Source organism: Lepisosteus platostomus, chromosome 8, assembly GCF_059453375.1.
Source record: "Lepisosteus platostomus isolate fLepPlt1 chromosome 8, fLepPlt1.hap1, whole genome shotgun sequence".
Lineage (NCBI taxonomy): Eukaryota > Metazoa > Chordata > Actinopteri > Semionotiformes > Lepisosteidae > Lepisosteus > Lepisosteus platostomus.
In genome coordinates, this window is record NC_142618.1 from 37,926,840 (window position 1) to 38,071,018 (window position 144,179).

The following is a 144,179-nucleotide window of genomic DNA, read 5'->3' on the forward strand; positions in this document are numbered from 1 at the left end:
TGTCAATAATTAGCAATGAAATCCAAAATATATTGATAACTCTAATACTTATAGATACTTTCTTTTTCATTTTAGTTGTGTGGCATGATACATTTTTGTTATGTGTGGATTACAGTATGTGTGTCTCTACATACAGTACAGTACATACACTAGGTTTATATGGTGTTTTTGACCAGAAGTTCAAGCGGAGGTCAAATACCAATCTTGCACTTCTGCTTCCAAGAGCATAGAAGTTCACTGGCTGAACAAGGTGTTGCCTGCACATTTCTTGCACCTCTCCCTCCAGCCCCAAATCATCCTTTCATCAAGTGTCCTGGCTCATACTTATAAGTGAGGGTGATATGGCTGTGTTGATCTCCAACCAATCATTTTCTATTCAGAACATTTTTAGAAGTTGACCCAAAGATAAAATAAGATATAAGGTAATTGTTTTTTTTTTCCACTGGGAAAAGAAAATGTGCATATATTCCTTGGAAGAGGGAAGATGGAAGAGGATAGAAGATACAGTATGTCATATGTGAGATTTCTGGAGCCTCTTTTAAAATTATTTTAAAATATGACAAGCAGTGAATGTATAAGCCATCTGACACTGTTCAAGGAAACTATGGACGGTATCTGACAGTTCCAGCAAACAGATACTGAAGGAAGATATAACACCTTGTCTCTTCATTAACATGACTGCTGTTACCAATCTTATTACTGCTGGTTCCTTTCAGAGATACAGTACTGAAGCGCCAGTGAATTGTGTGGCCAGATTTTGTTTTCTCCCATCTTACAGGCTATAAGAGTGTAGCCTAACTAGACAATAGATTTATCAGAAGTCTTAGTTCTCTAGAAAACTAATTGAAATTGATTGCATGCATCTGCAGAGCCCTAAACCCTGATTCAGAATAGCAGCTTTTACCTTAATTGTAAAGACAGGTATCCTGTTGACGTTCCTGCTTTTAGCAAAGCATTCAATTAAATAAATAACAGACAACTTCCAACATCAAACATTTATTGCTTAGGTACTGTCAACAACAAGACAAGCATCTAATTGAATTTTACTAGATGTTTGAAGTAAAATTCCAAATTTTGTTAATTTACAAAGATTCAGTTCTTTTAGTCTGTCAGAGTAAGATAATTCTTTGAGCCCAGGAGTGTACCTGGCTTCCTTGGTGCTCAAAATTCTGAATACGGTCTTACTAGGCTTACTAATGCACTGTACATTTTAAACGCAACACGCCACTTATTTTATGTATTTTATATTTATAATTTCTGGTTTTCCTACTAGCGTGTAACACCCAACACTTGTTTACACAAAACATTAGTTTTGTGCTTGTTAATGTTCCCATATTTTGTGTAACCTGCAAACTTCTTTATAATAATAATGATAATAATGATAAGTATTATTGTTATTGTTATAATTATAATAATTGATTACACTTACAGGTATATAGCACTTTTCTGGACACTCCACTTGAAGCGCTTTACAGGTAATGGGGCATCCCCTCCCCTCCCCACCAATGTGCAGCATCCACCACTTTACTCACTATTTCAGTACATACAGCAATGATATAACTCAGAAGGAACAGTGGCCATACTGTACAGTAGAGTAATAAAGCTTTAAAGCTTCTCAGTTTTAGCATTCACCCCTTACCTTGTACTGTCTTTTTCCTGTATTTTACTCGGTTCTTGATACAAGTACAGTACATGCATTTCCATGAATTTCTGAAACTTGTAGTTTGAGAATTGGACTTTTATTAAGGACTTTATCAATAATCCTCTGAAAATCTAAATATACCATATCATAAACAGTCTGTGTTCATTGCAGCTGTTGCTTGCTCAAAGACATTAGTCAAATGACTTTAGGGTTCCTAGGAAGCAGGAACAACATAAGAAAATGAATATTTTGTTAGAAACAGATGCTGTTTCGTCAGGTCACCTAAGTAAAATGATCGCATATGTGTGGAAATGTAATCTCTTCCCAGGGCTTCGAAACGTGATTTCAAACCTATGATAAATAGGTTTGAAATCACGTTTGGAAGCCCTGGGAAGAGAGACCTTGGGAAGAGAGGTCATGGGTCACCTTTGACTAACAATTCCTTAGTTTGCCTAAGTATTTTGTTCATTGATAGTGTCTCAAATATGAGTTTGGTAATTTGGAGTAAACCTGTTTTCTTTATCTTTTTGTCTCTTGACCTCTGTCTGTCTAAGGCACTCTCTCACTCATACATGGACCTATGTATTAAGTGAAAGAAATGATATAGGTATCTGGCTGCCAGGTGTTTGAATTTTTTTAGTCATCCTTCTTCTCTACAAACTAACGGGAAACATGCTGTATGTGTAAGGAATACTGACTAACCCTGTCTTCAACAATTTTCCAAACTCTGCATCTTACTTAAAATATATACATGACTACATGAACTCTACAGGTCATCTGGTTTTCAGTAAACTGTAGAATCCAGTCACATATAATAAACCTTTTGTATATGTATCCAGGCCACGTAGTGAGTGTCTGCACACAACTAAATTACCCTGCCATAAACCCAGCTGCTTAAGAGGTTATTTTTGGCCATTCAGTTCTCCACCTTGACCCCTCATCACATTGAGGGACTCTGTGGGGTAACTGAACTCTGGATAAATTGAGGCCTTGTTATAAAGTGAGGGGCTCTGTGATAAAGTTCACATCCCAGGGGGCCCCCTTGTGAGCTTTTCTGAATATTGACATTAAGAGTACAGGGCATGTTTGTGCTGTCTTTTTGTGCGTGTGAAAGAATGTCTTGCTATAAACTTGAACAGGTTTTTGTTACTTTTTAGTGGGGACAAAAGCAAGTTTCTTTATGAATCTAGTTTTGCTTTAAAGGCAATACTAAATACACTACTTTTCTTCCAAGTTACAAAAAACTTGGATATCTAAGGGGAAAATTATGCACATTGTGTGGAATACATCAAACTGTTTCTTTTTCCTAGACTCTTTTAAGAACAGTTATAAAACCATGATTTCATTTTGGATTTCCCCTAAAATACCTTGGCAATGGCACTCTTGGAAAAGGTATTATTATGGCAATGCACTTCTCCGGTGTTAAATGATAGGTGGACAGATAGATAAGAGCAAACAGTTGCTATGAAATATGGCATTAATCTTAATTACCTTTAACAATAAGAATTCCTTACAATTATAAAACACTTTCTGGAGACTCCGCTCAAAGTACCAAAAACTCAAAAAACTTTGACTTTCTTATATTTTGTATTCTAGTGGTTTTCACTCCAAAGGATCTCTTTTACAAAGAGATCAAAGGAGCACTTTACATGTAGAAGGGGAACTACATAATTTACCACTGCAGTGCACAGCCATCTGGGTAACAAACAGCAGCTATTGTGTGCCATAAATGCTACTACAGTACATACAGTAGCAAATGAGGCCGAGAAGTTAGATTTTTTTCAAAAGTTGAACTAAGAAAGAACTTTAGAGAGGCCAGATTGTATAAGCTCAAAGATAATTTAGCCAGAAGACAGGAGTTAACACGCCTACTCATTCAGTGTTTAATGATCAAGTACTCAGCACCTCCGTTTAATGACTCATCAGAATAACACTTCCTATACCACAGTGTCCCTGGTCAAAATACGGGGACATTGTTGTAGAAATTATGGTCTAGACAGAAAAGTGTCACATACTGCAATCTTCCTCTGGCACTACTTACAGCAGCAACCTGGTTTTGACTATTTCTCTCATCCCAGTACAGTGAACTCTTGGTCTAATGGACTTCATTTTAATGGAGTCCAGATTTAACAAACAAAATCAACAAAAGCAGGATTAAGTCTGTAAATACAGGTCTTTCCCTGAAATACTGAATTGCTTATGATTGGTGTTATTTGTGGGAGTCACGGTGGTGAAGTTGTAATCATTGTTGTCTCGCAGTGCTGAGGCTCCTTGGTTAAATCCCGGAGCTGTTTGCATGGGTTTTTTCTGGGTGCACTGGTTTCATCCCACATCCAAAGACATACAGTACTTGTAGGTTAAATGGCTTCTGGGAAAACTGACCCTGGTGTGAGAGTGTGTGCCCTGTGATGGACTGGCATCCTGCTTTGTGCTCATTGCTTGCTGAGATAAGCTCTGGTTCTCCTGCAATTCTAAATTGGATGAAGCAGTTAGAAAAGGGATAGATGGGTGTTGTTTATGTTTCATATCTTTTACTCATTTTTTAAAAACAATAATTTAAAAAAATACACTAAAATTCTAAGAATATGTAAAGAAGATCTATAAATTTAAAAAAAAAAACAATATAAAAATAAATACTGCATAGATTTCAAATTCAGTGTCCTGTAGGGTTAGGTCAGTTGCTTACAGTACAATGGGTGTTGTTTGTTTCGTATGTTTCAACAAATTTTAAGCAGTATATTTACGGCACATGCACATGTATATTTATATAATGATGAAAATACCAGGAACAATTTTCATTGATTGCAATTACAATTACTAAAAACTGTCAAAAGATCCAAAAGTATATGTATCATAAATATATTCTTATATAATAATGTGTTTTTGGGATGAATGTCCATTCGGCACTAATGGAGACCCGTTCCCCCTATTAGTTCTTTATACTTAGGGTTACCTGTACTGACCAGGTTCAGTCTTGCTGAGCTTCTGGGATCTGACAAGATCAGATGAAAATGTAATAATGAAGTTTGCATATATGCAAATAAAAAGGTAGAAGTCAACAGAAACTTGTGCTTTTACAAGCATTGTGAATTGGCAAGAGCTAACAGCTAATTAATATTAATTCCCATAATTCATAGATACAGTAGGTAGCTCTAGGCTGATCTATCTACAGTATCTAAATGAGACAGTTCTAGCCCAAAAGAGAATGGGCTAGTTGGGTTACCAGACATACCAATGCAGAATATAAATGCTAACATTGTAAAAAAATACCTTAACAAAAAGTTACTTTATTAGCATAACAAAATACAAAAACTTAAAAAAGAATTAAGATTGTAATGAAAATGTTGAAGTTAATCAACTTTGTGCTACTAGGACCCATGTTTTGGATACTAGAACTACTGCTAATAATTTCCTTACACTTATATACAGTAGCACTTTTCTGGACACTCCATTCAAAGCTCTTTAAAGGTAATGGGGACTCCCTTTAGTTCATACGTGGGGAATATTAGGAGGCCATGATTGGTAAAGGCAAATGGGAAATTTGGCCAAGACACCAGGGTTACACCCCTACTCTTTTCATGAAACACCCTGGGATTTTTAATTACCATAGAGAGTCAGGACCTCAGTTTTACATTTCATCTGAAGGACGGTGCCTTTTTACAGTGTAGTGCCCCATCACTATATAAGGACCCACACAGACCGCAAGGTAAGCACCCCCTACTGGCCCCACTAACACCTCTTCCAGCAGCAACCTTCATTTTTCCCTGGAGGTCTCCCATCCATGCTCACACCTTTTTAACTTCAGTGGGTTGCAGGTTCTGAGTTGCAGGGTGAAATGGCTGCTGAAAAGATAAGGTGGAGGAGAGTGGGGCATGCCTGTTGCCTGACATTAAAGAAGGGGGCTGTGCGAGGTGAGGTGCAACATGTAGAGAGCTCTCTCTCCCTCTCGCCATCGCACGCAGCAGCCCCGACTCGGCTGATAAGGGTGTAGAGCTGCTATTAAGTAATGTAGGTTCCCCTCAGGGACTTTCAGGAAAAAAGAAGGGAGGCTGGTTGTTTGATTCATGGGAAGAACATCTAGTGCATATGGGTACAAAATGCAAGTAATAGACATTTTCTGGAGCTTGAGAAATGGAGGCTGGGGCTGAAGGCTTGCAAAGTTGGTTCATCTAACCTTAATTTGGAGTAATAGATAGAGTGCTTGCACCATTCAATGAAAAGGTGAGTGGCTCTAATGATTCTTTGATTACAGATTGACAGCCACAACTCACCTTGTTCGCGCAACTTAATCTTAGTAATCTTAAATGATTCGAAATGATTAGAAATCTGAAAATTTCTATACATTTATTGACCGTTAAGAAATGAGGTGATTCATTTGTATGGAAATCATTACTATTATATCACAGTTAACGGCTATTCAACTAATTGTGTGACTTGCAAATGTAATTTTGTGCAACAAATCTAATACGGTACTGCTGCACTCTTGTATTGGATAAAGTGGTAAGAAAATGGATGGCCGATCTAATACTTTTACTTAATTTAATATTTAATATCCAATCAACATATTTTAGTTTTTTATTTTTCATTGCAGTTTGTACTGAAATTTAACTTCTTTGAAAGGTGAGAGTAAGTACTTTTACAGGGCACTGTTTACAGACTGAAAAGGACTTATCTTTACACACTATGTGAACATTCATACTATAATCACATTCATGCTGACCCCAGGGTTATGCAGAGCACTTCCAGAGAGATGATTCATTCCCAAAAGGTACAGGAGCTTTATGTGTGTGGATGGATGGGGGCTTTCAAGCATACTGAAAGGGCAGACTAGTCATGAGGGTAAAGGAAAAAACCTCCAAAGCCAAAGATAAAATAGACACATCAAGTAGGGTATCTGTTAGGACAGAAGTAGTAAAGGTGGAGAGGATAAATCCAAGATATCTTGTTCCAAAATTGCTAGGATTTAGAAGGTGTATCCATCCTGATGTAGTCCAATTTGTAAGAAATTCGTTTTTACAGTATTCTGAACACACTTCTTCTCATGAATTCTGCTGTGCCTGTCTGCATTTGAACATGAACAGCAGCCATTAAAAAGATGGCAGCTAGGAAGATCAAATGCTTTACCTCTGTTTTAATCCATTGACTTTCCAGAACTGCACCAATTGAAATAAATTAACTTTTCAACTTTACTTAAGCTGAACATTTTGGAATTTTTCCACTGGCGTGTCGGTAAATCTATGAAGCCAATAGAATACAGATAATACTTGCCTAACTCTGAAAATGATTAGTGTGCCTTTTATTTCACTAGCACTTTTTCTGTATAATTAAGTTCTGAAAGGTTAATTAACGTTAAAAAAATAATAGTGGCAATGAACATTCAGGAAGGGTTCTACATTCAGAAAATGACTTTCTTAGAAAGTCAAGCCATTCTTTCATGGTCACGGAGTAGCTGCATTATCGTGCTTAATGTCTTATTTAAATGAACCCAGAGGGAGGATTTAAAGTAGATTGGATGTTTTTTTGGTAACAATTTCCTTATGGTTAATTTCAGTAACTTCATAGAGGAACAGTCACACATCATTGGACTATAAATGACATAGAGCTGTGAAAATGAAATTCAATGCCAATTAAATGTTTATTGTGCATTAAAAAGTGTAATTAAATTTCTTCTTTTCATATACTGTTTTGCTTAAGACCAGGATTCATATTTTGTTTTAATTCCATCCCTTACTAAAACACTAAAGATCAAGCATAATTTTGAATATACTGTAGAGCTCAATTTAATTAACGCATGGCAGTGTTTTCTGTTTTAATTTGATTCACATGTGGATATAAGCATCACTGTACTTTTTCTGTTTCTGTTTAGAACTGAGGATTTCAATGTAATTTGAGGATATTTAGCTACTAATGTAATAAGGCTCCAGTAATGTGGATTTTAACAATTTGGTGTTGGGAAAGTCAAGGGTGAATATAGATGAATATTTTATTATGCCCTTATGCCTGTTTTACTAACATCTTTCAATCTCTGACTTATGACTATCTCTTACTAATAATATACCACAAACATTAATCATATGGAAGAAGAAGATTTCGCATTCACACTGAACATCAAAGAAATAGGCCACCGTGTTTGGCCTTCACTGGGAGAAATTCCAGCCATACACCTATGGCTCATATTTTCAATCCATGATGCTGTCTTGTGAGTTTCTGTCCCATTCCTCTTGTAGAGTCTTGGCAAGCATGTGTCAGTTCACAGGTCTCTGAGCCCTAGAAGCCACATGTCATCACAGCTAATTTCACAAATAAAACCTTTAAACACAAGTTTGGGAGGAAGTCAAATTCTAATCTTGTCCACTTTTGTTCTCCTGTGTAACAGACAGGTTACCCACTCCACTAGGTGAGCTCATTGTGGGCCCTTGAACCCATCTAAATATGATCTACTCACCTACAACCATTATACTGTTCCTTTTTTCTTTCACACCACACACACAACTAACAACATACTGTAGGTGTCAGATTTCCTTGAAAAATGACAGAACATATGGGGCTGGCTGACTGGTATCCTTATTACTTCTTTATGTTACATATATGTTGTTTCATATAGAGATAAAATTGAACCTGAAGAAATGTGCTTTGAGGCAGACATTTCACATCCCAGGTTTAAACATTTCAAGCTCTTCTCTTCTGATAGCTTATTTTTTCTAAATGACAAGACCTTAGACAGCAGCTTTAGTTACCACACAGCATGTCTCTTTTTTTCTTCTGAGGGTTAGTATTAAGGCACTGGACCTGTGACAGCTTCTCCTCTTGTTCCAATCCATTTAATTAAGCAGAAATCACTTAATTACTCCAGAGACAAAAAGAATGAAAAACACAATTTAAAAAGAAAAATCCCATTAAAGGTACCAGAACGTTATCTTAATCTCCAGCCATAATTAGCATTGACAAAAAAAACATTTTCTGATTTCTTTGTTTAAACACCAGTGCTCATCACTATCAGAGTTTGTCTGAGTCCCTATTGTTTGGTGCTGTCACATAAGCAAGATAACAAAAGAAGAAAAGCTTCTACAGAGAAAAGGAAATTCTAAATGTATTACAACCAGAGACACAGAGGTAAATCTGTTAAACTGTTTGTTACCAACATTTTTTAGAAAATATATCCATACAATTTAGTAATTCAAATCTAAATAATTTTTAGTCTGGCAGGTTTTGATGGGTATCATTATATTTATCTTCTTTAGCAGTAGGAGTCGTGGAACTCTGAAAAATATGTGATTCTACATCCCCACGTGTTGCTACAGATGTTTGGGATTTGTGCCTGCTGTTTGTATTGCCCACTCTCTGACAAGTTCAAGTCCGGCATGTCTTTTCCTTCAGGGCACCTTGATGCGACTCAGACAAGTCACAATAGCATTTCTACAGAAGCTGCTGGACTGTTTTTGTATTTTTGTTTTGATGTGAAATAGCACTTCATGGAAATATGCTGCGATCTCCATTTGTTACATAACAAGTGCATCAAAGTGCATCACTCTAAAATATCTTACATTTTAATGTCTGAAAATCTGTGATTGTGCCCTCAATGTTTTGCTAACTGTAGTTGTTCCTAGTCAGTCCTGGGTGAGGAGACCTACAAAGAAAAACAATGTTTCTGCTATATCTGCTGGATCTCTATGTGGCGCTATTCCTTTGGGATCTAAATGTTCAAACCAGTTCAAAAACCAGTGCTCCACTGGTCAACCAGAATGGTGAACAGGGACACCTTTGTGATCCTTTTTTATTTATATTACTGTATAAAGCTGATTAAGTAAAACAAACAATAACATTGATATTTGAGATGTACAGTTTGCACCAAATAACATACATTAACTTTACGTTTCCTTTCTAAGTTGTATTTAGTTTGGGAATTTGTACATGCGAACATAATAGTAGTGTTCACATTGGTAAAGCCATGAGTGATGCTTGCTAAATGCCATAGCTAGATAAGGAGATAATCTTTATGGGGCAGTGAAATTAAGCAGAAGGAAGGCCCCTATTGTGCTTTTATGGCACAGAGAAAAAATGTGCCCATATCATTAGCAGACAAACTATTTTAAGTGCAGAAAATTTCCTGAATTATGTTTCCTTTCGAATCCCCTGATAATATGAATGTCTGGAGCTTGTTTGTTTTAAAGATGTGTTGTTGCTAAAATGCCAAAAACCTGAAAACTAAAAGGTCACATATGGTGACACTGAAACTGCTCTCTTCTGTGTCTATGTATGCATACTGAAGTAAACGCTCTCTGTGTTGTCTGGCATTCATTTGCATGGTTATGTCAGACATACAAGTACTTTCCTGAGCCAATGACTTTTTAGTGAAGTAAATACATGGTCTGTATGCTCACCCATCTATTGGGATTCTATGTAAAAAATCTTGGACTAAAGATTTTTTGGATAACACTATTATTAAAAACTGAAGACCAAGCTTCAAATTTAACTGAAAGGTGAACCAAAGAAAACTGAAGTGTGTAAAGAACAAAGCTGATACAAAGTTGATATTAAAAAAACCTGTCAAAACAAATGAATACAAGTTTTTCTTTTTTCAGTCTGCAGTGGTATAGGAGTCATATTTAAAAAATATTGCTTCAACAAGGCAAAGGAGAAACCCTTTGCTAATGTTCACATAATTTAAATATGTCCTCCACATTTATACTATTATTCAACATTGTCATGTTTATAGCAATTGAAATACTGTGAAGTCAGCTTTCCAGCAATTTTCTTCTTTGTGCAGTGATTCAGGAAACTGTAGCTGGATGAACTGATTCTTGCACCGTCATAAGGAAGCCATTGTTCAATGGTACATCATATTATTTCTAAGTATAATAGTATATTTCTAACAATTAAAATGATGTGTTTGTATGAAGCTATAGGGATAATTATCTGAAAAAAATACCTCTATATGTTTAATGTAACAGAATGTCCTTTATTGCTACAGTATATCCATTATCATTAATCTATGGTTTTGAGCAAACCTCTCAGTCTCTCATAGCTTGTTGATGAATCACCAATCTCACAGTATAGGTTCTCATGTTAGAAATCACAAACAGTTTTCCTTTGGAAACTGTTTAAAAAGATGGAACTGGAGTCAAAGCAAATCGGACACATGCCTGCCAACTAAAATTGCCATAGTCCTAACCTAAGTCTTGAACTGCAGGGATGAAAAGTGTGAGAAAGGAAAAAGGTTTTTAAGTGTTAATACCTATTAGTTAACTCCCGCCATCTCAAGAATAATTTTGTTTCCTTTGTTTGCTTTTACTTCTATTTTGCAGAAAGTGAAGACAAGGGAATACTTTAAAGAAGAATAGTACTATAAGAACACTATAAGAAAGTATAGTACATCCACTTAAATGATGTTGTATATCTACATCTACACTAGTACATAATACAGTATTGCAATGGTGGAGGCTGGTGCTGTTAGGTGGGCTATACAGTCCATCTTCCTCTTATACGTTTCTAGATACAATGGGCCTTAGTTCTGTCTTACGTAGTCAGATTCCCCAAAGTGGCTCATCCAGTAAAGAAGCTTGCTTGCATTTGCAGTCTATGATCATGGATTCAAACCTCGGTCATGTCACTAGCTGACTGTCATTTGGATTTCCCACAGCTGATAGAAATCAAAAGTATTGGAAGGGACCCTTCCCTCTAGCAAAACCACAATGTAGATGTACGGTACATGATAATTCTGTAAATGTATGGGTGATCAGTTATACAGTCGTTATCTGTCAAAAGATGTTTAGTGCCATATTCTTCTTTGTAAACAGACTAATCTTATAAGAACATACTGTATGAACATTAGAAGGCTTACAAAAGATAGGAGGCCATTCAGCCCACATAGCTTGTTTGGTACTTAGTAGCTTATTGAGAATGTACAAAAATGTCTTCTATCCATTTCTTGAAAGAAGTTAAAGTACTTGCCTCAGTCACATGGCTGAGAAGCTTGTTCCATTCTCCTACAAAGATATGCCCCCAGTTTTAAATTCAATTTTGTGTTGGTTACACTTGTGGTTCAAGTTTCCCTATTCGTGTTCTCTTGAATAATTGTATCAATATTCGGTTCTTTCAGCATTTCAAGGTACAGTAGGGCATTCCATTTCCTCTCTTCTCTAACCAGATTCCAGAGCAACCATATCTTTTTAGTGATTGTACTCAATATTCTATATGAGGCCTAGCTAGTGCATTGAGGAATTTTAACATAACATCCCTTGATTTGAAATGTACATTTTTGATTATATAGTCTAACATTTTCTCTGCCACAAAGCTCTGTATGTCTCTGCATTAAGCATCAAATGCCATGTGATTGGCCAGTCTTAGATTTTAGCTAAATCTATTTTAGTTTAATTTCTTGCTTTTTTAGTTCTACTAATTTGCAAACATGACTAGTTTACTAACTAAACCAGCATCAAGATCATTAATGTAAATTAGGAAGAACAGTGGTCCTAGTTCAGATCCATGTGGTATTCCACTAAAGATATTACCACAGTTTGAATATTGACACCTTATCTGTACTGTTTAGTATTTTAAACCAGTTGTCAGTCTAGTTGCACACATTTCCCTGAATGGCTTCTGCTTAAAAGCCTTCTGAAAATCTGAATACACCATAGGACATGCTAACTTTGTGTCCCTTACTAGTGTTGTTGCTTGATTAAAGAACTAAAGAACTTTAAAGAACTTCTCAGACAAGATCCACAAAATTTCAGATGGATTTAGTAGTTGGCTTTATTCCACTATCAGGATTACAGAGTACAGTTGGGTTTCTACATCTGTATATTTAACATTCTCAAATTACCTTATTCAAGATTCGGCCAATGGGGTTTTGGAAGGACGAAGAGCAGAGCGGGAAGAATCCAAGCTGAAAGTTCTCAAGTGCAACTTTCAAATTAGCTGTGCAACAGACTAGGATTGTCAGATGAATCCAATGGAGCTGATAAGCCTAAATCACTCTGTGCTCCCTACCCAAGGACTATCCAGCATCTCAACGCGGTCTTTTTGTATAGTAACAAGCGCTCTAGTGCCTTTTGATACACAAATGTTTTAATCAGCTTTTCAGCCACAGTTAGTGATAGCATAGGGCGTAGTCTAACTATATTTCTGAGGTGAAAAATAGATGTTTTGACAATATGCTGGACATGTGTGTCAAATGTTAAGCCAGAATCAAATATCATCCAAGGTTTTTCAATTTAGACTGAAGCTCAAGTACAGAACCATCTACAGATAGGGTTACAGGATTGGCTTTACGAAGTTGGGGGGGTTGCGGTGCCAATAAGCATGACTTCAGTCTTGTCACAGTTAAGATGAAGGAACTTTTGAGTCATCCAAGTTTTTATGTCAGAGATGCAATTAGATAGAATAGAGACAGCCACATCAGTGTCAGTTTTGGTAAGGATGTATATTTGAGTATCATCAGCATAGAAATGATTGCTGAGGCCATGTGATCTTAAAAGCTGACCAAGTGGAAACATGTAAATGCTGAAGAGCAAAGGGCCCAGTACTGAGCCCTGATGAACACCAGACTTAACAAGACCAATTTCAGACCTGTACCCATTAAGAGAGACAAATTGACAGCATTCAGTGAGGTAAGACTAGAACCATTTGAGAGCAGTGTCAAAAACTCCAAGATGAGAAAGTAAGATGTCATGGTCAACATTGTCAAAAGCAGCACTTAGATCAAGAAGGATGAGAATAGAAAGAGAACCAGAATCAGAAGCTCTCAGAAGATCGTTAGTGACTTTGACCAGGACAGTTTCTGTGCTGTGACGTTGACAGAAGCCAGATTTGAAAAGGTTATTTGGTATGAGGTGGATATGCAACTGAAATGTGAAAGCACGTTCTCGAATTTTTGCAAGAAAGGGTAAGTTGGAGATGGGTCGAAAATTGTTAAGATTGTTGAGAGCCATGTTAGGCTTTTTTGGCATGGGGGTAATGGCAGCAGTTTTGAGGACTGTTGGTACAACACCAGTGCTCAAGGATTCATTTATAATATCGAGAACAATGGGACAGAGAGAAGAGAAAGAGGACTGAAATAAAGTGATGGGAATGGGATCTAAAATAGATGTGGTGGGTTTTATGTGTGTAACTAGTTTATTGAGGGATGCTGGGTCAAGAAGAGATAGGTTGGAGAAAAGAGAACCAAAAAAGTTGGATAAGGAGGGAGGCGGTATGGAAATGATATGCATAGTGGAGAGAATGTGATGACAGATGTTGCTGATCTTGGAGCTAAAGAAATCTAAGAATGTGTTACAAAGTTGCGATAAGGCAGGTAATGTGGTGGGACAGTTTTGCTTTAGCAAGCTGTTGATGGTGGAGAAAAGATGTCTGGGGTTGTTATGGTAATTTTAAAAGATGTGAGAGAAGTAGATTGATCTAGCAGACTCTACTGTAACCTTATATTCAGACAAGTAATCTCTCCAAGCCTGATAGTGTACATTTAGGCCAGAAAAACACCACCTATGCTCAAGTTTGCGGGAGGCTGCCTTCATAGATCACAGATGGTCATTGTACTAGGGGGTAGGGCGAGAGAAGGAGATGGTTCGAGTTTTTAAAAGACCAAAGGTGTCAAGGGTAGATAAAAGAGCACTGTCACGTAACTGTATTTTATCCTCTAGAAGGTCAGAGGAAGAGAAACAAGAGGACAGAACAGAATTTGCAAACCTTGGGTGATCAATTGATCGCCAGTTGTGGAAATTTACAGAGCATTAGGTGGAAGTGTTAGAAAACAGGTAATTCAAGATTGAAGAGAATAGCTAAGTGGTCAGAGAGGTCTAGATCAAGGGAAGAGCAGTGGGAGACTAAAGAGTCATTTGCAATAATTAAGTCTAGGGTGTGTCCTTTTTTATGTGTATTGGTACAAACAAAGATCAAAACATCCCAATAGAGAAAGAAAGTCTTTAGCCAGACTGGAATACCTTGAGTAAATGTGTATATTAAAGTCCCCTAGAATAAGGATCCTTTTAAGCTTAAGGCATAAAAATGAGAGTAAATCAGCAGATTCACCTAAGAAGGCTTTGCTAGGTTTGGGTGGTCTATAAACTGTGTAAATAACAATGATGCCCCGCCTCTGTTAGAGAGACGAGGAAGGTCAAACAAACCATACCCAGGAGGGACTAGTTGGTTAAACAGCAATCCATCGTTTTGTCTGTGTCAGGTTTCAGTTAAGCACAGAAGGTTCAGTTTTTTTTCTCTGATAGTGTCACATAAAAGATATAGCATCTGTAGACATAGCACTACAGAGAAAGCACCTGTAGTGGAATAAACATAAGCACCAGGGATCCAAGGTCCCTGAATGGCTAGTCAAGCAGGCAAGAGGTCGTATCACTGAAGAGTTTTCGACACAGGCTACCTGGGTCATACTTGGTAATACACACCAAAGCATTAAGAAGATCCAAGAATTGTAGTCGGGGGAACTAACAAGAGTAAGAGCCAGGGAAAATTCAAAACAGTAGAGAAGCTCCAAGTCTAGGGAGCACTTGCTAAGACTGAGCACTGCAATGCCACTGAAGCTAGAATAAATGCCTTGCTAGAAACAAGGTAAGTGCTATTAATTACATGCCGATTGCACTGATAGCCTGCCCAACCATGTTGCCAAGGGCCCAGGCTGATTGGAAGATTGGTTTGGCTGTTGACAAATGGCCATGGTGTTGCAGGAGCTTGAAACTGCACTTACTCATGTGCAAGCATTACAATACTGTATTACATAAGGTGACGGTATAGGTGTGGACTTTGTTAGATTTGAATTTGGCTATTCGCAGCAAACCCTTGCGAATGTTTAGAACTTACAATACAAGAATAGCACACATCACTGATCTGCTCTAATTTCTTCCTTTGACTGATATTAATTCATTCATTGCATGCTTACTATCTCATTCATTCAACAGAGTGAAAAAGTATTGCTGAGAGGTATTAAAGAAAATTATGGTTGTAAAGAAGCCAGGAAGTATGATATTTATAGTATAGCAGGTTGGGAGAACTGGGTACGATTGTCCTCCAGAATTTCTGTTTAAAACTCCATTAATTGCAGTCTGAAATTGTTTCCCTCCCTCCAAAACAGGTTAACCTGGACCTACTGTATATGCTTAAAATTAGATGAAAGATGTGAATTTTCTGTTAATAGATAGATCACACATTTAAAGGCATATAACACTTTATATTGAGATTCAGGGATACAAAATAGACAACTGGTTCGTGATGTGACTCTTTCATAAGAAAAAAGAGCAATCTCTCTCTGTTGCTGTCACGTTATGGCTCTAGCCAGAGCCCTGGAATGAGGAATGTGGACTGAACAACCAGATTGTTAGTAAGAAGAGTAAAAACAGAGGTGTAGGCAATGAAAGTTGTACTCAGTATCATGATTAATGGCAGCAATTTTAGAGAAACAGCTGTGCAATTTAGGTAGGTTTCATCTCCCAGTGCCACCCTAAGATCTAATGTGTCTGGAAACAAGATTTACTTCAATGTGTGTAGCTGACATCGCTTCCTTGAGTTGTTCCTTGAGTCAAATCAAGCTCAAGAGAATTGTGACTGCAGAGCTATCTGGTTCAGAAATGTATAGAACGTTTCTGTTTGCAAAAGAGCTTAAAATCATTCATGATGGAAATACTAGTGATTTTCATTTTCTTTCTTGATGAAAAGCATAAAATTCAACCTTTTATTTGCAAAATTAAGAAAACAATAATGGAATATTTTATTCTGTTAGTGGGACCTAAAAGACATTTGAAATAAAACAACAAGTATGACCATATGAATGGATTAAATAATAGAATCACTTATTTAATTTGTCCCATTATGCTCTGCAGAACTGTTTTGCCAAAGAACTAATGATAGCATTGATCTAGAACACTTCAACACTACCACATCACAAAATCAAGTATAATTGTTTTATTAAAGGCAAATTTAAGACTGTAACACTTTATTTGAAAAATACAATTCAGCAGTGGTGAATACTTGGTGAAAATTGGAAATAATTCAGTTTAATCAGGTTCAGATTAAAAAAGAAAAATGGGAGGTGGTGGTGGTGGTGGTGGGGGGGGGGGGGGGGGGCGGGGTATGGTGGTGCAGGACTGAGGCCCTGGTAATACTGGACTTGGGGTGCTACCTGCAGGAGTTTGTATGTTCTCCCCGTGTTTAGGTGGGTTTCCACCAGGTGTTCTGGTTTCCTCCCACAATCCAAGGACATGCTGGTAGGTTAGTTGACTTCTGGAAAAAATGGCTCTAGTGTGAGTGAGTGTGCATGTTTGTGTCTGTGTGTGCCCTGTGATGGACCAGTGTAGATATGCTGTAGGCTCCATGGATGTGGATAAGTGATTATTGAAAGTGATGGGATGATGAAGAGTTATTACAGGATGTAGTTCACAGCTAACGAAGTGAGCTTTGGGCAGGTGGGAAATAGATATACATGTAGGAGAAATGGAGAGTGGGCACAGAAGTGGAGGAATAAGAAGGGTGAGGAGAGGCATAGGAAGAGATAAAAGACTGAAGATACATTGAGTGGCACGGCAACAGTGAGAACAGTTACAGGGATCCAGTGGAAATATTGGAATAGTGGAGTAGCAACAGAAAAGAGAAGGTGAGAATTCTGGATGTGCTGGAATTTGCAGATGACATTTGCAGATAGTTACTATAGAGCATTGACGGAAAGCGATCTTTAAATCATGCCACAATTGTTTAATTGGATTTAGGTTGGGGATTGACTGCACTATTCAAGGACATTTATCTTTTTGTTTCTTAGATACTCTAGTATTTCTTTGACTGTGTAATTCAGATCGTTGTCATGCTGAAAGGTGAACGTCTTTCAAGTTTCAGCTTTAGGTTTTCTTTAAGGACTTTTCCATATTTTGATTAGTTTTATCCTGACAAATGCCCCAGTCCTGGACAATCCTCATAATACAATGGTGCCACAAGCATGCTTCATAGTAGGGATGGTGTTATTTTGGTGATATACCAACGTGCTATACAGGCTAGATCTGTGGAGTGCTTAGGATATTGTTGTCACATTCACACTTTGACCAGTTATGGGCACAAATCCTCTAGCACTGTCAAAATTGCCATTAGCCACTTGGTAGCCTCTCAGATCAGTCTCCTTGCCTGGTCATCAAGTTTGGAAAAATAGCCTGATCTAGGCAGGAGACCACTTCTTAAGAATTGTTTTGACTGTGCTCCAAGGGATACTGTATTTAAGGCCTTTAAATTTTCTCATACCCATTCTCAGATCTGTGCCTTTCCACAACTTTGTCCCTGGAGTTCTTTTGAAAGCTCCCTGGTGCTCATGGTTGAGTCTTTGCTTTGAAATTCTACAGTACAGGAACTTTTGAAATTCTCCTGAAATCACGAGAGTGTCGATTTTCTATAGGTACTGTAGCATAACCTCATATGAAATTGTGAAATGAATGACATATGCTGTGGTAGAAGGGGTATACACATACACAGATCTACAGTCACATGCTTTGGTCTCCTGTGAGTCAAATGAACTACAGTAATTCACTTAACAGAATAACTAAGATTTTCTAAAATGAAAACATATTCAATATACGCAGAAGGCGTATCATTAAATATACAATTTAGGAAATAATCATATCAGATATCGGATGGTAATATTTCCATATGAAACAAAGCAATACTCCAAACATAAAAATGTCTTTGCATGTTAATACCCTAAATGAACAAAACAAAGAAACCTGAAAAATATGTGTAGATCCATTTATTGACAGGATGATTTTCCTTAAATACAACACAATGAAACAGAGATGATGAGTACATACAATGAAAAATAGTACAAAAACCATTCTTCCCTCCCCAGTATTAAGACAGAGACAATATGAATTGCCTTTCCCACCCAAAAGGTGAAATAAATATAAAATAAGAAACACATACTGATCACTGCATAACCCTTGAGTCAATACTTGCTATGAGGCAGGGGCTGATTGAGAATTCAGGATCGTGATGTTATGCCACACAGAGAGACAGAGAGTATCCCTAATTACAAAGCCATGAAATTGAAATTGTAAACATACTCTCTTACATTTTCAGTGATGTGAAAGGTAACTGTATCAGCTCACTCTTGTTGTCTCTCTGGCCTTTTCTAGTCCTATAAAAACTGACACAGCAGCTGTTCAGTGGTTCAGACCCATTAAAAAGATCTATTATCTTTTGCACAACAATTTAGCATTGCGCTGTAACTTTTTGTGCAGAGTGGAAACATATTTACCTCTTCTAGTGTGCGTTTCAATGTAGTCAGTGAGTCTGAATCAAGGGGAAAAACAAAAGGAACGCACCAAATGAATACCCTTATTCATATCTGTCAAGTGTATTTTTAGCACCACTACTTCAACACCTAACATGAGGCATCTCTGGACACTGCAAATATTCCTAGAAGCAATATACCATATGAGCATGCATTCATTTAAATTACCCTAATGTTCAGAGGAAAAGTAGAGCCTACTACCTACAGTACCACAGAGCACCTGAATTGTATAAATAATCACAGCCTTGAGAGAAAATTTTGGATTTGCATTTGTTAGTTGTTAGGTCAGTTTGTTCAGTGAATGACCTGCAGTCTGAGTCTTAAATGAAAAATACAAATATAGTCTTACATACTGGATTTATCAAATATTTTATGCTCTGTCAAAAGACATCAGATTGGTTATTATCAACATCAATGCAGGATATATCTTTTTTAGCAAATGTATTTACATTGCTTATTTTCTGGACTAACATTCAAAATATAGATTTGAATAATGCTGAAATTAAGTACCTAGGACTAACCTTCAGAAAAGTAATTCTCCTTCAAAGTATACAGTTCATTTATGCCCACTTTGCAGAGAATCTGGCCATTTTGGGTTACATTTTATATCACTTTACAATCCTCTCACATTGCCTTGTCTCTTGTTTGAATTCTTCATTCATACCACAAATTTTAATAAAAGCTTTTGGTGAATAAATAAGAATATTAGGTTGCTAGATATTTTCTAGCTCTCTGACTGCACTGGATTATAAAATGTGCCACGTGCCTGTTCCTATACAGGTCAGACATGACGTGATGTAGACATGTCATCACCACAGACAAAATAATTATTTTTAAAAAATCTGTCCCTTATTTAATCTTCTTAGTTTGAATGCAACTGTAGAGGATAAAGTAAGTAATGTATCAACAAATAACAAAGTAACAAATTCCTAATAACATCCATCAGTTTTCTAACCACTTCAGGTCAATCAGCAGCTGCAAAGCCAGATACACCTTGGACAGGACACCAGTCCATTACAGGGCACACACAGACACAAACATACACACCTAGATTCTTATTTTCCCAGAAGTCAATTAACCTACCACTATGTGTTTTGACTGTGGGAGGAACCAGATCACCCAGTGGAAACCCACACAAACACCATACAATTCCCTGGTCTGGAATTGAACCCAGGGCCCCTGTGCTGCAAGGCAGTCATGCCAGCCACTGTACCACCCAATTCTTATACCCTGAAACAAAGTTACAGGTAAGTATAAAAAATATCTGAACAACTCATGGAAAAATTCACGTGAATTATCTTAGAAAATTTCAAATGAAATATTACCAATCCGTGAAAAGTGACTGCACTTAAAAAGGAGATGTCTGTAAACTTGTATTCTGTGGAGCTAAAAGACTACTATAATCTTTACAAAAGTTGATGTGCATGCTGCTTAGGCAATAGTCTCTCAAGAAAACCAGGAATGGTTTAGATTTCTAGCTTCTACAAAGCCAGAAAGCAAGCATAAAGAATATTGAATGCATCAGAAAAACCTTCTTAAATCTTTTAAATGTCTTTGACGTCATCAATACTCAGGATTATCTGTTATACAGTACAACAAGCAAAGAGGTTCAAGGCATTTCATTCATGTATGGATCAATTTATTTATTTTCTTAGAACTTTCCATTGTAGGGTCAGTTCTGAATCTTACATTTAGTCCCCATAAATCCCCAAGTCCCCCATACCTTTGAAAAACAGACACACATTCGGACGTTGCCTGTCACACAGCAATGAAATAAGTTGTTAAATTGCATTTTTAAGATTACAGTGACCAAACTGAAAGAAACAAGATTCCCTTTGCTATAATCAAAGACTTACACAATGTATCACGTAAACCTCGATATTTGTTTTTTCAATTTTGTTTCTACTAAGAAAAGAAATCATGAAGAAGCAAAAGTAAGGAGTACAGAACAGTTTGGACACTGAGTCTTTGCAGATGCTGTAGGCACGACTACAAGCTGCATGCCACAAGGCAGAAGAATAGTCCAGATGAATGGAATAAACATTTAGCAACACCTGCAACCTGTTTAAAATGAGTTATGATCATTCCACGCGGTATTCCTTTTTCACTTCTTTTTACATTTTATAAGAGGTCAGTCCAAGCTACATGTGAAGCTTTCATGCACTTAAGCATGAAAAAAAGGCTAAGACCCAGAGACTGAATGAGACTGGCTGAACTAACACAATTTGGATTCTGGCAGAGAGAAGCTGAAACATGCTAGAGGCCTGTGGTCAGGATTGACCTTAAAAAAGAAAGCCTTGAAAACTTTCTAATAGCCCAGCTCTTAGAATGTCCATTTCAAGCAAACTTGAATAACTTGCTTAACTGTTTTAACTTGGCAGAAATTCAAAGACAAGACTTGTTAAAGACATTAGCCTGTCTTAGACCTTCCATATTCCTTCAACAAAGACAGAAAGAGTTACAATAACACAATACTCAACTTAATGGCTTCTTTGCAATGTGAACAGGTTTAATTTCCTTCTTCATGGATACACTTCATTTTAAATAACAGGCTGATTTTCCCTTTTTCATGGCAGGCAGACCATGATGCCTGGGCTTTGGCAATTTGTAAACCAATGCCTATGGAGCGAGCAAACAGTAAAGAAAGAACATGGCTGTGAATTTGGACCATCAGCTCTTCGAATGAACAAACAAAGCAGTATACAAAACACAAGAAAACAAGAAGTATAATTAAGGCGGTTAAAAATATTGCAAAGGATTTTGGCCCCTGTTTTGAGACAGACTGCCACAACAGTCAAAGTTCCCAACTCCTACTCGTTGCGAAGGATCAAGAGCAGTGGAGAGAGAGAGAAAAAAAAAAGAAGAAAGCGATCCTCTTTGGAGAGAAAGCTTTTTTTTGGTCTGGGTGTTTTCCTCTTCAGAAGTAAGATGTTTAAAAGGGTATAGAAAACGTCCATAGAAATAAATTATTTAGAAAATCAAAAGATAAAATAAAAATTTGTTAACTTGTTAACTCCAGCAAGTTTACTAGGGCTTTGAGCGTGCAGAGGGAGTAAGACCTAGATACTAAATGGTTTTGCCAAAGAAAGATCTGATGTGACGGAGGAAACTGTGCATCATGGAAGAGTCCAACCTGAAAACCTTCCCTGTAGAGATGCACATAGCAGATGGGGGGAATAATACATCAGCCCCCGTCAGGAAAGGCAAATTCCTGCTCCGCCACTAGGTGTGGGCAGTGCTGTAGTTCGCAGGTTATGTTTCAAGATACTCCACTGCCATGGAAACCCGCCGTCAGTCACACCCACTCCTGCATTGAGCGTTTGCAGTACAGTATGTGGCGGGGAGTGCCTTTCCTTTTAAACTGAAAGATGGTGTAGACCAGCACCAGCAGACACAGGGCCAGTATGCAAGGTATGACGATAGCAATGGCCTTCACAGTGCTGGCTGTGTTATCCAGCTTGATGACAATGTCCACATCGTCCTGCGGGTGGTGCTGCTCTGTCTCCCTCTCTGCTGAGTCGTCGCAGCCCATAAAGTCCTTGAGAATGGATCTGGGATAGCCTGGCTCCACGCGGAGATTTTGGTTGTTGAATTTCCAGTACTCTTTTCCTTTATAGAAGTATGTGAACCCTGGATTAGTAAAGGATGGAGACAAAATGCAGTTAGTTGAATGTCTGGTCATTCTATTTTAATATTAATAGACACAACATTTACACAATATACACAATATTGTTTTCCTTCTTTTGTTAACTCAATAAAGTGTACGTATTTATATATTCATTTCCGGACACCATCCACAATGTAGCATTTTCTTAGAATTCATTGTATGGCACAAGGGAAAATAAAGCTTAAAAGTCATGTGAAATCTCTGAAAAAAGAAAGAGCTATGGTAGTGGCTAAGGTAAGCTGGGATAGGGCTGGAAAGTCATATAAAATAATTGTATAATATTATAGCAACTATCTTATAAACAGAGCATTCACCAGCATTTCTGTCAAGAGATGAGTGCTTTGTGTCTATAATATTGCAGATGCTGTCAACAGAAGTAAGACATGAATACTATGAACGCTATGAATCCGATAGCATGCAGAAAAAAGAGGTCATGTAATGTAATTAACATTAATTGCAGACAATATAAGGCAATTTAGTCTACTACAATTTTGAAAATGTCAGTTTATGCTAGTAACTCTTTCAGGTGTCACTGTCCAAATTATTTCTTAAAGAAACTGAGACACCCTTCAAGCTTAGATGAATGTCTGTGCACCATTGGAAAAACTGGCAGTGATTGTAGAACATATGGTGCCAGCTTCCTTCCTGTCAGTCTAGAGGTCCTGCTGTGCTTGTGAATGTTGCCTCTCAGAATGTCCTGTCCCAGCATTTTAGCCTGTGTCTAGCTATAGGCATTCACAGACCTCACAGGCACTCATAGACCTAGGAGACTGTCTTCCAGATTTATACCAACACACTGTACTGTACTTCCTCAGTCCAAGCTCTTACTGTTGAATGTTTCTCTATTCACTACCCTTACTTTCCTCAGGAATCACAGAATATCTTCAATATAACTCTCTACTGGGTTAATGTCAGAGGCCTAATTGTCTTTAGAAATTTTCACAGTAAAATTTGAATTGTGTAGATTGTGTAACTGTGTAATTGTGTAGCCTTCCAGATTACTTAAATCCAAATAATCCTGACTGGGTTTCCAATGTAATTGAATAAACAAAACAAAACAATAACAAAACAAAAGACATAACAAATGAAAAATTAAAATTAGCATCAGATGTCTGTCCCTGGTATGACCTAGAATCTTCATTCTAGTGGAAGTCTACCTGATCCCTTACTTCTACCAATGAGCTACATCCTACAAAGGACAGCAAATCGTACCATTAACTTTATCGACAAAAGCACCCTGAGGAGAGTCTGGGATTCCTTTCCACACAGTGATGGGCTTTGGGTAGCCAGGGTCCATCGCTCTCATATCCTCATTGTACCTCCAGTACCTGTACAGCACAACGAACAGCAACACGTTAACACCCCATTGCAGTCCCCGGTTAACAGTAAGATTAAACTGCCTCAGCTGTTCCAGCTTCATCTCTCAAGTCATTTAGGTCCCAAGCTCAGTAACACAAGTCACTGATATCTGTAAGGTCAAACATTTTTTTCTAAAACTGGTATTCTCCATTGTGTCCCACTTTTCTAATTGCAGGATTTTTCCATGGTGCAGTAGCACAAAAACACACCATCCATATTTTCAAGGAACACATAAAAAGTGCCCTAACCTATAGTTTAACAGGAAACCCTAGAAAGACTGTTTTTTTGTGAGATTTCAATACAGACCTGTCACCTTTGAAGAAATAGGTCTTGGCCACATCCTCCCACCAGACAGCGGTCTCTATACCCTGGCTTGGCATTCCCTTTCCAAACTTTGACAAATCTTGAGGGTAAGTGGGCTGTAGAGTTGTATCCTTAAACACCCAGAATTTGTTACCTAAAAGAGTGTGAATCATGATTATAAATATTCATAATAATATCTGATTTAAACATAATATAATCATAATGACCCATCAAGAGTCAGTACAGTGAACATTATATAAGAATGTAGTTTGTTACAAAATTGACATATTGATATTTCTGTTGTCAAAATACACAGTACTGTAAATTCCCTGGAGTTGCTAGAGTTCCTAACTGAGTAACAACAATTTAAGCAAGATCTGTGCCAGACTTGTGTGCGAAATAATAAGAAATACAATAGTTATTGATAATATTTTTCTAATAGCAGATGAGACGCTAACATTTCAGACTTTCAGAGTGTACTGTAGAATGAAATTATTCCGTATTATGCTGAAGCTTCCTCAGTACAATTACAGTATTTTTTGACGAGTTTGGTTCTATAAAGTGAACTAATAAGGTAAAATTATTTTCACAGCCCATATCTGGATATCTGGGGAAATCTAGTAGCCTACTTTGAGAGTAAAAAACAATAAGTTTTATTCTTATGTGGTCATGTGGTTATAGAGAACAACAGAAATGTTCACAAATCAGTAAATGGTAAACTTCTAATTCTAGCAACGAAGGAAATGCTTCCCCATTTGGTACATTTTCAAACAGGCAAGACATTGCTGGTGGAAGTATAGGGGACTGTATACAAGTTCTCCTAAACCAAAAAACCTCTCAAGCTTCTGTGATCTGCTGAACAAAGCAAAGTGAAAGTACAGGAAAGCTTGGTAAAGTGGCAGGGAGACAGTGAGTAGGGTGGGGGTTTCACAGCTACTCTTAGAGCTCTTTCACATTCGACTGAGAGACAGCTTTGATATTTTGTGTTCCTAGGAGTCCCCAGATCCTCAGGAGGCATGAAACCCTCTAAAGTACAGGGTAGACAGCATCACCTTTATCCAGACAAATGTTTGGAGCATTCCTGAGGATCATTTTTGAACCAGTTTATGTATATTTTCACTGTAAATACTGTAACTACTATGTAAGGCCAGGTGGGCGGCGAGGAACTCCATAATATCTAAGATTGTGTATAAATCATTATCCTTGACAGAGAACAAGAACTCCTATTGCATGTGGTGTGCTCAGCTAGTGCTCACCCTGCACATCTGGTCAGCAAGATTCTGTCCAAGAGATCTTATTATTACAGTACATCTTTAGCAACATAAGTCATAACAAACTTTCAGGTTTTATTGAGCATGGTTTCTAGCTTTTTAATCACATTTTCCTGCAAAACCCCATTTCTGTTTTTCTAAAAGTAGGCCATGCTTATATTCATGTTGGAAGTAGAGGAGAAACAAAACACTGAAGCACTTCTGAAAACGTACTCATCAAAAGGATTAAGAAACAGACCCTTATTTTCAGAGAAGAAAAGAAAACTAGGTTACTCCTGTCTGTGGATTTTTTTCCAACATAGATTTAATATAACACTGGAGAGATATCCCAAAAAACAGCCAGAAAGCTATAAGTCCTCACACAACCAGGAGAACTGCACACACTGTCTGGGCAGGCCTTGAAGAACAGCTGTTTAAATAGAACTGGCCCAGTTGGGAAGATAACTTTCTAATAAACTGGCAAACAATGAAAGTGATTATAAAAAATAAAATGGAACTCTACATCACATTATGGTTCAATTTATGCCCCTTTCTTTATTAATCCTAAAATTACACCCAGCCTGCTTTAGTGAGATTCCAAGGAATGTGTCTGGTATATCATCTATGACCATTATTTTAGAAAAGTGTGCATATATTTTCCACTTTATTAAAATAAAGTGGAAAGTACATTTCTCAAGAAACTACTGTATAGTACATTGCATTTATTTACTTTTTCAGAGTATAAATATATTTAAGAAATATGTTCACCTAACAGTTGGAATCATAAATAAATAATACTTTGCAGATCTAAAACATTAAAATATTTGAATTCAAGAGTTATTAAAAGTTTTTTTCTAACTCCACACGGGGACGTTCACACTCATTTTGCTGTGACTGCGTGATTTTAAAAGATGCAGGTCCAAGAGTAGCAAAGCAAGGGATTTAGGCATGTTATTAAAAGGGATTTTGATCTATGCTGGATTATGGTGAAATTAAAGTTAGGATTTTTCTCCCACACATAAACCACTTATTCTCCTCATATACTCACTAATATTGACCATAGGAACCATTTTTATAGAGATTAACAGCCATATTTGATCCGGCTAGACAACAGGTCCCAGATTAGCCTTTGACATTAATCATTGTTATAGTCTACTGAAGATAAATCCTGTTACTTAAAAGACAAAGAAAGTGAGCCTACAGGGGTAACTGAACAAGCACAAGGATTTCAGAGTCAGAAATAATGGGGAAAGATGCCTCTTAGAGTCTGATGCTGAACTTTACTCCTCTGAGTAAATGCTTGAAGTAAACACTTCGCCCAAATGCTTGAAGTAGGAAAGAAAGGTGTGCAGTAAATGTATACAGTAGGTTTTTATTAGCATAAATGTACAAATATATACAAATATGTGTGAGGAATCTGCTCTTAAAATGGTTTGTCAATAACCTTAATGCTGATAAGTGTGAATGACGTAGCTCAGTAATAATAATCCGGTAACACCACAAAGTAATGCCATCTATTTACATTTGAAACCAACAGATTTCAGTACTCCACTCTTGACATCTTAATACTTAGTGTAAATTGTATGTATGGATTATTATTACAATCTTTACTGTAGATTGTAAATTTATGGATTATATTCTAGTGGATTTGGTTAATAAAATCTCAGTTATTCAGAAGTAAAGCCAGTCTATAATGTTAAGAATCTCTACAGTAACCCCAATCACTTGATTAAAGCTAAAATAACATGGTTACTAGTTGTCATATTAATATTTTAATTCTTCTCTTGATGTTCTCAAAATGAGAAGGAAATCTGGAAGATTAGTACTTTTTTTCATCTTCAAAGTATTGCCATGAAAAACATGATAGGTTTGCATACTTGCTCTTACCTTTGAAGAACACAAACTTTCCCTCGCTGTTTTCATACACTGCGTCAATCTTAGGAGGCAAACCCCTCCAGAAGTAGGCAATTTGCATGGGGTAGCCAGGCATCACAGCATTGTCCCTCACTCTCCAGAACCACTGATCCTAAAAACAAAACAGAAACCGCTATTCAAACACTGTTCCAAGACACCATCCTTCTCAAAAAACATCAAGATCTCATCTCTGCAGTACTTTAAAGAGTGACATGCAGTACACCAGAAAACAGATCATGGAATGAATTAGACATTGGTGACTTTTCTTTACATAGGAACACATTCCTGTTCAGAAATGGATTTAGAACTGCCTTTAATGTCAATATACATTACTTGAAGCAGGCTTTCTCTTTGCTATTGTCTCTATGTGACTACCCAATGATGATATGGCATCATCAATGCAGGCTAGAAAAGAAAGTTTCTCCAGAAAAAAAATAGGGGAAATAACAGTGTTATGCCACATTCAGGAATAAAAACACCAGAAACACTCCGTTCTTGTCTGGGTGTTCAACAGCAAGGAGTCTGTCACAGACATTCAGTTAGTCTCGCTGAGCACAGAGCCTTTTGCATGCCCCAGGAGATTTACTGGGCCTTGAGGAAAACGGAGTGCCCTGGCTGAGCTGTGCTTTGCATGCAAACCTCACTAAATAATTCACAGCTGCCTCTGGATGGGTGGTGCTTTGACTTGATACAAAATAAATAGCAGTCTTTTCTCCAGAGAACTTTAAGGCAAATCCAAATCCAAGCCAAGGCTGGAAACTAAAGTAGAAAACTCCCCATAACACTCTCTCCCATGCAAGTGGAAGAGCAAAGGGAGATGATGGAGGAAACTGGTTAAATATGTGATGTACTTCAAGAGCCAACAAAGCCAACGAAGAAAAAACGTGGACATTAAAGACTAAGGCGTGTCATTTTTCCAGCCCAGCTCAAGACATCAAATTCCTGCCAAGACTCACAGGAAATGTGAAATCCAGCTGCAAAAATCATTCTGGATCAGAAAGAGTCACTCCACCCTCTTTATAGATATTGCACACTCACTTCACGTAGTAACAGTAAGATTGTAGTACAGTATATTGAAAAGTCATCACTTTTGCAGATTTTTGTAGAGGAGCTCCCACTCTCATGTCACTTCCAGAAGCCAGATGCTAAAGCCTAGCACTACACTGACAGCCATTAGTTTCTTTTTTCTTTGGATGGCCTGCAAACTAACCGAAAACAGATTATTATATGAAATTTGAGGTCATACTAATTCCTTATGGTATAAAAATGAAATAAATATGCTTCAAATTACAAATACACGCCATCCACTGCTAACACACAGAAACCCAACCAAACAGCTCAGAACAGAACACCTGCCACTTAATTGGACTAAAACTTTAGTTTTCACTTTTTTGTAATGTTTCTGTTGGAGAGAAAATACAGGAATCCAAGAAAGGTGTCCTCTACATGCCATGCATTTCCCCTGCCTGTGTCACCTGGCCTACACCATCTGACCACTGTCCCAACTGCATTTAGGGAATTGTCTTTTATTAGAAACAATGTCTCCCTCAAACTCAAACTAATTTCTTAAACTTCCTACAAAACAAGCTAAGTTAGAATTTTAATTGTTAGTGATATCAATGTTCAGGCTTTTTATTCTGTTCCTTGTTTTACAGTACCTCCAAATAATGTTTTGTTTTACAATTGTATTTTCTTATTTGGTCTTATTTGTTTTTCATACTGGATTTCTTTACAGTTTCTGAAGATATTCCTTAGAGATAAGTAGCAACGAGTCTCATTTAAGGCCAGCATTATGTTTTCAGTCCCTTGTACAGTAACTCACAAAAAAGGTGGAAAACAACACGTACCGTATATAGAGATAAAAATGCAACCCCATGTAACACGTTCCTATTGCACTTCTTAGAAACCCATTTTAAAAGCTGCCTTTGCTTTTAAAACAACCAGATGTTAAAAGTTATAACTAATCAGCTGAGTTCAGCTTTTTTTCTGGAGTCAAGACAAACCTTCAAACTTTTGTTCAGAACATCTATAAAATAGGTGGATTTGGCTAGCTGTTCTAATAGTATTCAGTCCTCTGTCTTTACAGATTTTGTAAGCATCAAAAAAGAAAAAGCAACACAATAGCAATATTTAACAGAAATAATGTACAAAGCAAAACTAAGTGACTGACAAATTACTTGTTTAACCTCTTAAGTGGCACTAGCAGAGAAGGATAGGAGAATAATTTAAAAAATCAGCAGGTCTCAGGATCTGAAATCTTCTTTTATGGAAATAGTATCTCAACCTCACTGTTGAGTAGACAGAAACAGGGTTTCAGGTGCTTTTGCGTATATACTGTACTGTATGTCAGTCTTTTAAAAAGCAAAAAACAGAATGTGGCACAGTACTATATTTTATTACATTTTACAGCTCTTACTAAAAACATTTATGCTCAAAATTGAAACTGTAATGTATGAATAGAAATAATTCCATAAGCTGTGGAAATACAAATAGAAAAATGAAGACATTTCTACAAAGACTCTATCTGCTAAATTATTATGTAGCTGTCAATGGCAAGTCGTCAGTGGTTACTATACACATTACTATACTGAAGTGTTAATGTTTATTTTCAACACTGTAAGAAGATTGAATGTACTAAAATACTCAACAGAAATTAGATATATTGTTCTTTTGTGACTCTTCTGTGAGTTTAGAACAGAATGGATACACTATTTCAATCAGTACAGTATTTGCACCTGGATTTGTGAAAGCCAATGTATTGAAATGGTTTAAATGTGCTAGCTTTGTACAGGGCTGTAAGACCTTGGGCTTGTGCTTACCAAAGTGTCACAATCAGTCCCATGGGTAACCTCTGAGAACATGCACACTGTAACTGTGAGATGAGAACAGCTTGCTTGTGAAAAGATATGTGAGTGACTTTGCTTGGTGCTCACAATTAAAATAACACATGCACAAAGGAAAAAGCCCAGGGGGAAACTAAAACACTTTGCCAGGTTATGCTGCTGAAAATAGAAATGAGTGATAACAACTAGGAATTGAGTGACAAACCATCTAAACATCAAACTTGTGTTGAGAGAGGAAGAAGAGGCACTGATAGGGGCACGAAGAGCTGCAGCGAACATGAAACGATGCAGTTACTGAAAACCCCCGGCAAACAACCCAATCATACAATCACAATATTTTAGATCTGAGTAATTAAACCATTTAAAAAATGAAAAGGAAACCTTTGTTGGCATTTGAGGCCTTAGTAAAGGGATAAACCATGTTCACAAAGCCTTCACCATTAAGGATCATTAACATTAAATCCATTGCATCTCCAAAAATAAAATCTGCATGCTATTCAGACTGCCTGAGTAATCCCTCACCTCCTCAGTACATACTGTGCAACAGCTGTATTATCTACTCTCTTTTGGATTAAACCAAAAATTGCACATACAGTACTTATACTTGACCATCTGCATTCATTACAGACAGGTTTAATTAAACTTGGTGATAACTATAACGTGGTATTGCACAAATTTTGTGCACAAGCTGTTACTACTGCTGTTGCAGCTTCAGCTTTCCAGACTTTCTTCTCACACAGCAGCAACACTCAGAATTCACATTGTCTGCACTAAGTCTGTCCTCAGGATTAGGAAGGAAAGTGGTTTCTATGGGTTTCTAAATCTGGCTGCCATGACAAGCCATCTACTTGCATGAGGTCAAAACACAGTGTTTCCTGCTCCAACAAATGAAAGGCGTAAAACAAAGGTGTCTGGCAAATTATTAATGACTACCTTCCGAGGAAAAAGAAATGTTTGCAACAATACACTTTTCTGGTGACGCACGTTGTATACAAAACCTAAATTATAAAGCATTCCAAGTATAAGGTTTTTCATCATCGCTTATGTCATCAGCATCCTACTCAGGGAACCATTCACTCTGTATTGAATGTAAATTCCCTTTTTCTAAAGAATCTTTCATTCTTTTGCAACTACAGTACATTGGTATGTCTTTCAGTCCCACTATGGCAGTATAAATTCCTGGATATGAATGGAAATACTTGATTTAATCCATTGATACATTCCTACCTCTTGCTTTGTTATAAAACATGTTGTACAATAATACTATATATATATAAAATCTGAATATCTGTAATGGTACACACTGTATGAACCAGATAAACCAGCTGAAATGTACTATATGGTAACACTGTATATCAAATGAAAGGCTGTCTTTCTTTTTAGAACATAGCCCCTTGCAGTGGATATTGACAAGTCAAATGGCCTTTTGCCTTTAATAAGTGAACATTCCTAACTAAGAATCAGAGGTTTATTTATGAAATTTTTCACTTCATGGGATGCATGTGTGAAATATATGGAAAGGAAAGTCACTGAATCTGCCACTGAATCTGAATGAAGAAGGCTGCCACCAGAGGAATTTTTGAAATCTGTTTTGTTTGAGGCAATAAAGGGGTCTAAGTCTTTACTTTATTGTGTATTAATCCATTAATCTAACTAAATGTTACAATTTAATCTGTTAAAAAGGCTTGGCTGTAGTAAAAGCAAAGTGTTTTTTTAATTAAGCCTCTAGCTCAGTGTTTCTTTTCCTTTTAATCCTTTTAACTTTCATTACAATGTGGCCTCAATTAAATTAAATGTTAGCACTTTGAAGAAAAGTCCTCCTTCAAACTGAAAAGATGTCAGCCACTGTTTATGTAACAAACCAATAGAGGTCTGTTCTATTTTCTACCCTTTTAATCTCTTAGGTTATTTTATAGGTCCTCATTTCAATTGACCTTTGTATGCACTTACAGTCTCCATTTCCTTTCCGTCTAATGCTAGAGCCCCAGATGGGGACAATTTCAAACAGAGTAGACAGACTTCAGATTGAGCAGTTTTCTTTCTATGGTTAAATGATATATTCAGAGGTATGTATATAATTCATATGTGTTAAATGACGAATTATATTTTAACAAACATCAAATCATCTGTAAAGGGAAGCGCAATGATGCACAATATAACTACAGACAAAGCTGCACTGTTGATATTACTGAACACCTTTTGAAGGTTTGCCTTTGGTGTGCTCAACTGATTAGGAAAACAAAGGTAAGGGGAAAGACTTCTTTCTATCTTTGTCAAAAATGTACAAAACTACCACTGTAGCAAGAGGAGGCCTGAGTTCCCTTGTTCACACTAAGTGACATGTAGTAGACCCTTAACTCCAACTCAGGGCTTTTCCAATGTTAACTAATGTGCTCACTTTTGCTGCAGATTTCACATTAGATAGTTAATCTTAAACGTAATCTTATTTTCATTCTTGTCGTTAAGCAAGACAACTTTAGGAATAGCATACTTTCTGCTGAACGTAGGCGTGGACTGTCACTGACTTATTGCTGCTTGGTAAATGTGAGATTAAAATGTCATAAGAGAAAGAAAAGCAATATGTGGGAGTTTCAGACAAAGGACAGATAACCTCTTATATAACAAACATATGATTCACAGACTGCATGTCCCTTTGCCAGCCATCTGAAACATATCTGATAAATAAGAAGTGGAAAGTCTATCAGTCCATGCTTCAGTTACACAATCAGATTAATAGGCTTTCAAATTTCCTGTATTTTTGTTTCTTGAAAAGTCATTTTCTTTCGGCTGCCTGATCACTCCAGCCAGACTGCAGAAGAGGGGGTTTTGTTGCTCTGGCTTCGGGATGAGGAAATTCAAAGTCTGACCGGGGTCACAGAGCTGCTAACAGACTCGGGCACTTTTCCTGAAATGAATTTCCTGAACCTTCACATTTCACCTACTTTCAATCCCTCTAAAATCATGATATAACTTTCAAAGATTAAAAGGGCATAAAAAAGCATATCATTCTTCTAAGCATATGGATAATAGTTAAGGTGTTGTAGTCACAGTAGTCTAATGTAGTCCACCTTGACTTAAATATCATTACTAATGTATGAGTTCCTTTCATATTTACAGTCTACATTTTTAGAAACCTTTCAGAATGAAAAACATGACAGCAAAAGGGAATGTTAAATCTCCTGAGATAACTGGTGAGATAGAGAATCTTAAAGAAAAATATGAAATGCTTATGTAAAGAGGGACCATCGGTGATGATGGTCTACACCAGAGAATCAGCGGACGTGTGGATGAAGCTAGCCCACACAAAATATTAAGTGAACCTACACATACTGAAAAACATTAACCTATTCCTTAAACCTCCTGTACTACCCTCATATAGACGTCCCATTCTGGGAAAGTGAAATAAGAAGAATAGAAGGGAAAGCACTGAACAAAAACAGATAACCTTTATTAAAAACATAATCAAAGTGTTGTTTTCAGTAACAGTCTCTGATGGAAGAAAAGCATCTTATGACACTAAATGACACTAAAATGTCATGATGGTGACACTATTAGTTTCCACTAATGTGTGTGGGTATGCCACTGTATGGTAAGAATGTAATCACATTGAGAATGGCTTCTACATCCCTCCTACCTTGAAGACAAACATCTCTCGCCGCAGAATAGCCAATGTGTTGAAGCTGCCATCACAGATGTTCGGCTTGGCACTGGGGTACGAGGGTCTGTCTCCTGTGGGGAGTCTTGGGGGTCGGGTCTGCCGGTCGTGTTTTCGGGGGTCAGAGGGAGGGTGGGAGCGTGGGGGTGGGGCAGTAGGGAGGGGCTGCGTAGGCTGGGGAACCTTTTCAGGTGGACCTGAAAATAGCAAGAAACATAAAAGAAGGCCTGTCAGACAACTGTCTTAAATATGCACACTACAGTACGTCTTAACTTTCTATCAGTGGGTTCATTTAGGTACTGCTTGGGGTTTTCCATATGGATAAAGGAACCCTGCAGTTTATCTTACACTGGAAAATGAGTTGATTGTTATGAGATAAACATGAATTATGAAGCAGAATTTCTTACTGTGCAATTCTGTTTTATTGAGGGACCACTGCACAAACTTTTGCTGTTGAGAATGTACCGGTACTCAGCGATTTTTCATAGTGGAAACAATAAATCCTGCACCTGTTCACCAAATCTCCTGTAGAGATGTGTAGGGATGTGTAGAGTGTAAATGACACACTAACTCTTCTGTCCCTGCTGACTCAGCTCAAGTGCTACCTTGCCTTGCTTCACACACTGCTCCCTGGAGAAAATAAAGCCATGGTCTTCCTATCTTGCATCCTTTCACTTTTGTCTGACAACACAGAGTCACAGACTTAACCCCTTCACTTCCCTCAAAGTCCTTGCTACATAAGGGAGAGGGTGAGGCTTGGCAGCTATTCCATTAGCAGAATAGTGACAGCTGTAATAGTGTAGGCTTACCAGGTCAAGGAAATCACTACTGATTACGAAAAAACTTTAGAAAGAAAGTACTTATTATGTCTCATTCTTTCTTTTCATAATTCATCAATGCATAATGACCAATGGATAAAATTACCAATTGCAAAAGTACAATGACAATGAAAAAAAAAATTTAAGCCAAGCAGAGAATTCTGTCTAAACAGATCACAGTATCATTCATAATGCTTTCAAAAGTAGTTGACTTCATTCAAAGAATAATGTAATAATTGCTATAGAAGTAAATTCATATCCAGGTACTCTAGGCACACATTTAACCAAAAATCTTAAATATCACAATATATAATTAATCACATTTTAATAAATGTACTACCTTTTCTAAGCCTTCTTAAATTATGCACTCTTAGTTTATGAAAATTCAACCTATGTCTGAAATTCTGATGTCACAGGACCATAGAGCATAATCATATCCAAGTTGTGACTAAAAGCTGTGATTGAGAAAGCAACATATGATATTGCAAATGAGAAGAGGCCATTCAGCTCATCTTTCACATCTGGTAGTTTAGTAGGTAAGTGAATTTGAATCTAAATATCCATCCTGCTATTTCTTAAAAGAGCACAGAGTCTAGCCTTAAACAGCTGCTGGAAAACCTGGTCCAGATACCCAGAGCTCTCTGCCTAAAGAAGTGTTTCCTATTTTCCACCTTGACCTTGTGTCCGTGTTACACAACTGAGTATGAAATAATCTCTTGAGATGACTTTATTGATACCGCTTAAGAGTTTATAAGTTTAGATAAAATCTTATCTCACTCTACTTTGTTCTATACTTCTCTTAACCTGTTTGTATATGACAATCCCCTGAGATGAGGAGGCATTCTTGCTGCTCTTCTTTGAACTCTTTCTAAGTCTACAATATCCTTTTTGTAGTACAGTGTAACAGAATCCAAGGTTTGCTGTGGAATAGCAGGCAGCTGCTGCAGTGTAATATAATAGACACTAATTTCCCAAAGCATCAGGGGACAGTTGTGAACATGTTGATGGCTCTGGGACAGGAGGTTTTTTGCATGGAAAGCATAAAGTTTGCCGTGTATTTCATGCTCAAGCATATATCATTTCTTACACTCTCTAAAGTAATACCACAGTATTGTTACTGTCACCATCCTCTCCTCTAGGGGGCACTCCAACCTCCATATGTTAGTCCTTTGAATTATTACCTGCATTATTTCCTGGTGTGCCTTGTTTTAGTTTTCCTACTTAAATTTAACCCTTCCTGCCTTTGGAGCTCAGCTTTGGTACATGGTAGCTCGATGGCCCGCCTAGTACCAGGTCACCCCATGTCCGTGGCATGAGGGCATAGGCCTATTTATGCTCTCCGACCCACTGAGCCCGGGGCTTGGAAGGGGAGCCCCCTATTTCCTGAATTCTCATCTTGTCTTGTCTGTGTTCCTGTTCGTCTGTGTCTCCTGATTGATCTCCCAGCAATGGACTTATGGACTTCCCTTTGAACTTCCTTGGATATGTTTGCCTACGGATTTTCCCCACAAGTCTGCACGAACCTCCCTACTTCACTGTGAGCACCAATAAACCCCATGTGTCTTTCCTGAACCCTGTCTATGGTCCTTTTTCTGGAATCGCCACTTCGCATAGGGTCTAAAACATCACCCTCCACAGGAGACCGATTCGGCTTCCGTGACAAGTATGACTACAAAACCTGTCTTCTCAGAGCAGTGGGGATGTTTCTCAGAGCAGTTCCACTGGACATCCAATCCCTTGCAGATTTTCAAAAACATATGTAACCCTTTGATTGTTAAAATAACATAGTTGAATAATTAATCAATTAGTTCAATTAAGAAACTGAGTGCATTGACAAGATTGAACCAGACACCTCTGTTGATCTTGAGAACTATTCAGGGAGGAATCATTCAGAAGACCAGCTAGATCAGTGATTGCCAACTCCAGAATTACTGGAGGTGCTGGATCAAGTGTTGTTTCTCTTCCCAAGTTCTTAACAGAAGGGGGTGTTACTGCCTGGTTGGGGTTCTTATTAGATAATCTGCAATAAAATGATACTGCATACAGTATATCTGTGGTTTCCTGCAATACCACCCATTTCACAAAATTGTTTCAAAATGTAAAGGCTGAAAAACACTGAGAAAAGACAAGTGGGCCTTTTAAATTCACCCTTTTCAGAAGGAAAGGTGTCACACTTTCTGTTGTAAAAGTAAACTACAGTATATATTTACACAAATTTACATTTGTTCAGTAATATTAGTTTCCATCTTTTATGTGCAGAAGCATGATGTCACAATCCAATAAACATTTTCAATCTTTTCATGGCTTAAACTGTTTTCTGCAGCATTAATAATAACATTTTTTCATTGAAAAAGGAATAGATTCGCAATTACTTTGAAATTAATACATTAGTTGTTTAATAAATTACAATTTTAATTTTTCAGTTAATGAATAATTAAAAGCATTACTAAATGTATGCGGTAAATCCAGACCATTCAGAATAAACTATATTATGTATCCGTTTACAACACAAAAACAATGACATAGAGCAGTGCTGTTTTTTTAACAGTAAAATAACAGGTTGTTAATCATATCTTTCCACTTCCAGTAAAAAACGATAGAGCTTTATCATATTTAGAAAAAAACACTCAAGACTAATCCCTGCTAAAGAGGAAATATATATTTATAGCTTGAGTGGACAAAATTATTACAAATCACTTCATCCTGAGCCAAAAATTCAAAGACATTACAACCAATTACTGACCCAAATAGCTGGCTAATCTCTACTGTTTATTTTATTAAATCAATGATTATGTAACTCAGGCATTCAAACTGCATGTCTGATGCACAATAATCTGCCAAGTCAGAATCCTCTCTGCTCATTGCATTTCTATACTGACTGTAGTGCTATTCTTTTCTCTGTACTGATCATAAAAACTAAAATTGCAATACATTCACTGATTGATTTATGTCTCTTTAACCACAATAAAGCTGCTAAAAAAGCAATCTGCACTTCAAATGATATTACTGTATGTAACAAAGGAAAAAGTACACAATAGCTGTCCGTCCTCCACTAAGTAGAGAAACTAAATCATTAAAACCGCAGCGAGAACATATTTATGAGCTATCCCAAATGTACAGCGTGATGAGATGGTGCTCTCAAATGGCGTTGCACCAATTGCATTCAAAGTGTTGTGCTATTCTGGGTAAAGCTCAGTGGAATGTTTTAATAGTCTTCTGCAGAGATGAATAAAAGGGACAAAACAAACATTGCCCATGCTCGATCAATACTATTCTGGCAATCCAATGCCATACTATTCAGCTCACAGAGATTTTGTTGCAGAAACAGTATCTAAATATCTATCCCTTCCCCACCCCCTTCCTTTATTTTTTCCCCTCTTTGCCTGGGCAGCTGAGGTTCTTTGGTGTAAGTCATCTCCAGTCTTTACACTATTTCCAGTGCCTTTCATCAACAGCGTTGCTACCTATCTAGCCAAGTCGAAGTCGCGAAAAGTGACCATCAGCCAAGGGCTGTCACAGGAAAACACAAACACACTTTGATTTAACTAGGCTGCAGCCCATTACACACCATGGGCCAGATTTACTTGTGCTGTTGTTCGATGATTCATACTTTTCTGGTTAAGGGGGGCTAAATTAAACTATTGCTCATGGTAAAAAGAAGAAAACACTGGTGCATAAAGAGCCTGTAAGAATGTTCAATATTCTAAACATAAGGATCAAGTATAATTGATAACTACAAGACACAAAGGGCAGAGGTACAGTATGCAGTGGTAATAAGGACTGTGATCAGGAGGGTTGTGGGTTTAAATCTTAGCCCTGATGCTGTGGTTGTGCTATTGAACAGGTAGTTCACTTCATTCTTCAAAATACTTGACAACTTGTTCTCATTAGACTTGTCTGGTTAAATAAGAGACTAAACTGAAATTCAAGCTTATTTGGGGTTTAATTAAACACTGTCACCCTTTTTCAGAACTGTGAAGAACAAGCATTTTGAGGTAAAAAGATCCCCTGTGATTGGTAGCACAGCAGGGAAATCTGCACATAAAACCATCACTTTTAACGGGACTAGATGTGGCAAACAGACCACCCAGATGTTATGATGCTTTCTCAACCTAATTTTACTCCAAATGATGGCACGCCTACAGTAGCTCCCACTTTTACCCTATAGTAACATCTACATCACTCAGTCTAACCCGTTTGGCCAGTTCTTCCAATCACTATGGAAGAAAAATATGCCTTCCTTCTTACTAGCAGTAGGCACAGCCACAACCGAGGCTGTTAATCAGAATACGAAATAATTATTTTAACCTAAACTGTAAGTTTTAAAACTGTAAGATTTAATCAAAAGTTTTAAATCCCAATTTCTTCACAATGTTTCAAATGATCTCAACCTAAGATCTTGGTGTTTCACGGTCAAAGTATCAGTGACTATTTATAAGAAACGTGTGTCCACACATACTGTATAGCCAATTCCTTGAGATAATGCTGCTTGTGGAATGTTTCGTTGCAATCCTCTGCAGCTCCACCCTATTTTCAGGTACAAAATGTGTCTGAACTTTTACAGTTAGAAAAAGAGCAATTCTGTATTCTTTTCCAAAATCGTGAGAATGGGTTTTAAAACCTGATATTTTTGCTTACTATTCAAGAATAAAAATGAAGGAAGAAAGGAGACAGATGAAATGAAAGCAAAGGCATGGAAAATAAGAGGGAAAAGATGAAGAAGAGGTAGACATGGTAGAAACTGACAATTGTTTACACACTTGAAAAAGCCCATATGACAATTATTTTAAAAAGAAATAGAACAAAGCTATGTGAGAAGTCAGAAGGTCAGAGTTGAAAAGTCTGAAAGGCTGTGACTCTGATGAGGTACCTGAATGCACAATTTTTTGAAAAAACAATTCCAGAACCTGAATACATTGTGCATTTCCTGAGGACAAACACAAGCAGTGTTTCCATGGTGACTGAAAGTCCCTGGAGCTTTTGGATGAAGATCAGCTTTAGATAGAGGGTGTACTGATTACCATTAATCAGCACCCACACAGATCAGCTTTATGCTGCATGATGCAATTACATCTGATTTCATACCATATATCTTCTGTATTCCCTGTAGGTCGTCATAAGGCAGTTTGAAGTTCTCAGTATCCATGTACTGGTAGAATGGGGCCATAATAGCAGTGGGATCATTGGAGTGTTCAAGGCCAAGAGCATGACCCAGCTCATGAACTGCCACCAGAAACAAGTCATTACCTACAGAAGAACAAACAAAAAAGAAAGCAGTCAGAATTATCAAAAATTCTATCTCAGCTATGACAGCTTGATCTGTACAGCCAAACAGTGCAGGCATTAGATTGGTTCAGTAATAACTATGCACTTGACGAATTACTGGAATTACACCAAGACTCATATTCTGTACATTTAGTGAATGTTTGTCTTGTGAACATTTGCCACAACAAATAAACATTCCAAATTTCAGATGTTTTCCATAAAAATGCCATGCATATACTTTGCTTTGCTACGGTTTTGTATGGCTTCATTAATTCTTTACCATGCCCCTTTCAGCTTTTAAAAGACATTCACCATGATTTCATTGAGTTTCACTCCACTTTGGTATTATCATGGACTTTCACAGAAAACAATTCAAATAAAGAAAGCCTTAGATGTAATGCACACAACTACAGCTGAGCAAGGCATACTCTGGGAAACACAAAGTCTTCCATGCATGTTTTTATAATCACAGGAATCTTAGCCAATATTTCTAAAGAGTCCTATAGCTTATAATTAAGTTTGCAAGCCCTTGATTTTAAATGTATTACTCTTTTGAACCAAATTAGGTTTGTTGCAAAAAAAGCTCCATGTGCACATTGGGTCATGATCTGGGCTAAGATTGAGAGTGGCTGACCACAGAAATCAGGCAGAGCTTCATAAAGCCACATCATCAGTTACTGCAGTTTATTTCAGTCTTTGCTCTGTTGTATAAAACTTATACAGAGCACATAAAACCGAACAAAGGAACAATAAATTGTTGTCACTCTTATGATTATTCAGTCAAATAGGGGAAGTCCATTGGTAAACTCCTCTCTTAGTGCTGATGATTTTCTCAAAACTTGCAGCTATAAAAAAGCACAACATAAGAACATAAGAAATATCAATCCTGATGTCACAGCACTATTGAGCACAAATAAAGCCAAGACTAAAAACTGCAAACATCTCTGCAAGTGTGTTTGAAATAGGAACACAAGTCAGGGTGCAAAACGGAGAAGACTACAGTATATGACCACTCAAGATAGTTTGGTTTTAAGCACTGCAAAGACCTCACTCTAAAGAAGTGTTGATGTTATCAGCTTCTACAATATGGCTGAGTACTGTAGATTGTTCCAGATTCCAGATTCCTTGGTGTAAAGGACCTTCCCCTGTTCCCACTTTTAAGTGTCCCAGATTTCCAACTTGCCCTAAAGTTCATGTTTCACTCTTGATTTTGTTGACGTCCATTGGATTGACTTTATCAGGGACCTTGAGGATTTTTAATACTTGCATAAGGTCTCTTCAAAGTCCAGAAATATGAAGTCCTTTAAGCATGTCAGAGTAGGACTTTCTTTGTAATATTAGAATGTAAGTAGTTCAAGTGGGTAGCTGCGTCAGCATGTGTAGGCTGCAAAGGAACAAGTAAATGTTCCATGCTGAACAGAGAAGAACAGAGAAGAAAGAAAACACAACTTTTCGCCCATGGAGCTCACACCTGAAGAAGGCTCCACGGCCGAAAAGTTGTGTTTTCTTTTTTCTCTTTTCAACATGGAATAAACCTATTACTTGTTCCTTAGAATGTAAGTGGTTGAGCTGTGGACTGATTCCAGAACATCAATATCTTTTTTGTATTGTGTCGAAAACGAACCAGCGCATTCCACAATTTTAATATAGGATTTAAATTGTACACTTTAAACTATATATACTGTATACCATTACATTCTGTATATCTTTATATTGTTTCGCTACATTGTTTAAATGTAGAAGTGATGAGAAATACAAAATACTGCGCAAAACTGAGGTCGGAACAGTAATGAGAACATAACAGTAGTATAGCCATATTGTTACCAAAAGATATCTTAAAAACATTATGAATTAAGAGATGAGTTAAATTACTGCAATTTTAACTTCTGGAAAAGATGTGTTCTAGGATGAAATCCTAGTGTTTCACCATTACATTCATAGATAGGTGTTCCAAAATATTCTCCACCTGCAAAGCAATACAGTACAAGACTCATATTTTATTTTTAAAAAAAATAGATTTACAGGTAAAGATTAAAAAACCTTAGAAGCAATTAGTCCAAAAGAGATTGCTGAATCAAAATATTAAACAATAACATTAACATACATATATCAACAATATTAGCATAAGTTCTGCATGTTTTCATGTCTAATACCTAAGGCTTAATTACTGAGGAAAATCAAAATAAAAAGTTACTGAATTAGCTGTTTTACAATTAATAAACCGGAAGAGAAAGGTTCAAAATGAGCTACAAATGAGTGCTACTGTACATTCTCAAAGCTATTGCATTTGCAAAGCATTCCAAACTTTAGCAAAAAAGTTGACTGAGAGAGATCTCAAATTATTGATAACATCATTATTAAATAACATTGCCAAGGTGTTGCTTATTTATTAAAGCATAATGAAACTGAAAGTGCCCAATAGGCAGCAGCAATTAAGGTGCAGTTGAGAGGAATTAAGATTCTACCTGTGCTGTTGACATCTCTTGTAAGAAAAAAAAATCTAATTTGCTGATCACAGTCACATCATATTTAGATTTTTTCACCATCTTTTTCATGAACATTAGTTGCTATACATAAAACTTTAAAAGCCCCGCAAAGTACATTCTCAAGAGAGGAAAGGAAAAAAGTCAGGGTTGTAGAAGAAACCCAAAGGGTCTACCAGACTTTCACCTCTAAGTACTGTACTTGGGTTCCATTGGGTTCTAGTTCTGCAATTAATGGCATTATGCTCTCCTTCTGTAGGATGTTAAGCAAAAGAACCAGAAAAAAGCCTCACCAAACTTGGAATCCTCACAAAACAATTTTACACTTATGTTTTGACATCCAGAAAAGAATTCTGCCATGTGGCTAAACCAATCAGGCTGTGGACAAGTTGGAAACGTATTATTTTTCCAATACGGTGCTGGCAATATACAACACAATGAGCGGCAAAAAGCTATGAAACCAGAAATTCCCTTTTCATTTTGGTATTTCTTTTGTCCTTTGTAAACCTCTGCTGTCTTTCTTTGTTTCGATGTTCCTCCAACTGCTGTATGTTAAATTTTATTTTTGTTCTGCCTTATTTTCTCCCCTGTTATTAGAGTCTGCGAGCTGTCTGGGGTTTTGTTTGTTTTTCGTTAAATTGTCTGGGTCAAGAGATCATTAACTGATGGCTTGAAAAAACAGAGATTTGCTCACAGGGGACATGTCTCTGGGGATTTGATCTAAGAAGATCAGCCAGATATATATTTTCTGTGACCCAGTCTTGCAGAACATACAGTCCAAGAAATTATGATATTTACTATTATTAGTTTCCATGCATTATTTTTACAAAAATATTTACTCCAATGGCCTCAATGAGATTTTACAGTATATCATTTCCATACTGGGATTTAGTTGACCTTCTTTTCAATGTATCGCCCTGAATGAATCATTTATAGTCTGAAAAAATGAAGCCTTCACCCCGTAGTAGAAATGCAAGAACTGTATTTTCCTTTCACTAACAAAACAGTCAAGTTCATGGTTCAATTTAGAAGCGTAAATCCTGGTAGTTTTGAGTGCATTGCCACAGACAGGTAAGCTAAATGAAGGTTCCATTTCTTTCACTCAAAAGCATTCAAATACAGCTTTGTAAAATTTGTTCCTTTACTAGTTCACATTCAATATAGGATTCACAGCTGAAAGTGTTCTGTGAACATGGCACAGAGGCTCTAAACTATGTCCTATTAAACAACCACTAAATCCAAACCCAGTATCGAATGGACCCTTCAAGGGGCAAATACCTTGATGATAAAAGCTGAGTGAATAGCTGCTATAAATGCTGGGTTTGGCATCCGAATTTGGTCAGTGCTTTTATTTTAACCTGAGCTTTGGTTAGGTAATAAGTACATTGACAGTCACAATACAAAAGAGTAACAAAAGTATTTAAAATTTAAATATTACAGAAATGTAAAGATTAGACCACAAAACATACCAAAATGTTATTATGGATAATATGTCAGCAATTTATTTATGTTGCTCCTCAGTGAACTCTCACAGAACACTGAAAAGCCTCTATTGTTCCCTTCATAATTGCTTGTGTTCATGTGTTCAAAGTTTTTCTCCAGACTAAGTTTCTTAAACAGACTGAATGTCCTCCTTACACCCATTATATTTTTAGAAGGATGTTTATATTTCAAATTTGAATCTCATTGTGGTTTTTAAAAGCTTGTGGAATAGTGAATACTTCAAATGTTATTCTTTACTTTGCCTAATGGCAGGCAAAAAGATTTTAAATTAACATGGATAAAATAGCTCTAAAGCTTATAAGTTTGAGCAATCTAAAACTGAATAAAATTTCAAAAAGTCAGAAAACACAAATATAAATAATAAAGTAAACACAAAAGACTTTTGTTTGTCAGTAGGGTCATATTGTTTAAAGAGATAGTAGCTTGAGAAAGATCTTCTTAACTCCACCTCTGGAACCAAAGAAGTCAGAATGGGAAACATAAAAGTGCTGTTTTTGTCAGCTCTGGAAAATAGGCACAGTTGTTTGATTATAATTCTGTATCTGTGTCTTCTGAGCTGCATGTTATAAATCATAGTTTATGGACAATTATGTTTTTTCTTCACAAAGGTTTTCAGCATCACATACTGTACCTGTACACTTCAAGAGATAAAATGTGTTAATATCTAGAAATGATGGGACCTTTCTTGACAAGAATGTCTCGGCAAAACCAGAGTAACACCTTGTGGCTGGAATAAGATTTTGATACAATCATACGCGGAAGAAGAAACTAAGAAATACATACTGTATACAAGACTGAATATTCCTTTTCTGAGGAAACAGCTATTTTCCAAGAAGAGTTACTTCATCCATGTTCCTTGTTTGCTACAAAGGCTGTAATAACTATGAATTTAATCTAAACTGGTATTAGGAAGGTTATAGTGGACAAAGAAATATTTTTAGCCACAGTCACTCAATCTTTCTCTGCCCTTGACACACTATATAAAACAGATACTGAATGAGTTACAAACACTATTAAAAATAAATTTCTTCTGCTTCAACTGGACCTGTTTCAAAACAGGTAATTTCAAATGCACTGGGCTGTCTTCAGCTTGGTGCAACTACAATGATAATGATCAGGTTTAGACAGAAAATAAATAGCTGTGGTTAGGAGTTAAAAGGCAGTACGCTCTTATCAATGGATAAAATCCTCCTTCTGCCTATCAGACTCAAAGAGTTATAAATAGCCAACAAGGACATCTGAATCACTTCTGAGTTTGCTTTCAGTTAAGAGTGAGGCACATGGAAAATAAAACAGCTAGAAATGCTCTCTATTGAGCAAAAGGGCGACTTTTAACTTACACTATGGGTGTAGAAGGTGGTGAAACTGTTATAACTGACAAAAGTCTGTCCTTTCTCTTTGTCTGAGGCACACAGAAATTAGCCAGCTGACTGAGAGTGGAACATCCCTCATGAAAATACTAGACCTTGTTCAATTACTAAAGTCCTGAAAGAGAAATATATATACTGTAATTTTATATTAGAATTAAAAATGGAACAAAGACAAAATTAATCAAAAATGTATTGAACTGCCAAATGTTGAAATTAAAACCTGTAAAGATAAAATGTCTTGTGACATAAGAGCTCAATTTCTGCACAGTTACAGTCAATCTGTGCATGCTGGACCAGATAAAGGGTTAAGAAAATGTAATACAGAGTATAGGTAGAGGCACCCACATTTTTTTTTCTAGTACAGCTCTGGCAAACAGTAATAAATTAAGGAAAACTGGGATAAATAAATATGTCATAACAATATCACAAACTAATGCACAACATAACATAAAACACACAAGTTACTCTATTTTCAAACAACGTATTTTGGTGGCCTAAGTCCTGACCAACCCAAAAAACCTAGACTACTATCCTGTTTTAAAAATCCTATATATTGCCTAACAGGTCCACAAGAGAGATAAACCTGCATTCTAAATAAAACAGAATCCAACCCATCTCCCTTCCTACAAATCCGAATGCTCCAAAGAAAATGGGAATATACAGTAGTTGCTTATTAAAAATATATATTCACTAACCAGGAAAGAACGTTTTTAACCTGATGATTCTTTATAAAGGAAATCAGAGTTTTCTCAAATAAAATGGCCAGCTCTCTTAAACAAGATTCAAATATTTAACCAGAATCTGGTTAAATATAATGTTAAATAAGGGTCATCCAAACAAGGTCCTCTCACTTCTGCTCCTTTCCCTGTCTCTTGCTCTTCCTTCTCTCTTTTGTGTGTTCTGCCTCTCTCTCTGTTTCAGCTACTGGTCTTTTATCCTGTGATCATAGACTACGGATGACCCTTAATGATTTACCAAGAATTCAATTAACTAAAATAGACCAGAAAATTATTTTTGATTTATGTCTTTCAGACCCCCTACAGTTCGGCAACACCATTCCATTTTTTCTAGATCCGAGAAGCATTGAGACTTCCTAGTTGTAACAACACATATCATGGCTGCATCTTCATGAATACTCTCCAACACAAACACCAAACTACTGAGAGCAAATCCACACTAAACAGCAGTATGATTAATTGAAGTCACCCATCCATCTTCAAAAAATTCTATATTTTTACGGACCTTTTAATTCTTACAGGTATCATTCTTATGGAGCTGCAGCAATGCAAAACAGTTGTAAGAATTAGCTTTCAGGTGTATACAAGCACAATGACAAAAACGTTATTACAAAAAAGCCAGGTGATCATTGATCTGTGAATTACATTTCTACCTTCTAACAGCAATAGAAAAGAGGGTCTTTACTACCTCGGGACACACTGAGGCTCTCAGGTCTTGATTACTCCAGGCAAAGAAGCATTTTCTTGGACAGGCAAGGGAAGAGCAAATCCCAAAGGCAGCCTGGTTTAAGGACTTGAGCCAACTGGCTCTGCAAGACTGAGCACAACAGCCAGCACAGACTCTAGGGTACTTAATAAAACAGTGAGGCAGTGATCTGATCCTGCAGCTCCTTCAGCTCTTACACACTGCGCTCTCCTGTCTGGAATACAAAGGTCTATACTGCACCTAGAACCTGATCACGCTGTTGTTCAGTTTACCTCAAATGACTACTGTTCACTGTATTTCTTTTGAGTGTCTTTTTTGTTGTTCTAGTTTCTGCATTCACAACATATCACTGCTGGACATCCAATCTCAGGGTTCACTGCATCTGGCTACAACTACTTGGCCTCTGATAAACATCATCAAGAGATGGCTCAAAACTACTGAGACCCAGGATCACAAGGCATGATGGACATAACACATAACTCTTCCCCTAAGATGAGGCATGCCTTCTGTATTTTTAAATGTTATTTAAGGGAGTAATGTTTTTTCTGGCCTCTGTATTACTGTAAAGGAAAAAAAAAGAACTGCATACTGTATGTGTAATCCTTTGGAAGATGACAGCTTAGTCATCTCTTGAGAGTTTCTACAGTACATCATTCATATGAAAGTGATGTAGCTTCCAGGACCATAAAATATTCATCAAGATACTGAAAATACAACACATATTTTCATCATATTCTTTACATTAAGTACATCACATTACTACACACATGGAGAGTACTAGCATAACTCTGGGGCCATCAAGAATGACCACATCATGCAAACTTGTTCTTTCAAGTCGAAAAACTGTCTTGTTTTCAGAATCTGCCATTTTGTACTAAAACAAACAGAGCTCATGCAAAACTCCACTAGTGTTCCAGGCTTTAGTCAATGTGTGTTCCAAAGAACAGGGCAAGCTATAAGCCTAGGATCGGTAACCTTCTGCAAAGGAATTTTTGATGGCAAAATAAAAGTCTAATAAAACCACAAAGAAATTAAGTCTAAAAAATGATAAAAACTATGCTTGCCTGTTGTAATTCTCTACAATGTGCTACCTATAAAGATTCTTAGGCATAGAAAAAATGATTTACTTGGTTGTTACACAACATTATTTTTTGCAGTGCTATGATATATGTTATTGTTTTAACAGGAAAGCTTGTAGTCTGTGCCACAACCACACCTAAGTGTAAAGTCAAACATTTTGGACAAAACGGTGATTGCTAAGAATCAAAATTTAGATGTTCACTCATTTCAGCCCTTTTAAATAGATGAATATGGATATTGAACATAAAAGTCATGCTGTTTGTGCTCCGTGTTGTGAGAGCAGTATTTGCCACACGACAAACACTTCAAGGATGACATGACATGACAGGCATGACAATCACAGACAAGGCTGAGTCTTTGAAAATTACCTGTGTCTCCAAGATCAATAGAGAGACAAATAAGTGAAATGGCTGAAAACGTTAACAAACAACGGACATCGGCATTAAAAGATGTAAAAGCATTTAGTGTTGCGCTTGATGAGTGCGTGATATAAACGATGTAACACGATGTGACTCAGATGGAATTTGAGAAGAGCTGTGCTGCCTTAAACCCATGCATGTCACAATTACAGGGGAAGATACAGCTACAGTAAGTTTTATTAATCATTAAGAGGAAAGAGAAATAATATCAAGAAAATATTTTTTGCAAGGAATGTAGGTTATATTTTCATTGTATTATTCATTTGTAAAATCATCGTGTCAAGATTTTAAATTATGAAATTAATAATGTGTTGACTACAGTGGTGAGGATAGTGAATATTCCTGTTTCTAAATCTGCTTGAAGCTTAAGCAGTTTGCGAATGTGCTTCAGGAGATGGACTGTGCATACTTAAAGTGTCGAGATACAAGCCAGAGACTGGAGAACTCAGAGAGGGAGAGCAAAGTCAAGGACCACACTAAATGGTAAGATGCATTTTTATTTCTTCAATTTAGATATTACTATATTTTAGTGTTAAATATTTATGAATCAAAAAGTAAGTAGGGCTTAAAACTGCTTTTCACACGTTAAAAAAATATCAATGTCATGAAAATCCATAAAAACAGTGCTAACTCTTGGCAACCTTCTGAAAGGTTGCCGTCCCCTGTTATAAGCAATCAGTGTATAATCGCCTTCTATTCTGGCCTGCTTTCTTATCCAGAAGACTTTCTGAAGAGGAAAGACAAAATCCCAGCCCTAAATGCCATTTTTCTCAGAGCAGAAGTGAAGTATGAATACTCGTCTATGACATTTACAAAAAGACTCTACTGAAAAATATTCTAAATGAATCATTGTTCTGAGATGATCTGACTTTATTTGTAGAATACATGCTACCAGCACTGCTACCTTTCTACTTTTATAATTATTCTAACACTCTTACTGGAATAGCTACTACAACTAGCAGCATTAAGAAACTATTGACAATGAATTAAGTCACAGGATACTTCTGGTTCTGCAATATAACATGGGAACTGGACAGCTTAAACCCACAGCACATGCTGGTGCCAATTACACAGATGGCTGCGCAGCATGAGATCCACCTTAGGACCATAACCAGGATTCTTTGGTCAAGCGTCCTGAAAGACCTCACCAACTCCCCGTGCAGCTATACTTTTAAGCATGTCTGTTTATTCCATTCCTTCCATTTCAGAAACTTCTGCTGTCTAGTTCTGATTTCATCTGGGGCTTTTGATGAAGCAGAAAAGTAGTGCAGGAAGAGACAAAAACCCAGTGCTAGGATATCTGGGTTCCAATCTGGAAGCACTGTTAAATGTGACCTGTTCGTTTCTATGGACTCTACATCACTGTCAAAATGGTTATACATTAAAGCCCTGACCTACTTTTTTTTTATAAGCAAGTTTTGCTTAATAAACAAGGCTTGCCCCTGTCAGAGTGACCAGCAGTAAGACTAAGGCACATTGGGGATGGTACCTTCCACAGCACATTGGCAAGAAGAAAGATTAAACTGCATGGTAACTTAACTGAGCACTGAACCAAGAGCAGCCACCGGCTGGCAGTGCATGTGAAACCACAGTCATCTGGGAGGGCAGCACCTCACCCCCTCAGGCTGCTCTGACCTGTCCTGCCACAGAAGCGTTACAGCAGGGGCACAGGATAGGCTGTTACCAGCTACCTGATAGCAGGAATGGGAAAAGGGAAATTTAATAATAGTCAATTGACAAGTGCGAGGGAAAAGGCAAAGGAACTGAGCAGGAGAATGGCTTACAGAAAAGTGACAGTGAGTGACAGAGTTTAGAATGAACCTTGCATCTGGCTGTAGCTTTAGCCTTCAGATGTCTCCTCACTGTTACAGTTTTTCACAGCCTTCCTTATTGAAGATGGAGAAAAAACGTTACACAAATTGTATACTGTATAGTTTCGCAGATATTGTGTTTGAGAAAGGGCTATTGATCTTACTTAGGGCTGACTGTCAGAATTATTGGTTTCAAAAGTTTTAAAATGTTTTAGTATTGTTGTATTTTCTTTCCCAGTAGTTTTTCTGTTGGCACTATCTGACCTCTCACAAAGCTTGCAATACTGTGTTTCTCTCTCCTCCAGATCAGGCTGTCTGCTTTCAGCTGATACTACAGGGTTTAAATTCAGCCCAGGTTCCCTGTTCAGGTCCGCTGGAGCAGCAGTTGCTTAATTGCTCCATTCTGCCCAGGAAAATAGATTAGGGATGCTGCTGTGAGGATGCCACAATGATTCTTAGCACCTTCACAGGCAGAAATTAGGGAAAACATCCACTTAAAGGTCACAAGAGTGTAATCTGGTATTTAAAACTGCCACGTGTTTAAAGTGAGGATGACTGACAACCTTATTTCATGGCCTATTTCTCTTGATACACCACATTTACAAAGGATTATAGGACACATAGGTTACATTCATGAGGTGCTCGATGCAAGCGATGAAATTTTATTTGATCAGAAAATATGAATAATTTATGTCAATACTAAACAAACATTTATTCATATTGTCTGATTTAATTGAATTTCATGTAATTCATAAACTCAATTGGTAAAGTAAACTTCACTCCTCATGATACATAAACTACATATAGTACATATGTAATTTAATATCTAGAAAAATAAAAACATAATAATATTTTTAGGAATGTTACAAACAAGCAAACTCAGTTGCAGCAACAAAGTCACACTGTATAACATAATTCGGAACAACTAATAGGTTTATTCCATGCTGAAAAGAGAGAGAAAACACAACGTTTCGGCCATGGAGCCTTCTTCAGGTGTCATATACAGTATAATTCTACTTTTTTGCTTGCTATTGTCCAACAAAAATGCAGGGATATAAAACATTATGAAACTTTGGTCAAGAGCACAACCAAAGATACTGTTTCAAATGTATATCCTCATTTCTTTATATACATTTTCTTTCAAATGTATATCCTCATTTCTGACCTTATAGTCAGATCATAACCATGACTTCCACCCCACCCCTACAGTCCTCTACTGATTTGATACCAAAGCAGCATGAGACTAACTACTCCAAAATCAGGCTGGATGAGCTGTCAGCCTGCCAGCACTTTCAAGGCAAATCCCACTGGGAGGTCCTGTAGTTTCATTTCTCATGAACCAAAAGATGTTTTGGAGAGTGACTATCTGTTCTGAAATGGAAATCTAATAAGTAAATTGATTCTTAAAATGTAGAGAGCTTTAGGAAAATATATAACAAGGATGTAACTGCTGTGCTACAGTACGTGCAGATTTTTAGAAGACAGTGTGTTAACAAAGTACGTACTGTCTAGGTTACTTTTAGAAGACAGTGTATCAACACAGTATGTACTGTCTGGGTTATTAGATTAGCCAAAGGTAACTGATAAGCTTTGAAAAAAAATATATTGGTGCTTCTTCTTTCGTTTTTATGATATAATCTGTTTTGTCCTAAGGAATGGAAAATTACTGCTTTGCCTGTCCTTGAAGTGTTGCATCAGCTTAAAAAAGATATAAAACAAGGGTTCTCCCTGCTTGCTTTTGAATCAGCTTTCACTTCTCTGCACAGATGGGGTGATGGCTTTTTCCCATATTGCAATATGAATAAAGACCTTACTGAGTGAATGAGAATACCTCTCCTGGATCTTCTTTGATAAAATTCCAGGAAAGTTCTCAACCATGCAACACAGCATCCACAACTGTAAAAGTGTTAACTTCAAAAGGCTACTCTGCAAACAGCTGAAAGATCATTTTTAATAACTGAAAATACTGAGAATATAAGAGATCAGTGGCTGTGCTGATGATAAAAACACCACAAGTGCAACTGTAGATGGTTCTTTAAATTACATAATTTCAGGAACCCTTTTGTAGTAAATGATTTTTCAAGATGTCTGACCTTTGTTGTTCAAGGATGTTCTTGTATGTACATTATTAATATTTTTCCAATATTTTCCAATAATATTCCAATATATTTTCCCATGTTTTGGACTCAATGAAGCGATAACTGTATCAATAATTCCAAGGACATTTAAGAAAATCTCACCATCATGATTGGGGTTTCCTAAAGTCCACGGCTCATCCGAGTCAAAGTGAGTGTCTCCACCAATCCCGGGTCCTGGGAAGTATGCGTGTGCCAGAAACCCTCCCTCTCCATCAAACGGAGAGCTGTCACCGTGGAAACCAGATGCAAATATAATTGTAATGTCCACGTCCCTCTTTCCGTTCTCCAGAGTGTTGTAAGGGACGGCCTCGAACCTCAGCGGAGTGACATTCTGCCAGACGTCAAAGGCACGGCGGATGGCATCGTGAGTCTCTTCTGCGCCCACTTTGGGAGTGACGTTCTTTATGCTACACAGACAAAACATAGAAAAGGCAAAGCAAACACCACACAGTCAGGTAAATATTGTTCAACGCTGTAAGTAAAAAATGTCACTGCTGTATTTGCGTTTCAGGAGTACACAAACCATAAGAGGAAGGTGAATGTCATTGTTTTGTTGAAGGAAACATTTATAAAGTTAAGATACTGTTGGCAGGTGATTGAATGCTTAAAATATCGCTAATTTTTCCTTTTCATTTACCAAAATGGTATTACAGATTGATACATTTTAGAATGAACAAAAAAGTGTGCACCATACAGTATATCAATATAAAGGCTTCTCATCCAAGGATAGAAAAGATACAGGAATAATATCACACACTGGATATTAAAAAAACAGTAAATCCCTTTGTGAAACTTTCCAGCATTAATGTCCCTGTCATTGACACAAACATACAAATAGACAGGAATATCAACTTGAGCCTTTTGGATCTGTCATGATACTTTAGTCTGTGAATCAGGTGGCTGCAGCATATTCTACTGCCGCTGCCTTAAGGACTAAGATAAGGACCACAACAAGCCCTGCAAGTACTTCCTCGCAGTCCTCAAGAAAAGGAAGTGTGTCTCTTGTGGTTTCCCCAGCTACAGCATGTATCTTGTTTAATGAGCAGAATTTCCCTGGCATGGCTGTAAATTAAGCACGGTAGGATCTCAGAGGAAGCAAGATTTCTTCTGGGGAAATTTTATTTTGCAATTAGGATTATTAACAGTCGACTGCTTAGGAAGGATTTGGGTTGTGCTTGGTTGATTTTAAAGCCTGTTCACAGTGAAACATGCAGCAAATGAGCTGCCACCTTATTCCGCAGTTCCCTCAAACAGCACTTTTTGTTTTCAATTCAGACGTATTGGCAAACACCTCATGTATATTCTCAAACACTCAACTAACACATTTTAAAATACAGGAATTTAAAATAAGTCTAGGCAAAGGAATTAATGTTTTAAATATTGGTCTACTTCAATTTATTAACCAGACAGTGGAGCTAACTGTTCATTGCTGCACTGCTCCTTAAAATATTCTGCATATGCCAGTGACTGCACTTCTATTGAGGGATTTAAAGCATAGAAAACTGTTTCAAGCACTAATCTAATCTAAAAGTGGTCTGTGGAAATGTCTTTAAAAAGTATGTGAATCAATGTCTTATTCATTCTCGTTCTGGTTCTCTGAATGACACTCAGTGCAATGAATTTAAAAATGTCTTAAAAAAATAATCTCTAAACTGCAGAAAGAGTGAATTTGAAATGTTCAGAAACAGCTGAGAAAAACTAGTTTAGAATTAGGCACAGAGGTTCTTTCCTCCCTTTTCAAATCAGAGGATTTAAAATCAACAGTTGTGCCGTATACTATAAAAAGGATGAAACACATAACAAAGTTTCCTTCGAAAAACTCAATCCAAGCAGCTTTGCTGAACTTTAACATTTGGTTTTTATCTACCACCAGCAGCTTACAAGAAATGGAAATCTAGTTTTTAGCACACTCTTTAGTCAGCAATCCATCATTGATTGCCAGCCCTTCACTGATTTACATTTTATTTGAAAAGGTGAGCCTGTGATAGAATTAAAAGAGGACAGAATTTGAATAACTTGTTAAATCCTTATCATCTATTGCCACTGTCATCAATCAAAGCTGAATTAGGCAGGACCCTTTCACTTCTTCTCTGAAAGTGTTAATGGGATTGAAAATGAATGTGTCACCTCTGCTCATGTACAGGTTTAATTCCTTCCCTTTATTTCCCTGGAGACATTAGCCATGGAGGCACTTTATTAATCTTTTGGCTATTTAGGATAACACTTAAGCTCCCTCGGCTTTACAACCTGCACGTCCTATAGCCACATTTTCATACTAGGTACATTCAAAAATCATGAATCCAGGGGAAAAGGAAATTGGATATTTTATAATCAGCCAGCATCCTGTTGTAGTTCAAAGCTGCTGTTTCATAGAGATAAAGATGAGAAAGGCACCCTGACTCCTGATGTCTTTGTGAATGACATTCGAAATACACAAAGTGATGTCCAACTAAAGATTATGTTTTTCATCACTTTTGAGCTCTCTTGGACAATATCAGCGTGCTTCTACAATACAATTGAGGAGCTCCTCATTTTACCCATTGGTTAGATAAATGTGTACAAGACAACCTAAAAGAAAGCTCTTAAATCCGATCTGCTCAGTTCCATAAGATAACAGATACAAAATAGTCATTAAGGGATGTCAGAATTTGATTATCTAGAACAATAAAAAAATGATATTCTTTTTCCACATTAAAACATTATTTATTTCTCTGTACTATATTATTTCTCTGTATTAAAATTGCTTCTTCTTTTCACTATATTTGAATGTGTCTAAAAAGAGTGTCTCTGAGATATTGATGATTGATTGATGGAGACATTTTTCTTTCACAGGCAACATCCGACTGTTGCCTGAAGTGCTTGCAATGGATGACCTCACTAAGAAGTCGGATATCCTGCAAATGAATCACAGCAGCTGGTTAATCTTCTAAAAGCAAGATATTTGTGTTGGAAAAAAATAATTAGATGCAAAATGACTATCCAAATATGAAAAATAAAATGTATTCTGGACTCTTCAGACCACATGCTCAAAGGCCAGTTTTAAACAGATAAAGTCAATCTTAGGAAAACAGTAGTTTTTAATGTGCTATGTTAGTTGAGTTGTAATGAAGCTGTCATTAATAATTAATTGTTGACCACAGCTGTATAAAACCCACAGTTCAAAGGTGAAGCTCAGTTCTGGGAGCTGCAGAAGTCTGATAGGCAAAAAGGGCGCTTTGACACCCGGACGGAAGCAGACAGGATGACACCTGTACCTCCATTTGTTGCCAAACCTCTGGGACAATTACATTGAACAAGATCAATCATGTTCTGCCAAGTGCTATTGAGAACTGATTTTTTCTCTATTTCCATTTCATGAGGTAAGATAGAAAAGTAAAGTATACATTTGGCAATTTTACAGAAGAATTGGAGAGCACAGTATTCAGTTTAACTAAAAATACAAGTATTTATTGTTAATGGATTATTAATGACATACAGTATGCATTGTAACAAATCCAGTTCCTAAAATTTTGTAGAGAAAACACCATACCGTAAATTTGATAATCATATCTGATTTTTTAACAAACTTTAACTCCAGTAAACTCCAGTTATTCCAGTCGCTCTTGATTCTGTGTATGTATTGCTTTTTGTGACACTGTTGGTCTTTCTATATGGAAATAAATTTACATTATAAAGGTCATGGCATACAGTACTTACATTGGACAGATGTTATGGGAAAATCAGATTTATAGTCTTTGAAAAGTTGTATATAATGTCAATTTTCATTTGATTTCTAGTTATTTGGGATTTGGCAGACATTAGCAAATATAAAAGATGGATGTGTACCCTGAGTCATTACATTCTGGCATTACCAGTAGTTTACTGTGATTTATTTGGTAAATTTCATTTTCACATAATTCCAGAATATTCACATTCTGGAACTCTGCTCAACAGCTGTTAAAATCCACACACGCACACGTTAACTAAAGTCAAAATGTAATTCTTGCATAGGAATAAAGGTAAGAAGCCAGCCAGCATTGGTGGATGCTGCACATTTGTGGTGGTGGAGGGGAGTTCCCATTACCTGTAAAGTGCTTTGAGTGGAGTGTCCAGAAAAGCGCTATATAAGTGCAAGCAATTATTATTATTACTATTATTAAGAAATAGCATGATGAGCCAATACTTTTTTCATAAAATCATAAAATGTGAAACCTAGAAAAAATCAAAACTTTTTAAAATGCAACAGATGGCTAAATGTGAACAGCTAAAAAACTGCCTCAAAAATGACGAACAGAGACAAATCTAGCATGAAAAAAGAAAATTACAAAAAGCATTCTGCCTAACAAGGAGCTGATGACAGGAGTTACTGTCACCATTACATACTCAGCTGCAGAATTGAGTCCAGCTGACTTGCTCTTGATTGTTGAAAGGAAAGGGATACCACTCAAAAGTGGACTAACAGCCAGTCTGCTGATTAAACTATTAACACAGTTACTTCTAAGATTTTATAAGGTTTGAGTTTTGGTTCAGAAATTTAGTTATTTTAGAACTTTCCTGTGCGGCCTCTTATTGCTGATTCTAAACCCTATGCCATCCATACATTTTCTAACTGCTTCATTCAATACAGGGTTCCGGGGGAACCAGAGCCCAACCTGACAACTAGCCCAAAGCAAAAAAACATCCAGGATGGGACACCAGTCCATCCAGGGCACACACTCATGGCAGGGCCAATTTTCCCAGAAGCCAATTAAGCTACCAGTATGTTTTTGGACTGTGTGAGGAAACTAGAGTATCTAAAGGAAACCCATACGAATCCAGGGAAAACAAACTCCAGGCAGGTCCAGGATTGAACCCCAGGCCCTGGAGATGCAAGGCAGCAATGTACCACTCTGCTGCCCTTCATTCTAACCCTCATCTATAATTTAAATTCACAGCCATTGCTGTCCCCTCACCTACAATGCAACGCAAGAGATTATCCCTTACCTGTAAGTGATATACTTGTGTGGCCACTTCTGTCCTGTGAGAGCATACCGCCTTCTTCGCACATTGAACTTGGATGCTCCTCCTGGCTGGTCTGGCACACCACACCGAGGTTTCTTCATCCAGCTGTGAAGGTCAAATGCACTGATTTGAAGCCTGGCAGCTTTTTCTCCTGCCTCAGCACCACATGGCAGGAGGGAAGGACGCATTTCTTTTCTGCAGTGAGACTGTCTGCTGTTAGCTGGCTTTTCCCACTGCTGTTCAATCATTACATTTACTTATTACCAATCAGAACTCACACACAGAAATGGCAGCATTAGTAAAAATCTGAAAATTTAAGATGTTCTTTTTAGAGTCGTGTGTAAAATAATTGTGAAATGGAAAAAATACCCTGATGTTCTGCAGAAGGTTATAAAACCCCACTTGAAACAACTGTCCGATCCTCTGTTGCGTTTTTACAATATCCGGTTACAGATTTGCACTGGCACATGGCATCTGAAAGCTTTTATTTATGTCATACGTTTTTTATTACATTTATGTCAAAAATGTGTTAATGACAGCTTCCCTTATCCTAGACATAGGCAGCCAAGATGCAATAGTTAAGTGACACTTAATATACAGGGGACCAGCGTCATCCAATATATTAGTCTGCAGCTGGAGTCTAACAAGGGCTATAACCATCATTATAACTTATCCTGGATCCTGGATACCTGTATGTCATGGTATTATTATTGTATCCAAGTTTAAATTTGATCTTTAGATGGAATTGATGATAAATGTTTGCTAAAACGTTGCTTTCCAGTTATAGCACTATACCAGGGGGTATTCAGCCCAATTATACTAAGGATAATCAGATCATCATCTCTGGTCATAGCACACAATTTACAGAATATTACAAAAATAAAACACACAATATAAGATAATGTCTCACCTCAAGGTGATATCACTACATCATATTACAGAAGCAAAAGGAAAAAAAACAAAACAAGAATTAAAATAGTTAAGAAAAGGGGGTATCAACTAGATTTATTTTATATGCAGTGTACAGTGTAGATAAGCCCAGCCTCACTCCCCATTTTCAGCCTAGCTCTCTACAGTAATTAAAAGGAGAGTGAGGGGGATTAACAGTAATTGGATAGTCTCTGCTAAAACCTGCTATTTTCAAAATATATTGAACTACTCTACATTTTAAATGCAAAGTATTTCCCCCAGGATTCATTTTGCAATACAAAATGACAATCAAAATCAACTGAAAGTGCAATTCAGGATGCACACAAAGGCTGTTCGGGTGATTCGCACTACCATTCTGGCCAGAAACAAGGGTCATTACTGTGCAGCTGACCAAGGGCTTCTACCTATCACACAATGCCCTGTCCAGTTCTCTACTGCTATTACTGTGGATTTTGGAACACAACTAACTAATGCCACAGTACAGATCTGTACAGGTACATGTGAATGGCCACATGAAGAACCCCCTCAGTACTGTGGTCACATGAACCCCGGACAACCCTGCAAGATGGTCAACTGTCAATATTCAACATTCTGCATTTACTATATAAGCTGTCCATTCTAATTCGCGAACACAATTATTTTCTAGTGCTATATCATACAGTATATATATCAGATCTCACTCAGGCCAATGTCTCATGTTGTCCATGTGAACTGGGATACATTCTAACAAAATAAAATAGAGCTTATTAAGTAGAACTAGTTAAGAATACTTCATAATTGTATTACAAAACAGGCTATTTACAGTACACTATATCACATATCTTTATAAAGAACTGATACTGTATATGAGTACAATCAGAGTCTTATTATGAAGCCTGTGGCTAACTGTTAGTAGTGCACTCCGGGGTCTTCTTGTATTTTCTGAATATTCTCTTAATGCTTTGCAGCTTCCAACCTGTATATTAGTTTTTTAATTTCTAACTAGAATTTTCCTTGTCATTGATTTCTCTTCCTCCATGACTGACGTTGTTATTATTTATACTGAAGACTAACATCTGTTATGTAATATTGCATGTACATATAACACAATATAGCTTTATATTATATTTATCAAGACTTAGTAAGACCTAAATTACACACAGAACTCTCTGTACCACTGGCAGATCTCTTGTAGAGAACAGTCAGCTCATGCCATGTGTATATTGTCGTACACAACTCTGTGGGGGTTCAGTATTTCCAGATTATGGCAATCACTTTTCTGGCATCTGTCTTGTACAGTAACGATGTCATGCACCAATGAATACATGTCTTCAAGTGTGCAGTGCATGAGATCATGCAAACACTAATGACCTGCAGGCAGGCAATTAAGAAAACCTCCTGCTATGCATGCAGACGTGTAATGAAGCATGAACAGCTGGGATGGCTACTTACTCTATTGTGTTTTGGTCCAGTGTCCCCGTGACGTTGAGGCCGTAAAGACGCTGCATGGCAGCGATAGCAGACTGCATGGTCTGTGCTGAGCGCAAGACAGACATTCGGGGGTCAGTAGGGGGGAGATAGCCATATCTCTGTAACCAGGCCTGCAAAGACATGAGAAACACAGGGGCTGGGGTTTTACACTTTGAACAAAACCACTTTTTTCATATCAGAATATATTAGGTGATTTCACTGGAGAAATTCTCTTATGTAATGCAAATCTTCTTTAATCACCCACTAGTTAAGAGAAGACTTATTAAATCTAATTTCAAGCTGATAACCTAGTTTCTTTCATGTGATCTTTTTTCAAACATCTGTAGACAGAAAAATAGCCACAGCTTCTAGGTAACTCCCTTTAACTGCATCCTGTTAAATGCCTTTATATACTGTAGGTTTAAAATAGGTCTAAAAAGGCAAATAAAAAGACTCTAAAGAGTTAAAGTTACATTATGTGTGGATTATTGAAAAACCTGAAAAAATACTTTGTCAGAATGTAAGTTTAAAATAAATTATTGCAGAGATGTCCAGTGGTATCCCATCTCCTACTGGTGGCATGTAATAGGCTTCACTCCTATTTTTATGAAGAGCCTTCTTTATGAATAGCCATTGCCTATTAGATGTTTTCCAGTTGAGGTCTCAATACAACATTGATATTTACATATTAATGTATTAATTACTTCAATTAAGGACCTTTGCTTGAATGAAAATGGGAAGGTCTTCTAGCAATCTTAACACCAAGGCTAAGGATTATTTTAAAGTATGATACAATTTCTTAAGAAAAAACACATGAATGTATTGTTTTTTTTAAATCGACCTTCATCTTTCAAATGTATCAATCTGTCAAGTACAAATGAAACAATTCAGATATTAGTGTCTTTAGCCTCTACATTTCTTCAGTTAATATGATTAAACACACTCAATCAAATGTTTTCAAATCACAAATCTGTACGATTCAATAGTATAGCACTGGTAGGAACACACAAATGTACATGAAGTAAAGTGACTATGTGAATTTCATTTCATTCCTTTTTGCCTATTTTATGTCTTTAGACAAAAGCGAAGTACAGTATAAGTATAAACCTGCAAATTGACAGACACACAGGACAGGACTGTGTAAGTTAACATGATTGTTCTTATTTCACATCTGATTTGGGAATATTCTTAAATTAAAAAAGAAAAAAACATAGAATTAAGCCAAAGCAGAGGCTAAAAATAAATATTCCCTCTACTGTCTCCACACATATACTCTCTGAACAGACATGCACCACAACAACACATACTGTATGCCCATACAGTACCTCAAACAGTACCTGGTGTGAATACCAGCATTGACCCTTCAGTACTCTGGTTACTCTGATAACCTTGCAAAGTGGTCAATGACAATTTTGCATTTATTAGTTCCCCTTATCCAGTCATCAATAAGTCATTTTTTCCTGGTGCTATGAGAGCTCAGATAGCTCACATGGTGATCTCTCGTAATATGTCACTTTGTGAGAAAAGCTAGTCATCATGATAAACAAAACAGAGTATTTTAAGTAAAGCATTAGGGGTTGCAAATGATATTCTATAAATGAGAAGCAGGCTATTTATATTCTATTACATGTTTAAACTACTCAAGTGGAATATGTTGTTTATTGTATAGCTAATCACTGTAGCTAATCACTGATACTAAGTTCAGTTCTTAATTCAGAATCTTCATTCATTTGTATATTTGACTAATGATTTCCAGACACACACATTTTACCATAAACAATTGCATTTATAGTTATTCCTATTGATTTTTAATGTACTTGAATGATCAACCTTTGCATTATTAAAAATCTCATTCTTCGCATTTATTGTTAAAGCTAGGTGTTACAGAAATAATTTTTCCCAGCTGGGTTTCTCAGTTTCAGAAAATAATTCCTTGTCTCTAAGGGTGATTGTGATTGACCACAGCCCAGATGGGAGATTCTACTTCAGCCACCAAAGTAAGTTAGTGCTCTAAACACCCACACAATGTGTTAAGAAAACAAGCTAAAGACACCCATGGAGTTGTTATATCTGTAGAGAACATAAAATATGTTAAACAGAATCCTTAATGAGATCTTGTCCCATCATGGTTAAGTTTTATAATATGTTGTATGCAGTATGCTACCTTTCTTCATACTGTATGTATATCATAAGCATGCATCAATATGATCAAGGTTCCTGAAAAGAAGTTAAATATCACACATATCTCAATTTGAGCCTAGGCTTCTAGGAGCCAGGTAAGAATCTGCAAGCCTTACAGATCAAACAATACTGAGCATAAAAAGAAACTTATAAAGTACATTTAATTATTCATGTTATGTTTTGGATATTGATTAAATGTTTTTGGCATCATTTTGATTAATTAATCATTCGTGACTGACTCTAATCCTCTCAAGTCAGTTTGCTAAAATGTAAAATCTTCTCATTAGTGAGAGTTTATTGGACGTGTTGAATGTCAAGCCTGGTGATATTGAATGTCAAGCCTGGTAAAAATAAAAAAAGAACACAAAAAACTATCCACTCAGAATCAGCACAACGCCCTTTTCACCTAATTTTCAGTGAGGTTACAGTAAGTGTTGACCACCCTAATGGACATCAGTGAATCTGAAGCATTAATGTAAGAACAACATACTAATTGGTATGTACAACAGAGCAAAAAGTGTGGAGGTTCACATGTGATGGTCTGCGCATGTACCTCTGCATGCTACAGAACTTGTAATGACTGACAGCATCCTATCTGCATGGTGCTGCACTAAAACCAATTCCTGGGACCTCACTTGCTTCCCTTGATGGAGACTCATACTACTAGCCTGTGACTTTCTCAGTAGACCACAGATGACAAATACTAATATTAAATATTTAATATAGTGAAGAATGTTCATGAGCTCAATGAATTTACCTTTGTCATGTTTGTTCAAATATAATGTTAGTCCTACTACTTTTTAATATTTCGTAACAATAGGTTTGCGAATTTGTTGCTGTTATAGGCAATACGTTTCTTTTGACCCTCAGGATATTTTAAACATTCAGTTTAAAGTTAGTAAAAAACTAAAATCACATTAATTTCAAAACTACATCCTTTCAAATGGAAAAGATTCACAGTTTTTGACTGCCCTGATTTAGGAAAGATGAAGCTTTTAGTGTTGCCTCCAGGACTATTTTGGTATGAAATATTGCCAAAAGTTCATATTTGAACCCGCATAAAATTAATTGACATTGATTTTAAAGATATCATCACAGACAAATCACGTCATCACAGACAAATATAGATAGCAAAGAGCGTCAGTTAATGTGTTATCATCTGTAAGGGAACCTTTACACTTTAAGTTTTGTCAGGAAGGTTTCTAACCTTGGTAGTTGTAATGCAAAATTAGACCAGATGACCCCCCTTCATATTTTTCTTCTTCATGTCTTCTTAAGTCTGCCAGAAAAGCTTAAATGTTAAGAAAAGCTGAAGCAGCAGTTATAAAGCAGCTATAACTCTTTTAAAAATATCACTCACCTGAAAGAAAAAATATTTTTTGTGTTTCTTTTACAGCTTACATTCTGCTTAACATCTATAGTTCTATCTGGGGATACTATTGGGCTCTGACCATGTTGAAGCCAGGGCAGTCATAACATCTGTATAGTGATGAAATGAAACAGAAATTTTAGTAACAACAGATCTGAAATCCCTTTTGCAGGGTAGTGTGCTTCAGTAGCACAAAGGATGTCACAATTCCTTCTTGAACACTTAGCTCAGTTTGATTTTATTTGAACTTGTGACAGTTCCTAAATGTTAGCCCATTTTCATTAATCACTGCCATTACTTTAATTACTATTACTTTAATCACTGCTTTATAATTTCCAGGAAACATAGATCTATTTTGCAATGAAACAATTTATCTATAAGCCTGGAATTATAACTCACTAGGGAACTTGTAAGATCAGCCTTTCTCATCACTTCAACATTCAAAGCTGAATGAAGAAAAATGCATCTTGCTGCCGTATTACAATTCAACCACTTTTCACCCCCAGTCCTTGACAAATACTGCTGTTCTGTTTGATTGGACCTTCAATTCCCATTGTTGAATGACAAGGGAGCTTTTATTGTATCAAAACCCTGGATGTCTTACGTTGCTGTCAACACATTTCGATTAGTATCTGGAGGACAAAATAAAGAAGCAATTATTGTGAAAAATGTATAGCAGGAATAAATATACCACTGGATACTGAGATTAGAAGTAATGCTTTGTAGCTCTTAGCCAAAGAATTACAGTAGTCTTGCTATGAATTCCTCACCATGTGATCTGTCACAGTATTGCAAAAACCACTGCATCTGCAGAACGCAATTTAATTTATAATAATATCTAAACATTTTCAGCAAAATAACATTTATCAAAATGGCATTACGCACATCTGTAAGTTGTGTAAAATTATATTTTTCTAAATATTTTCTGAAGCTTTCTGTAATGATCATCAAATTACTTTTATATGTTGTTCTACAGTATTTAATGTTTTTCTATGCTTTCTTTTTTGTTTTTGTCTTTTAATTACATGGGCTGTCATAAAGGTATTCATACTATAAGCTGTAGAACTCCTGTTTTATTTATTCCTATTTTTTATTAGAAAAAATACATCAGTGATTTAGAAAAAAGCATATTTTCCAGAAGTATAATGTATGTAAATTGTGTTATTAAATAGCTAATGCTAGTATGTGAATGTGAATTAGCCAAATTTATAAAACTAGACAAAGGTTGGTATCCTAGTCCCAATATCTTGCTGCAAGCTAATCAACACCCTTGATAGCCCGTGTAAGAGACTATACCTGCCGTGCCAGTGCTCAAGCTGTGCACAATACAGTATTTTTTATGCAAACTCAGATGTCAAACAACACAAAAATGAATATACACAGACAAACAATTAACAGCAAATTGAGAAGTTACTGAAATAGAGAAGTTCAGTAATGAAGATTTTTTGTAGAAAGCTATATTGACAGCTTGACATGATTTTCCACAAAACTAAACTGTTACACATTTGTTTTATCAAGATGTTGTCTCTAAGGCTTTGGGTCTGACACCCTCTACACCTCTGACAAACTTGTAATAAAAGCTCATTTTTGCATAAACTTAAACAACATCTTCTTTGCAAGCCTTTCCTTGTCAAACTGCAATTGAATGAATCCAATAAAAAACAGATGACTGGCACATCAGCTCCATCATGAATGGCAAGATGACAATTGTCCATAAACAGTACTGTACTTGCAATGCATCTTCCAGTGGCAGAAAATGTCTGACAAACAAATAACCTTCAGCATCAAGAGACTTTAAACACGGTAATGGATATTTCATCCTGTTGCACTTGAGAATGGCCTTCTCAGATCTTTTTAACTTCCACTGTTCCAGAATTAACTAGTTACAGGATTGTATTCAACTTTCCTCTGACTCTCAAAATAGCCAGGGATTTTAGATCATTTTTGCAGAAGAGGACAATTTGCTTTAAATGCCACTGATTACAGTGCCTAGTTCCCCTGCACAACATTGCTGCAGAAAGTTACTCAAACTATTTTGTGTTGATACTGTGCTAAAAATATCTGAGCAAAGGCTACTGGTGAAATTGGTGATTATTCTAAAGATTCTTATAATAATTGTGCACACAGCTGAAAAGGGATCTATAAAATAAACTGGGGTGCTGTGCTAACAAACTATTCAGATCAAATCCAAGGATCAAGAGCCATGTTTTTTCAGGACTTCAACTTAACTGCTAAGTTTTAGTAGGTCAATAGATAACAGCTTTTGGTAACTTTTGCATGATCCAATTCAATTCTACCATTGAGTACTGAGTTTGTAGATACAACCTGAGTTTTTATATAATCCAGGTCTAATACTACAGTAGAATTTAAATGAAAGCATTAAAGAAATGGTAGTACTGAACACGTAGGCTGCTTCATTTAATTAAATTAGCTGAGATAATAGAATTTATTAAAAGGCCAAACATTTGGAATAGAAGCCCACAGTAATGATAATGAGCAATATTGCAGGAAGTCTTTCATCTGCCTTTTACAAGAAACTGTCCATTTGTTCACAAATTGAAAAAGAGCACCAGAAATCACGTTTAAACTATGGCATGTCCCAGAACAGAAGCACTGAACATTTTAACCCTCTTTGAAGTAACAGTAGCTTTTAAGTAATAAATAATGTTGTCTCTTTTAATCTTTAAAGCTGCATGGTTCTCCCTACTGATGAAAAACTGAAATTAATAGAATTCCCTGGGTGCAGTAGGATGTACTCTTTCAGAGACAATGTGGGTTTGTATACAGTAGTCAGAAGGACTTTGCCACATTTCTCACATTAGTTTCCCTCATCTGAAAATACCCCTACCATTTCATTCACTTTTGTCATGGTACTTAGCATTCTTAAAACCAAAACAGATGGCACAGTTCTCAGAGGACAATGATCTAACAAGGAAAGTTTTTATGCTTTCTCATGTCCTTGAACACTGAATCATAATTATGAAGTACAGGTAGCACATTCATCCTTTGAGCTACAGTACAGCCTTAAATAGCTTCTCTGCAATGTAGGACTATGTTTACACCTAAGTATCTTCAAGGCGTAGGTGCCAAAAAGGAACTCTTCACAACAATGAATAGAACAGCTGCAGCACAGGAAGGGAGATTATTTTGTTTTGTACTATAGCTATGAGTGGATGGGATTTAGAATAAATCTTGTCATTACGTAATTTACCTGACAGAGAGCTTTGATTATACAGACACAACATTTGTCTACTTCCCAAAGTAACTTTACCTAGGGTAAATGTGAAATACTGAATCTGAGATGTATAGTATAAGTAACTGAAGATCATATCTCAAGAACCATAGATTGGTAGAATGAAAAGACTTTTCTGGCTCCTCCAGTGTTGTGATTGGACATTTCCATAATATAGAGAAAGGAAAATGGTATTTAATATCTATATATCTGTTAATCTATTCTCAGATTAACATAATCCACTATGTACATAAAGGATGGGGTGGAATCATACCTGTTAACATCTTACATTATTTGGTCATCCCTCAGATGAATCCAGGACAAAATAAACTTGCAATAATAAGTTAGCAACCTGTCCTGGGGGAGGTCTAGGACTAAGTAGCAGTCATATCAGGTATCAACGTATCTAGTTTCTGTCCACAATTAGATTCCATTAATGCAAGAATTTACATGACAAAACATCCAAACCCACTTGTTTTCAGGAGTGAGATGAGCAATAATGAAAGAGACAAACCAAGCTATTCTCTGAAAAGACATCAACCTGGAGCAACAACATGGGGCAAGGTGGACCACAGGGGTCAGGAACAAAGTGAAGTCTGCATCACAGAATTCAATTTGAACCCAAAATGATAAAGAAGACAAAACCTTGTTAAAAACCTAAGACATCAATATATCCATCCATGTTCTAACTGACCTCACCTTGGGTGCACCAATACACAAATACAATACAAGGATGCAGGGGAGTTGGAGTCTATCCCAGCAAGTAGAGCAATTACCCTACCAATCCATTTTTGGACAGTAGCAACAAACTGGAGCACCCAGAGGAAGCCCACACAAATAGAGTGAGAACATACAAACTTCAAACAGATAGCATCCCAGGTCCAGAATTGAACCCAGGGCCCCAACACTACAAGGCAACAACCACTGCACCACCGTACCACTCAACATATATACAGTACAGTTTTAAAGTTCATAACACCCAGCAAAAACAAACATGCACAAAGAGAAAATATGCAGGATTTCACAGAATCAAACTCAGGACCCAGAGCTAAGTAATCTCCATGACTCTGACCTTGAATATTAAGCACCACACAGTTTCTACACAGTCCAACTGTATGAACTATATTTTACCAAGTAAAAAGGCTTCTATTAAACTATAACAATACTACATTAGCAATAACAAAGTGATTATCAAGTCATTAAATATACAAATGTTACTACTGATGATGAGGTACTGTTGTCTTTTTAAACTGCTTTTAATTTCTAAATTCCTGTCTTCAGATGTGTGTGGCTGCTCTGCAATAAAAAGGTGAGACTTGCTGCAAAATGTTTAGCCTGTCGAGATCAAAATTCTTTGAAAACTGGTCTGTAAGAAATTCCCACACACAGATTGGTGCCAAAAGGTCTCCATTAACAGATGAAAGCCCGGAATGTGACACCAGCAAAGACCCCTTTACGTCATCTAGTTTCTCAGATCAATTACGCTCTGGGAGACTGTTGCTATATTTTTTCTCTCACCAAGGCTAAATTATTCAACAGGGTGCACCTCTGTGCTGCACCTACAGGCAGCAGGGAAATGCCAAGGTCGCCATGGCAACAGAGCCTGCTGCTCTTTACTGTACTTAAATTGTGTAGCCGTTTTCTCTGAGAGCACATTACCCAAGTTTAACCGTTAAACAGTGTGTGTGAGGACAAGGGTAGAGTGGTAACTCTGCACCTCTTTTCTTTATCACTGCTCTATGTTTTCGTGTTTGCTCTTTCACTAAAAACTAAAAACAATATTGCACAACTGAAATATTGGGCTGTTTTGATTTCCTCCTTTTTAAATTATTTTGCCTAACTTGATAGAAATTTTTGCATTCTTTTAACTGGTCAGTAACATTACTAGTGTGGCTAGTGTGGTAGTTTTGACTACACCCTGGACGAAACACTAGTCTATCGCTGGCTTAATATGGACATATTAGCTCTCTGCTCTGGTCTGACCACTGTAGAAAACTGAAGAAAACAACATTAAAAGGGTGCATTCAGAAAGCATATATTCTCCAAAACTGATAAACCCAAATTTAACAACATTCTTTAAAGGAGTGCTCCACCTTAAATAAAAAGCTACTAGCTGTGTTAAATGCGCTTTCTAACATGGCAATGTTTTAGGGAAAGAAAAACAGAGCGGAAGAGAGAAAATGCAAGGCTTGCATTAATAATTTTTAGCTTTGTGTAAGTGACTTAATTTTGCAATGTTTGTACAAATTTTTAGTATTTAGTTTTCTCTGATAAACATGAGGAACTGGCCAGTAATGCTGCTGATAAAATAAAAGAGTTGGTGGGATTGCACAAATAAACAGAGTCCTGTTAATTTAAAAGTCTTTAGGAGAGGTTGCTGTTGGCCCCCTTCCCACACAGACCATGTTCCACTGGCATGCCAGCACCAGGTTTCAATTATTTAGCCATTTGGAAATTACAACAGTAATGTGATCAGTTTTTAAATTATGTCTATTGTTACTTTCTCAATGAAAGCAATGGCAACAATCTAGGTTCATAAAATGTTCTGCAGCTAGATAAATTGAAAAAGGTGAATGTAATGCTGGATGTCCAATGTTGACAATTTTGGTTCTGTTGAACATGCATATAGGACTATACTGCAAAGTCTTAAAGATTCACAAAACCACAAAGATGATTTAAGAGACACAGCGGTAGGTGCTGTTATATAATATTATCTCAGAAACGTGTTTTTTTCTATCTGAGAGACTGAGTTTAAAATGAATGTTGTTCGGTTTACTGCAAGTTCATGTGATTGTTTACTAATGCTGGGAAAGGTGAAACCCACAGAGACAAACACACTGTCACTGCTCTGGAACCAAGGGTGTAAGGCACTGTTAAGACACTACTCCAACTGCTAAATTTAATTAGAGGACATTTAATGTCTCAGGCTCCTGTATCCAGTCTGCCACGTATTTGCACTTGAGGAAAAAACAAAACAATAAAGAAAGGTAAAAGTAAATTAGGTAAATTAGGTAAAAAGTAAATTAAAATATGTGAATTGCACTCACAAAAACTAGTCTTTCTTTTGTTCTAAAATTAGTGAGACATATCACATTTTTCAGCTAATATGACATTACTAACAATTTTCAGCCTTCGCTTAAACCAATGCAGTATGAGTTTGAATAAAGAGACAGTGAGACAGCAGTCACAGCTGAATGTTTAATCTCTTTTATTCATTAAAGTGGGTTTATGGATGTCAAGACAGTAGTCCCTCCCCTTTAAGGGCGCTCCAGCTTGTTCACTTTTTAGTTGATTTTGTGCACCTGCTCCCTGTTCCAGCCCACCTTTAAAAGCCAGACCCTCACTCTGCATTGGAATACGGACAACCAGAAGCTCGCCTATCACCTACGTCTGCGGCTTGTGTGGCATTCACCTCCTAGGTGTCCTGAACCAGCTGAGCCCAAGCCCGAGCCCGGGACCTGGAGCGCCTGGTTCCGTTCCCCCGACCCTTCGCCCGGATCACGTTCCGGTTTTTAACTTTGTCATGTCTGTCTACAACCCCTCGCCAGATTCCGCTCCGGCTTTTAACTTTGTTTTGTTCGTCTTGGATTTATCACCCGGCTCTGGACCTTCACCTGCACTGGACTTCCCTTTGGACTCCCTTTTGGACTGTTCGCCTGGACCACGCCCCCCAGAGCACCTTCGTCACGCCCCCCCCCCGGTTCCTCTACCAGCCCAGTTCCTCGTCTCCCCGCTGTGCATGTTCACTCCCTTCCGGATTGTGTCGTCTGCATAGGGTCCTGAAAGACGCTTCGTAACAATGGAGATTTACTTGTTGACCGAATTTGACTGTAGCTGCAGTTGTAAGTAAAATGGGATACAATCCAGGAACTGGAATCACAGCTCTTAAGCTATAAAATCTATCTTCAGCCCCAGAAGCAGCATGCACTGTTGTTTTCTGAAGATGCTCATCATCTGGCCTGACACTCAGATTGGTTGTGTGCTGCTCTTGCTGCATATGAATGTTTGCAATGCTGCCAGCAGACCAGTGACTGTCCATACTGCTTATGTACTGTATAGAACAAAATAAAGACCTCTAATATCTCTTACCATGAGGCCCGGAACCTTAACCATGATGACTATCACTTTTAATAATATGTTACATTTCTACTTAGTGCTTTTCATCCCAATGCTACTCAAAGCACTTTAATAAAGAACAGAACACCCATTTGGGTGATACACAGCTGCCTTGATGCACCAGCAAACCACAATACACAGCAGATTATGTAAAGAAGTGAAAATTCAAATGAATGAACCCCCCACAGCATCCACAGTCACCCTCCTGGAAATACCTGTCCACATGGAAAAGTGACACCCAACTGTCTACAAGCACTACTACACCTTGTTGATAGTTTTATGTGTTGGGATATAGGGAGGTACAGAGGATCTCTGGAATCCTGGATTTTATTCCCTTCTGTGTGGAGTTTGCATGGTCTCTAGCAACTCCACTTTTATTGCATCTCCAAAGACATGCTGGCTTTGGTTGATAGGCTTTTCTAACTTGTCTATTCTAAATCCTCATGGACCAACAATGAACTGACAACCCATCCTGTGTAACAGCAAGGCATGTACTCTCACCAGCACAAGTGGCTTTCTGATAAATGGATAGATGTTTGGCATGGTTCCCTGACTTCAAACACTGCCAAATGCCTGATTAACTCTTGATGCTTTTGGCTAAGTGCATTTAGGGTTGTACATTTCAAATGGAGTTTTTTGTAACCAGTTGCTTTGTTAACACCTATGAACTATCTGACCTTTGATGACACACTTACTAATAGTATTTTGTTATTTAAATTCTCTAATCCTAATATTTTATCTAATAATCCTAAGATTTTTAGATCATGAATCCAGACTGAGGTAGTATAAGAAAAACACAACATTGTCTCTGCTGTATGACATATTCACTATGTATTTTATATAAAGCTCCAAAAATTCAAAATGGACTTTTACAGCAAACATTTCACTGCTGAAATGGTAGCAATCTTATTTAAGCGTATTTTATATATCTGTTACAAATAACTCAGTGGAGTATTTGCCGCGCCTTGGAGTACACTAAGCAGACTACTAAGCAGACTTTGAGAACAAACATATCAATGCTCTGGCCAAGAGCAATCTTTTCACATTTTTGATGATGTTCTTGGTGTGGTTTTTTTCATTCTCACAAGCTTCAGCAATTCTGAAATGGAAATGTGATGGGATAAGGAAGCCTAGGGCCTTGACACAAGTAATTTCCATAAAAGAATTCAAATTTGTAGATAACAACAACCTGACTATAAATCCCATGTCTCCAAAAGGTCCCAGTTAAAAAAAAGTTATTTCCATTTACAAACTATTTTGCCCAAAACAAAGTTATGTAACAGTCCCAGTATAAACCTTTTTAATTTGTAATGCAAATCTTGTTTCTATCTTAGTACAGCAATGTTAATGACCTGTTTGTCAACAATACAGCTATAGATGTCAGAAAAAAGCTTTTCTCCTGCCTCCAAAAAGAACAACTAATACAAATGGAAAAAATAAAACTATGTCCACATCATATTAATCAAAATTAAGTATATGTGACCACAGAAAACAAGAAAACAATTTAGGGCCCCCAGTTGTACAAGGCAGGTGAAATTTCATCAAAAGAAAAATAATACAGTTGAGCGCTATGTCGCAGCTTAACATAGATAACCTAGCAAATGGTTCACTCCTGGGGTTTGTGACCTTTTCTCAACCAATCACTGGCAAGGTTTTGCTCAATGAAGTTCCTGTGCCACTTGAACTGTCCTTTTCCTTCAGTAATCCTTCAGATTCAGCAATGACACAGTAAGGGCTCATCTGATGCAGAATAAACAAAGCCAGATCATGAATAGCAGCTATAATGACAGAACAGTTAACGTGTGGTTATTTTTACAATAAGAGAGGTTTAAGAAATAAAACCCTTTTCTGCGAAAGCAGGAAATTAATTTGTTAATTTATTATTGAATTATATAAATATTCTCATTTACTCATTAGCTTACTTAGATTCCAAGGCTGGAGTTAATGTCATAAGCCAAAGATTCTTAAATTTCAATGCCAAACCTTGTTAAGAACAGAGAGACACAATTACTCAAACGACCAATACAATCTTAGTATTTTTATTATTTGTATTAAACAATGCTTGGTGGACACAAGTTATACAATGGATGATAAACGTAAATTACATCAATTAAAAAGATAATGGTGAAGATTATATCTAACTTCTGTTCTTTTTATTCACTGGTATGGCCAAAATGAGAAAATGTGACATAGCTGGTTGAAGATCAGGAGCTGACGCTGAGGAGGTATACTAATAATGTACAGTAAATCATTCCAACGCCTGTCACTGCGCATGCAGCGGACAGTGCAATTAGCACAATTATTCTTCTGCCGATAGCTCAGCACTTATGTGACGGGCGCAAATGAGAAGTTCTTTTCCCACATAAAAAAAAAATCTTCTCATCGTGAAAAAGAGGAAGTTGTTAACAACCACAGATCGACAAAAATTACCAGGAGACCTGTGGAAGGCCGTCTCTATTGATGAACGATTTTACCTTTTCCCAAAAAATGTTCAATTTTTTTACATATTTAAAACTGAATTTGTTTTTTTTAAATATGACTGAAAGAGAAAATTAAACTACACAAGTAAAATTATACAAAATCTTCATGAGCTTGGTAAACAATGTATCGTACATCGTATTTTAAACAATTTGATCAGGAATAAGCATTGCTAAGTGTACATTATTTTCCCTAAAACACAGCTTCAATTTATCTGGAAAAAAAACCATAATCATCATTAACCTTGAATTCCCTTGAATTATGCTCTGCTTGCATTTTTACGTTTTGTGATGTACTGTGTATTATAAAGCCTACTTAATATACGTTTCGGTTAAGTATTAAATACGAGGAGGTATTGCTTTTTTGGTTTTAAACTGTTCAATATGGTGGTAATCTTCCTTTGAACCATTTATTGTACTGTCAATTCTGTGTAAGCTCCACGAAATGTTTTACTCAGCAGCCCATTTTTTTAAGTAACCTATACGACTTCAATCATACAGGAGAAGTGGGGAGTTTTAAAATGTGCTTCGTTTTTGTTAGGTGTTATAAAATATACTTCCCTCCTGTTTTGTAGTTGTTAAGCACAAGAAAAGATCGTAACTTTATCAAATGCCTTTCTATTTCGTTTCTCTGAAGTTTGTCAGCAGACTCTTTGATAAGGCTGCTTACGTACGTTTCCACAGCGTAAAAAGTATTGAGGACTGAGTAACTGAGGAGTGAATGAATGCCTGTTCCCCAAAATACTAATGTGAATATCCAGAAGATTATAGTGATCCTGCATTGCACACTACTATAAACCTTTACCTGTAAAACTGTACAGTGGAACCTTTCTCCAATGAAATTCTTGTATTTCTTAGTTTACAATCGAACTGAAAATAAAGTATAGTACTGTACTTTGCGCCGTTTCTCACCTTAACCTTAACACCTTACCCAGCAGCATACAATAATACAAGCTGCCGAACAACAGAGTAAAACAAATTTCAGTACAGTCATTAGAATGATATTACAGTTTCTCGAAAAAACACATCCAACTTGAAAAGTCCTAAACCTCACAGCCTCAGTAAGAGTACTTGAACTACTATACATTGGCGCTAAAATGTACAGATGAGGAACATACACATATTTTAATACATGTCAAATGATTTTTGTCATTCACGTATAGTAACGATTAACGACTGTATAGTAAGCTATTGGAAGGTATAAAGATCCGGATTTATATTTTAAAAATACTTTGGATTTAACACATTATACCATTAGAACATATAACAACTTTCAATTTTTGCCAGGTTTAAAAAACAGGGATGTATCTGACAAGCTACAACCTATATTGTGTACTGTATTTTTTGTATTGTATTCGAAATCCAAGATGAAATCATCAGTATCTCACTTAAACGGGGACTGGTGTGACTGTATTTTAGTGCACGAAATACAGCACTGGAAATCAAATGTGTTTTTCGTCTGCATGAGGCAATGCCTATAAGACAGCATATACAAAGATCCTTTCTGGAACTCGCAAGACGGTTACCACTGTAAATTATATCATTTCCCCTTACCTCCACACTGAACGGCTGCTCCTCTCCGCAAACGGCACATAAAATCCACAGCATGAATTGCAAGCAAAACGCCCCTGGATATATACAATTCAACCGTCTTCTATTACGGAATGTTAAACAAATCATAATGACCCGTGTTAATGTAAAATAAAAAAGAACAATAAACAAAGAGAAACGAAGTAAATCCCCGTGTTTCAGAAGGACAAAAACATTGGCCGAGGGATATAGCTGCCCGGATGATCAAATTCGTCGAGAGAAAACATCCAGTGGAGAAGAGCAGATGCCTTTTTTTTTGTCCGTTGACTGTTTTGTTTCAGCCGTTGCAGATTTGATGCTGTGATCAGTCACATTTAGCTTCCTTCACTCAGCAGAATAGCTGGTCATTTTCAACCAGTGCTCTAGCTACAGCGCCTGCGCTTTCCTGAACCCCCAGCAGAGCCGCATATGATAACACTCCCTTTCTGGACTGCGCTGCGCTCGGCGTCATGGAATCTGGGATCGTACGCCAACCTATATAGGTCCGGGAGAGGGGGAAATCGAACAGTCTTCAGACATGCATTGTATCAGCAAAATACAATAGAACTCCTGACATCATCATCACAAATATAGGTTAGGTGCCTGATTTTTAATTATTATTATAATGATGATCTATTAAAATAACCTTAAGCCTATCTACTCTATATGTATGCTTTCTACATGTTTGAAGGTAGCTATGTGTACAATAGAGGTATATACAGTATGTATGTGCAGACATTGATTTGTAATTTTGCTAGGACATTATGGTTATAGTCATAGTATATATGGTTCTTTCAGTGTATCTTATTTATTTGACGTTAAAGACTAGTGTGTTATATAGGAGTGTCAATACATATAACGCATAATGTATTATTACATATTAATATGAGACAACATTAGTATAATGTATTCAATGTAATACATATTAATGGTGGACAATGTTTATGATAATATGATAATGTGACAAAGGAGCCTGTAACGTTTCGTTTCCTTTCCTTTTTCGCGTGCATGTAAGATTACCTGAGATTTCGTGTGCACCTAACATTAAATTAGATTATACTAGAGCCTTCTGGTAAACACAGTAGACCAGTCATTGACAGCAAATACTTATCCTAGGTTTTTATTGTTAACGGACTGACTCAACAAAGCCAGAGCTCATGCTGTTCGAAGTCGAAGACTAAACTAGAATTTGCAGACAAAGCCCACTAGAGGGCAGTGACTATCAATGTCATTGTTGCTAAACCAGTGTTATTAGTAGAGCGGCCACTCGATTATCAATGGCTATTTCTAAGCCTAATACGTAAGAATACACGTTGAATGGAACTGTTAAAAATAAAATGTGAAATTAACCTAAGAGGATTTTACTTTTTTGTGTGATTCCATTGATTTATCCAACACTTTCCATACAGAACACAAACCGGAAAACACAATGAATAATCAGGCATACCTGCAGTATTACACCCATTATCCGAAAACGCAATGTTTTGATGAGTGATTTTGCTTTTAATATTTTTTTGTTTTTTATATCTATACAATACTTTATTTTAACTGTACTGGACATTCATTCATTCTAGCGATTGGCAGTGGAAATAGACACCTCAGTGAAAAACAAATATCAGATTAAGTGATCCACTAGTAATGTCTGGAAATCTGCAGATATCTTTAGAGAGATTTAAAAATAGGCATCGAGCTTTCAAAATGACATGGCTTGTAAATATAAGACAACTCCCTCCTCCATGACATTAAGGAAAGGAGAATATGTCTCCTTGAGTGATGTCTGATATCTAACGTAATGTAGCGGATCTCTCCTGGTTTCCACTTGCACAGGCAGCAGGATAGTAAGAGAGGCAGGAGACGGTAACTGCATCTCAACTAGTTTTATTGCCCTTTTCAGGTACATGGACGTGCTAGTAACTGAAGGAGGAGAGGCAGGTAGGAAAAAAAGGGGACAGAGACTAAACGACTGCTACTGCTCAGCCGGGGGTTTGGCTCGATAGAGAGAAAGGGAAACGCCCCGTATGTACAGAGGAGCGGAGAGGGGAAATGAGTCTGCAAATAGAAAGGAAAGAGGTCAGGGTTCAGAGTCTCCCAGACAGACCGCTTTCGGGGGCGCGATGCCACAATAATACAGTACGTAACCACTGCATAAAATGCGCAGGATAGTAACTCGTATTCTGGCTTCTAATGAGGGTGAAATATTTATTCTGATTAAAGAGGAAAATGTGTTCCACAAGACCTGAACGCAATGAAGAGGAACATCACATGCCCCCCAAATCACAATGTAATTTTAAGAATATTCCTGGGTTCGATTAAATTCTACATTTTGAAATGGAAGGTAGGCATTTTTAAACATGTTTAAAACTATAGCTGCTAACATGTTCCTGTCTCCAAGAGTTGTCTACTATATGTCAATGTTATATTATCTTTTATGTCGTGTTATGTCATTTGTCTTGTACTCAGTACATATGATAATAAAATCGAATTTGAACTTGATTTTTGTTTTGAAATGTAAATTCAATTCCATAATTAAAACCATCAAACCATTACCCAGTTAATATGAGTTCTTACCTTCTTTTGAAATTCCCAGCAATGGTATACAATTAGATGTAATTCTTTTTGTCACATGTTTTTTTGAGGAATGTATCTTGCAAGTGTACAGTTCACCCACAATGGTCAATATTCCTCTCAGGATTTTACCTTACATGAAGGTGTTCATACTGTTCATACAGCATATGAGTCAGCATCATGGGCAGCTCTTTAAAGGCTTCAGCTCATGAATCGCAAACTTAAAAACCTTCAAAGTATCTTATCTGAGTTTTTTTCAGCTTTTGAAGTCTTGTCAATTAGTTTGCACCAACTAATTTTTGAGAGTGATCAGAAAACCTCAACCTATTGAATTGTATTAAATCCAGACACAGTGTGAAAAATATAATTTATTAAGCCCAAAGTCTTTTTATGGACAATCTGGTTCTCAACATGTTGCAACTCTGCTCAGGATACTGAGCACAGGGCATGTCTTTGACTGGTGGTTGTCTGAATTACCGATGGGTTTACTTAACTGAGTGTCTCTGCTCTGGAAGAGAGTACTGTAATGTCAAATCATGGACTTGTGCGTCTCTTTAACTCTAAAAAAAATGTGTTCAAGAAATTACATTTAGCAGGACACAACAAAGATAAAGAGACATTAAATCAAGTTCCCTTGTCCTCTTCCATAAATATGAGGAACATCTGTTACAGAGAGCATGTAACTACCAGGAAACGAGCACTTTCTTAAGGACATATATAGCAGGCCATTAACACAGAAAATATCTGCCAATAGAGAATAATAATAATGACCTGTATTCATGAAATGCCTTTTCCAACCCAAAGACGCTGTACACGGTGATAAAGAAAAAGACGAAAAAGGACAATAAAAGTAAAGGAAAAATCAACAAGAACATAAAAGTTATAATGAAGGGCAATCACAAAAAGGTGAGCTTTGATTTTAGATTTAAAGAGAGTCAAGAGTCAGAGGGGCAGTTACAAAAAAAAACCAAAAAAAACTGGGTACAATGAGCAAAGCACCACCTTCAACTGAATGGAGCTTCCAGGAGGGAGTTTAAACATGGAGGGGTTCAGAGGTGTACAGTATGATGGAGCTAGATTGCTTGGAGCCGTACAAGTCAATAATAAAATCTTATATTGGACATGTGACTTTATAGGTAACCAATGTAGACACTTAAGTGAAGGAGTGATATGCTGCAAAGCTCTAGTGTGAGTTATTCTAGCTGCAGGGTTTTGGAAATATTGGGCAACTTGTTGAGAAGACTGTTAGAATAGCAAAGAAGAGTTGCAAAATCAAGCCTTGATGTTATACTGTAAATGCATGAGTCAAGCACTCAGCATCGGACATTGATGGAAATTTCCTAATCAATTTTAATTTACATGGGGTTCAAAAAACAGGAGAGGATCAAGTGTGACTCCCATATTCCTGACAACAGCTGATGCCTGAATGAGGAAGCCATCCACCATGATTGTGAAATTCTCCAACATCCAGCTGCCCACCAGTAAATTTCTGTTTGGTTACTATTTAGCTTCACAAAAATTAATGTAAACCACAGCTCGACGTCTCACAAACAGGAGATAAGTGAATAAGTGATGGAGGCTGGAGATCGAGGGGGAAGAGATTTTAACGTAAATCTGACGATCATCTGCTTAACATCTGAAAACCATGTTTGCATGTAAACTTACCAAGAAGAGCAATATAAATAATAAAAACCAACAGGCCCAAGACTGAACGATGTGACACAATGTGATTAAATGGATCATGGGAGAATTATGAGGACCAAGGGAAAATGCTGCCTGTAGATCAAATGTGAGCAGAACCAGTTAAAGACAGTACCATTTATAGAGAAGAATGTTTACAACCGATTGAGCAACACTGAATGATTTACTGTATCAAAAAACTGCACTAAGGTAAAGGATACTCATAGCCCCCAAATTAGACACAAAAAGAAAATCATTCACAACCCTGACAAGTTCCAGTGCTATGACTGGAGTGAAAACTGGGCTTGAAAGGTTTAAACAGATCATTTGTTATCATTTGAACCTGTAATTGATGTGCTACATAGGAATAGTAAATTAGAAATTTGTCTGTAGTTCATTATTATATCAGACTACAAGCCAGGCCTTTTGGTATAGGAGTGATTGATGCAGGTTCTTTAAAGAAATAGGGACCACACCCTTGGAAAGGGAACTGTTGATGATGTTGACAATTAATGGGAAGATGTCTGGCAGGTAAGCTCTCAGTAAAGAGGCAATAAGTTGATTAGCAGCTGTTAATGATTTATTAAGTTGATCTGCATTAACTAAACTAAATTCAGAAAACTCTGGTACGGAGGTAATGTCAATGGAAAAGTTAAGGCTAAAGTAGTTATCTGAATCAGACTAAGACTAAGGCTTGTTACAGATAATTTTAGATTTATTAGATCAATTTTGGATTGAAAGAATCACAAAAATGTAAGACAGAGGTCAGGGGTAAAAGTTCAGAGTTGTCAGGGGATTCAATAAGCTTTAGAGCAGAGCACTTTACGATTAACTAGTCCAGTTCTGATTAAATTTGAGATATACAAGGATCTCTCAGAAGACAGAACAGCTTACTTATACTGTAGCTACAGCTATATATACTACAGCTACATTGTGTGTACCACAAGGCCAATTTTTTTACTTCATGTGTATGCCATGAATATGATTGTGGGAAACTAAACAAGTTTTTAAGGGGGGAGAGTTTATCCAAAGTACTAGTCAACACAGTGTTTAAATTACTGACTAGAATTGACAGAGATGACAGAGACAGAAGACTGACAGAGATGACCAGTCTTGTAAAAGGAGACAACTAATTACAACATTAGAGAAACAAGTAAAACAAGTAAAATCAACAATGGATTGGACCCAGGAGCAAATGGTGGAAGAGAACTGCAGCAAGACAGGTGCAAACATGTTGACCCAATATACATATAGGCAAAACTCAGTTGGCAATTCATGGCTAGCATTTGTATTCATCCTGATCATGCCATATTAACAAGACAACATCTGTACGAGAGCAAAGTGGCTCATATGGCTAGAGCTCGTCCTGATTAAAGACTTCCCCCCTGGGTGAGACATTAGTCTCTTGCAAGCTGGTCCTCACTTATACAGTTGGGTGGACTGGAGCCACTGGCATAATGTACCTTAATCCAGTGTCTGCAGCAGAGACTTGAACTCAGAGACAGGGGTGTAGCTAAAATAAGTCGTACAACAAGCATAGAAATCCCCTAGGTGATTTGGGCTGACACAGCCCTGAGATTGCTCAGCCAATTGTCTGTCGCTAGTTGGCAATGCTGAGCGGGGCTGGATAATGATGTAACCCAATCGTGAACTAGCTGTTAACTTAATCCCTCTAAGCACTCTAGCCTCCCTTTCACCCACCACAAACCACTTGTGAGTATTCTTATCACATGGCAAGAAGAGGCATCTCTGAAGGACAATAACAGACTTAAAAAGCTCAAGCCAGGCTCTGCAAGCACACTGACAGTCTCATTTTTCATTATCCATTATGTTCAGTTTCAAGTAAACAGCTTTCCAGTAAGTGGGGGTATTTGTAAAGGAGGTCCCTATTTCTTCTTTGGGCAAACTACTGTATAGGCAAACTGCCCATTACACAGCAAATGAATTAGAAAGGCAATTTGCCAATAAAAGAAAATCATGCTCAAAGTCTTTGTTGAACACACTTTTTTAATATTTCTGCTGACATAGATTTTGCTGCTGGATTTGTATTTTCCAATTCAGAATATTCAGAATTAATTCAGAATAAAAGATAAAACTCTTTACAGAAGCCCTAATATAATAATCATAAATGATTCTATGTTTGACAACTAATAATCCCTTACTTAACTTGTTCTAATTTATCATGTTTAACCAAAGTAGATAAATCAAAACTAGAGGTGAAAATGAAACCAAACCTTAACAAATACAATAGTATTGTTTGACTTACAACACAGACACTATTAGTAATGTACTTAGTAATTAGTAATTAGTAATCAATAAAGTATCTATCCATCTAATGAATAGTGTATCTATAGAAAAAGATTATCAACATAGATAAGTAAAATATTATTGATGCAATTAATCTGATTTGGTCTCCCTCTGTGTTAGGCTTTGTGGCTCCATGTTATGAAAATCAAGAGGCTTTTGCACAGTTATATCTGGGGTGTGAAGCCAGAAGACAGGACAGTGAAGTCTTTACTCGTCTTTACTTATTCAGATTGTTGTATAAATGGAAAAATGACCAAATTCATATCATATTTCACATTTAGGAGAAAAATATCAAACACTTTTAGTAACTAAATCATTACTTAAAAGGTTAATGGCAATCTACAGTACTTTTTATGTTACTGTATATAATATTCTGCCTCTGTTTTGTTACTCTTAGAATGTCATTTCAGAGACCAACACTCATAAAGGCCACATCCTTGGAAAAGTAAAATGAAAAAGAACTGAAGTGATGTATTGTCCAATGTCAGTTCATAATATTGAAACTAGGCTTCAGAGGCTTCAGAGTTTGATGGACATTGATAGATTCTCCTTAGGAACTCGAAATCAGAGCTGAAAAGTCTTGGCAGAAGCCATGCAAGATCTTCCTTCTATGTGTTTGGTTTATTAATGGCTTTTCTAAAAGAAATACCCTTGTTTAATAAATATGAACCTTTTTATTTTTTCTACACTTCCTTACTTATTGCATGTCTGTGCTAGAGATTACATTGATTTGTTAATAATTTCACTAATGCTAACTAACATTTTTTTCATTGAACTGGAATGACAGGGGTGTCGCAGGGCAAGGGTGCAGGACTCATCAGTTCTAGTACTGAAGGGCTGCTGTGTCTGTGGGTTTTCATTCCAGCTCAGCTTTTAAAGCGCTATACGAGCTGGTTACTAGATTAACTGGACCAATTTGACTTTTCTCGAAACAAGTGCCAATACTGGACAACACTTGACTTCTCCCAGCTCTTCATGTGTTGCTGTTTAAAAGAAACCGAGAAAACCTGCAGACACATGGTTGTCAAGGACCAGTATTGGATACCTCTGTTTAAGGAAATATTAATTATCTTTTCCCTGCGAACCAAACAGACTGTAACCCATTCTGTTGTAACCATGGAAACCTGCTGAAGTATTTTTTTTATCCTGCAGCTCCACAAATATTAATATATTATTTTAGAGATATATTAAAATAGTACTTTAAATCCAGTCTTCTCAAGTACAGTACAGGACAGATTAAAGCTAATTACATAAAGATGTTTTGTTTGGGCCAAACAAACAACTAAATAATCCAAAAATGTTTTTTTTAAATTGCCAATACAAGGTGTTGGGATAATATCACAATAATATAATTTCAGAATTTTTACTCTCTTCCATTATAAAAATTGCTAAAACATAAGAGACATAGTATAATATTGATTAATATCCATTCATTGATTTTATAAGTCCTTATCCAATTCATGGTTGCAGGGTGTAACGAAGTGTTCTTTCAGGACCCTATGCAGACAACACAATCTGGAGAGGAGTGGGAAAAACAAAGGGAAAAAAGCATGCAAAGGGCGTGGAAGGAAAACAGGGGGCATGTCCAAGGTACACTGGTGTTCAGGGGGGCGTGTCCGAGGCAAACTCGTCCAAAGGATTCCGTAGCAAATCCAAGAGTGTTCCAATGTCCAAAACCAGGAGATCCATCCGGCCACAGACAAACAGAGTTAAAAGCCGGAGCAGGAACCGGCAAAGGGTCGGGGGAATAGAAGGGGGGTAACGGGACCAGATGCTCCAGTCCCGGACCCAGAAGGTCAGGATGCCGTTGTGAAGCCGATGCCGTCAGGTCACTCCTGGACTCACAGGCAGGCAGGCTTCCATCTTCCAAAGCTGAGCCCAGATTGGCAGAAACGCCTGGCTTTTATAGGACAGGGGCAGGAACCGGAGGCAGGTGCAGGAGATAATTACAAAACTAGGAAGGGCTGGAGCGTCCTTAAGAGGAGAGATTTATGAGCATGATACAGGGGAACTGGAGCCCACAAGCAACGGGCTCAAGGCAGGATACACCCTGGATGGGACACCAGTCCATCACAGGGCACAGACACAGAGATGAACACATTCACACCTGGCACCAATTGTCCAAAAGCCAGTTAATATACAAGTATGTAAGATATATAGTGCCTTCAGAAAGTACTGTATTTACCCCCTTGAATTTTTTCATATTTTGTTCCTGTTGTACCTCCAAATTTTAACACATTGAAATAATTTTTAAACCCTTCAATAAAACTATAAATTCAACACATTTATGAATAAAAAATATTTTTTATTCAAGAACATTCATTTCTCCAGAATGTAAGACTTACACTTCTCATTTACAAAAAGTATTCACCCCCCCGCCCCCGAGTCAATACTTTGTACATAGTCCTTTAGCAGCAATTACAGCCGCGAGTCTTCTTGGGTATGTCTGTATGAGCTTTGCACATTTAGATTGTGGATTTTGTGTCTGTTCTTCAATACAAATTTTCTCCAACTCTGACAAATTAGATGGCGAGCATCAGTGGACAGCAATTTTCAGGTCATACCACAGATTTTCAAGTGGATTTAAGTCTGGGCTCTGGCTGGGAGATTCAAGAATACTAACTTTCTTTTTTTCAAGCCATTCCTTGATAGTTTTTGCCTGTGCTTTGGGTCATTGTCCTGCTGGAAAATGAATCTTTGCCCTAAACGCAGATCTCTGGCTGACTGCTGAAACAGGTTCTCCTCAAGGATCTACCTGGATTTCGCTTCATCCATGTTGCCCTTGATGGCAACAAGCTTTCCAGTTCCTCCTGCTGAAAAGCATGATGCTGCCACCACCATTCTTGACGGTAGGGATGGTGTAACCTGGGTGTTGGGCTGTATTTGGTTTGTGCCAACCATAGCGCTTTGCTTTCAGGCCAAAGAGCTCAACTTTAGTCTCATCAGACCACAAAAGTTTCTTCCAAAAGGTCTCAGGTTTTGTCACTTGGCTTTTAGCAAACTCCATCCAGCCACTCTCCCAAAGACGCCAAATCTGCAAAGTGCTGAAGAGATTGTTGATGTCAGGGCAGTTTCTCCCATTTCAGCCAAAAAGCTCTGCAACTCTGTCAGTGTTGTAGCTGGCCTCTTGGTCACTTCTCTGACAATTGCTCATCTTGTCCAGTTGCTCAATTTGGTAGGACAGCCTGATCTTAGTAGTGTCTGGGTTGTGCCATGATTTTTCCATTTTGTTACAATGGACTTCATGGTGCTCCTAGGAAGGTTCAAAGCTTTGCCAATCTTTTTATAACCTTCTCCAGCTTTTTTCCTCCTAAAAACTTCATCTCGAAGTTCCACAGGCAGCTCCTTGGTCTTCATGACAGCAGGACTGATCTGATCTGCTGTTTTAGTTGTGTAGCTAGAAATGACACTAGCACTTTTAGTAAGTATAAAAGTGTATTATAAAGTATAATCTTTATAATTCACATCTATTTGCAACATTATAGTGACTTTGCTTTTACTTTATGCCTGTTAATTATCATGAAAATCTACTGGTCCTGGTTCTGGATGCTGGATGCTGGATGCTGGATCTGGCAGCTCAAGCAGTCTTCTATCCTCCAAGTCCATCTCCCAAACTCCCAAACAACTGGGGAAAAGTAGTTGATCCAGTTCAGCCCGTAATTAGACAGGCTAGGGTGGAATGAAAGCCTGCAGACATCACAGCACTCCAAGAATGATGTTGTTCACATCTTCTCTACATGTAGTATTACAAATAATTTATACTACAAATAATTTAACATTGAGCATATTTACCCATTTTGTAACAGATTAGGTATTGTAAAAGACACCGTCAACATGCAAAAAAGTCAAAGATCGTGTGAAGCGAATTACCCTGTGATATGATTGCTTCCCGTGTTAAATAAAGTGTCCAAGAAACTTACAAATTAACAGTAAATGTATTCTTAGATATTATTGTTGAATATTCTATTCTGATGCAATCTTCACACCCTGCAACAATCAACAACAATGTCTTTTCTTTAGAATCAGTATCTGCGGGAGCAACCCATCAGCCATCAGGCATGAATAGAGTGATTCTGCAGCACTTGCCCCAGCAGTGGCTTCTTCACCCTTCCACTTCACACTGTACATTCAGCACACATGGTCTCACAGAGTGAAAAGAAGCCATTGCATCACATGGAAACAACTGGGTGAGATGGTGATAGTAATCACAGAGAGAACCATCATAAAATAAAAGATAGAGGTTATGTTTTTATTCTTTAAATTCAAGGCATTCAATGCAAAATATATGTGTTACAACAACATAAAATATCAAATTTATTTTTCTTTGCATTTGCTTGTATTCAGCAGTCTTCCAGAGAAGCATCATCCAAATCCGTAAACCGGTTACTTGAGACTATTCAGATGTGTCTGGTCAGTGGTTGAAGAGCATGGTGATCTTGATTAATTAAGCCAATTACTTGCTAATTTAAATTTTTTACACTGATCCCTCGAGTTGATTGCTGAGGCAATCTCTCTAAAAAGATTTCCCTTTATTTGAAAGAGCTGTAACTTAAAAACCCAATCAGTATATCTGATAAATAAACCCAATCAGTATACAGTATCTTCATTTGGTGAGAGAAAACCAGATCTGCTGTTGGAATTCAATGTGAACATGGAAGAACATGGAAACTCCATTCAGAAGTAACTGCAGCCAGAGCTAACTGCTGTGCTACCATGCTGCTCCTTTTAGACCTTATAATCCTAGGCTTTGACACTGGATAATCAGATCACATTGTTCTGTGAAAGGAGACAACAAAAGTATTCAAAAATGAAATCAGACTTTTTTTTCTCACTAGGTGTTCAAGGTATCAGAAATTCTTCAAGATATTAACACCCTACTGGTGTCAGAAAATGAATACAGTATGTGCAGAAAACTATTAAATTAAATGAAAATGAAAGTATGTTAGTGAAAAAATTGTAGCTGAACTTATTTAACAAAATGTCACTTGTACCAAATAGCAAACACATGTTATTCAAAATTTGTACATGTGGCCTTAAACAAAAGTATTGTAAGTATTTAATTACCGACTTCTTTTTCAGGACTTAAAATTCAAAATACCTTTCTTTTAACTTACGAAACCAGTTCCTAACACAATTTAAATACTTATAGTTGGGCAATATTGAAGTTAGATTTGTAGTTAAACAACAAACATATTTGCTTTTCTGTACAGTAAGTAAGCAGAATGTAGGATACAGGGCGAGATGCCAGTACAACCATTCTGAATCAAGAGCAGATGCAATTATTACTTCAAAGCTATATTTCAGGACGAGGTCTGGAGTTTTGGCAGAAGCAGACAGTGGGAGGAAATGGATGTAGCAAGGCAACATCCTCCGCTCAAGATTTGAGAAGAGGAAATAATTAGGAAACTGAAATGAAAGGCAAAAGACAAAGTGTCCTCACTTTAAACTGATGGCAAGACAATCACAATAGAGACTCCAGTATTGGACTGGGAAGTCACCATTTCCAAACCACAAATCCTTTTGCACCTGTTTCTATATGTTATTGATTCCTTTAAAACATCCAAATCTATCTGTTTATCTACCTGGTTGTCTGGCTGTAAGTTTGTTTACGTCTGTCTTTCAATCTGCTTGTTTATTTGTTTTAATTTACTGCTATTCATTGTAGCTATTTTATTTAGTTCTATGCAAAATGAGTTAATTCCATATTCCATATGAATATGTTGTTAATAAACAAATCAATTAATCAAATATTTTAAATTTCATCTTAAAAATACATAATTGGTTTATTGCTGGAAATAAAGGAGTGTTTTAAAGTTACAGTCCTTTCATATAAAGGGAAATCTTTTTAGAGAGATTGCCTCAGCAGTTAGAAACCAACTCGAGGGATCAGTGTAAAAAATTTAAATTAGCAAGTAATTGGCTTAATTAATCAAGATCACCATGCTCTTCAACCACTGACCAGACACATCTGAATAGTCTCAAGTAACCGATTTACGGATTTGGATGATGCTTCTCTGGAAGACTGCTGAATACAAGCAAATGCAAAGAAAAATAAATTTGATATTTTATGTTGTTGTAACACATATATTTTGCATTGAATGCCTTGAATTTAAAGAATAAAAACATAACCTCTATCTTTTATTTATGATGGTTCTCTCTGTGATTACTATCACCATCTCACCCAGTTGTTTCCATGTGATGCAATGGCTTCTTTTCACTCTGTGAGACCATGTGTGCTGAATGTACAGTGTGAAGTGGAAGGGTGAAGAAGCCACTGCTGGGGCAAGTGCTGCAGAATCACTCTATTCATGCCTGATGGCTGATGGGTTGCTCCCGCAGATACTGATTCTAAAGAAAAGACATTGTTGTTGATTGTTGCAGGGTGTGAAGATTGCATCAGAATAGAATATTCAACAATAATATCTAAGAATACATTTACTGTTAATTTGTAAGTTTCTTGGACACTTTATTTAACACGGGAAGCAATCAAATCACAGGGTGATTCGCTTCACAGAATCTTCAACTTTTTTGCATGTTGACAGTGTTTGGAGTTTGGGAGATGGACGCGGAGGATGGAAGAAGTTTATTTGGGTTTATTTGGTCCTAAATTGCTAGAAGTCCCTAAAACTCCTCCTTGCCCTGAGAGGTCTGGAGGTTATGTGAGAGCAGACCTGTCTTGCATAGGCTGTAGGGTGCCACAACCCTGTCAGGCAGCTTTTTAGATAATAGGTGTGTGGGATTTAATGGAAAATTTAAAAAGTGTTCAGATAATGTAAAAAGAGTATGCCAAGCTCCAGGTATACAGTAGCTTAAAGAAATACAGTACATGAGAACTGCAAGAGGAAGACAAAAAAGAGAATGATGATGAAACATCATGAAGATAATTTCTTCCATTTTATAACAGTAACAGAAAAGTTAAAGAAAACAGATTCATATTATGAGATGAAAATATGGGATTCATATTATGAGATGAAAAAAATGAGTATTTCAAACAGATTTTCAAGAAACAAGCTATCAACAACATACCTCAGGTTATAGAAGAAGCCCCATTAGTATTGAAGAATTTTATCTTAACTTACATTGAGGTACTACAGGGACTAGGATTGCATCAAAATTAGTAAATTGTCAAGACTTATTTTCCCAGCTGCATAATGGAAATGAAAGATGCAATTCACAGATCTCTAACTATTTCAGCCGTCAATAAGTTGTACTGTATCCACAGCTTGGAGATTTGGAAACATGTCCATCAAACATATCCATCAGACACTAATTTATTAAAAGGGAGACATACTGTAACTGAAAAGACAAATTTTAAGCTTATTTCTGTAAGTAGTAAAGTTATTCAAAGAACTGTAAGATCTGAACTAGAAGAATATTTCCAAAATAAAGGTGTTTTAAGAGTGAGCCAAAATGGTTTTATTAAAGGAAGGTTAAATTTACCTGCTGTAATTTATAAGAGCTCTTTGAACAACTAACTAGAACTGTTGATACCAATAAAGCACATGGCATGATATAATTATATTTCAAAAAAGCTTTTAATAAGATCCCACAAAAAAACGAATCCTAAGACTAATTAAAGTCCATGTAAAATGTGAGAAAATCAATGTGCAGCAGTGTATGCACGAATATTGAAAATGATTAAACTACAGGAAACAACAGGTCGTGTTAAAGGACATGTAGTTGGATCAGTAGAAGCAGTTTTATACCACGATGATTTGTTTCAGAAGACCGTTGCTCTTCATGTAGATTTCTATCCTAAGCACCTATTCAGATTCTGGTATTGTTAGAAAACTAGATAATTTGCAAATGACACAGACAGAGGGGGAGTGGGAAACACGTAAAAACTGTAAGAGATTTACAAAAAGGCTTTGAGAAAATCATGAGCTTGGCAAAAACTTGGTAAATTAAATTTAAGTACACGTAAGTACAAAGAATTTTAAAATACACTAATAATACCTCATTTAGAACATTATGTAAAATTTTGTAACAAAGATACTGCTGCTCCAGAGACAAAAATCAAATGCATTCCTGGGCCCAAAGGAATGTCCCTCACTGACAGTCTAGTCTTGAACGTTAAACCTAAAGAGAACATGATATAAGTATAATTTCTAGCTTAAAGTATCCAATACAGGATTGTGGGGGAGCTGGAGCCTATCCTTGCAAGCAACAGGTATCACGATCGTTAACCCCTCCTCTTAAGGACGCTCCAACCCTTTCTTGTTTAATGTTTATCTCCTGCTCCTGCCCCCTGTAGCGGCGAGGCTTATTAATAAGACAGAATTAAGTGTTGCTGTGCTTTCCCAAATGAGGCCCCATCTCCCTCTTCATCTCTGTGGTGCAGCCACAGAGAAACTATTCATGCAGGCTGATTTAAAGATGTTTTCTTTTGATAAGGGACGGCTCCCAAATGCACTTAGCTAAGCCTGGCTATCATGATCAATGGTCATCCATTGGCGCCTATCTGTCTAGGGAGTGCCAGATGGACATCTGGACTGCATTCCTAGGTGTCAGGAGTAAGTGACTTATATCTCACCTTGATCAACCAATCAGGGACTGGTAGGGCCGAGTAACCCACGTGGAATTCTGATGCCCATGAAGTTCCTCCAGGTGAAAACAGGCAACACAGAGAGCCTGTAGGATTATTGTGGACTATTCTGAGACAATTCTAAAGGGAATTCAAAGGAGAATTCCAGGGCAGGACGGCCCAGGAGCAGAAGGCGCCCAAGGGCAGGACATTCTCGCAGCGCGCCTCCTGACCATCCTGAGACTCAGCCCGGACAACCACGGAACGGCCAGTGTGTCCGAATGCCAGAACTTTCCTCTGTTCTAAGAGTCTAGAGCGGAGGTTGCCAGAGAGTAACCAGAGGATCCACCCGAGGTTAGCATCAGCAGCAAGCCTCGTGAACAGGTCGGAACTGTGGACAGCTGAATCACTATTCAGAACTAGCTCTTCATCAGGAACGAACTGGTCCACTTCCTGACTTGCTGGGACCCACAGTCATCTTTTCTCCTGTGCGCAACCTTTGCTAGTTAAAGCCAACACTAACTAGCCGGTCAGTGAGCATCAGCAGCGCACCGTCGCAAGCCGCACAGCACAGCCTGGCACGGAGCCAGAGAGCCCGCAGGAGATCTAAATCCCCAAAGATTGGATGAGTATTCAACTTCACTGCATTACTGCTCGAGAATTCAATTGTTATCCCAACCAGTTGATATCAATTTAATCCCTAAGAGTTATGTACTTGTTTTGAGTATCTAATGTAGAAGTTATAACCAAGTTCATTTACGAAACGGTGTAAATGAATGATATACTGAACGTATGTCCTCTTGATATATGTAACTCTTTGTAACTGACTGAATATATACCTTTTGTATTCTGATAACCCTCTTGATAAGATCTGTTAGGTTTATATGCATATTTTATGTATTAATAAATGTATCCTCGTGTATTAGTACCTGTGTGTGTGCATTGTTTGAGTTATATCGCATGGTTGGATTCTAAAGCCATCAAAAGAATCAATTTTGTGATTTACTGCTACAATTAATAATTGTCCCAGTAAATGCCCAAACCCTACAGAACTGGTGCCTTCAGAGAGCACACTACACCCCCATGCTATAAAATCTATCTTAAAAAAAGGTGGTGTGGTAGTACTGTGGCTAAGGATCTGCACCTGTGGTTGGAAGGTTGCTGGTTCAAATCCTGCAGCTGGCAGAGGAATCCTCCTCCATTGGGCCCCTGACCAAGACCCTTAACCCTAGCTGTTCCAGGGGTGCTTACTTTGTGCTCTTACTCTGAGCTTCTCTCTCCCCATCTGTGTGTCTTATGGAGAGCAAGTTGAGGTATGTGAAAAGATTTCTAATGCAAGAAGTTGTATATGGCTAATAAAGTGATCTTATCTTATAAAAGCCAGACGTTCCTGCCAATCTGGGCTCAGCTTTGGAAGATGGACACCTGCAAGCCCAGAAGCCCGCCTACCCCCAAGTCCAGGACCGACACAAAGGCATAGGCTTCACAGCGGTGTCCTGACCTTCTGGGTCCAGGACTGGGAGCGTCTGGTCCCGTTACTCCCCTTTTATTCGCCGTATCCCACTCTGGCTTTTAACTCCATTTGTCTTTGTCAGGATGGATCACCTGGGTTTGGACTTTTGCTCAGTCTTAGATTTGCTAATTGACTCCCTTGGACTTGTTTGCCTCGGACACACCCCCCTGAACACCAGCACACCTTGGGCATGCCCCCTGTTTTCCTTCAAGTCCCTATCCTCACCTTTTTCCCGTGTTTTCTCACTCCTCTCCAGATTGTGCTGTCTGCATAGGGTCCTGAAAAAAATGCTTTGTGACAACAGGTGCAAGACAGGAAACACCCTGGGAAGCCAGTCCATTGCAGAGCTCACACAGACACAAAACAGGCACATTCACACCAGGGCTGGTTTTCCCAGAAGCCAATTAACCTACATGTGTGTTTATAGTGTAGGAGGAAACAGGAGCACCCAGAGGAGACCCACGCGAACATACAAACTCCGCACAGATTGCACCCCAACAATTGAGCCCAGGTACCCAGCACTGCAAAGCAGTAATTCTAACCACTCGAAGTGCACCCTGAAGTGCATTTTTAACCAAGAACAGGAGATGATATTTACACAAATGATGGTGGGAGCATGGAACAATCTATTCAACCATGTTGTTAAAGCTGACACTGTAGCTTCTTTCAAGAAAATTATGGATGCAGTCCTTGGATTAATTAATTACTACCGACCAATTGGCCAAATAGGCTCCTTGTTAGCAATTTTTTTGCATTCTGATCAGCTGATTCAAACACATAGATGTCAGATATATAGGAGTGTCTGTTGACTAACGAGAGTCCTACTTTATGGAGCTGACATTTCATCTGCTGGTGAGCCAGACCGTCCTGGCTCAGTTCCCAGTCTTTGCTTTCAATGATGAGTTAGGGACTCTAACTTGTGTTACCAGCATTTGCTTACACTGCCTTGTGAGATTTTGTAGAGAATATAAAAGGCTTTATTGAAGTTTTACTGTTGTTGTTTTCCTAGTTCATGGAACATTTTTCTGATGCTTCAAACTAGAGTACAAGAAAGTTATACCAAATACTGGATGACAGAAACTAAAAAATATGCTATCTGATAGCATTAAATAGTCTTATGAGACAGTTGGGATGATTTTCACTTTGTTTTTAAGTGCAGCACATACTGTACCTGTATGTTCATTATGAAACACTCCCTAGACTAAGATAAGGTTTTTTTTTTTTTTTTTAATTGCCCTCACACTCATAAAACCTGACAGGACTGGACTTGCAACTAATTGTACAGTTGTTAATGTCCTAGTTTATAGGACAGTGTGGTGGAAAACCCTGTACTCACAGTGTGGTGGAAAACCCTGTACACCCTCCCTGTTCTTGTACAGTACTTCTAAACTCATCTGTAGCCTTTTGGCACATAGAGTAAGTCAAGCTGTCTCTTACACAGCTCCCTGCATTTTCACTGTACCTTCCAAGATCTAACTAGATCTTGTTAAAGATGCCCCTGGAACCATTATCAAAATAATAATCTCACTCCCTGAATTCAGAGTGCTCCATATAAAAGCATGCCAATGGTGCCATACAAGGAGTATTTTAGTTTCCCACTTGACTCATCACTGCCACATTGACATTTAAATAGCCATCTGTGGAGGAACTGCCTTCTTCCAAAAAACAAACTAGTCAGCTAAGAGCTTCTGGTCTTAGTACTTTGTAGTATTTTGTTTTTATCCCCTCGGTACCCTTCTCTCTTTAATAATGTTACACAATAGCAAACGTAACCATACAATAATCTCACATGTCAAACAGACTGACATTCTTCTTAATGGTTAAGCATTACAGAAACAAATTACCCCTTCAGGGTGGCCTGTGAATAAAAATAGAATTCACTGCGGTTGTATAAAAATAAACAGATTAGGACCCACACACTTGATGTTGTGAACAGACTGGGTATTTACATAATAGGCTTATCTGTTTATTCGGATTTGCAGTTGCCACCTTTCCAAGAACCCAGCAAGTTTGCTAAAGTAGTCTTTCTACCATCTGTGGCAAGCATTTGGGGGGGTCTTTGCTTAGGAAGACATAAAACTGCCTGTGTCACAATCGAAGACGTAAATGCATCCTAACTTGAGAAACCAATTGCGCAAAGGAGCAACTTAGTCACTGTAGCAGCTTTGGCAGGCTTGTGTGTGACTGCTTTTCACATGTCTAAGAGATTGACTTACTTGAATGATAGAAATTTCAAGGGCATAATCTGGAGCTTGTTGACCATGCTGTTGAACTGATGAACAGGCTGTTCGGCTCCAGGGAATTTATTCTAGCATTGCCTCACTAGCAAAACAGTTAAGCAGTTTCAGTGTCTTTAAAAACTTCTTCTCTTCAATCATCTGTATTACTGGTACAGAGAAGAAGTTTAAGAAGTAATATCACATTATTCTTATTTTTATTCTTATTCTTATCAGAAATTCAGGAGGAAGTACCATATAAATTTTGCTTTCTGAACTTGCACTCTGCACTACTCTCTTGCCGCCCCATCTTCACCCTTGCAGCAGCTCTCTGGCTCATTCCTTTTGAAAGTGAGGGGAGTGGGTCTAATGCAATTTGTCTCTCTAACACATTTATTACAATCTAAGAAACTACTACACATTAGCATTAAAAGCAGCATCTGTAATATCAAGGCACTTTTATAAGGCAGTGAATCCTCAGAAGCACAGGTTTGCTAGTGTAACCAAACTATTTCCATTCCAATAAATCCTCTTCACAGTTGATACTAGCAGGGAAAATTTCATTTATTAGTTCATCTATTTGCAAAAGTAGTTGAAATACTTCAAATCCAACTGAAAACATTCCATTTCTCCTATACCTGCACAACCCCCAATGCTGTTGCTTTGTCATATGTGTCCACTGACTGAAGAAAATTGAAGTAAACATGTCATCGGATGCAGAAGATATTTCCTGTGTCTTTCAATATAAGACTTTTTAATGAATGAAATTCTGAATAAATTAGATTAAATGTAACTAATCGATACTGTTAAAGGCAAAACTCTACTCTACTCGGACACAATGATTCTATGTACTCAAAGTAAAGAAACTCTTAAACTAATAAAGAAACTGATACTCCCCAATGTTTTGTGTGAAAAGGTAGTTTGTGCACCTCCACAGTTTGTCAATTCATATAGAGTCTGCAGAGGTGTTGCACAGAATTCAACTCAATTCGTAGAAATTATTTTATTAAGGTGTTTTATTAATAATTTCCTGTCAGACATTTATAATTAATACATATATAATTATAGAGGAGTGAGATACTGTACCAATCCAGCTGTCTTGTTCTGTCCAGCTGTGTGACTGGTTTTGGTATGTGGAAATCTTGAATGTGACCTTGACATTATGGTCAGCATTCTAACCCAAGAATTATAAAATGGTGGTTCTGTGATATCTGAAGTAGTTTGTGCCAGCTTGTTGGGAAATTAAAGCACATCCAGTGCATGATCACTGAGTATTTGATCACTTGACCTGCATTTTGAAAAAGTCCATAGCTACCACATGTACCCTGATGTTTAAACTCAGTTTATAAGTGTGCAATTCTTGAACACTTTCATTTGCCAAACGTTTTCTTGTGAAAGATGAAGACAGATTTGCACTGCATATATTGTGCTAATCACAATAAAATTAAGTAACGGGGTACAGTATATTTAAAACATATTTCTTGTTTCAGACAGTGTTTATTTAAATTTCATACAGTAGGTTGACTGCAAAGGGAAAATACAATAGTTAGCATTAAATATTAATTTTGTAGAGTGTAGGTTTAAAACATAAATTGCCTTTGATTTATCTTAGTAGAACAGTAATTCTTCTCAGTCATTATCTATTGTTAACACAGACTGGGTCATCTGAAGGAAGACCAGGTTTAAGGAAAGCAGTGACACTAACTTGAAGAATGTGTACTTACACTGGATAAATGTGATACACCCAGTGAAGCATTGTACCACATGGATAAATAATGCATTTCTGACCATTTTAATCTGTATTAGTTAAGAGCTGTTTGGTTAACAACAGGAGGATTCGGATAAAACAAAAATATACTTTTGTAAAGTATTCAATATAACTCCCCAAAATGCACTGGTAAATTAAAATAATGGTTGAACAAATTAAAAGACCCACAACTTTTCACCAATGGAAAGCATGCAACCTTAATATTATGGAAGATAAATGTTTCGTACTAGGCATCCAGTACAAAAATCAACAACTAACTATATCTAATATATATCTATATCTAACAAGTAATAAATAACAATTGTTTAAAATGGCTCATTTACACATTTTGTAAGAATTGCATTTGGGTAAGTGTTTTCGAATTTAAGCAAGATTCCCAGACCTAAATTCTTTCAATAAACAGCTGGATGAGATCCTTAGATCAATTAACTTTTAACTAAATGGGCTAAATAGGCAGAATGGTCTTCTCTTGTTTGAAACCTTTCTTATGTTGCTAACATATTATGGTACTGTGGGTATTATACATAGGTTGGTCATCAATTATTGTGTAACAGTATCTTACTGTAGTAAGCTTTTTGTTGGGATGGAACACAATTTATAAAGTACCTAATTTACTTTAAAGTAAATTACTACTATTTGGGATTTAGCAAAGTTCATAACAGATGAGTAGGCACTCAATACATGGGTAAGGCAATAATGCCAGATGAGACAAACAGGAGACGTCTTGTTATGCAAACACACCCTAATGTTCAGCCTCCTGGTGCACCATGTGGTTGAACAGACAAAACAAACATAACATTGTGACCATCCTCACACCAAAAGAAAGGGACAATCCCCTCCCAGCCAGGCATACAGGCATGTCAATCAATGAAACCTTTTTAAATGTAACTGCTTGAATTAGGCATTAATAAAGAATTTTTGCAGCTCCCATTCTGGTAAAGGAGATCAGTGAACTAAAATGCATATGTCTCTAGACTGCTATTTGGTGGGTTGTGAGTTCCACTCTCTGTGAGAGGCACTACATTTGCATCCCTGTATTGTACCCCAGATTCTCCACCAGCAATGGGGAGTCACATGCTTTCCCATCTGTTTACCACCACAGAAACCTGGATAGGTTCTGCCCCGATCAGCTGATGTACCACAGATATTGATACGTCCTATGGATTCTGGTGAAGACCTTACATTCCTTAATTATGTGATAAATCATCAAATAAAAACTAAAGAGAATAACAAAATGATTAATGTTACAGATGAAATTACAAATTTAGACACCCAACGTTAATGTATACACCTGTGGGGTAAAGTCTATTGAAAATGTGCAAGTACAAGGCCATTTTGTAAAGGACAAGGCCGTTTTGTTCACTTTTTCTCCATACAGCAAATGTTTTTTACTTGAACAACTGAGCAATACTTCAGAATATGTATTTGACTTTATATCCATTGTAAAAGGCAAAACAAAAGAAGGCTTTAACAAAACAGACAGGATCAATGAACTGTTGTAGCCACTGGGAAATATTTTCCATCATAGTCAAAATGTAAAAGCCACTTACTGTAGCTTCTCAGACCACATGATGAAAAAGTGTCTGCTGTTCAGAATCCAGGGTGGCACAATGGTGCCTTGGTTAGTATTGCTGCCTCGCAGTGCTGAGGCCCTGAGTTCCATTTGTAAACCTGGGATGCTATTTGTGTATCTGTTCTCTCCATGTTCACAGTAGTTTCCTCTGGGTGCTCCAGTCCCTCTCACAGTCCAAAGAAATACTGTTAGGTTATCAGGCTTCTGGAAAACTTGGTCCTAGGTGTGTGTACATGTTTGTCTTGCAATGGACTGGCATCATGTCCTAAACTGTATAAAGTGGTGGGAGAATGAATGGGAGGATGTGCAGAATTTTTAAAAATAGGTTTAATAGCCTAAAGATTAAAAATAATAATAATTATATATATAAAAAATCAATACTAAACAAGCCTTTTATTTGAACTGATTATCTAAAGACCCAAAAAAATTGATTTAACTTCAATTACTTTTATTCTCTTTTACACAGTACCATGCAAAACTATTCCTCGTCTTTAAATTATGTCTCATTGTTGAATTACTAATGACAAATTGTACCAATACAATTATGAAGTCAAAATGAGTAAATACTTTTGTAACTATTTTATTTATCCCAGAATGCATTGTTGGAAATAGAATTTAGTAATTTTCTTTAAACACATTTGCATATTACCTTTGCTGAAATAAATCAGACATTAAATAGACACAGTGGTACCATTGTTTCACAGCACCAGAGTCCTTAACTTTGTGTGGAACATACCTGTGTCATAACATTTGCATGAGATTTTCTTAGGAGAATCCAGTTTCCTCACAAGGACCGGGGCATGCTGTCCAGGTGAACTGACGTCTCTAAATCGCATGTGTGTGTATGTCCTTCAGTGGATTAGTATCATTTGTTTGAATACTAAAAGCTGTGAAGAAGATAGTGAGTCACAGACAGCTCTGGGATGAGGACTCTTGTTCGAAACGTGAGTGAGAGACAGCTGGACTTTGGCAGAATTTGATATTAAAGGAGGTAGGGAGAGCCATTCTGGCAGTAAAATGAGTCTGAGTGTGCACAGTCAAACCATGTATAAATCTGCATCAGACTAAACAAATCACTAAGGAGATGAGAGAATTTTATCAATTTAAATTTAGCTTGAAATGGAAAATGCAATAACAAAATAATAATGCAATAACATGCAATAAGAAAATAACAAAAAGATACAATTCTACATTTCATGCAGGACATTCATGAGAAGAAGAACAATTGGAACAATGACCCATTTAAGCATGAGAAATACAGGGGGAGATAAAGCTGGAGTGACCGGCAGGAGGAAGGAAAAGTGAAATTAGATTGCTTGTTTACAGAAGTTAACGGGGACTTCTGAGGACATTTCATAAAGGAATGATCTTATATAAGAGAAAGGTTGATGGATTATGCAGCATTTGGCTCTAGAAGGGAAAAAGACCTACAAATGATTTTATTATACAGTACATGGTGCTGTTTAAGTCTGTGTTTTGCCAAAGAGGATCATTTTAGAGATTAATCTAACGTGCATGATAGTATGATGCAGAAAGACTGGTACATCAGTAAAGACTGTTTAACAAACAGCATACAACTCACATGATGTTGTTTACTGTCATTTATTGGGTGATAGCTTACAAAGTAGAAAAGAGAGAGCAATGTGCTACAGTATATCTGCATGGATAGCAGAGCTCATAAGAGCAAAATAATAGCATTTTTAGCATTATTCCATATTTCTTAAAATTGTCACTGGGATGTTAACATTTTACAACTTTTTGTCACTGTTCATGTGGTGATTATTATAGTTGGTCTCATTGATTGCTATGCTTAAAGAAGTCTAGGAGACCTAGAAGTTTTTTTTAATTTCAGATTAAAATTTTAATTTAAAAAGATTAATTTATCTGTGGTACATTCTTGTCCAACAACATGAATGACTAAAATAAGTTAGACAATAACAAGGATGAGAAAGACAGGATAAAGAACAATTGTTAGTTAGTAGTTTTAGAATGGATCATAGGTTAGTCACTACATTATATAAAATAAACCTATGGCAATTCAGGTTTGCTCTGTCTGTACCAAGCTGAATGGATCTTTTGCCCCTTTAAGATGAACTAGGGATACATATAATTTCTTTGGCTAACTACAAACTCCCAGTGCAGTAAAGCCATGTCTCTTTTCAACAGAAGGACAAGTACTTGCCCAAAATTCATACCTGCCAGACAGTGGAACATCCATCATCCCAAAGCTGTATGGCAAGAACTACAAGTTATTCCTTAACAAAACGGATCGGTATGCTCTAAACCTTTGCTCTACACACCTTTCAGACTTCCAAAAAAAAAAATCAAGTTAAAGGTGCATCTTCATGTCATTAATCTGTACAAAGCTATTTAACAAAAGGTCTTATTATAAAGCTAGTTTGCATACTATTACTAATATCTCAATGCTATTTTCTTTTCTCATTCTTTTATGCTAAGCAATACCTTCAATAACCTTTATGACAGCATTCTACAATAGCAAATGTTTCAGGCTACTTCAGATAACTTTGCAACATTGAAAGAATTGTGCGATGCAATACAGTATATGGAATTTATAGAACTCTATCCTGAATATTTGAGTACAGATCGGAAATATTCTGAGAATATAAAGAAATTAATGTACTCATGTTCTGTACATTAATCAATCAAAAATACAAATTTGAATTTGTAACCAATTTTTCTATTTATGAATAACCTATTTGGATGTTTCCTGCATCCATGACTTTTCATATTATGCCAACTATTGTGTGTGCTGTCAGCTGTCCACAAAATTAGTCACACCAAAATATGAGACCTGACGCCCACAGCAATCTGTTTCTTACAGATCTTTACATCTTTATCTTACATTTCCTATCAATACTTCATGTCACTTACCTGTGCAATTTCATCACCTAGACAAACATGCAACAGGTTATAGATTATTATTTCCATCTCTAATATTTTTTTCTGAACAATCTTTCTAATACTTTCTCCTAGCATCAGAATTTGCATCTAGATTTTCTTTAGACTGCAATGTGCTCAGCTCAGATCATTTCTTTCATTAATGGACATTTAACATGCTGCAATATTCAGAATCTATAATGATGAACATCAATAATACTCCTTTATGCCAGCTCTTAATTACTTAATTTAATCAACTTATTAATTTAAATAGTTCTTAATTACTACTGTTTCAAGCATTGAATATGTTAGGAAAAATATACAACATAATAGTGTTCTCAAAATACAGACCTGTGAAACCTGGAAAGGTGTTTCTGCACCTTCCAAAAACCCAGACAATGTATTTATTTTTTGGTTAATTGAAATGTAGTTTTGGTGGATTTAAGTATGGTTTGGCAATGTTTACACAGTACATAATCACCTTGTTAGGTGAAATTACAGGAATCAGAAGATTGGATGAAATGCACAAAATCAATGTTGCGTGCGGGAATGTCAGTCACAACAGTCTTCCATTTTCATCAGCAGTAAGATGATGTAAATATTTCCCAGATCTTACACTTCAATATGTCTTCTGCTGGTTTATGGGTTTACTCACAGAGGATCAGACTCTTTGTCCGAATGGGATTTTTGCCAGAACATAAGCTTTCAGCTAACAGCAGCCCTTGATCCTGCCATTAAATCAATACATGTTCTCACTAAAAGAATTCAAGGAAATGACTTTTCCTTAAGGCCTTCCTTAGTCTTTGGGTGAGCAAGGAGCACACGAAAGGTGTGAGCCATTGGTCAACATTGCCTTTGGCTTGCAATTATTAAGATTTTGCTTTTGTAAAACTAGATGCATTTTTTACTTTTTCAAAGGTACTGCTCTACAACACAACAAAAGAGTGATCACTACCCTGAAATTGTAGCAGGTTGCCATAGAATATAAAACCATAGTCAGTATAACATACAGTACCATAAAATACCATAGCAGGTTAAATAGCCTATATGTGCACACAACACCAGAACTGTAGGAACTTTACACAGTGATGTGACGTTTTGTTATCTGGTATTCTACTTTTATATCAGAACAAAACATGACTTGCTCTAAACAAGCTTGTTGTCAGCAGGACTACAGTAAGTACAGCACGTGTTCCATTCACTGTAATTTATTGTTATTGATATTGTGCATAGTCCTGCCTAGACATTTATCATCAGCAGTGATTGTAGTTACTACAGCAACATGGAACCTGCAGATCCCCTTTTTAACAAGAGAAATTCAATACAATTGGCATGAATTGCTACTCTCTTTTTATCCTGTAGTCCATTAGCATTGTTCTAATGATTTAATATAATTTAGATATGATGTTTTTCATATTTGGGCCAGCAGCCATATCACCCTGCAACTCACAACTAGCAACCCACTGAAGCTAAGCAGCTGTGAGCCTGGTCAGTACCTGGATGGGAGACCTCCTGGGAAAAACTAAGGTTGCTACTGGAAGAGGTGCTAGTGGGGCCAGGAGGGGGCACTCACCCTGCGGTCTAGGTGGGTCCTAATGCCCCAGTGTAGTGACGGGGACACTATACTGTAAACAGGCGCCGTCCTTCGGATGAGACTTAAAACCGAGGTCCTGACTCTCTGTGGTCATTAAAAATCCCAGGGTGTTTCTTGAAAAGCGTAGGGGTAACCCCGGCGTCCTGGTCAAATTTCCCATTGGCTCCTAATAATCCCCCTCTATGAATTGGCTACATTACTTTGTTCTCCTCCCTCCCCTTTCCCACTCCGATGGCAGGCAGAGCGATGCGCCGGTTGGAGTATTTCTCGGTCGCAGCTAATGGCAACGTCAGCTCAAAGATTTGGTTCAAACCACCAAATGGAGACTGGTGTGCTGACAAGCGGAACCTGCTGATGCGGGATTAATGCTAGGAAAGAGAGAGTTTTTCATATTTGATTTTCTGGAAAGCAATGTTGAATGATTTCTAAGTCACTTATTCCTCTTAATATTTGTAGCAACATACGGCCTATCCTGGAAGAGCACAAGCTGGTAGGACAAGACGCCAGCCAATCAAGTCTATAAGGTCAAACATTCAAAGGAAGCTTAGAGATGCTGTGGTGCCATGGGGGTAGTTGACACTGCATTGGGCATGGTCAGGCTCCCAATCTGTCTAGTGTGTTAATAATCATTAAAGCAATTAACAGCAGTTTGCATTTATTTTTCATATCAATTTAATTAAATCATGAAATATGAATTTAATATGGATATGAATATAATATGAATATGGGTTTAATGAAACCTTTACATTATTTTTCAAAGATTACTTGCTACTTTGAGATATTTGTTTTCACAGAATCTTATAAAACCTAGTTTCCAGGTCTAAAGCAAATGACATTGGTTTGTACCTCTTCTTTCTGCAATCTGTTCTAGCTGCGAGTATCCATCTGTCCAGTCTGTCCACCCTTCAGGCACTCACTTCTGTCTTCAAAGATTTATGTGGGGATCAGCTTGATGCTGAGGTTTCCTCCCAGACTAATTGCAAACAGCACAGCTATCAATGCCAAAATAGTCTAGCTTTTTGTAAGACAGTTTCTCCCAGTGAGGAGAGCTTCAAGGCAGCACTGCCTGGAATTTGCGGTGACACCATTCTGGTTGTTTTGTGGTTCAAATGTGATAAGACAAAAGAATAGAGGAAAAATAATGTGGGCAGAGAGGGAGGTAAGGGAGTCTGAAGTCAAACCACGTTGAACATTTTGTTATTACATTAATTCAGTAACCAGTTGAGAGTTTTCTCGAAGAGACATTCCTGTAGTTTTGTCCTCTTGAAAAAACATTTCTGAGTGACATGATCACATATCAACACATCAGACACAAACATGAAAAATAGAAAAAGGATGTTTAAAAAGAAATAAGGTTTAAAGTAATGTCAAAACATGTTCTTAAATATTGCCCATTGATTACTTTCCATTTCTTATAAAATATGTAACAAAATAAGCTCAGAACTGGTGTCTTGTTTTGTTGTGTTTGATCTCTAAACACTACAGGGAAGAACAACTGATTAAATAATAAGAGCACTTAATATTTCAGTAGTTTTGTCATGCCCAAATGAGTCTACATACAGCCCCCCCAAAGATTAGTGGTGATATAGATTTCAAAATACCAATGGGGAATCCCAAAAAAACTATAGCCATTTCATAGCCAAGGGTCATCTTACTATTTCTCCTGTAGGCAGGAATCCAGGACACTGGGAGTCATGGTAAACAGGCTGGTGGAGAAAGCTGGGGGTTGATACTGTACCATGTAAGATGCACGGTGACATTACAGCCACTGCCTGAGCCAGGACCTGGATGCTTGGAGGAGCAGGATCACAGCTTAACCACCAGGTGGAGTTGGCATCAGCTGCCAGGCAGGCTCCTGCAGGACAGAGGAAAGAGTTGCAGAGGGGAGGGGAAAGAGTTAAAAACATGGAAGACATTGCTGGGGCCAAAGGCGGGAGGGTACAGCATTTGATGAAGAAAAAGGGGATGAAAAGAGAAGATAAGACAAGTGAAAGGGGGTGAGAGAGAATGAAGAAGATGGGTTTAGAGAGGACAGGAGGCAGCTGTGGATACTCCGTTGTCCTGGAGTCCCATGCATTGGCAATGTCATCAAGATGAGCCAAGAGAGAAAGAAAGATGGCATGGTGACTCTGGAAAGTTTGTTTTTCAATGACAAGTGAAGGCTGAGGCTGAGGCTGGCCTGGAATGAGATGATTTGCAGGACTGAAGACGGCGAAGAGATGAAGCTGCTAGAAGAGTTGCGAGCAGACTGATGTGACTGCTATAGGAATAGATATTGGTTGGTGAGGCAGAGAGAGTGCAGAAGGATTGATGGCAGTTGCTGTGGGGACCAAACAAAGACATAAAAGGCAATGGAGAAAAGAATTAGAAGAGCATGTAGCTGGGTAGGAAAGAGAACAGATTTGATTTGGAGTTCTGGGGAGTTTGAACTCCAGGAGAAATTAGCCTTTACTGAATCAGTGGAGTGTGTTCGGGTTTGGTTTTCTTTGACTCGTTGAATAAGAAGCGAGCCCCAGAGAGTAGCAGGGTCAGGTCTAACTGTTATGAGAGCAAGCGATGAATGGTATCAAGCAAAATAAAATGTGCAAGCAGGAGAACTAGAAACGATCAGATAGCTGTAGGCGAGATTAGTGTTTGATTTCCTCCTGATCAACTTAAAAAGGAATCATACATGAGCTTTGTACTGTGCCCTGCAGGTGGCCATTAGTGATGGACAAGAAGTGGAAAAGCACATTAAACCCATTTCTTCCTGTGTAGTGTGCTTTGATCACAGGACAACAGATTATTTAATTTGAATTATCACTGTGTAATAACAATATTTAGTTGCAGAAAATCTACATTTTCTACCTTTCTTAATTTCCAACTTTCAAAACCTATAAGTATATGTCAATGAATTGGGCACCTTTGAAATTAGCATACTTGATTTGATAGGTAACGATGTGAGTATGTATTGTTACAACTAGTGGTTACGAAAATAGAGAATATCAGAAAATGACCAAGTGGATTAATCAATTAAATAATCATAACCCCCAAGTTGTAAATTATTTTGCCAAAAATACAGTTATGATTAGAGGCACCTGAGTTCTTTGTTCTCTGGCACAGCTCTGATGAAAAAAGTAATAATTCAGGCACAGGGGTTTAATTATTCAATTCAATTCAATTTATTTTTATATAGTGCCTTTCACAACAAGGTTGCCCCAAGGTGCTTAAAAATGCAAGTGGCCATACATTTTGTCACTACAGAACAGAAGACCAGAAGACAAAAGAGGAAAGGAACCAAAAACCTCTAGGGGTCCAAGGTCAACTGGTTGCCCAACCCCTTTGGGCATGCTAACATTATATAATTAAAAAAATGGTTTTAATCCATACCCTCCATTAATGGACAGTATTAATCCAACCATCCATCCTGTCTTCTGTATGTCAGTACTCCATGCAGATCTCTGTAGACCAGAAAATTCCTCCGAACAATAGCTATATCCACGATGTCCTTCTTGGATCCATAGCAGTGATCCAGCAACCAACTCAGATGATGCCTAGCCCGGGTGCAATCCGGCCATGTGGGGAGGAGAATAGGATAGTTTGGTCAGAACAGATTAATCTACTTGGTGGGCCAACATAGAGACACACAGTGGCCTGTACAGCAGCACCAGCAGCAGGCTATAATGTAAGGTGTGAGTAGGCTAGGCTGAAGTAATAGGTCTTCAGTCTGGATTTGAATACTGAGATTTACTTGGCATCCTGAATATGGGGTGGGAGACTGTTCCATAAACTAGGGGCCCTGCAACTAAAGGCTTTACCACCAACTGTTATTTTATGAATGCATGGAATATGAAGAAGACCTGCATTCTGTGATCTAAGCAGGCGACTTGGATGGTAATACTTAATAAGTTCCATTAGATACAGTATATACTGTAGGTGCCTGACCTCTGAGAGCATTGTAAGTAAGTATAAGGATTTTGAAGTCCGCCCTGTGCCTGACAGGAAGCCAATGAAAAGAACTAAGTTTGGGGGTTATATGGTTGTACTTTCTGCTCCTAGTAACAATTCTAGCTGCTGCATTCTGAATTCACTGTAAGGGGTTGAAAGAGTGGTGGGTGCTCCCTGATAGTAGGGCATTGCAGTACTCTAACCTGCTGTATACAAGAGCATGTATTAATTTCTCTGTGTCTTGAGTGGAGAGAAACTGCCTTAGTTTTGCAATATTTCTTAACTGCAGGAAGCATGTTTTAGATACTGTTTTAACATGAAAGTTAAATGAGAGCCTTGTGTCTAATATGATGCCTAGGTTACGTGCTGAGTCTTTGAGGCACATTTTTAAATCCTCTGAGTTAAGTGCTGAAGTTATAGTAGTCCTATCAGTATTGTTGCCTCCAAACAACAGAACCTCAGTTTTCTGAGAGTTCAGTAACAAAAAGTTTTCACACATCCAAGTCATTAATGCAGTTAACTAAAGTGATAATAGAAGAGTTGTCGTTTGGTGCAAACTAAATGTATATTTGAGTGTCATCAGCATATGAATGAAAGTTAATATTATGTTTTCGTATTATCCTACCTAGCAGCAGCATGTAGAGAGAACAATATTGGTCCCAGCACTGATCCCTGGGGTACCCCAAATTGAACTAGTGACATTGACAAAGCAGTACAATTATTAGATATTTAAACATAATGAAAATGATTATTTAAATATGAAGTAAATCACATAAGGACGGTTCCAGATAAGCCAACCTCAAACCCAAGCCTGTGTAACAAAACAGAGTGGTCAACCATGTCAAAGGCAGCACTAAGATCTAGAAGCATAAGCACTGTTGCATTTCCCCACGTCAGGAGCTAACAGAATATCATTTGCTCCTCTTGTTAATGCAGTTTCAGTGTTGTGGCCTGGGCAGAAACCAGACTGAAATTTCTCAAGTACATTATTTGAATCCAGATATGATTGAAGTTGGGCCACAACTATTCTCTCAAGACGTATAGATAGAAATGGGACTTTTGGAGAAGAAGTTGGAATTTGTTATCTGTGTCTGTGTGTCAACCCTGCAATGGACTGACATCCTCTTTAGGGTGTCTCCTGCCTTGTGCAGGTTATGGCCTACCTGTAATCCTGTATTGGATAAAGTAGCTAAGAATGTGTAATTATATTAATCAGATGATGACCACTAACAGCCTTTACAGCACTGCAACAGCCAGATTTAGGGATTTTCTCCCAACCTTTGGGATTGCCCACTATGGTGGCAAAAATGTGAAAATGGTGGAATGAGACATTTCCCCCCTCTAACTCTGAACCTCTATTTATTTTTAGTTCTTGACATTTTTGTAAAATAAATTTGGGTTATCTTTGAATCTGGTTACGTAGCACCCACAGATTCAGCACTTAGACTAAACAATAGATGTCCAGAATGATGCAGAAATTCTATGATATTTTTAGATTTTGAAGTCTAAGAAGATACTTCCATCTTACATTATTTTGGCACTAACCTAAGTCCTCAGGTAGATTATTTGTAAGTTAAAGCTACAATTTAACTTCATACAGACTTCAACCATGCAAGAGGTCTGCATAATTACATTCAGAGATGCCAATGGAGTGTCAAAACATGAAATCTAATTTAATTAAAAAAGTAAACTTTATTCCCGTATGTAATGGCAGCTGTAGATTGTTATTATTTCTTGATCAATTTATTCGTGAAAACAGAAACTTGTGAAAAGGTCAAACTGTAATTTCGCACTTCCACATTCTTTTGTATAAATACGCACCTGTCTGACACAGATACAACTCTGTATCTTGTCTAGCACCCCATCTTCACTCATGCAGCATCTACCTGGTTCATTCCTTGCAAGTGAGGTGGTTTTGGAAGTTGTCATTTCCCCAGCCAGGTGAGTTAACATCAATTATTAAAATATAAAGTACACTATCATTCTAAATTTCTTCATCTTTTTGTATTGATTAGAATAAATTACTGACTAACAAATTAGAATCCACCTGGTCAGATTTCAAAGTTAGTGGTCATGAAGTTCACAAAACTTTTTCAAAGATTTTTTATTTTTCTATGGTGACCTTGAGACAGGACTTTATTGCTGAAAAACAACAGAAGATAAAGCATGGAAGTGCTTTTTAATAGGTGTCGCTTAACAGATGCTCCTATTTTCTACTTCTGCAGAATCACTGACAACAGAGAAAGTTTTGTAACTTGGCCAGGAGACTCATCATGAGAATATTATTTAAACCAGTAGCCTCCTGTTAAAAAAGGTTTTTAACTCATGCACTTGGCCTCAAAGATTTATAACATCTCCATTCTGAATTTTTTCAGGCGAATAAATTGATAAATAATGAAGAATTTGACTAGTAGTGACTAAAACACATACTGCACGGCTCAAAACCAACTTAACTTAAAGACTCTGCAGCGAGAGTTTGTTCTTTTAAGGAATGGTTGCTAGAATTCTACCACCATAACTATACATAGACAGAAGTTCTATCCATTTCAGCCCAAGCATGATGAGGTTTCACATTACAAACTAAAAGTAACCAACAAAGTAAATCATTTGACTGAATCTGTGGCAATAGACCCCTAACTAAAGCATAAATACTAAATTCGTAATAAAAAATCACTATTAATGAAATGGCCCATGCTCTATCTCATTTTAAATGCAAAATGTCACTTTATAATGTAAAACATATGTCACTAGTACAAAAAGGGTACAGTAGTCTAAAGGTCCTTACAGCTTTGTAAGGCAATAACTGTATGTTAGTGTACTTCAGAATTCAGCCTGAAAACCTTAAAAAAAAACACATTCTTTAGGTGTGAGACATAGGTACCCTTTTTTTCCATTTTATTCAACTCATTAAAAAAAAAGTGTCACGAAGTTTCCTTGTTTATCTTGATTTTTGCACCTGCCTCCTGTTCCAGCCTTTCTCTACAAAAGCCAGATGCTCCCACCATTCCAGGCTCAGCTTTGGAAGATGGCCGCCGGAAGCCTGCCTACCAGTGAGTCCAGGAGAGGCTTGACTGCATAGGCTTCGCAATGGCGTCCTGACCATCTGGGTCTGCGGCTTGGAGCGCCTGGCCCCATTACCCCTTTTTATTCCCCCAACACTTCAGCTTTTAACTTTGTCATGTCTCTGTCATGGATGGACCACCCTGCTCTGGACATTTGCATTCCCTGGATTTTCCTACGGGCTCCCTTTGGACTTGTTTGCCCTCGACCACGCCCCCCCCCTCCCGAGCACCAACACACCATTGACACGCCCCCCTGTTCTTCTTCCAGCCTAGTCTTTTTTTCCCCGTGTTTGTCTCACTCCCCTCTGGATTCTGCCGTCTGCACAGGGTCCTTAAAAAATGCTTTGTGACAAAAACTTAAACATTGTATTTTTACATCAAGGTTTGGCTCAAGGGCAAACAGTTTTTAATTAATGGAATATTGTGATAGGCACTGATTGACACGGATTTCATAAGTTCAAGATTTATTATTGTTTATGTATTGTGTGAACACTCTTAATTAAAATGGAGTTCAAAGGCCATATCTTCCAGTAAGTAAAACTACTTGAGTTTTACATGTATAGTATCTAACTGAAGTGATACCATTATGAGAAATTGTACAATTGTTAATACATTCTATACAAATAAATTCTTCAGTAATTTGCAGCAAGATAGGATATCAAAGGCATTCTAAAATTCTGAACTCCAACAGCAGACTTATCCATTTCAAACCAGAATCTGAGCTTTGGAGAGGTGTTACAAGACTTCCTGGAATTGGAAATAATAAACATTATTCTGGCAATTAGCCTTGGAAATATGGGGAAGAATTTGACAGCACACTGTAATTTAATTAATCTGCCAACCAATAACCTTGTCACTTTTCGTAGGAGATAGTCCAGATTATTCCTGGTTGGAGAGGAATCACATACAATCACTACGAAACAGCTGAACCTCTTTACCAGAACAGAGATCACTGTTCTGATGCACTGGGACTTGACTAGGGGACTTGATATGAATATTCAAAATCCTGAAAGTCAATCTTTTGAACAAATTAATGCTCAACAATGCAACAAGGACCAGAACAATGTATAAATTGGATTTAAGAAGAAATACAATAATAACTAAAATAGCAATAAGATGAAAAAAAGAACATCCATTTAATAAAACTGTGCAATATTTTGATTTATCAAACAGGAATGTAAATAATTTGTCATTTAGAACAGCTTTTTGTTAAATCATAGGTTGTGATGTTCACAACAGTAATAGCAAAAAGATGTCTGACACCTCAAAAACTTTTAAAACAAAAAACAATTAAACATGGATATGAATTAAGTTCACATTAGGTCATGTTGATGTTACACAAAAGGAGGGTGTGAGATATGTATATGATCTGGGCATTTTCAAAAAATATTTTTTCAAGGAGCTACAGCACCTGGATATTTTTTACATTTTAGACATGTCCAATCAGGCAGAACATGCATTTCTGTGTAAAAGCTCTTAATGTGGGAAGAAGGTCAGTATTTACATTTTGAATGTCACTACAGAAAAAAGAGTATGTAAAGTTAAGGTTTGTTAAGTGCTTACCTAGACCTTTTCATGTTTTCTTTGCATTGTCATTTTTCTATGTAAACACTTAAAGGTTTATCAATAAAGGAAACAGTGGCCTATACTTGGGTTTATTTCCTTTGGATCAGTCAAATCAAATCTGTATCAATAAATTTTATCATAAGTGCTGATTGTATAAATATAGCCGTTTACAGTATTTAAAAAACAAATCAGTAATTAAATATATCAGATCAAATGCTGACACCCACCTAGCATGGTGCTAGTAGAATGTTTCTACCAACATTTGTTTCTAGGGATTTGATATACTGTAAACTCCTGACTTTATAGGAACAGTGCTCAAGGGATCAAACCTGGCAATTATGATGCTCTGGAGAAGTAATATGAGAAGATGGCACAGCCTACAGAGGAAGAGAAACTGGACTATGACTTCTGTTTTCTGTTGTGAAGCATAAAGGGAGAAATGTAAAAGGTCGGCAGAGGAAGCAGGCATCTGCAACCTTCTTGGCTCCTGCTGAACAGGCGATGAGGTCCATGATGATTTCAATGATTCATGTAGGCGATGGCCCGAGCTGAAGGCAGGGTTGCAGAGCTAGAGTCAAGAGGAGCATAATGCCTCCATTGATACAGGAAGGTAGAAGAGGAACCACTGAACTGAGACAGGCATCCAAATGGGAGCAGGAAACTGGTAGACCACTGGTGCTAATGGCAGAACAGTTTGGGGAAGAAAGTCAGAGGCCGATACTGAATCCAATTAGATGCCGGAGGTCAGAAAGAAGGGAACCTATCACTGTAGCTGCCTGGGATGCAGCCAAGAAGTCCAGGGCTCAGTGTGCACTGAGACCTGATGAAGACTGACTATTTGCACTCAGGCCCAAGGAGTGGGTGGAGCAAGTATCAGTAGCCAGGAGGGCTGAATGGGACAAAGGAAAGAGAGGACTGGGGAAGGAAAAGAGAGAGAATGAAAATACTGCTGGGGCTGAAGGTGCAGTTGTTTGGATGCCTAATGATGAAATGGGCAGAAAGAGAAGTAGAACGGAGAGTGAACTAGGTTAGGACTGCAAACTCAGAGAGAAGGGTAGAGAAGATAACGGCAGTGAAGAGGGGATGAGGAGCAGCTCCAGGGGGGCAGTTGCATTGGAGCTCCAAGGGGGGTGACATCAGGAGGAACTGGAAGTGAAGGACAGCAATCAAAACATTCTCAGTGAGCCAGCTGATTTTGTGATGTGAATTTGAAAAAATACATTGAATTGGTCTTTTGCAGACAAACTAATGTCAATCCTTGACATCAGATTTTTGTTTCTCTTCTCAATATCATTCTTTTCAGAATTTTGTCATTCATTCACTTGATTCATAATTCTGTCTCTTATGACAGAAAAATATATTTCTTCTCTGGAATCAGTCCAGCCTAGAGAAACCAGGTACATTCCTGACCTCAAAGGAATGCTCTACTCTGAAAATAAGTTAACTAATGTTATAGTTTCACAAAAGAAAACATTATGAGAGGACCTGATTCAAGTATACCAAATTCCCAAAGTCATGAATTTGATTCCAAATTTGAAGAAATACAAAATGAAACACAATCCACATGAGGCAAGTGAATATTAAGGGGAACTGCATTTAAAACTGACAACTGAAGCCTTTCTTTACATGAAGGGTAGGGACAGTGTTAAATAAACTACCCAGCCATGATGTCAAAATGTTACTATTACTTCTTTCAAAAAACTGCTGAATGAGATCCATGGATTAAATAGCTACTTGGATGAACCATATGGCCTTTTCATTCGTAACCTTTCTTGTGGGACAATGAGAGAATCAGACCTCATTGCTCCTGAAGTAGTGGCACCTTTAAATGGTTTACTGTACTAGAGATTGTGTTGTTGTCTCGATTGTAGAAACACAATTACTACATGTCATCTATAAAGCACATTTACTTTTAATCCCATAAGGAATTAAGAAATCTTTCTTAACTCTAGGACTTGCTTTTACAGCCTCTTATAGCCCTGAGATAAGTCATAGTTTCTTGGAAATTGTTTCTGAACTGGAGGCTGGGGAGCTTGGGAAATCTAAAGAGCTTAAATCGTTCATTATATTTTTATACACCTCTGTTAGAAGTGTAAGATACTGTATACTAAAGGGGCCTGGAAGGCAGATCTTTTCTGGAAGAGAGAGTGATTTATAAAATAATGGTAAAAAAGGTTTACAAAATATAAGCTGTTAAAAGCAGCATGAAAAATGTGTTTGTGATGATAACTGATCATACTGTTACAAAATAGGAAGGGCAGAAAAATGTATAAATAAGCCAGAGTGGTAGGAAAGAAATTGAGGCATGTGAGTTCTTTATATTTTCTAGTACAGCTCTGGTAATAAATTCAGGACAAACATGATCAACAAGACAAACAAATATTTATTCATAATTAAATAACAAAAACTAAACAACACAAAATGTTACATAATACACAACATTAAATGTTACAGTACATAGCAATGTATCTCAGAGGCCTATGTTCAGAATCCTACCCCTGTAACCTGAACACCTGAATAAAAGAAAACTCAAGACTAAAAAGTCAAGACTCAGGGCCCCCTCCTTCAACATGGATAACAACAACAACAACAACAACAACAACAACAACAACAACAACAACAACAACAACAACAATAAAAATAATGCTTAGGCTCAGTGGGTTGCCAGTTGTGATATAGCTGCTGGCTGGGGATGCCCAAGACTGAATGGGTATCTCCTTGTACAAAAAATGCATCACTAAATTAAGAGAAAACATTTTGAGCTTCAGGTCTGTTCAATAAAGGAAATTTCTGAAAATAAATAGGGCAGCAAGCTCTCAATAACAAGATTCGCGTTACTTTGCCAAAATGTGATCTCCAAGACTGATTGGAACAAGGTCCTCTCACATGACGTGGAAGCTGATAATTTTTTTTCTACATGTCTCTCAGGTTCTCTGTTGTCCTTATTTTTCTCCCTATAATAATAATAATTAATAATTGCTTACACTTATATAGCGCTTTTCTGGACACTCCACTCAAAGCGCTTTACAGGTAATGGGGACTCCCCTCCACCACCACCAATGTGCAGCATCCACCTGGATGATGCGACGGCAGCCATAGTGCGCCAGAACGCTCACCACACATCAGCTATCAGTGGGGAGGAGAGCAGAGTAATGTAGCCAATTCATAGAGAGGGGATTATTAGGAGGCCATGATTAGTAAGGGCCAATTGGAAACCTATGCAAGTTCCTCCTTCCTATGTCTACCTCACTTGTCTATTTATCTTGTGTTTCCGTGTTCGAAGCTTCTAATGATTTATCAAGAAGATAATTAACTAGAGTAAACCACAAAACTCCCTTTGAACATATTTAGTGGCCTGTGAGCTCACCTGTAGCTAGGAAAACACCTCAAATTCTGCCCATAGTTTCCAGGCCATTTACAGTATGTCTTGTTTAGGTCAATAAGATGTGAACTGCCAAAGATAAGATTTTATGGCCCTGCATGCCTGGATTGTAAAACTATATACACTGTTTTCACTATTTCACTGTTTTTAATAGTTGAGATAATATTATCACACATTCCTTAATCAATATGTGTTAGACATACTGTATTGATTAAAGTTACATATTTATTAGCTTTCCCATTTTCTGGTTCTTCATCCCATTTTCTGCCTCGATTTACATTGTTTTTGTTTGTTATTGCAGAGTGTAATGCACAACCTCATTGCTTTATTTTTGTAACTTTGTTTATGGAATTGTTTCTTATTATCATATGCCAACCTAAAAAATAACACATGGAACCCCTAATGTTAGCATTTTTGTTGTTACTATCATTATCATCAAACAGATGCTTACATAACTTATTTGTTGGAATGAACAAAAAATGAATAAAACAAATCCATTGAGATAGACCAGAACTGAATAAATCAATACAACTGTGTCTTATGTCATGAGAAAAAAGGTTACTCGCCTCTCCTCTGAAAGTCGTGAGTACCTCTTCAAAGAAGAAATTAAATATATTATTTAGGTTGGGGAAAGAAAAGAAAGCATTCAGGAGCAGCGAGTGCGAGTTTGAGAAAATGAAGCACCATGCCTCCAATCCCAGCGCACTCTCAATCTATTCCTGGGAAAACCAGTCAGTCACTGTGTGAGGCTGCAGGGGCCTAATCACAGAGCTGGTAAACACGGCTACGTTGGGCAGAGAGATGCAGAGAGTGAACCATCCCTGCTGAAGGGCAGCTACATTGCTCAATGACACTTAGGCTCAGCACGTTGAAAGGCTGTGAAAATTACATGCATTTTATTTTCTAATGTATGTCTTTTTCACAGGGATTCTTTGTGTCCCATTCCACACACTGCTTTTTTGAAATCAACATTTACATATTTATTAGTATATACCAAAATATAACATTGACCTACAATGTATTACTGTACTGCCCCCTAGGCAGAAACATAAAATAATTTTCCTTAATTTGAAAATCCATCCAGCTTGTTAGTTACAAAGTGGTGAGATAGAACACAATAGTAGAGGACAATTGTAAGGGACAGTATTTAAATTATTTAAAAGGGGAACTGTGAAACTGCTTCTGTTGTCAAATCTCCATTTCAGGAATTTTATATAGATCCAGCAAATTTCAATACAACTGAACAATCAAAGGCTAAACATCCATACAGACTTTTATTTTAATGTAAAGGGAAAGTATACATTTGCTTTGTACTTTAACAAATCTCTGTAGTGTAAATATCTTGCAGCAATGGACCACTATCTATATACTGTACTTAAAGCATAATTTATTCATTCACACATCTATTTAGACCAGATTTAAAGTAATCATTTGTTGATCTTAAACATACCATGTGTCTCATGTCCTATATGAGTGCCTGTATTCCTTGTGCCCAAGTTGTATTCCACCTTCAGTATATACCATGCCTCTATTAAACTGTGCTCCTTTACAACATATGTTCATAGATTTTCAAAACAACATTTTCATAACTTTACTTCAATGTGTGCAGGGCAGTGGATTCCTGTGAGAACGTTTAGTATGGGTCGCTTGATTCCTGACTCACAACTGGTATCTTGTGGGCCAGTAGGCACAAGCAGACCATGGCACATCAGCTATACAATACAATGGTCACTACAGAGCGACAATGGCTTGGATTCATAGGCAAATCCTGTATCGCATGGGTGTATCACAAGTATCAAAAAGAGGCCCCAATGATGATTTCTCAATAACTTCTTTTTGAATAATAAAATAATTTTAAAACGTCTGAACTATAGGAAGTATTGGCCTACATAATTACTTGAAAGTTAAATAGCACGGTTTAAGAGACTGAAATAATCTTTTATTGCCCTTTTCCAAAGGCCATAAAATAAGAACACGTAATAACCCATAATGTTGTAACATTGTCATGATAAAAATGAGATATAACAAACATTCTAAATTATTATGAATGTTCATGTATGTTATGCCATATGGGAAAGCTGCTATAAAGAATTAATGATGACATTTAGTGTCATGTATCATTTGTGAAGATGTTATGCTAATGGCATTTGCAAATGCATCATTTAAAATAAAAATGATGCTCAGTCTTCACAGGTGGCTGAAAATATGGCAGAGACACTCAGATACAATCCACGTAAGAATTATAGAAAAATATTTGCATTATGTAAACAGAAAAGCAACATTTGCTTTTCGTATTTAAACAAGAGTAGTCTTTGCAACATGCAGAGTTAATAAACAAACGCCTGAAGCTCAACTGCAAGGTCACAGCTGAAGCATTTGTTGCTTCACTGCCAAGTTCTCCATACTGTACATCATGTGATTCTCAGATGTGATTAAGGAATCAGTTTTATGGATGCCACAAAGTGGTTCTGTAGAAGTGCTGAAATATGTCTGAATTTAGATATTTAGAAATTCAGAAGTATATTTCTGAATATACATATACAGATAAATGACTGTATCCAGCAGAACGCCTTCTTTGTCCTTAACTCCCACTGAATGACGCTTCATCCCAATCACCAGAACTAGGTGTTCTGTATCCCCATCTGCTGCTGGCATGAAAAAGCTTAATAGTCAACCTAAAATTATACTTTTGAAAATGTATATGCACTCTGACAACATAGCACAAAAAAGGGATTTCCTAAGAAAAGCAACCCTGACAAAACATTTCTAGAAACACCTTTCTCTGATATCAAGTAATAGTAGGTAACAAATAACTTAAACTGTACACATAGAAATAATCTTCACTTACAATCAGGCAAAGCAGGATCTTTGATTATGTTTTCAGAATGCACTACTTCTTTTCAGTTGCTGTTTTCTTAAAAACATCTCCTTATTCCTTAGACATTTTTAAAATGAAAAAATTATATTTTATATATTTGCTGAAAGGTACTATATACTGTAGTAGTTGCATATCATTATGCATTATATCATTATAATGATGCATATCAAAATATGCAGCTGGTGCATATGGAAATATGTAAATCACAATGCATGATCATGATGATTAGAAAGACATAATACTGCACAGGGAAAAGATAAATAAATAAGTGTTGCAGGATGGCATGGTCAGTGTGAACAACAAGGTGTGTTTCAGTCCTTTGAGCAGTACTGTGAAAACATCTTACTGTTTTATGCATTTAATATTAATCTGTTATCAAATATGGTTACTGTACATGCACATTGGAGTTTAACTTATGTACATCATTAACTATAAATAAATGACTGTTGTTATTGGAAAGATAAAGGCTTTTTAGAGCAAACATAACTGTACAGGGCTACTACGTACTACTAAGTAAAAAAAGACAGCTTCAAGCAGGCAGGGAAAATTGGGGTTTTAGTTGTCTAGCTTTGGTGAACAGTTCATTAGCAAGTAGTGTGGAAGACATCATACAATTTGTAGGTGCAGTCAGTCAACTGGCTGAATAATGAATAGATAATACAAAGTGTCAAACACTTTCTGAATACCTTAATACATTTGAACAACTTTATTCACAATGGCAAAATCCCTGAATTAGTCAGAAACATGCAGAACGGTACTAGAATTCTTAGACCCTTTTCACACTTCATTAGGGTATCCCAGGATCTAATAAAAATAATAAGAAACATTCATGTATTCATGTCTCCTCCCCATTAACACTTGAAATTGAACGCAGTCTGGTGCATTAATGCTTGAGTCTGAAAAGCTTCATATAATTCTACAACCCAAAATCAAATTCTTTCATTTTCATGCTTTGACAGTTACTGTAAATGTGGTTTATTCACCTCTTTTGCTTTAAACTTTCTTTCAGCATTTCTAATTTAATTTAAATGTTTCATGCTAACAACCATCATAACTTTTAACACTTTTAGTGTTAAGTTTGATGTGATAATGCTTTTTCGATAGGGACTGTGGGAGGAAACCAGAGCACCTGGAGAGACCATACAAACTCCACACAGATAGCACATCAGGTCTGGATTTGAATCCAGGGCCCAAACACTGTAAGGCAGTAATGGCAGTAACAACTATTTCATCATGTCAGACACATTCATGTGTCTTGCTATCACAAATCTAAAAATGTTATATTGTAGTTGTAATGGCATTGGATAGAGCAAAGTCATGTTTAACAGAAACAATTAATTGGATTTCAGAAATTTGGGGTCACCACCACATTTCTTCACACATGGATAAAATCCAACATTTGGAACTACTGAGGCATCTAAAAGTTTATTGTTTCCTGGTGATATAAAAGGAGGTACCGCATAGAAGAAATTCAGTAGTAGCAGCATCATCATGGTTACAGTCAGTGAATAGAAAATCATCAACTAGTTGTGGATGGTTGTAGAAGAATCAACAAAACGCTACTTTTTCTCAATGTAGTGGCCATTATTAATAAATGCAGGGCTATCAGTATTGTCACAATTATGACAGGAAGAGGTCAAAAGTGTAACCTTACCACCACAGGTTGTCCAAGAAGTACTTCAGACAAGAACCACAATTCCAAAGGCAATGGGAAGACATTGCCAATACAAACTAGCATCTTCAGGATACAAAATGTCAGATTCAAAGTAACATTCATAATATGGTTACAAAGAAGAAGCAACAACATCTGAATGAGAAGAGGAAGAATGTTCTATGGTTAGAAGAAATGAAAATAAAAGATTCTGGGCACGCCTTTTAGGCCAACTGTTAGATTTGGCATGTATACTTGAACTTGAACTTGAACTTAATTGCCATATGTAACCGGTACTGCTCCAATGGAATTCTTACTTACAGAAAGTCTCTCGATTGTAAAACAAGTGTAAAAAACAAAACAAAGTGCAAACAGTGCATCAAGACAATATACAAACAAACAGTAGACAATGTGCAAGTAAACATGTAGACAGTTTGAATGTAAACAATACAGACGTGTAAACAATGACTGGAGATGTGCAATAGATAAGAAATCATAAAGAGGTAGATGGTGATGGTGTACAGTAGGTGTGGTCCGAGGGGGATGGCTAAATGTGTTCACCAATCTCACTGCTTGTGGATAGAAGCTATTGAAGAATCTAGTGGTAAGTGTCCGTATGCTCTTATATCTCTTGCCTGAGGGCAGTGGGGTGAAGAGCTCATGCCCGGGGTGGTGACTGTCCTCTGTGATGGCCAGAATTCTACCACAGCAGCGGTCCTCATAGAGCTGTTTAATCTCGGTGAGACCGCAGTCGATGATCTTCTGGGCCATATTGACCATTCTCTGCAGTGTCTTTCTTTCTTGCGAAGAGGTGTTGCCATACCATACGGTTATCCCGTTGGTGAGGATGCTCTCGATGGTGCAGCGGTAGAAGTTCACCAACACATGTATTGGCATCCCCCATCGCTTGAGGCACCTCAAGAAATAAAGGCGCTGCTGAGGCTTCTTCATGATAGAGTCAGTGTTCACAGTCCAGGTTAGATCTTTAGAGATGTGAATTCCCAAAAACCTAAAGCTGGTGACTATTTCCACTTCCGTTCCATCAATACTGAGTGAGCTGTGAGTGTGTGGCCTGTGTCTCCGAAAGTCCACTATTAGCTCTTTCGTTTTCTTTACGTTCAAGTCCAGGTTACTGCTATGACACCACCTAAGCAGCTGTACGACTTCATCCCTGTAAATGGTAATTGTATAGATCCCAAAACCCCAGAATCCCAGAACCCTTTTCAAGATAGTGTCTATCCTGAACTTCAACATATGATTGTTTTAGCCAAAAAGTTATTTTTCTCTGCAGTACATGTTTATTTTAGAAACTACAAGTAAGGCAGTCAATAGTCATCTGGAATGGTGACATTAGTGAATCTCGTGACTACAGAGAACAATAAACAATATTGTTCTGTTCCTAAGCTTCTCTATATCTGGTTCTTCAAAACACCATGTTTTGAAATGTACTGTAAAGAATGATTTTGTTTTTGATCTGGAGGGGGTAATCAATAAGATTGCTAATGCTATCCATATTGAAAATAGTTTAATCTCAATGATTTAATATCCTAACCTTGTTTACATTCTGCATGATGTTTTATTGTGCATTTCAAGTGTTCTATTATAATATGCATGAAACACTGCTGCATTATCAGTGCAGTAGCAGCAGCATGCCTGTGCTGAATGCAACCCCAGGCTTCCTGAGATTACGCTGGGGGAGAATGATTACGGAGTTCCTGATAATCTGCACAAAAGGAACAAAACAAATGCCCAAATGGATGAAAAACACCAACATGCTACAAGCAGTGGGGTATTACATGGTTAAATTTACAATACCATGAAAATGAATACCATTTGAATCACTCCTTTAAGACCACATCTAATTGTCCAATTAATAAAGATAGACGTGTAATTAGTGAACTGAAAAGATTTAGTAACCATTTAATTACTTATTCAGGAAACACGAACCTCTAAATATGTCCTAAATTGCTTATTCTTTAATGCAGGTGTTTTAGTTTAAAAGCCTTAGACATAACAGTTGTGGTGATGTTTTACACAGACAAAAGGATCATGTTTAGCATGTGGTATTTCCTTTTGTTTTTCAAAGTTAGAACCAGGTGGAAATAATTGTGCTAAAGATTCATGCCAGCTCTTCACCATATTTGAAAAAACATATAGGAAATCACAGACGACATACTTCCTTTTGAGTTTTTTACGTATTTAACGAATTTCTGTGTCCCACATTGTTTTATGATGTTTGTCAGTTTCTTTGATGAAGTCCACCTTTTTTGAGGAACACCAAGAAAAACCAAAGAAATGCATAAAGGATTTTTATTGGGAAATATCTGATTCAGACAGCGAGACTGGTTTATAAGCACACAGCAGATAGCCACATAACACAAGCCTTTTGCGCTTGCAAGATTTACAACATTTAGCTCCTCTCTACTGTGAAATTCATGACTACGTCTCCACCACTGCATTGACAAATTATCTATAGGCTTCAGAAGTTCACAGCTTTGTACACAGAAAACAATTCTTTTTTTTCTAAGATTTTTTAAGCAGTGCATTTATCTTTGTCAAGGGAACTAAACAACAACGATAGATACCCAGGGCTTCCGAGCTCTGAAAACAGACCCATGGGAGAGTTAAAATACTTAATGTGCTTAAAGTATGTACTGAAATACAATATTGCTACACACCTGTAGTATCCCTAGATGAATTAGAACTGTCAGGAGTATAGATTCTCCTGTAGTTGAGTGATTTTTTTTGCTTTCTTTTCAATTAGAGCAATATTGAAGATCCAGTTTTTTATTCCAATTATCCAAAGATCACCTTGTAATATTTCACAATCATACCAGGACCATTAGGTTTAAAATTATTCACCAGGAATTACTGTGCCTTTACAGTCAATTCAGACAGTAATGCATAATTACTCTGTGTTTAAATTGTTTCTTTCATGTTCCTATTTATGGAATTTTATACAAAAGTCTGGGAGGGAGTCAAATCCTTATCTCTCCCCCTTCCACTCTTCTGCATATACTGCACATACTGTATACAGTGCCTATTCACTCTTATATGGGTGAAAAAAGTCAAATGTCAGCACACTTGTAGACTGCAAAGGTACAGTACATGAAAAACTAAAACATGTCGAATGTATCATTAATCAACATGTTTTAGTTTTCAATCCAGTCTGAGCATTCAAGTCTTGATTAAAAATGTGTATATGGATTTTTTAATTTGATAAAATGTGACATCACTGGAAGGGAATGAGTATTTTTGCAATATAAATATCACATTTCTAGTTGACTTGCTTGTGTGTTTCATTTCTCATCCATTCTCCACGACATCACTTTTCTGCAGCTCCCTGGATCATTCTTCATCAATGGGTGGAGGGTTCAAAATCATCATCCTTATGGAAATCCTTGGGGAGAGTTTTTGTTTTCTCCAAGACAGATACACCAATAAAGCCAACAAATTACAATTATGCCTTGATCCCACCTTAATTGGGGTTTAGTGGAACTATCAAGGTTTTGATTTTCGGGCCATGCTTGTGGCATTAATTCACAACTTTGGCTCACACTTTCCCCCTTCTCTCAACAACAGACTAATTTATTTTTAAATCCTCTCCATTCATCTACAGTTCTTAGCATTTCACACCTCTCCCCTGATCCCTGTGCCTATTCATGCTATTTTTCCAGCAGATACTCTATGTTTGCAATCAAACCATAGAATGGGCCGTTATCAGTGTGAGGTTGTGTGGGGCTCAATAGCAGGCACCATCCGGCCCATTTGTTTTCATTCCATGGACTGTGTGATTATTCAACTGTTTGCCCATTCTCACTAACTCTTGTTTTGCTGGACTATACAGTACTGTGCAGTATTGTCACACCCTCTACAGCTAGAGGGTGCTCCTACTCTGTCCTGTTCCTAGTTTCCCTGTGCTTTGCTTGTCCTTCCGGTGTCTTTGTGTGGGACTACAGTAGTGTATATATTTCCGGGTCACCCTTTCCTCCTCACTCAGCATTGAGGGTTCGAATGTCTTGAGACCTGCCTAGCACCAGATTGTCTCTTCCGCGGCCTGAAGGCGTAGGTTTCTACCTGACATCTTCTGACCTCCTGAGCCTGGGCTTACTCCGTTTACCGCCACACATAGGGCCTTTTTTGCTCTCCTGGCCATTCCACGCCCAACATCCGTAACAAGTATATTGTCTCCATTTTCTCCTCACACCAAAAAAACGTTCAACAGCGAAATCAATGTATTACTCCTTCTTATTTATTAATGTGGAATCAACTTTTGCTTGTTCCTGAAAAGTTTTCCCTTCTTCAGGGAAAATAGTCTGAGTGTTTCATTGTGAAAATCTTGCTGAGGTTCAAATGATGGGAGACAAGCAACACTCTAAAGAAATCTAAACTAAGCCAAATCTAAATACTGTACAGATGTAATAGTATATATATATGCATTTAATGTTTTTGGGGGGGGATTTGTGTAATGTTCACAGAATGTACTAAGAACAAAATAGATTCGTAAGTCAAGTTATTATTTTGATATCAATAATTGTTATTTGTTTATTAAAATAAAAATAAAAATCTTCTAGAAAGCAGCACCTGAAAGTGGTGAAGCATTGCTTAGAGGGCCCTTGGTTCAGTTCTGGACTTGGATGTTGTCTGAGTTTGTATAATCTTATCATGTTTGCATGGATTTCCTTTGGGTGCTCTGGTTTTCTTCCAAGACATGGTGGTAGGTTAACTGGCTTCTGCACTGATGTGAGTGTGCATGTCTGTGTCCTGTCCAGGCTATATCCTCCTTTGCACCCAATGTTTGCCAGGACAGGCTTTGGCTCCCCTGCAACCCTGAATGGTGAAGCATTTAGAAAATGGATAGATGGCTAGTTAGAAGATTTATGGATGAATGTTCAAGAAGAACCAACCCCAGGAAATATAAAGACAAGGTTTCTTTCCTTTTAAAAAAACATGCTCATGATTATTGCAGATATTTCTACCAATTCAATACTACTATTTTTTATTGCATTTTTGAGGTTTAATCATTTGACAAGTTTAAGGGTTGCAAATGGCACTTTATAAATGCTTAATATTCAGACTACTCTAGTTTCTACAAAATATAGAGCAGTCTATTATAATACTGTATATTTTAAATCATTAAGACTTTAATGTTGAAAGGTGTGCAATTCATGATCCAAAGAGCTGTCACCGCTATGAAGGCTCACTCACACTTAAAACATAATGAAGTTCTTGCCACTGCAGGTATAATCTTGTTCATGTGAAGAAATTATTATTACTTTTTTGTGTTATCCTTTTTGACAAAAGCTCTTTTTTGCAGCTAAAGCGAGTAAGGGACAATGGCACAGATACACTTTTCTGTAAATCTATCAAAGTATGGACATCTGCTTAAGACCTTCACATTTATTGAATTAGACTAAAAGCAAACTATTTTTGCATATTAAGGTGTTTAAGGTATGGTGAAAGAAATCTATCTTTTCACGTCCTGTAAAATGAATTTCTGGATCTTAGACCAAGGTGACTTGATCAACAATAAAGATATTCAGGTGTTGGCTGATTGCCATGTTCACTTTAATTTGGTATTTAGAAACTGGAACAAATCTTGACCCAGAACCATTCAGAACTGCAGCACTAAAGCAGAAAATTTGGAACTGATTGGAACTGATTCAACCATGCCTTTAGGGGTAGAACAACCTCCTGAGCAATATGCATCATAAAAACAGTCAGCTAATTTTCTTTACTGAATAGCCATACTCTAAGTAGACTAAGATCTATTTAAATTTTCAAATATGTACTGCTGACATGCTACAGAGGACGCATCAAGCCCCAATGGGCATGTTTATTCTAAACTAGAAAAAGTGTGCCACATGTCTTGTTGTATTCATCAAGGAGACCTGCTACACAAGGTCTTGGGGTCTGTGAATGTACATCAGTATAAACAGTTCAGGCAGAAGAAAGGATTCAAAACAAAAATAGAAAGATTGATCTTGAAACATACAGTACGTGTGTGTAGGCCTGTATTTAGTCTCTAATTCCGTAACTGATTATCAGGCTGATTGCATTTTACTATAACTATGAGATTATAAAAGTCAAATTGCTGAAAAGTGTTTAGTTGTACACCAGAAATCTAGTGCCTGCCATATCAGAAAAAACAACCCTTCTGACTTGCTAAATAACATTACTCACAAAGTGTATCAGCTTCTGCTCTGATTGTAAGAGTTCAAATTAATCCAAATTAAAGCATAATGAGAGTCGAAGGTAGGACAAGAATGATGTTTAAAAATTGATGTATAAACATCTATTTGCACCGTTTTTTGACCACCCATCAAGGAAAAATGTAAAACTTGTACTGTGAAAGGACACGATCTAAAGTTGCCTTAAAACCTGAAAGTGAGATCTTAATCACTGTGCCAAACATTATTTAGGTTAATCAGTCTGACAACGTCCTTGAAATAAAATATATCCCCAAAAGCTGAGTAAACATTATCCCTAGTTTCATTATACTTCTACATGGCCTAAAGCTCTTGTTTGGCATCTTACATGGAAATAGATGTTTTTCATATTCCCACCAATCCTGACACTTTTGGTTATTTGCAATCAGTCTTGAAACATTCATGCACCATTTACTAACAGAGACTTTTGTTGTGAATCAATAGAATACTCCATGCAGGGGAGCATTGTTGCAGCACACACTGCCATTTAAAAGGCTCAGAACTGAAGATGCACTCCTCTCAGTATAACAGGGCCCTTTCTCTTTGAAACTGTGATAGTGTTGAATTCTCAGAGGAGAATGGTACCACATTTTCACATCAAGTTTTACTTACGGGACACTTGCCTACTATATTATTGTTCTTCAAAGCAAAGAAAGCTTCTATATATTTCATAACACTAACCTGAAGGCCAAACAGATCTACCTGTTACAGATCTGAATTTCTTAGATTGGTAACTAGTAGAAGGCTTGTGGTGTTTCTTTGGTAAAAAGGGGGAGCAGGCATCTACTTCCTGTGTTGGCATGTCTGCGAAACTTTAAGGCACAGTGCCATTGAAAATGTTGTGACCCTTTGTGAAGGCATTGTCTGTATCCCTTTATAAACCTTTAAGGTTCAAGGCTTCCTTGTATGAACAACTTACTTCAGGTCCTGTCATAACATTTCTATGATGAGGTTATTTAGTTGGAAGGCAGCGTTTGGTTTTTCCCCACACAAAACATTTCTCATTGTAGCCAAAAACTTCGACTTTTGACTCACCAGACATCATTCATCCGGTAGTCTTGCGGATCATCCAGGTTATTTTTAGTGAATTTAAGATGGGTAGCAATGTTCTTTTGAGAGGCTAAAGGTTTCCATCTAATCCACTTACTAAATTAGGGTTTTAGCACAAGCAATTGTTAAAATCTATTTTGCATTAATTTAGATCAACCTTAAAGCCATCACTTGATAAAATCACTTGTTACTTAAAATAAATGTTGCTTAGTATTTTCTTACAAAACATCAGCTTAATAATATGAAGATCTTGTGTAGTCATTTCTGGAAGGATTGCAGGGAACTGGCTTCAGCAGCATGGCTTGGTCATGCAGAGTCAGGGTTGGATTCCTTACTTTTTAATCACAATTTCATGATTTGCATTTTGTTCATTTCACAAACTCTGAATATTTGATGACAACATTTCCATAGAAATGCGTTCCCTTTTTTGTTAAAAACTCCCCAGTCTTCCTTTTCATCTGCCAAATGTAGTTCTTCTGGAAAAGAGAACTTGCAGGCTGTGTGGTCTCTCTGTTTGTGCAACTGCAATGTGTTCAAAATGTGGCCCAGAAGTACATTATGTCCATCAAAACCTATACCTAAAAAGACTTTACTTTGGAAACAAAACATACATACCTTTAAAATATCATTGCAACTGAATTAATTAGAAGTCTGTCTCTGTATTTCTGCTCTGACAAAGCCAAAAAGGCTTTGATTTCAGGACATTACATACAGTATACAGTTCTAGGAGGCAACTTAATATAACTGCATATGTGCATTTGTTTAATTGACTGATTAAACTTTTACTTCTATGAGAATTATTTTCCCTAAATACTTACTTGGACTTCTTTTAGCTGAAGGTTAAAAGTAGACTTTGGCAGAAGACAAGATTGTACATACAATCTCTTCCATAAAATGTATATTATATAGAGAATATATTTAATGCTTATTCCTTAAACACTCTTATTCATTAAAGCGAGGACTCACTGCCTTTGTGGTAAATGCATGCAGTGCCAAGCACACTTTGGCACCATCTTTAGGATTTTTGTCCATTATTTTAATTGCCTTTAACCTATAATCAATATTTACAGCTCTCACCAAGGAAAGGTTGCAAGGCTAAGCATTATTCTCAAGCAAGTTTTATTTTATTAAATCCCTGCTGTACCACTGTTTTTATATTTGACCCTCTGATATTTTCATGACCACAAAGATATTGGAATGGCAGAATTCATAAATTAGAAACTGCAAGCCTTCGTTTCCAATTGCATTGCTTAGAACTCAAACAATACAGTTACCTGTCACCTGGAACACTGGATATCACTCTAGGTTACTACCAATATTATGTGTGTAAAATGGACAAGTCAAAACCTCAGGGATCAAGTTTTACAGATCTTGCTCAATTAGAAACTTACCAGGTCTCAAGATCTAAAAACAATGGAATTTAACCTCTTATTCAAACATTTAGTTCAATTAATTAATCACTTTCAAATCTGGCCCATTTATCCATCCATCCATTTTCTGACTGCTTGGTCCAATATAGGGTAATGGAGGAGATGGAGCCTATCCTGACAAGCAACATGCTCAAGGCAGGATACCTGCTGGACAGGAAGCCACTCATAATAGAGCACACACACTCACACCAAGGCTAATTTTCCCAGAAACCAATGAACCTGTTGAATTTCCCCGGTCCAATGAACACTTACCTTTGCACTGTGGGGGGAAACTGGAGCACCTGAAGGAGTGACCTGAAGTCCAGATGTGAATCCAGGGCTGCTGCGCTGCGGGGCAGCTATGCTAACCACTGCACCAAAGTGCCACCCACCCACTCTCCCATGTTCATTCCTAAAATAATATTCCTTTATTTCTGTTTCTTTTCTAAAGAACCCTAGCTTCATATCTAATTTTTGCAAGGAGTACACTTTCTATATTTTGACAAGAAAGTTCCACGATGAGCCAAATCAAACATCTTCTCTTGTTTGACATTTGGAAATTTGGAAACAGATCGATGTCTTGTCCTGAAGTTGTGTTTGACATTCCAGCACTATGTGTTTCCATATGTTCCTACTGTGGAGATTCTTTGTTGAAGCACTCAGAAAAAATATTTTACCACAGTGACCACAAAAATAAATACTTTACATACAGTACATTGAATAAAGGCTGTATTAACTGACAGCATACAACAGACAGCTCTTCTGTTTGCCTTCCTATAGCCAATGGCTCAAGCTATTTCCTGCTAATAAATAATTCTTAGCATAAATTACAAAATAAATCATAAAAAAACATGAACAATTTGATGAACTGTGCCACCCAAAACCTGAAAAGGTATAGACACAAAAATGGATTGCATGTATTAAAATATAGTTAATAGGAATTGGGAAATCAGGACTGCAAATTGTTTTCATAGGCTTTGACTGGGATCAACAGAATCAAATTAGATTTTGTCATAGGGATTTAGAGTGAGATGTCATTCATCATTGCAAGAATTTAATATTGTCAGTGTTTTGCCACTGAAGAAAAGAGAGCTCGGCTATACCGTGTTCCCAAAATCGACAGTATTAGACTGGGTACATACTGTACAGTAGACACTTGAATGGAGAGAGTGTCAATACATTTGTAGAGAGTGTCTTAACAGCCAACTGAAGAATAGGAGAGATCAGACTTCAATCATCATGTTTAAGCTTCCTGGGGCTTCTGCAAATCATGTACCACTTCGGTTAAGGTAGTTTAGGGCCTCTAATTTTCTATCCATGCTGCCTGTTTCTTCGTGGTCTGGGGTGTGCATCTCAGCTGCACACAGACTAAACAATGTTAAATTTTAATCTCAGTACAGCACACTAGAGAAAGGTAAAACAATACAGATGTAACGGGAGCCGATCCAGGCTCCCACGAAGTTAGTTCAGGATCCTATGCAGATAGTATAGTCCGGAAGTAAGTGGAGAAGGACATCAGAGGAAGGTACAGCAGGATAGGATGGATAGACAGACAGGGGGGCGTGACGACGGTGATCCAGCGCTCTGGGGGCGTGGCATGTGCAAACAGGTCCAAAACCAGGGGATCCACCAAAATTAAACAAACACAGTTAAAAACCGGAACTGATCCGGAATAGGGACAGGGAATAAAACCAGGATAATGAGGCTTCCTTGCGTCCATCTCCCAATTCTGAACTAGGAATAGCAGGAGCGCCAGGCTTAAATAATGAGACAAAACAGGGGCAGGTGCAAGTAATCAACTTAAACACGAAAGGGATGCAGCACCCTTAAGAGGAAGAATTGCGATTGTGACAGCAGAAAACTCTAAATTTACATGTCAAAAACAGTATAAAAATATTGCAGGTGGGTAGCTGCGTCAGCATGCGTAGGCTGCAAAGGAACAAGTAATAGGTTTATTCCATGCTGAAAAAAAGAAGAAAGAGAACACAACGTTTCGGCCGTGGAGCCTTCTTCAGGTGTGAGAGAGACAGGGCAGTAGGCAAAGGTAAAGTAGCGGGAGAACAAAGGTTGGGAGGGAGGAGGAGTGAGAGGCGGGAGCAGGGGACAGAAAGAGAGGCCAATCAAGAGGTGTGAAGTCAGAATGGGTGCAGAGAGGTGTGAAATGAAACTTCCAATGAATGGAGAAAAACAGTAATCTGTCGTTAAGGGAAGGGAGAATGTGTGATCCTAGCTGCAGAATAATTTTAGTTTCGGTGGTCTTTCTGATGTATGAGTTCGGAAAACCGTCTTTGAGAACACAGACGGAGAGATTAGAGTGGTCGTGGCCGTCAGAGGCCACGACCACTATAAAAATATTGCTCATATTAAAATATTGCTCCTAATTCAGTACACCCACACAACCCCAACTCAAATAATAATTAAATTGGTCAGCATTGTAGCAGGTCTTGTAAATAAGTCTAGAAGTCTGAAAAAATCTAGTCATACTGTAACTCATCAGCTGGTGTTATACCTCAGTCTCAATAATGACTCCATATCCTTCTTGTATTCAGACATCCATGGACTTAAATGTACTGACTGAACATAAAGGATAAAAACATGGTATTTGTCTGCTGACACTTATTTTGAGTTTATTTGTGTTATACCTACAGCTTCCGCTATCACTCATTCAAAAGTTTAGTGACGAATCAGTCAATTTTTTACTTGTGGCCTGCTCTTTTTCAGTAAGGGTGATAAATCTGTGCTGTTTTTTGAGAAGGACTGAGAGTGTAATGTCATTCAGTTGCTCTTATAGAGAATGTAGAGGTCATGCCCAATCCATCTTATGAAATGAGAAGAAATTCAGTTTAGAATCATTGTACTTGAGCTCTTTTTTAAGAGCAGCCGAGTCATTAGATAATAATGTAATGGTGTTCCTTCAGTCCTCTAAGCCCTTAATGGTAGTGTAATCTAAGCCTTGAATTGTTCAACAATGGGATCCTCAGCCATGTGAAGTCACAGAATTTACCACTGGGAGGTAAAGTGTGGCTAGGGGCATGGAGGTGCCTGAGAGACGGTGAGAGTTGCAAATGCCATACATACTTTTCAGAAGTAGCAATTTTAACAGAATACTCTCCTACTTTTCCCCCATTGTCAATGGTGGACACCAAGCCAGCAGAAGAGAACTGGACATCATTATTGCAAATCCACTCAGCTGTCTCTCTCTGCCTTCACAGCAGATATGAATTCAAAGCCAGCTGGTCAGTGTATGAGTATTTCAGTGTTCACATTACAGATCTCAGGAATTAACTTGTTATCCTAAACACCTCTGACATGATTTAATTATAAGTAGTGTAAATATTTGCTTGTCTCCTAGCATGGAAATGTTGAATAGTAATGTCAGAGATAAACTTATAAGACAAACAATAACGTATATTATAATAAATGTAATATTGTTATCTGTGTTTAACACTGATATGTCTGTTATGCCACACTGCTCACCAGGATGACGGGGGCAAGCCAAGAGGTGTTATGGACCCAAGATCAAGGACATCACAGTCCAGGGACATTGTCTGATACACTCCAGAATGGGCTCTGCTTCACAGGGACAATCAGCTCCTGGAGCCAAGCAGGATGGGGTGTACATCTTCAGGGCAGTCTGCCATGGGGTGCTTCAGAAACCAGCCTGAACATGGTGTGTGCTCTCAAGGTGGTCTCCTCCAGAGACTGGACCGAGAGCACCCTGTCAGTGCTGGAGGCACGCCAGGAACTGGGCCGAACTCTGCGCCCAAAGAGGACCTGATCCAGTGCAGAGTTCCAGGAGCAGGTCAGGACACGGGGCAGACACAGAAGCTGACAGGCTGCAGGAGAGTCCATAGGCTAGAGTGCAGACTGGCAGTGAACAGGGCTAGAGTGCATGCAGGTGGGGACGGGTTGGACCACAAGGGCTGGTAGTTGTGCTGAGGGAACAGAAGTGTGCACACTGACTGCAGACAGCCACCACCTCAAGCTCACACCCACATGTACAGTAGCATTGCCTACAGCCAGAGCGCGGGCTGCTCGCAACAGGCAAGAGCTGTGGAGTCAAACACAGCAAAGTTCCAGGCAGGTTAGGATACAGGCAAGTGATGGGGAAAAACGAGGCGGGCAGGGATACAGGTTTAGATGTTCTACAGGAATATTTCAGAAAGACGGGAAAAAAGCAAGGAGAACTCCGCTGGGAAATGCTGGCTTGTGGTCTTTGACACAATGCCAGATTGCCAAGGAGAAGCTTAAAAAATAAATGGCCTGGTGCACCTGGAGCAGTTTGATTTCTCATAACAGCCAGGTGCTCTGAGTATATTGTCTCTACAGGGGGGTACAGAAATAGCCCTTGCCCACTACAGCTGCACACACCCCTCTGCTTCACAGTGAGAAGGATTGTTACCATTTGTATTTGGAGTTTTTGTCTAGGCAGTATACAGTAGATACTGTATATTATTACTTTTGTTGGTTTAATATGTAGGCTTCGTTGTATCAGTAAAATTGTTTATTGTGTACTTTGAACTACTTTGTTGTGTCAATTGATTCCTAACATCCAACTGAAAACGTCACACAATTTGCTGTTATAATTCTAAACGTCTCGGTATATTCACACAACACTACTTACTTAAAATCTTCACCTCACTTTGTGAAGACAATGTCACACATTTTACTTAAAAATTTGTGGATTATAGGTGACATTTAAAATGTGAAACATTTTACTGTTTTTTTTTTTCATAATTTTGGATCGGATCATGCAAAGTAGATGTTCTTATCCAAAAAGCTCACTTGAATCTGTTCTGTGGAGGATTTAAAAAAAGCACACCAACTGAAACGTTAATGACAAATCCCCTCATTGTATTTTTTATATATCAGTTACCATTTTCATAACACAAGTACAAGAGGAAATTAAGAAATCAACATATGGAGCTCAACAAATGCTGTTTATCCTGAGCAAGGACATGAGATTATTCTGTACATTACTGGACATTAATGAGGGGCTTTTACAGCAGTCATTGATTTACTCTGAAAACAAAAATATCTTTGTCTTTAAGAGTTAGAAATAACACATAACTGGTATACATTGATATAAACTTGCTTTTTTAACATTCGATCTACAGGCACTCCTATAGATCTTTACACTTGAACAAGAAATGACATGAACATTTAAAGTTGTTTCCTTTAGTTCACGATAAAACACAATAAAATTAATGCTGTATTTGTTTTTTGTAGCATTTTTATTGGGTTCCTCATATTCATCATTATATTTATTTGTTGTATTTTTGCAGTGGATGCTAAGAACACTTGGGTGTTGTAAGATTTAGTGCATCATAGTGTCTGATAGTTTTGAGTCGTAATCTATCTTAATTAACAATGTTATCACTCTTGCACATTTCAAAGAGAACAACAACTGCAGTCTGAGGAAATAAGTTCCACTTAAAAAAAACATTTACTCAGTATGGGAATTGAAAGGTACTTTGTATCCCCTAATAATTAATTCTCTAAAGTAATTGTGTGCAAAAACATACAGATAATAAAGTGTATGGAGCTGGTTTGTTTTGGCAGGGTACTGTAAAAACAGCTTTAATACTAGTCTGTGTCTGCTCTCATTGGATTCCAGTGGAGATCAATAGAAGGAAAGAGTAATTACCAAATCTGTTTAAATTAATAGAGTCGTTGATTAAGCAAAAATTGCCTGCCAGACTGGCTTCTGTCTCTGCTTGATTAAATGCTAACTGATATTGGACCTTCTCTCTTAGCTTTCAGGGGAAAAGTGTTTGGAAGTCATTTGTGATCTTTACTGATACAGCATTCTTCCGTTTTACAGATTAAGAAACCAGATTTCCTTTATCACTGATACAAATTCATAGAGTAGTGATGCAATGCAAATATTTGACATATGGGGGGGGTTCAGAAGTTCAAAAACAATAAAACATTATATAAAGTGACGTTGTAAATTATGGTGAGATCTGGAATTGTGTTTAAATTAAATTAAAACAGGAAGACTTGAATTAATGTAGTTTTCCATAGTAAATTACACAGAGTTTTACTGAAGAGTTTCTAAACTATCATTTCCTTGTTATATTTTCCATAGTGTACTCTGGACACTCTGAGATACACATCTTGCACTGTCTTTGCACTTACTGTGTAAGTATCTGGGTTATGTGACTGTAAACCACTGTAAACCAGTGGATAGCTTTCTGTGCAGTGAGTTAAAGAATGGCATCAAAACATTTAATTAAGAACATGACTTGTATTTCTTCTATTGTATACACATCCAAAAAAGATTGAATTGTCACATTTCCACCTCCAGCTTCCAGTTTCCCCACACACCCTCCTTCCTCTTTAGTTCTTATGGGTCCACAATGTTTTTTGCTAGTATTTATGGATTAATTGAAATGTTTTTTCAGTTTAAGTATAGACCAGTCAGTAATCATAACTGATGTGAAATTCGATGTGTTAATCAGATCTGCTTATTGCTACAACAACTGTCGACTGTCCACTGTAGTTTGCACATTTAACCAATTTGCAAATGTGTTTCATTTTTCAGTATTAAAACACTGTATTAATAAACACTTTTTTAAAGTTAAGAATTATGTCTACTGGACTATTATGGAAATTGTTACAGTGAATAAAAGCTGACATTACACCTTGAGGGGATACAAAGACTTAAAAAATAGAAGCACGGCCCTCTGATTAAACAGAAAAGTCAGCGTAAATATACTGTCCGGATAGCACTGTACAGGCTGGGAGCATTTTAGCTATTCAGAGTACATTGCACAACCTCTGTGGACCATGGAATGAAACATAATGATATACTTTCCTTTATCAGATTCACTTTGCAAATGAAGTTGGCACAGATGTGCATGCTGTACTTCAGAGTAATTTATTACTTCTGCAAGACTGGCTGCATTAAGAATATCACCAAGCCTAGCAAGCATTTGAAAGATACCCACATTTCTCCTCATGCAGAAAGAAATGGTGAATCTAAAAGCTTTCTCTTCAATATAAAGGACAAGCAGCTTTTTCCTCACTGACAACAGCCAAAATAATTTGAACATGCAGTCACTAGACCGTAACATTTTTTCAGACAAATCAAATATGACATGCATGTATTTATTTTCATTGCATGAAGATATAGCAGTTAATGTTGCTTTAAAAAAAGGGAAAATTTGTTCTCCCGAAAAATAGTTTACAGGTTTACATTTTTCATAAATTAAATTAAAAAGTGTAACCTCCCAGATAACCCGAAGATTCTGTACAGCCTGGACTTAGACTAGTTCAGACCTAGACTTCCTTTGTCTCAAGCTGTGGGTTTGGTTAATTATGCTTTAAACAATGTACATTTTTTTTGGTATACAATTTGTTGATTGATCAATTTGTTTGATTAATAGGCAGAAACGGAGCTCATACAATAAAGATGGGAACCAAAGTGTCTCCCGTCTTTATAATGTTGTTATTTTTTTCCAGGCCAAATGTGTTCACAAAACATCTGACACAGTTTGAAAATTCATTAACTTTTTGTTTGCAAGGCTACCATGAATCCCTCGATTTTCTAACCGCTTTTTCCAATTCATGGTTACGGGGGAGCCACAGCCTATACCAGCCAGCAACGGGCAAAATGCACTTATACGCCCTGGAATATCACACCATCACAGGGTTGACAAACGCACACATACTTATACTAGGGCCAATTTTCCAAGAAGTCAATTAACCTACCATTAAGTTTTTGTACAGTGGGAAGAAACCATAGCATCCAAAAGAAACTCACACAAACATTGGGAGACAATACAAATTCCATGCATAAAACACCCCAGGCCCAGAACTGAACCCAGAGCTAGAGCAACAGTGCTGCAAGACAGTGGTGCATTCCTACTATAAATCCAAATTTAGCTGTTTTAATAAACTATTAACTTAATAGTTAATAGTTTTGAAGTCCACCTACAATTGTCTCAATGCGAAAAGACAAATTCCTAATGCAAGAAATTGGTTAATAAAGTGATCTCTTATTTTATCTTAAGGTACCTATAGGAGAGTTTGGATTGACTGGAGGAGTGACACAGCTCTCTTTGAAAACACTGTACCTAACAAGTCAGAAGGGTTACTGCTGCATAGAAAAAGCCATTTGAACTGCCATAAGAATGCAATTTAAAACCTATAGCCTAACCAACACAGGCAGCACTTAGTAAATCCTGCTGTACCACTTGGGGAACCCAACCCATTCATTATGACCTGCTGCTGTAATTTGACATTAAACTGTGTTTAGAATCATAGGTTGTATTGCATTTAGTTGATGTACTATAAAGAGCATATTTCTGAGCATATACTGTATATAGACTGTAGTTTATTTGTTTATAAAGGAATCATGTCTATTAATTTTTCACAAAAGTAGTGCTCTGCCTGCCAAACAGACCAGGACTATCTTTTCTACTGGAGCTAAAGATTTGTTTCCCTGTCATGCTTGCAATTTCTCCAAATCTAGAAAACTAAGTGTGGACCTGACCCTGCAAAAATTGCCACTCTGAATACAGGTTCAGACTCTCAGACTGGTCCAGGCTGTAGTGATGGTAAAAATAATTTTGCAACTGGTATGAAGATTCCCAACAAAAGAAGAAAAATGTGCTTGAATACACACTTAGACTAATTTAATTCAGACAAATCTATGGTCAATTTTGGTTTACATACAGATCATAAGAAAATAATTTAGAGGCCATCAAATAGATCCATCCTGGGACCAGAAAGTGAATAATTTTATAACACAAGAGGATTATTGTGTGAAAAAGAAATGATTAAACTAATGTTACATGTAGATGACAATGGAGGTGTCTTTTTGAACCTAGACACAATGAGCAAAACCTAACTAGTGTCAATATTTTCACATCCTAAACCTTCTAAGCAAGTGATGCTTACTTAGTTGTGCTGGGTGTAAGAAATGCTAATAAAAATCTTATGATTAACTTTAATTAATTAAATTCTGGGAAAATAATTAAGTGCCTTTCAACAGTCCAGAAAGATACCATATAAGACCAGATCAAGACAGATCAAGAAAAAGAAAAAAAGGAGAAAAAGAAGGTCAAGTTAGAAGAGAGAGATGAGGTAGGAGTGGAACATGAAGCATCTGTCAGACGAGAGTTTCTTGTTCAGGCACGTTTGAAAATACCCAATTATAGCCAAGTATTTTAACCTTGCTAAAGTGAGATTGCCATTCTGTGTTTTTAGGAATTTGGAATTCTTCAGTGAAGAATACCTTGGTATAGAATGGCCTTTTCTGCTTGGTGGGTGCATTTTTAAAATAATGCCCATTTATTTTGTGGCATCTGGGTATTCAGAGAGAGAGATTTAATCGTAGGTTGCATTGCATTTACTTTAGTAGGCAGCTGATCTCTTCTTTTGGGCTCAGTCACGCCCAGTATACTTAGAGGGTGCTCTACGTCTGTCCTGTTCCTAGTTCCCTGTGATTATTCATGTCTTTCTGGTGTGTTTTGTTGTGTAGCCTATTTACTTCCTGTGTCTGCTCTACTCCTTGCTCAGCATTGAGGGTACGGATGTCCTGAGACCTGCCTAGCTCTTAGTTGCTCCTGGTCTTAAACAGTAATAAACACTCTTAATTTTTATTAATGAAATAGTCTAAATATATGTTATGTTTTTGTATTTAATTGGGATAGGCTCTGGGTCACTGTGACCCTGAATCTGATTAGTGGTTATTGAAAGTGATACAGTATGATGTGATGTGACATTTAATTGGGTTGTGTATTTACAGGCCAGGAGGCAACTAAACATCGGGGAAGATACTGAATATCAAAAGGAGTCCTAATAATTTACTCAGGTTAATCAACTTCTCTTCAAAAACTGCCAGTTTGGTCTTAAGCATTCAGGTCTGTGATAGCACACCATGCCTAGATAAAAAAAAATCTGTGACAGAGAAAGATTTGTAACTTTTTATTATTCTGGCAAGGGTTACAAAGCTATTTCCAAATAATATGTCTACAGTAAGAAAGATAATCTACACATGATTGTCTATTAACCCAGAAGTGGCCATCCTACCAAGATTCTCTCCAAGATCTGACCATACGATACTCCTAGCAGTCTAAAAGAACCCCAAGCAAGGGATCTGCAGGCCTCTCTTACTATTAGTAAATGTAAGAGTTCATGAGTCCACCATCAGGAAAAGATTTAATATGAATACTATAACTATCACTCCAAAATAATTCTCTGTTCTGCCTTCCATACTGAGCTAAAATGTTTAGAATCTGACTTCTAAATCTCTCTTTATATGATTATAAAATTATACAAATAAGAAATGGTGAAGTTGTGACACATAATAAAAGAAATGAGACTGACCTTTATTTTATTGATCTTAATAAATTCTGAGCCGTTATTTTAGCTTTGTAAATAAGTGAATCCATGGATCAGTGAACATGATTGTGCCTGATTTCATTTGTTTTAATGAGCTTTGGTTACATGAGGGATTTGGAAAGGTATGATCGCTCAATATGAAAAAAATGGCAGATGTTTTGCAGTATGCTGATAAACCTGGAACTGCTGGAGGCATTAGACTCTATTTTAAAGATTATATTAAAAGAAAAGAAGTAGAATGCCTTGAATTCTGAAGAGAGAGAAATATGCTGAAATGATTTTCATAAGTCTTTAACTTAGTCAGGTTGTTTTAATGAATTATAGAAGCTGTGTGGGCACTATTGACAGAAAGAAAAAACTTACAATAGATTCAGCCAGTAATGGGCACTGAATGATGTTAGGATACACAGTGTCCATGTCTGTGCTGAGGCCTTTACTTACTGTAGTAGAAGAGCTGAGTGGACTTACAGGAATCATGTGGGTGAATCATGACAGCAGCAGTTTTTGTAAATGAACAATAATTATCTGTATATTACATCACAGGTGACATATACTGTACATATACACATTTGCATCCAATTTTCTCTCTTCTATGCAGGATGAATAGAAAACCATGATAACTCCACGTGTACAGCTTCAGAATTAAAAAAAAGACAACTGTGCTGGCCCACTGCAACCATTATAAGGCAATAGTAATGGCAAAGGGAGTTTAATAGTTTATAGCCGTGTGGCTAAAACACTGTGTGCACTAGGAACACTTTATGCACTGTACATACTGTATATAACTGTGTTCATATTTCCCACAGCTGAAAATGTTCCATGTTTCTCATACTCCTGCATACTTGTTATTTATAATATACAAATTATATACAAATAAACCAGAGTACAGTAGCATTTTATTAGCTCCAGACAAATCCTATAACATGGCATTATGTGGTAGGCAAGCAGTCAGGTACAGAACTGGCACTGACCTCCTTGACTGAGGCCATGTGATTCTGGTGGTCACAACCAGGCAATAAGAGGAATGAGCTAAGGAACAGCTCCAAGGACAGAGCTGGGGAGAAGGCAGGGCTGCACAGAGAAAGGAGTGTTTGTTATTCTTACATTTAATCGGGTGAGGCTTAGGACTGTTTTACAGGTACCTCACAAATGTTTATTGTAGAATTCTATTTAAATTTGATCTCACTTTATTATTCTGGTGCACAACTTTTGAAATTGTTCAAATTTAGTGTTCCTTCCAACCAGGCAGTTGTCCAGGATGCTGTCATTATAATTTACCCCTTTAAAGTATAAACTTTGCTGTGCTGTGAGATACACTGGGCACTCATACTCTATGTTCCACCACACCCATGGATGAGGATGCAAAGAAAAAAATGTGCTGCGTAATAAAACATCCAGTAAGACTGTCTAGTCTTCCATGCTGTACTGAGATACATAGGGATTGATTTTTCCCTAACAGACACTCTGCCAGTCCATAGTAAATGAATTAGATGGGCAATTTGCCCACAGCTTGCTTAGTTAAAAAAAAAAGAGCCTGAGAGTTGCCAGTTGTTCATAATACTCCTGCAGACTCTGTCCTGTTCTAATTTGGTGAATCATGCCTTTTTTTTTCAAAGTCTTTTGGAGTTTTCTTTATGTGAACTTTAATGCTAAACTGCTAACAAAGAGGTTATATGTGGTGTAAAAATATTTTTTGTTAATCTTTTTTTTTGCATGGTGGTTGAAAGAACATAATTTTGGGCTTGACATACTGTATAGAAATACAAGTAATGTAATAAACATCCCAAAGGAACATATTTTACCTTTGTTAATTGTTTCTTTCTGAATGCTGTAGGTGGAGAAAGGTAATATTCCAAAAGTGACTTTGGAAAAAATATTTTTTAATTTAGTTCTTCTCATATTTGTCATTCATACCTTCACTGCTTCTGGAAAAACATAATTTTGCAGCAGTGCAGAGGAGTTAATTTCTAGAAGATATTTCACATCACCCACATTATGACACTGTCACGCCCTCTACAGCTAGAGGGCGCTCCTACTCTGTCCTATCCCTAGTTTCCCTGTGCTTTGCTTGTCCTTCCGGTTTGTCTTTGTTTGGGGCTATATATTTCCGGGCCACCCTTTCCTCCTCACTCAGCATTGAGGGTTCGGATGTCTTGAGACCTGCCTAGCACCAGGTCGTCTCTTCTGCGGCCTGAGGGCATAGGTTTCTACCCAGCAATTGGCTATTGGTAATTTAGCAGATGAACTTTGTCACTCAAACAAACAAACAACTACAAGTCACAACTTGGGTAACTGACAAGAATGCTTTTTGCATAGTTAATTCTGGATACTCAATTTGAAGTACCAAAACATATCTAGTTAACAAGAGAGCACTGTATGATTCAAATTGTACCCCCAGTGTTGCTGTCTGGGCTTTGATGAAAACATGAACAACTTCAGAAGAAGACAACACTTGCAAAGGACAGTTTGCTTCTATTACTTGTATGTCACAAACCCTCCATGAGTTTTAAGTAGGTTACAGATAAGTACCATATTTGCAATAGGTTTCAATAAGAGCATCATTAAACACTGTGCAATTTGCCCAAGCTGAAGAGTCTTTTTTATGTATCCCTAGGGGGTTGTGGGTGGGTGAAAACAGTCTGGAGAGCAGACAGTACCTAACAGAGGTGAAATGATGGATATGAATCCAATCCGTAACCAGATGTGCCCCTTCATAGATGGTGCAGAGGTGGAGTAGATTCTGCAATGTCAAGAGATGTGTGTGTCTGTCCTTAAATAAATTGTTTTAATAATAAGTTAGGAATGTTCAGGTGAGGATCCATAGGATACAATTTCACACACATTCACAATGGATCTCCTTAAGCACTTTTTCCAGCCTGTTATCTGAGATATTGTTGTCAATGTAGCCACATGGATGTGTAATTTGAATGTAGGCTCCTGTTAAGAAAAAAATACTAATTAAAGACCATTGCTTGCGAATTGGCTGTTGTGGTGTTAACATAGAAATCTCAACCAAGGTTGTTACAGCTACATGTTGTCACATAGTCCCTACATGTCCCTACGCTCAAAAGCAACAACAGAAAGCTCTACCAGTAGCTGGTAGTTTGACTGTAAACTGTGTTGACAAGGAATCCTGAAAGCAACACAACATATTTTATTTAAGTGTGATATTTTTGGCTTACAGTACAGTATGAGTAAACTTGGTTTACACCATGTGATGGTGGTATGGGAAGTGGCATTTCTGGGAAAATGACCTCAGAAAGATGAAAACATCTGACAAATAGATTTTTATTTGGGTTTATCTCTTTGGGTCTATTTTCACTATGGAATAGTAAAAAATGAATGAGTCTTCCTGAGAACATGCATTAAGTGTGTGGAACAGGGGCTGTTAGAGCAGGGGTCCTTTAGAAATATAATTAAATGTTGGATGAGAAAGTTTGGAAAAAAGAGAAAACAAAAAAATAAATAAAAACACTGCACTGTAGAGGAGGACAAATCAATTACTTTAGGGAGGTAGAAAGCCTGAGTCAGTAATAGAAGGTACAGTATAACTGTGCCACCTTGGTGCCACAGATAACAGACCCCTTTGTAAATGGATAACAGAGGTTAAGAAGCACATCATGAATATCTATCATGAAATGGAAGAACATTTGAATATCTGGGGTACTTGGCTTTCAAGCATGGTGTCAGTAGTGCACGTGTTAAACTGATAATGGAGGAAGTTATTTTGAAAAAGTAATTCACTACAGTTACATTGTAACAATACACACTTTAAATGATGACTTTTAAAAATGATTTTCCTTCATCTTCTTGTTAATTATAAAAGTAATACCATATACAGTTTAATAGACTGCAATGTATTACTGTTAAAAGTAAATTTTCCCAACACTGTCCTAAACACAATTGTAATGGTAATAAAAACAGTAGGGTTGCATGGTGGCAATTGGTTAGCATTGCTGCCTCACAATGCCGAGGGCCCTTTTGCCTAGTTCCTGGGGTGCTATCTGCTTGGAGTTTGCATGTTCTCATGGGTTTCCTCCATATGCTCTTGTCTCCTCCCACAGTCCAAAGATATATTGGTAGGTTAACAGACTTCTGTGAAAATTATCCCTGGTGTGAGTGTGTGCATACCTCTGTCTGTATGTTACCTGCGATTGACTGGTGTATTGTCTAGGGTAATATCTCGCCTTGCGCCTTTTGCTTACTGAAATAGGCTCTGGCTCCCTTGTGAACTTGAAGTGGATAAAGCATTTATAAAATGTTGTAAAATGGATTGATGGATAGGGAAAAAAAACAACTTTAGTTTGTGAAAAATAATTGACTGTATACAAGTATTCAATCAACAAGAGACTAAATGTTCCTGTGAAAAAATTCACTGTAACATTAGGTTAGCATGTTATTACAAAATTCCTATATTAATGGATAAACAAATGTAGCTACATGGAATGGTTTAGACACCAACAAATGTTACAGAAAACAAAGCTATAATTATCTCATTAAAATAGTGTAAGGTGATAATGAGAAACACCATCTGCTTGTTCTGTGATGTCTGTAACATCTGCACATTCACTCTGTCTGCTCAATCCAAAGTACACTAGCTATAGATATTTGTCTGACTGCAGTGCTGTGGACTGTGTGTAACTGTGATTACAATCCTCATCATCAAGTGCTTTTAACATCTGGACTGGAGTGTAACTGGCGAAATGGAAAGACGGACAGATTTAATTTTGGATGAATAATGTCAATATGAAGACCATCTCAGCACCTTGATATAGCAATATACAACATCACATGGATCTCCATTGGAGAGTATTTTTATACAAATACAAACCTGACATTTATCATGTGGACTGTATTAATTTGAATACTTTGTCTACATTTTCTGCACTGATATTATTTTACTGTAGATTTTCATGGATTCAGTCTTTATTTGTACATGAGGTTAAATGATTATGGTACTTAAAAGAGTGTAATGATTCTATACATTACAGAGAGTCTTGTCAGGCTCCTTGTACAGTTTTTGTTTTGGAGTATTCAACCAGTGCTGAAGAACTTTCAATTAGGTGAGTGAAGTGAAGTGTGAAGTTTGTAATGTGGTTTCAAGTGAAAAAAAGGCAGCAATAGCTACTTTATACTGTCCCAGACATCCACACAATCATAAAGAACTAGATATCACTGTTATGAAGGACCAGAAATTCCCCCAAACCCCTGTCATAACAATAGTAATATCACCATTAACTTTGGTAAGTTCAGATTGTTGTGACGCTAGTCGAGATGTTTAGATGAGAGATGAAATGACAAAGGGTACAGATAAGTAAAACAAAAACAAAACCTACTATTTAAGTTTAAACAATAAACATATGGATAAAAGAGAAGCACTGGCACTTCTCTATCTCTCTTAAATCCAGATATACTAAGTGGCCCATTAACCAACATCACCATAATTGCTGTGGTTTCTTATGGCAGTGAAACTGGATGGAGCAGGAACATGTCACTAAAGGAGAGAAAAGAGGGACTGAATCCTGGACCATTGTGACATCAGCACCTTTTGCAAAACAGCTGAGCTACTCATTCCCATACAGGTAGTTGTTTGTTTCCCTGAAAAAGGAAACATGAGTAAAGATCATGAGCAATTATGATCATGTTAATCTCTATGTGATTTTGACAACTTTTCAGGATGTGTATTCTCATTACTTTTTTATGCCTCAGTAACCTACCTAGATTCCTTTCGGATTCATCCAGAGTTTTCTCTCAGATCAGCCAACTGTTCTTTCCCTATAAATGTGAAGCAAATGAATGACTGCTTAAACCACCCTCTAGACTACTATCAACACACTGTACCATTCTCCAGACTTCATAAGTGCTTCTTTATTTCTACAAATTTCAATTTTCAGAAAGCCAGAGTAGTAAATGCCAGAACAATAAAGAGAATGGGAGGCAATTACAGTTTTATTATTACCATAAAGTATAGAAAATACTGTAAATGCAGAGTACCAATGTAAGACACACTTTTTTGATCTATGAGAAGAAATGGAGATGGAAGTGAACTTTGTACACCTCACTGCTCTATACCTTCCTTGAGGATTTCCAGTCTTTGGTCAGTTAAAGGCAAGGGCTTAGTCTTTACCCTTGCAGGCAGTTGAAACTTTTTTTTTTCTTTTGATGTGCTTCTTCAAGAATGGGATTGGATTATTAACAGCAAGTGCATGATGACTCATTGTGCAAAAACAGTTGAAGCTTGAAAAAACAAGAAGAACAACAATTTATTTCATTCTCATTTTATATGCATTTTAACTGTGGTCTACAGGCTTAAACAACAAACAGCATATTTTGTTTCATTCACGGAACACGCTGATTTAGTTTGTTTCATACATAGATTAAAGATTTACTCCCAGCACCAAAATAAAAATAATAGGGTTTGTTTGTTCAATGAAATTTAATCAATGTTAATAATACAAATAATAATACAAATTATGAGCTGTCATTCAATTAAAAAAATACATAAAACACAAAACAACATCATTGCTATTTGTAGGTATTAACAATAAATCTTTAAAACTGACCTACATACTGTATACACTGCTTATCCAAAGTATTCAAACCCTTGCACAGTTTTCACAATTTGTTTCTTTAATGTTTGCAGTCATGATATTTTGAAGTAACAAATAATGTTTGTTATATACTGTACACTCCATACTGTACATTGAAGGCTGTATACATGCACCTGTCTCTGTATGTTCCCACAAACAAGTTGTGAATTTGTGGCAAAGATTCATCCAAGAATACCAAGGAATTTTCAAAATAATTTTGGGATAAAGTTGAAAAACACATATTAAGAGAAAGACAAAAACATTTCAAGCACTTAAAATGCTTTGAGCACAGTGAAGTCGTTCATTAAGAAGTACAAGATAGCAGACACTACCTAGATCTAGATGTTATTTCAAATTGAGCAAAAAACCTGGTTAAGACTGGCCACTATACAGTAAGTTCAGTGACTGAAATCAGAAAAATGTCCAAAAAGGAAAGAAAATCCTCCAACAAAGCACCTACCTGTAAGTCATACTGCAAACAAATGTTTTTGTGGCAAAAATCTGGGGCAAAAGGTTTTGTGGTAATCAGCAAGGAACTGGAAAATTTGTCAATAATGAGAAAATGATGAAGATGGAACAAAATTCTGGTAAATCTTGAAACTGAAACAAAAATTCACCTTTAAGCTGAACAATGACACAAAGAACAAGGTCAAAACTACACTATATCTGTTATGCCCTGGCTTGGTGTTGAAAAGCTTGCAGCTGGCTGAGGGGAAAAGCAATCCATCAACAAGGCAGTGCAGTGGACGGAAAGATTAGCTGGCCATATACAGTAGATAAGAGAAAGGCTGACAGAGAAAACTGAGAACTGACTGGACCAACAGGATTGTCACCGTCCCAGTGTGTAGTTCAGAAAACAGGGCTGGTGTGATCAGGATACAAGGGAATAGTCTCGGACTAGAACACCCATGAAAACTGAGGGCTGGGAG

General features: G+C 37.3%; 1 protein-coding gene across 2 annotated transcripts; it reads right to left on the reverse strand.

Moving 5' to 3' along the window:
• Positions 1-18,353: 18,353 nt before the first annotated feature.
• mmp16a (matrix metallopeptidase 16a (membrane-inserted)) lies at positions 18,354-74,923 on the reverse strand. 2 transcript variants are annotated; one of them, XM_088643336.1, is made up of 11 exons: positions 74,521-74,923; positions 59,574-59,722; positions 58,123-58,137; positions 57,195-57,317; positions 52,335-52,639; positions 39,806-39,967; positions 33,882-34,099; positions 27,378-27,516; positions 24,244-24,394; positions 23,791-23,906; positions 18,354-22,541 (listed from the first exon to the last, which is right to left on the reverse strand). In XM_088643336.1, exons 1-11 carry the CDS (start codon positions 74,644-74,646, stop codon positions 22,207-22,209), a joined length of 1,839 nt encoding a protein of 612 aa, XP_088499462.1. In that variant the 5' UTR covers positions 74,647-74,923; the 3' UTR covers positions 18,354-22,206. The 2 variants fall into 2 exon arrangements, with proteins under 2 accessions (XP_088499462.1, XP_088499463.1); XM_088643337.1 differs by lacking the exon at positions 58,123-58,137 and having other exon boundaries at positions 74,521-74,922.
• Between the last annotated feature and the right edge of the window lie 69,256 nt (positions 74,924-144,179).

Excerpts from the sequence above, each read along its gene's own strand:
- mmp16a (XM_088643336.1), bottom strand. The coding sequence starts at position 74,646 with ATGATTTGTTTAACATTCCGTAATAGAAGACGGTTGAATTGTATATAT. Across the intron at positions 59,723-74,520 it reads AGCAGCCGTTCAGTGTGGAG|GCCTGGTTACAGAGATATGG; the intron begins GTAAGGGGAAAT and ends ATGTCTTTGCAG. Across the intron at positions 27,517-33,881 it reads GAGAGATGTTTGTCTTCAAG|GATCAGTGGTTCTGGAGAGT; the intron begins GTAGGAGGGATG and ends TTTTGTTTTTAG.